At 39.5% G+C, this 144,179-nt stretch overlaps 2 protein-coding genes and 2 long non-coding RNA genes across 4 annotated transcripts in view; 2 read left to right on the forward strand and 2 right to left on the reverse strand.

Moving 5' to 3' along the window:
• Window positions 1-8,064: 8,064 nt before the first annotated feature.
• LOC125253023 lies at window positions 8,065-9,839 on the forward strand. Its single transcript, XR_007181334.1, has 2 exons — window positions 8,065-9,037; window positions 9,716-9,839. It is a non-coding gene; the product is annotated as an uncharacterized LOC125253023 (long non-coding RNA).
• Window positions 9,840-23,292: 13,453 nt separating this feature from the next.
• Window positions 23,293-24,261, reverse strand: LOC125253022 (protein ALP1-like). Its single transcript, XM_048166756.1, has one exon. It carries the CDS (start codon window positions 24,234-24,236, stop codon window positions 23,301-23,303), a length of 936 nt encoding a protein of 311 aa, XP_048022713.1. The 5' UTR covers window positions 24,237-24,261; the 3' UTR covers window positions 23,293-23,300.
• An 11,942-nt stretch (window positions 24,262-36,203) lies between these two features.
• LOC125253213 (NLR family CARD domain-containing protein 3-like) lies at window positions 36,204-108,689 on the forward strand. Its single transcript, XM_048167081.1, has 3 exons — window positions 36,204-37,459; window positions 38,381-38,452; window positions 108,556-108,689. The coding sequence occupies exons 1-3, from the start codon at window positions 36,219-36,221 to the stop codon at window positions 108,659-108,661; spliced, it is 1,419 nt and encodes a 472-aa protein (XP_048023038.1). The 5' UTR covers window positions 36,204-36,218; the 3' UTR covers window positions 108,662-108,689.
• Window positions 108,690-143,630: 34,941 nt separating this feature from the next.
• The window catches only part of LOC125252114, a 6,918-nt gene continuing 6,369 nt past the window's right edge, over window positions 143,631-144,179 (reverse strand). Inside the window, exon 4 of the long non-coding RNA XR_007181159.1 lies at window positions 143,631-143,974. This is a non-coding gene — a long non-coding RNA (uncharacterized LOC125252114). The remainder of the gene's footprint in view (window positions 143,975-144,179) is intronic.

A 144,179-nucleotide genomic window follows, 5' to 3' on the forward strand; every position in this document is an offset into this window, starting at 1 on the left:
GTTATGACACCAAAAGCTATTCACTCAATTAAATTTTAAATATTGTTAGACAAATAAACAGTAAGTAATAAAATAGTAACAAATAATCAAATTATGAGTAATAGCAAAAATAAATACATCAGAACAAACATATAAATAACTGCTTTTCAAGATTTTCATGTAGGTTTAAACAGGAAGCTACAGAAATTGTAATCTAATGTACAACTATATAACTAGCCTATAGATTAAACTTTATTAAAGTATATCAGTCAAGAGCAGTTACAGATGCTTAAAGGGTCATGAAACCCCAGAACACATTTTTTGAGATGTAAACAGATATGTACAGGCTGCACATCATTGAAAACACTAAAGGTACTCATTAATTTTACTTAAAAGTTGAAATTAGTTATTTTTGCATTTTTTTTAGAGCAATTTCTGCTTTTCTTGAAAAGCAAAGTCGGAGCAACGTCTCAAAATCTGACGTCATCGTGTACTACCAGAAAGATCCCGAGTGCTGGTTGGCTCCAAGTATGGGCTGGTCGAACATGCTGACGTCAGTTTCTACATTTATTCATGACGAAAAGCTCATTCAATCCAATCACTGCGCTGTAGTGTGCATGAGATTATAATTGCGGTATTATGCATGAGGAAGTATCACTTCTCTCACCTCAGTCTCTTGTCATTCAGAGACATATCGTTGTTGCTTGTTTCCTCAGTGCTACAACACAAAAATGCGTTTTCCTGCGACCAGAGCAGAGGTTTGTGTGCATGTGGATTGTTTTGCTGTAATCTACCAGCACAAATGGAAAATATGTTCGCATGAGATCGCATTACAGCGGAGAATTCGAATGTCACAAAAGTGCGGCTCATTCACCTCTGCGTTCGGACATGCGAGCCATATGTATGTTTCCCTCAGCACAACATGAGTGTTGTTTTTTTGCCCACGATGCGGTCAGAACTGGAGTTTGAATATGAACACATGAAAAATACGACTGTTATGATATAGACACGGAGCACGCATATGATCGGTTTCAGCGCGGAGTTTCACGTTGAGTTTAATAACACTAGCCACGTGTCACATAGCTCATACAGAATAAAGTATCTGTGTTTAAAGTTTTTATTTCACACATTCTCCTGCACCAAACATTAACCAGCACAGTGTAGTTATGCACACATATTTCATCAAGTCTTCTTCAAATGAATTATTTGTGCAAACTGGACACTGATACAGTGGTGTCTGAACACAATGACACAATTATTCTAATAGACAAAAGACTGATTGTGGCGACCAGGGCGGGCGAGAGCCGTGAGGGAACGGCGCGAGGCCGGTGACGCAAGTGATAACAAGCATCACCTGGGAGGCGCACCGGCCTTGAGTCTCTCACGGAGGAGCTCCGGGAGCATAAAAGGAGGAGCGACGACCGTGGAGGACGAGAGAGGACCAGGCCTGGACTTTACGTTATGTTTTATTACTTTCGTTTTGTATTTGTTTATTTTTCAATTAAAGTTTTGTTGAATGTTCGCCAGTTCCCGCCTCCTTCTTCCCATATTTACGAACTGTGTTACACTGATTCAGATTGAAAATTCAAAGAAAAATGAACAAAAAACTATGTGTTGTTTATCATGAGACTGCAGTGCTCATTAAAAATAATCAAAGTATTATTCGCCCTATTAAATATTCTTTCGCATTTCTCCCTTGTGCTCGGGAGTTTGTTGTCATATTCTCTGTGCTCATATATTAATATTCATTATTCTGTATAATGAGTGTGTTGTATGTCTGTGCTTCATTGGTTGTTCTCTCCCTCTACACTCCCACTTTTCCAGAGCTTTACACGCTCAGTTTTCGAGCTCAGAGGTGTGATTTACCTACTAGACCTACTAGACTATGTCACATAGTGCATGCGTGCGCTCAATGGGTGTGTTTTTGTAAAGTGAAGGACATACTCAATCATTTCAGATCGTTAAATCAACAATTACGATATCATAGACGATATATATCTCACACCCTACAGCACTGGCCCGATCGGGCAAGTGACCGTTCTGTCTACTGTCGCCAGCGCCGTTCACACTGGCCCCGGGCCATCGGGCGGTCCTTATTGTCGAGCCCTGAAACTATTAGTTTATAGTTTGTAGTGACATAAATAGCCATTTTGTCACTTGAGGTGTTGTGGGGTGGTTTCTGACGCGTGAGATCCAATCAAGATAAATCGTCCTCCAAATACTGCTTTATCAGATTTATTCATCACACAGTTCGTACAGGTCATTTTATCTCACAGTTCCTCTGCCCAGTGCAGATATAAAATACCATCGGATACCATCACAGATTTACCTCCAGACACAGTCAAAAAATGTTGTGCTTCCCTCTAATTACACACCTGCCCTTTCTTACTCTTTGCCTACCTATATACTCCCTAAGGCCAATACTCCACCCAGTGGTCAAAAAACAGAATTACAGACATAATGGCTCTTACGTAGTTAATTAATAGTTTATAAACTGTAGTTAATATATTAATAGACTATATGTGAAAAAATAGTTCTTCATTCATTGTTATTGTTTAATTAGCTCATATGTAAAGAGTTAGATAATGTTTTGTTAAAAACTTATTAACCATAAAGAGTTCTCACTTTAGATTAGGTCACGGAAAGACTGAAAATGTCATTAAGTACTTTAATACAGATTTTATTGGACATTAATTACATTAGTATCAACAAATACATTAATCTCTCTCTCTCTCTCTCTCTCTCTCTCTCACACACACACACACACACACACACATATTGGGTTTCGATAATAATGATTTTATACTGTTCAAACTGTATTTTCTATCCCCTAAACCAAACTAATGTATTTTATGACAAAATGAGTATGTATTTCATATTGACAGCATTATGATATTTATTTATTTATTTATTTATTTATTTATTAACTGGTTAAGATTTGTAGATTTGGAGGCCTAATGTGTGTTGAACTGATCTGAGAGAGTGAAGAGTGTGTCATTGTTCTCTACAGGTTGTTTAAATGTGGTGTCACAGATGAAGGTTGTGCTGCTCTGGCTTCAGCTCTGAGATCAAACCCCTCACACCTGAGAAACCTGGATCTGTCTGGGAATAAACTAGGAGACTCAGGAGTGAAGCTGCTCTCTGATCTTGATAATGATCCACATTATAAACTGGAGACACTGCTGTAAGAATAGTTTTTAACAATTTTCATCATCATATTTTCATATAAAGTTTAAATGTCTGTTTTACTCACTAGAAATAAAAGGAAATTGTACCAGGTCCAGGTTCACCACATGTGTGTGAATATTGTGTCTGAAATCATCAGATAATGAGTCTTAAATTCAGCTTCAGTTTCTGTAGGTCTCTGAACTTTAAACTGTTTAAATTGAGTTTAATTCTGCTCATAGTGTTGTGACTGATTGTGAAAAAAAAATATTAATGTTATTTCCAGCTTTTACCCTTTAACTGTCTCTGTGTGTGTGATAATCTGAGGTTTGGGTTTGTAGAAACTCATAATGTAATAACTGCACACAATGTAATAAGTATTATATTATTATTGTAATAAAATGTTCATTATGTAACAATTTTCTCAAAATGTAATGACTTTTTTTTTTACAGTATGAGAAAATTATTACATTATAAACTCACCAAAAACATTGTCATATTGTCATAATTGTATCAGCTTTAAAAACATAAAATCACATTATCTGCTTCAGCCAATCACAGCACAGAGCACAAGTTTAGCAAACATTTCTTCATCAGAGGGCATGTTGACCAAACCAAACAGTTTTAACAGAGGTGTGTAGACTCTTTATAACCACTGTACATGATTGTAAGTTATACTGTATTTTTCAACATGTCCTCTGATGTACATTCAGGATTTGATTCACTGAAACTTGTATTAAAGTGAATAAATATTTGCTAAAATTAAACTCTGTGCTGTGATTGGCTGAAGCAGATAACATGATCGATCACACACACACACACACACAGACACACACACACACACACACACACACACACACACACACACACACATCTGGTGGATTTTGTAGGCAGGTTAAGATTGGATTTAGATTTTAAAATGTACTGTAAGAGAATACCAATGCTTTATGTTTAATAAAAATATAATCATAATAATCATAATAATTGGATGAATATTAAAATCTGTTGCATTTTTCAGGTAGTTTAAGACTGGAATTATTTTTAAAAAAGAGAATACTATTTTTTAAAAGCTGTTAAAGTTATGACAATATGGTGAGTTTATAATGTAATACATTTCTCATAATGTAAAAATGATTACATTATGAGCTCAAGATTTTATTATGTTTTGATAAAATTATTACATTATGAACAATTTATTACAATAATAATGTAATACTTATTACATTAATGTGCAGTTATTACATTATGAGTTTCAACATCTGATATTAAATTTGTAGTGGAGTGTAATGATCATTTCTGCTGGTTCTGGATCAGCTGTCCGTTGTGTGACCTCTTGATTTTGTAAAGTGACTTTGAGCATCAGACAGAAGCTATATTATCATGAATTGATAAAGCTTATCTAGTTTTCTTAGGAAAAGATGTGACAGATGTAATGTTTCATTCTGCACATGTGACTGTTTGTGTTTTATTTTAGCACATGACAGTCTGATCTCCTCATGATCATCTGATGGTGAATAAGGATCCGCTACAGAGACTCACAGTCAACAGAATCAACAGACTGAAGATACAGTGACTTCGCTGTTATAAATTAAGATTCATTTAGATTTCAACGATCCTCTGACAGACCTGATGAGGTGAAAGTGAAAGAGCAAAGAAAACGGCTCCACCTCCCGACAGCTTCCTTTAATTTAGACCTGCAAACGCTTGAGGAAAATCAGACTAACAAAGATACTGTATCCTCTTCCACTTGGCCACCGATCAGGAACGACGAGTGATCATGGGAGTCACCTGGTCCGTCTGTCGAGCACAGAGAGAGGGAGGATCCATCATCAAAGTCCATCAATAATAAAATACTGGAATTCAATAAACGCTCCATGTTAGTTTGACAGGTGGAGATCAGTCACTAGTGTAGTGATGAGTCTGGACTGGAGCGATAGATATAGAAGAGTGAATGTAAATCTGTGAAAGAAACTGTATGAGCAACAGATTAAAGAGAGACCAGAGAGAGACAAATAAGTTATAAACATGAGAGAAAACAGACTCCTTTAAGTCTTGAAATAATATCAAATATCATGACTAGATGTTTATATACATTTTCATACCTGTCAATCGATATAAAAGCAGAAGTTATGCTTATGATGAAACAAAATGAAGACAAAAACAGACAGAGATTGAATTCATCTTAAAATACTCAGATTTGAACCATGTGCAGTGAGACAATTATATATATTGATAATATATATTTTTCTATTGGAAAAGTCATATTGATTTGAATGAAGTAAAACAGATGACATATTTAAGACTAGGGTACAATTCATTTGTGATTTTTCATACCAAAAGAAAGATCAATGGGGACATTGAAAAAATAAATGCACAATAGACTCTCTTTCACAATTACAAAAAGAGCATTTGTGATCTATATCAGATGAAAATGCTCTGATGTGTCTTTCACAGGATTTATTATGTGAACAATTTTAAATGATACTTCAATTGTTTGTTATCCCTTGTGAAAAAGAAGTGCACTTAATTGTATTGAAAGTGTACTTTGTGTGTACTTCAAATCTTAAAGTATACTTTTTAAAAAGTGCACTTGCGGATAATATAATATAATTAAAATTAAAGGCCACTTAAGTGTACTTAAATAGAATATACTTTAATGACAATATTTATTATCACGCTTAAGTGCACTTTTTAAAAATGCCTTTTGCAATAATGTCAAATTAAGTTGTACTTAAGGAAAGTACACTTAAATGACAATATTTACTAACACGCTTGAGTGCACTTTTTAAAAATGCACTTTGTAATAATGTCAAATTAAGTTGTACTTAAAGAAAGTACACTTTAATGACAATATTTATTAACACGCTTAAGTGCACTTTTTAAAAATGCCCTTTGCAATAATGTCAAATTAAGTTGTACTTAAAGAAAGTACACTTAAATGACAATATTTACAAACACGCTTGAGTGCACTTTTTAAAAATGCACTTTGTAATAATGTCAAATTAAGTTGTACTTAAAGAAAGTACACTTAAATGACAATATTTACTAACACGCTTGAGTGCACTTTTTGAATCACCTCTGATTCATTGTTCAGCTTGTCTCGGTAAGAAATTATGTATTTATTCTATTTAGGTCCAGTAAAACTTACTTGGTGTAGCGACTCCACAATATAATTCATTTCAGAGCTGCATTACAGAGGGTCATGCTCTTATGTTATCCCTTAATGCTTTAACATGAAGAAATCAGGGCTATATGATGATATGCTGGATGAGATTTTATCTGGCAGATATATCGGTGGCATTTAGTTATTAAAAACTGCAATAGAGAATTCACTTTGGTCCTGTTTGTGGTCCGATAGGAGGCGGCAGTGTGATTTCTATGCGTGTCGTGTCCTGGCCACACGACTGGGCGATCGAATGAACACAAGAGATTCAAATATTCGTCCATTTATTCTAAGCAAGTGCAAGCAGCTCTCAAAAAAATTAACGTAAATACAGTCGTTTTCTCATCTGGTGATTTGTATTTGTTGTCATTGTACGCTCCTGAGCGTGACCTAAAACATGGCGGCGACTACCCAGAATGCAATGCGCAGTGACGTAGTTTGCCAAGCTCTATATGAACGTGGTTGCGTGTGTGGGCGTGTTCAAAGAATTTGGCTGCTGAAAATATAATATTTTAATTGAACTCTGACTTTTTAAATGACTTTAAGTTAAATTTGCAGAACTAAATTCAAAGATCTGATCTTGTAACATTCAAAGACAATTATATACATTTAATCGCTATTATAACCACCAGTAATGCTTATAATCTATTTTTCTTTTTGCATTTGAAAAGTTAGTTGTTCAATTACTGTTTGTGTTTGTAATATGTAATATTTTTGTGCTTATCTGTTGTTTTATATATTCATTTTGTAGGATCAGTACAGATTTGTTATTGGAGATACAGTGCAAGCTGTGTGGAATCAAAGACCTGTATTGATGAGGTGATGTTCCATGTTTTTCCATTAATTCAGCCACCCTGATCACACACTACAAGCTAAAACACTGCCATCAACTGTCCTTATAGCTTTTAAATGCTTTGAATCTTTTCTATTCGCAAGTAATAAATTCTCACCTGTGCACTTACAAATCCCCATCTAATCATTATATATTTATATATAATGATATTATATCATTATTTTCAAAGCAAAACCCCTCAATTTGCTTGGGCCTTGGGTTATTTATCTACAGTATATTTGTGTAATTGATAAAGTTATGTTTAATTCCTTGTAAAGTAGGAATAAAAATGTTTATAAAAATGTTCTCTATTTTTAAAGGCTAGTGTCAGTGAAGATGGTGTGGTCACTGGAATCCTGGTGTTTGTGGGAATTGTGAAGGAGCTTCTCCCAGGATTCTACAACAGTGTTGTCCTGATGACTGAGGTAATTCATCTTGGGTGATGCAGTTGCGGTCAAAAGTTTACTTAAACCTTGCAGAATGAACTGCTTCATCAGGGAAGTACTAAATAAAGAAACAAATACAATGCTAATTTGTATGATTTGTTTGTTTTATAATAAAGTTATGATTATGTAAACTTTAGAATTACATAATCATATTTCTACACTAATTAGTTTTTTGAAATATAAACATTTAAATTGTAAAATAAATTATTTATTCAAAAATTAAATACATAAATTAATTATAAAAAAAATGTAAAATAAAATTATAATGAACATGTAATGTGGTGCATATAATTAGCAGAATGCTCCTCTCTAATTGCTGACTAATGAGTTTATGCTGAATAAGATTTTTCTGAAGTAAATGTGACGTTACGTGACATTGTTTACAAGCTGTTTTTTTGACGTCTTTCCGCGGTTGAAACACTGATTGAGCAATTAAATGTGACATGTTTAAACTTTGGAGTTCTGTATATATATCTATATCTATTGCTTTCATTCAATTGAACCAATTATAATAATGGACTGACTCTTACTTCTGTTTTGGTTTTTTTTCCTCCAGGTATTTTTTTTTTACTTTCCTGCCTCTTTGGAACATGTCCATTTACGCATACTGTGTAGAGGTGGTTTGCAGCTTCATGGACATTTAAGGTTTTCTGCCGATGAAGAGCTTCTGGGACATTGACATAAACAGCACTTTTTCATACAACTTAAAAAAAGGTGGTGACAGACAATTTTGGTTTTCTTGTTTTTGTGCCTTTGGAATTCATTGTTTTTTTGTTTGTTTTGTTTTTTCTTTTCAAAATTACATTCACTGTAATGCTGGAGTAAGATTTTAGAAGAAAACTTTTGGTCCTGTTTAATGTTTGAGCTAGTAAAGGTTGCAGAGCTTATAAGTAACAAGGTTTACAAAAGGTAACACTTTACAAAAGGTCTCGCTTGATAACATCAATTAATATATTAGACAACATTATCTAACTATGTGCATTAACGTTTTTACAGTATTTATCAATATTTGTTAACATTAGGCAATAAAAAAATATATATTTTTTCAAGTTAATAAAATGTATAGTTATTGTTCATGTTAGTTTACAGTGCATTATCTATTAACATATGCAACTTTTGGTTTTAATAATGCATAAGTAATATTAACTAGGATTTATAAATGCTTAAAGTATTTTCATTCATAGTTCATGTTAACTAAAGAAGTTAACTAACAGAAAATTATTGTACAGTGTTACCCAAAGTTTTGAATCTTTTTTTTTCTTTACATTTTGTTTGTATTAATTCATGGGTGTTATCTTATTTATCATCTTATACAGAATGATTTTTTCTGAAAATGTAAAAATGCAGAAAGATTGTGATGGGTAGGTTTAGGTACCTTTGTATGTGATGGAGAAAATTATAGTGCATATAAGCCTCACTGTCCTCCAGACTCTTTCTAAATGAGAGTTAAAGGTGGTACAGGGGATGTTTTCATCGACTGAGTTTTTAAAATGAGCGCATGCGGAAGAACAACTCCCCTCCTTCACAGCTCATTTCAAGTTGTTTACCACCGGCATTCGCTGTGTTATTAAGCCGGGCACACATTTAACGACTAGCTAAAACTTTCTGACTATGCTCAACATACAGCGATAGTTGCCTGCTCCTGAAGCAGATTTATATACTTTCACATGGAATTTGAACACCGACTGTAACGCTGAATGCAACTGGCTCTGACTGGACGTGTTTGAGCGCGATCAGTCATAAGCATCAATTTACATTCATAATCAGCCTTACAATCGTTAAGCCGCGCATACACTTAGTGGATTCATTATGTCGGATTCACCGCAGGTGACTCATGATCTGCAGTTGTTACTCCTGTCTCCTGACAAAAACATTGCATGCAGAGTGTGGAAAGTTACTAGAGCGCGCAGCCACGCGTCTCTCACAAGGAACGTCATGGCAGTGATTGACGATGATCGCGTAAACGATTGGCTGATGTTTTTAAGGCCCTACCTCATGCACAGATGATGTATATTAATAATATTCCTTTCAGTGCACCTAATAAATAGTCTTTTATCGGTTAGTAAAGACAGTTTCAAGTAATATTGCAAAAATGTATAAAACAAAACATCCTCTGTACCACCTTTAAAGTGTTGTAATTGTTTGTGATTGTGTATAGTGTTTCTTGGGTTTTTCTTGTGCATCAACAAAAAGGTTTTTGTGCATTTGTTTTAGAGATTATTTTGTCAGTAAATGTAGAGGGTTTCAATTTGCATTTATGTTGATTGTAATATTTTGAAATATACTAAATTGTAACTTCATTATTATATGTACAAATAATGTAATTACAAATGTATTAAATTATATAATAGTGAACATGTAAATTACATTAAAGTATATTTAAGTTCACATTAATTGCTTGTCAGTATATTCGGAAGTACACTTTTGCCATATTTCAAAATACATAAAAAATTGTATTAAAGTCCTACTTAAGTGCTTTAAAAAAAATCACTCAGAAGTTCAATTTATTGCCTTTAATATGAACTTAATCTGTGATATATTTGAAATTAATTACAAATAGAATGCACTTAAGCGGCTGAAAACATTACATTTAATTCACACTTAAGTGTATTGCTTGTTAGTACATTGGGCAGCGCACTTCAACTATATTTTAAAGGTACTAGAAGCAATTACGAAGGTTGTCATAAAGTTGTATTAAAGTACCACTTAAGTTGTTCAAAAAAATCACTCAAAAGTTCAACTTATTGCATTTAATATGAACTTAATCTGTGACATTTAATTCACTCTTAAGTGTATTGATAACTGATATTAAAATATATTTTAGTTCACATTAATTGCTTGTTAGTACATTGAACAGTGCACTTCAACTATATTTTAAAGATACTAGAAGCAATTACGAAGGTTGTCATAAAGTTGTATTAAAGTACCACTTAAGTTGTTCAAAAAAATCACTCAAAAATTCAGTTTATTGCATTTAATATGAACTTAATCTGTGATATATTTGAAATGAATTACAAATAGAATGCACTTAAGCGATGAAAACATTAAAAGAACACACTTAAGTGTGAATTAAATGTAAAGTATATTATTTGTGTAATAAGTACACTTTATAAAAGTATACTAAAGTGCACTTTTTTTTCACAAGGGATACAATACCGAGGTTAGGGGTTATTATCTAGTTTTTCTAAAAAAGGACTCCATTAAGGAACTGTATTTCAGAGCTGGAATACAAATTTGTTGGTCAATCATCTGTGAAAGTGTCATTTATTAAAGGGTTATAATTTCAGTTATTAATTATTCACCCTCGTGTTGTTCCACACCCGTTAGACTTTCGTTCAATTTCAGAACACAAATTAAGATATTTTTGATGAAATCCAAGGTTTTTTACTCTCATAGAAAGCAACATAATTACTGTCATTCAAGGTCCAGAAAGGTACTAAAGACATTGTTAAAATAGTCAACGTGACTGCAGTGATTCGACTTTAAAGAGGATGTCTAATACTATTTCATGCATTCTGACTTATTTACACTGTTAAAGAGTTGGATTCTCATGACGTATGACGGAGTATTTCAGTGCCAAATACACTCCTTCAGGGTTAGTATAAGTTTCTGAAAGTGTATGATATCATAAAGGGCAGAATTGCTTGTATGGGCAGTTGGGCATTTCTCCCGAAAGAGCGCACACACATCAACCAGAGCGAGAGAGAAAGAGCACACCCATCAACGTGCTTCGTTCGGGTTACAGAAGTCCTCGGCAGTGCTGCACAGGACTTGCTCGAGAAAGATTTGTTACTTTGTTTTTAGACCACGAAATCAACAATGTCACCAAAGAAGTGTTTTTGGCTGAGAGGGAAAGATAACCTTGTTTCCTGAAGAACCAGCGTTAAGGGAACAGCTGAGAGATTTGTGCATTTCATTGATGTGCTCGAGATATTTGTCTTTAAAATATTGGTATCAAAATAAAGATAAAGTCGTGTCTGAAAGTTGGAATCAATTTTTTATTGGTTAAAATGAATGGTGAATATCTCGTTTTCCGTGGCTGCTCGAGCCCTCACGATTGACTCTTATGGTTTCATAAACAAGGTCCAGTTCGACGCTAGATTTACAGATCTTTGAAACTGAAAGATGGAGCGGTCTCAGCGATAATGATCCCGGTCATGAGTCGAACCGCAGGTGGTGAGTAAAACTGCATCAAATGTCTGTTTTATTGGCAATCGGCACGTAAGTGCATATAATGTAAACAACACGAACGTTTAGTGAATCAAAAGTTATCCAGGGATAATGTGATGGTGTATTGTGTGTGTTTAAGTACATTTGTTTAGCTGACCGTTGATAGCAGACGATTTCTAGGTAAAAGCTGCATGTGCTCGTCACTCTTTAGCTTCGCCTCCAGGAGCTCAGCTGTTTTCAGAAAGAATCGGTACAGCGTATCTGTCTTTATAAATCTGATAAAAAACTCTTCAGAGATATGAAGGATGCAGTACTACTCTATAGGAACTCAACTAACATGAGATTGGCAGAAACTGTGTTTGTTATGAACCCTTCAATATTATGAAGAGACGAGTATACTTTTGTGTGCAAAAACAAATAAAAAATAACTACTTTATTCAGCAAAAAAAGTATTCTCGTCGCTTCATAACAATAAGGTTGAACATTAAGGACATCTATTATAAGTTATTATGTGGGACCAAATTAAAATCACCATCAAATACAATTTTGCCATTCATTCATTTAGATGACAGGTCTGTAGTTTGTTTTTCTAATTCATGAAGTAACAGCAGATTTGTAGGTTTGAGATAAGTATCATAAATACTATGATATAATATTGCATATGTGAGTCCTCTAGTATGAGTATATTAGCCACCTTCACTTGTTATTCTCATTGTGAACAATTTCCTCCCTGTATTTTCCTTTGAGAATAGCGCCCCCTGCTGATCCATTTGTACTGATTCAACCAAAAGTCGTGACCCACTGACTCTTCTAAACACTGTGATCAGCCCTTCAACTATTCGTTTCTGTAATTAATAAAAATCAGACCTTTTATCTTTCAAGAACAAAAAATGACAGTTTTCAGTTGTTGTTTTTTTTTTTTTTTTACCTGAACACATAAAGTTATGTTTCTACACTAACTTATTGTGGAAATAAAAACATTTAAATGGTGGCTGTAGTAACTTATTTTCATGACAGATTCATTCAAACATACATTAAATAATTAAGACATCACTAACAGGTTAAGTAAAAATATAATGCCAAATATAATGCCCTTTGCCAAATGCTGATGTGATGTTTCCCAATCTTCAAGCAGAAGGAGCTGAAATACTCTGAATGATATTGATCCACAATCTGACTCGTGATGCAGCCTGAATCATAACCACACCATGTTCATTCATTCAGCCAGAGGAGAACTGCTCAGGTTTTATTCTCCATTCTGTCAGCTGATGGAATTTGAGTTCTTGCCACTGTCGCCTCTCTGGTGTGTTTAGTTGAGGACATAATATTAAGCAATATTACTGATTTGACTGCTGTGACACTATTAGAAGAGAACTGAACTGAGCTTGTTACGAGGGACTCTTTATTAAACCAACACTCCTCCAGATAATAGACTTATATTATTAAGGGTTTCGCTGAGAGTTGACACATTCAATGACTGTTAGCGCCCCCTTGTGGAATTATACGGAGAATGCTGGAGTGTGTGGAAAAGTGCTGCACGTGTCAGTTGTTATGAATCTGTAGAGTGTGGAGTACATGCGAGTTTTTGACTCATTTCAGTGTGGTGTTAATTGAGTGTGTGCATCTAAAAAACCATACCAATACTGCTAGATAATAAATCCTCAAAGAAACCTATGAGCATCTTCATTGTCCTGACCAGAGGAACCAGATTAATTTACTCGAGCCTCGTCTGAGGAGGACTAGAGAGCGAGTGCAGATACACACTTGAACATCCTGTAGCTAAATCACATTTCCCTCTGAAGTTATGAATGTGTTCGCGCGTCACAGATACCCTAAATGTGGTCATGGTAGTTTTAAGGAAAAGAAGGATGCAGACATCCCAAGTCTCCCGGAAGTTCTGGGAGTCTCCCGCATATTGATAGCGGCTCCCTGATGCCCGCAAATTAGTTAAAATCTCCCGGAATCTAGAGCGAGCGAGCAAGAGCGCGCATAGAGGCTGTGTTTCAAACCAGCGCGCGCACGGCAGAGAGGGAGAGGGAGCGAGAGAGAGACCTTGGGTACCTCCCTGAAATGACTTTTTGCAGGTTGGGATGTCTGAGGATGTCATATTGAGCAATCCACGCCATTAATCGTTAACGAAGTTTATAAACAGGTGAGATATATCTTCCTCCAGATACTGGACTTTGTACCATGTGACAAGCGAACATTGTGAAGGACAAGAAAAGAAAGTCTCTTCAGACTTAAAGTAAGTTTTAACACTCTTGATTACAGTTATTTTGGGAAATATAGGCTAGTATTGATTTTATACTGCGTAATATAATAATATTGCGAAATCAAAAGTATTTTTAATCAGACCTTTGGAGATAAAACAGATAAACCTCAAAGTGAGTGTTCGTTTATCAAACCAGTGGTAGTCTATGTGGTACGTAGGTAGGCCTATGGTGCATTCAAGTCCTCCTGGGAAGTTCGTATTTACGAGGTGGAAGTTGTGTTTACGGTAGGTGTGTTCAAGTCACTTTCGTCGGAGTATGATGGCGGTGTGCCTAAATTACACAAAATAACAACACTTCTACTTCTATAAAATGTGGAGTAAAGAATGTGCTTTGGTTGTATGTTGCTTTTTTATGTTTTTAATTAATTTATGAAGCCATTGTGAACTTTATCATTACGTATTGTATTATATTATGATGCTATCATATTTTTTACTGGGAATTAACTTACTTTGTTGTAAATAGAAAAGCCTGACAATGTCATTGCTAAATAGGTAAGTATTGTGGCATTTCACCCTGTTTCTCACTGACACCCCCCCCCCCCCCCCCCAAGTCGTTCAGATCGGGGCTTAAAGAAAATCCCGAGCTCCCCACTCGTGTTTACGACATTGTGGTGGCGTTCATGTGCGTTCAGCTCGTAAATACGATCTTTCCGACTTGACATATGCTGCGTTCACGCGACCATCGGAATCTTGAAATGACAACACGTGACGTTATATTCGGAAGCTGTTCACGTCCTTTTGGTCCTTGGACTGGGAATTATGCGTTTCCATGGCACCACTATCAACGCCTAAATGAATCTTAGTGGTCAGGTGGTACCAGGGACGTGCACAGACATTTTTGGGGGCAGGGGCTCAAATGGAAAAAGGGCACTTCTCATAATTATTTATTTAAAAAAATAATAAACCCTTAAATATATTAAGATAACTCTGACTTCCCTTACACTCATGCAATTGTTTTATACTACACAGATTTCTACAAAATAATTAGTTCACATATAGAGACCATGGTCTTCTTTAGTATTCACTAGGTTTATCACAAGAGAAGTCAACAACAACTATTTTCAAGCAGCTATATATTTAGAATAAATGACTGCACCTAGGAGAGGGACATAGTTTCACTAATAATTTGTTTAAATCAATAAATCGTTTTAATTTTTTTGGGTGTTATTGGAATACTTCTTTCATGAAGTGGACAATTTTAATATTTTGGTCCATTTTTGCTGTCATGTCTTTTACTCTAATGGAAAGATAACTTAACCCTAACCCTACACATTTAGATGGAGTTTGTTTTAAGCGTACTACCATTCATCTGTTTGCATCTGTAGATTTATTCTAAATTTTAATAAAACAAGCTTATCTGCATATTTAAACACATCAATAATTTGTTTTCCTGATCTGTTAATGCTTAAAGGGTTAGTTCACTCAAAAATGAAAACTCTGTCATTTATTACTCACCCTCATGCCGTTCCACACTAAATAAGTAGTTATTTTGTTTTTTTTGGCGCACCAAAAATATTCTCGTCGCTTTATAATATTAATATTAAACGACTGTACGCACATGAACTGATTTAGATGTGTTTTTAGTACCTTTATGGATCTTGACAGAGGAAGTGACATTACTCCCTATGAAGGCCTCACGGAGCCATCAGATTTGAACTAAAATATCTTAATTTGTGTTCCGAAGATTAATGCATTTCTTACGGGTGTGGAACGGCATGAGGGTGAGTAATTAATGACAGAATTTTCATTTTTGGGTGAACTAACCCTTTAATGCATGCAACGTCAACTGGCGGCCCGCGGGCCAAATCCGGCCCGCCAGAGATTTCCATCCGGCCCCCAGAATAATACTGAAATCAGGAATAGCCTTGTAAGAGGAAAAAGTTTAGGGCTGGTCCGAATACCATTTTTTGATGAACATCGACTATTCGAAGCTTCGGAGAGAGGGGCTGAACATATTTTTCTCTCTAATAAAGGCAGGAATCTGTGTCTGTATGTCCGTTTGCATTTATATTATTTCGAGAACCGTTCATCCAATCGACTTCACAAGGGAGTGCAGTGTCGCATTTGGTGCAATATAGATGGACACGCGAGACGCGACACATTCAGAATTAATAAACTTTTAGTAAACTACAGTCAGAGCAGCGCGAGCGGGAAGCGGCGCACCTCACGCGGGCAGGGCTTATGCTCCGAGAACGGTCACTGCTCTAGTGATATAAAACGCACACACACAGGTCTGTTAAATTAAGCAATACTTTTAAGGTAGTCTAATATTTTTCTGACTAACAAATTGGCACAGTAAGGGTAGATTTAAATAAAGAAAAACGAAATTTAAATAAAGAAAAAACGAAATTTAAATAAAGAAAAAACGAAATTTAAATAAAGAAAAATGAAATTAAGTTAAATTAAAAACAAGATTAATTTAGATTGATAATAACGGGTAAAAATGCTAATACATTTTGTTTCTATTATTCTATTTTCCACAATGTCAAAGCAACAAAACACAAGCTCAGAGCCAGAGAACACTCCCGTTGCTGGAACCATAGGGCTGGAACACGCGTCGGTTCTATTTCTAGCATGCACGCGTTTTCTGCGTGGCTCGAGCGCGCCTGAGACGCGCGTCTCAGTGTGCAAACTCCAACCTGTTAAATATGGGAGCCGAAATAAAAACGGACACGCCACGCAGCCAGTGTGTCGCCGGCCTTATTCAAGGGGGAATGAGAACCGTTTTTTTATTTTTAAATCTAATGAAAAAAAAAAAAAAGCCTTCTGAAAAGTAGCTTGTGCCATAGCCTGCCTTCAGTCAAGAATGACGATAAACGCGTTGCTCTCATTGAACATCTTTTATTGTTTCACATGCTAATTTTTTCACAAATGTCAAAATTTTCCTTGCCTGGGATTTGCGCACAATTGCGTGACATTGATGGACAGCTTGACAGCCTCACGAATATGAAGCCTAAAATATCGCTATCGCCCCCTGGTGGCTTGCTGCAGTACAGGTAATATGTAAAAAGTAACATAAATTTGGAATTAGAATTAGTATATCAAATAATAACATATTAGGATACAATTCGAATTTTATTTTATATTACGAGTATCTGGCCCTTACAGTGTCTGCAGTGAAAAATTCTGGCCCTTGGACAAATATAGTTGATGACCCCTGCTTTAATGCATTATATGTTATAACACATGCCTGCAGAGGGCACCAAAAGTCTGCTGATTTTTGTTGTTAGACAGCACAGCACGCTCAAATCCACGATCAAAGCCAACCACCATGATTAAAAATATATTATTAGTTAAATAATAATATTTGGCCACTTCTTTGTGATAGAAATGCTACAGCCACTGTAATTACTTCAACAAGAATATGTGGACATCAAACATGCAAAGACAGAGCGAGGGTTTAAACTTTTGTGACTGTATTATCCTGTGTAAGCGTAGATTTAAGTATAGCATTATGTAGCTAATGCTGTATTATGATTTTTAAATAGTTTTAACAAATCATGCATCCTTAGAAAACTGTCTAATAATGTGGTTCATGGATGCTCCTCTTCTGGTATTGACAGCCCAACCGATATCTTCACCATGGTTCAAAACACAATGCATAGCACAGTAAAATAATTTAAATTATAATATAACATAAAGTAGTATCACATCAGGCAGATGCGTTGATGGTGGTCAAACTATTAATGCAGCTTTACATGTATAAATAACCCTTAAATAGCCAAAACTTTCAGGTTTGTGAACATAGGCTAGCCTACCTGAAAGAAATGCAAGGGATGGAACATATAGGGCTTTTTTCTTTTTCGCTTCTCATCACCAGACAGCAGTTGCATTTTCGCGGGAATAGTTGTCACAAGTTTTCACCCAGCAGCAAACTTGAGGTTAGGTATGGCAAGCCAAAAGGGTCTGAATTACGCTATAGATTAATCGCGTTTACAATCAAACGGCGTCAAATACGGCGTTTTAAACAGTATTTGCGCCGCAAAATACGCCGTTGTGATTACAAACGCCGTAAAAAACGCGCGAAAATCTGTCATTGACGCCGTATTTAACGGCGTTTTAGTGTACATGTAAAGCGGCGCTTTTTACGGCGTCTAGCTTGCCATATGACGCCGTAAAAAATGCTGTTTTGGTTGCACAGATCGCGCGTCTTTTACAGCGTTTTGCTTACAGTATAATGAGTCACGCCCATGATTTCCACAGCCAGTAGGTTTGAATGGTTTTCACCCAATCAGTGGTAACTGAGTCAGACCAGACCAATTCAGCACAGATCATTTTAGCCAAAGGAGTGCCTATGAATTGATAGGATATATTTATGTACAATAGCCTATAACTTTGTGGCTATTTTCATCTAACAACATATTAATTAAAGATCGCACCTCTTTATCCTAATGTAATTGCTAAGATTTCATGTTCAGCAATACCTACCTACTTATTCCATGTATTCAACTTATTACCCAGATACTTTTCACGCTAGTAAAAACGGAACTCTAGCAAGTAATATTTCCAAAATGAGGGATTGTCCCTATAACAGAAGCGAGATAGCGTTTAAAAGTTGTGCAACATATCATGTGGTAGTTGATAGCCTGTTAAAATGCCCGACTCCCAAACCGCATTGATAGCTGGTGTGGTCCGCTCTTAGTAGGTTTGAAAGTGTGTATTTGCTATTAAAAAACACTGTAATCTTTTTTTTTTTTTTTTTTTTTTTGCGAGCTAGTTTTTTTTTACGATATCCACCTTGTTTTGTTGTATCTATTAAAATATTGTTGAATTTGGTGTTTCGGTTACATTGTCATATTAGAAAATAAACGACGTATTATTTTTTATATGATAAACACATTCAAAGGCCATCGAAAGACAACATCCAGCTGATTGAGCTATAATATCCATTAAACTAATCTGAAATGTGTAATCCAAAATAATAACGTTATTAAAAAAAAAAAAAATTAAGAAAAAATTAAGAAAATTAAGTAAACTTACTTGGCTAACCAAAAACAAAATTTAAAAGAACGTTTTGGGAACCAAAAACTAACATTCTGGGAACCACACATTAACGTGCAGGGAACCTTCTGGGAGCCAAAATTTGTTAGCTGGGGAGACGGTGTCATCCGTCTCTTGGTCAGTTCCTTGGTGAAGAGGATGACCTCTTCCAGGCTTACAAAATAAGTATCAAGAAAGGAGATGTGCAGCAATACCTCCTGCAGCACATAGCCTTCTGAACATTTTTTTCTACAATGAGGAGGATTGTTTTGGAGGGCCAGCAAGTTGTGTTTGCAATCTGGCTAAAACCTGTGCGATTATTCTTGGACTTACTCACACAGGAACTGTTGAGTTTCGGTTCATTTATGAGACGCGCTCCTTTTCATGTGCAACAAAGGTGATCGCGCCGGCGCCTCCATGTCACGATTAGGCTTATTTTGTCTGCTTTATTTGCTACTTATTTATATTGGTTGATGAAACATGGATTAAAATTAAATACAATTTATACAAAATGAAATTAATTTTAAAGAAAGGCTTTCTACAAAACAAAACTTAATGAAATGGTCAAAATCATGTCTGACCCATCCCGACATATTGCGCATCTTGTGATCCTTACCGTTTTCTTTCCATAATCATTTCAATAAATAATATTTAAACAAATGCTACTTGTGTGTGCTTTTTTCTTACTCAAATTCATGTTTTATTCATATTACTGTATTCATTATATAACATTAATACATTTTGCCATATTTTTTGTAGCATCCCAGCAAGCAATTTTATGTCTAATAGACATCTAATAGCCGTCAAAACATAGCCCGGCCGTCTAGGCTAAAACAAGGCAAAAATTGTGCTGTCAGTGAAAATCTAATAGACGTCTAATCATAACCCAAGAGTAGACTACTCATCAATTGGACGACTACATATTTATGTCTAATAGACGGTGAATATGGATCTAGGCTAAAACCAGGCTGAATTTGGGCTGTTAGTGAAAATCATAACCCAAAAATAGACTAGTCATCAAATATACAGCTAATGAATGACTACATCTATACATGCAATAGACAACAAATTAATGGCTAAAGGATTCTTTTCACTTAAATATAACAGGTTCTCATAAATGACAATCCGTCCAAACAAATTAAATATAAAAGGTTTTATTTAGAAAAAGAACTCAAGATAATACACAATGATAACAAAAATAATGAAAAATAAGTTTTACAAGTACAATACAAATAAACATTAAAAAAAAAATTGCAACTTAATAAAAATATAAAACATTGACAAAAAAAAAATAAATAAAAAAGGTTAACAATGTTTTTTGGTTTATAAAACAACCCGATTAATTTTCTGTTACATGTTTTATGTAAAGCACTTTGAATTACCTTAAAAATTGTTGTTGAAATGTGCTATACAAAATAAACTTGCCTTGTCAAATCAAAACCTCATATTTTCATATCATAATGATCAAAAAATTAAAAGATACACGAGGCTTCTGTAACAAATAATAATAGGGTGCACAGGTTTCATGTTTACCCCCTTGTATTTAGATAGTGAGATTTAGGGCACAAGGAAACACTACATGTGCATGTAGCATGTTAATCTAACCACGTTTTACTCTGAGTCTGCACTGTTACCTGCTAAAATGTCACTGTTCCTACACATGATAACACATGATGTACATAAATAATGAATGCATGTCAAAATGAAAAACACAGATACTTACAAGACCAAAAGCAGGAAAGAATTTGCTTTAACATTTGCTGTTGTTTGCTCTCCAACAGTTGTAAAATGTGGAAAAGTTTATCGCGAGATCTGGCAACAGTGATTGAGAGCTAACATTCAAGTCTCGCGTTGCCAGTGGTCATGTCTCAGTAGAGCCACAGTTGCCATCAAGTGGTTGAGAATCGGTAAATTTTTATTTAACTTAAAATTAAATACAGTCATATGGTGTATATAATTATAATTCATAATTATTATTTAATGAATACAGTACAGTCCAAAAGTTTGGAACAACTAAGATTTTTAATGTTTTTAAAAGAAGTTTTCGTCTGCTCACCAAGGCTACATTTATTTAATTAAAAATACAGTAAGGGCCGTTTCATAGTCAACGCATCTGTACGCATACGCGTCCCCGAGGCTACGCATCGTTACGCTTCGGCCGCCATTATGCGTCGGTGCGTAGCCAAATGTGTCGTCCTAGTTTTTGATACGCGACGCGCCAATGCACGCAATACTATGCGTTGTCGGTGGGGGCGACATTGCAAGTATTGTACATTAATTCAAGTATATAGTGTTTACAGAAGAAGAAGGTTTGAATACAATGGCGGGCGAAGAGGAAAAATTATGCGAACTTATACGTATTCATCCACATTTATACGATAGTTCATCGCAATTACACTCAAATAAAATAGCGTTGGAAAATGCATGGAGAGAGGTTGCAACCGCGATGGGAAAACCCATAGATAAAGTAAAAACGGACTGGAAAAGTGCCCGTGACAAATTCACCAGGGCGCACAAAAAGTGGAAGGTGGCGTGCAGAAGTGGTGCGGGGCAGCTAAGTTTCGGCTACCCAAAAATATTGACTCAACTTAGCTGGCTGAGTGAATTCATAAAGCATAGGACTACAGAATCAAATTTTTCGGTATGTAAACAACGTTGTGTGTGTAGCCTATCTAGAAGTCAATGCTGTGTGCCCTTCTCGAGAAGCTGAAATAGCCTACGGCAGGGGAGAGAGAGAGAGGGAGGGGGAGAGAGGGAGGGAGATGTGTGTGTACATTCAAATCCATTCAATTTGTACATTTAAATTTAAGTTATGTTATATTTTATTATTTTGATTCCTTTATAACTGTCATTTACTGAGAATGGTAGGCTACTGATTTGGTCAGGACGTTTGAAACAGGAGTAGGCCTACATTTTCTTTCTGTGTAGGCAGGTGAGGGAGACGGTGAGGGAGACGATGAGGGCGACGATGAGGAGGAGGAAAGCATTATTGCACAGGGAGATCAGGCACTTCCATCCACCCCCAATCCCGACTCATCCATATCCCAGTTTTCCCCACTTCTATCTGACCCTCCCACCACCCCAACACTAGTGGCTTCGACCGTTTCTACACCATCTCATCCCCCTACCACCCCGACATCATCAGCCTCCCGTGGTGGTAAAAGGAAGCGCAAAAGCCACAGGCCGATTATGGATCCATGTGAGCGTACGCTCCTCGATAGGCTGCAGGAAATACGGCAGGAGAGAGAGAGGGATAGAGAGAGGGAGAGAGAGAGAGAGAGGGAGAGGGAAAGCGAAAAGAGGGACATACACACCACTTTTTGTAATTACCTGTGCCATTTTCTACAAAATCTCCCACAGGAACAAAGTGCAATTTTGATGCGTGACATTAAACAGCTCATGCGGCAGTATGAGCCCTTTTAAAATTCGACTTAATTTGTCTACCAATATTGTAGGCTACATGCTGTTACTGACGTTATTTGTTATTGACATTTGTTAGGTCATGTTCTGTGTAAAACATGTTAAAGTTCAGTAGCCTTCATATGAAAATGAATTACACTGTCACCATTTGGTTTTCACAATGCCATATTAGTTAAAATGTGTAATGGTTTTCACAATGCCATATTAGTTAAAATGTGTAATGGTTTTCACAATGCCATATTAGTTAAAATGTGTAAAGTATTAACTAATTAAAAAAAAACTCATGCTTCAAAGCGACCTTTTATCAATTTATTGGTCAGTGCTACCCAGTCGTAGCACACTGTACTGGTGGGGAAACAGGCCAGCATCTGATAAAAAGAAGTCAGCCAGCTGCTCCCTGACAAGTGCCGCTCTCCGGGAGGGTCTGCTGCTGCCAACCGAACACCGTGGTCCGTCGACCATGTTCTGGTCCCCCGCAACGTGCTGCCTCCACTCTCCAGGCTGGACCTCTCCGGTGTCAGACGTCGCATCCACAAAGGTGGCGGGCATATATCTGGCACGTTCAGTGGATGCCAGAAAGTTGTGGAGAGCCACGCACGCCTTCACGAGCTTCACCGCTTTTTCAGGTTTGCAGTCAATCGGGCGGCTGAAAATTCGGAAGCGCGCAGCCAATATACCGAAGGCATTCTCCACCACGCGTCTCGCCCTGGCCTGTCGGTAATTGTAAATACGCTTCCTATCCTGCAGATTCGTGCCTTTAATGAGAAGACAAATAATGTTATTAACAATAAATATATAACAATCTATAAACGAGCTAAGACCAGTGAATTCTTTTTCATTGCTTCTGGGCTATTTTATTGAGCAGGTCTGCTATCAATTATTTTTATTCTCACCTGGATAGGGTCGCATCAGGTTCTCCTGTAAGGGAAATGCCTCATCCCCCAGGAAAAAAAAAGGACTGGGCGTTGTGGTGCCCGGTAGGACAGCAGGAGCAGGTAGATTGAGACTGCCCTGTGCCAGTCTGGATCCAAACGCACTGCGGCCCAACACACCTCCATCACTCTCACGCCCGAATGCGCCAACATCGACGTAAACAAATCTATAGTTCGCATCAGCAGCTGCCATAAGGATAATAGAAAAAAAACCTTTGTAATTGTAGAAGTCGCTGCCTGATTGTGGTGGTGCTCTGATGCGAACATGCTTCCCGTCAATCGCCCCGACACATAGGGGAAACTGCCACTGTCTCCAAAAGTCCTCCGCTATGTCTTGCCACTGACTGCTCGAAGGAAAGGCCATGTACTCCCCCTGAAGGGCATCCCAGATGGCACAACACATCTCCTCTACAATGCCCGAAACAGTGCTGGTGCCCATTTTGTAGCTGGCAGAGAGTGCCTGCAGGCTGATGCCTGTTGTGAGGTACCGCAAAGTCACTGCAAGCCTTTGCGAAGCTCCAATCGGGTTGCGGTGATTTTGGTGAGTGTCCGGGAGAAAGCGGATGACTTGTGAAAGCAATTCATCAAATTTTGGCGCCGACATCCTAAAATACTGGAAATGTCTCTCCTCGTCCAGGCTTCGCATGGGAAGCACCAGAGACACAAACTCCCCATCCTGATCTCTTTTTTCATTTAAAGGGCGAACATACCACCGTCTATCTCTGCGTTGCCTTTGTTGCCGCCGATGTAAAATCAGCAACAGAATGCACTCCTCTTCAGTTGCCATTTTGATCTGAATATCACGTGACCCGACTCTACTAATATCACCCGACTCTACTACCCCCTGTTGCGTGAGCGGTGTATTGCATACACGCATCGCCCGTGACGCTTGCGTCCACTGTTTAGACTATGAAAGAGAGCGCGTCGCTCGCATCGCTTCGCGTTGCTTGCTCGCGTTTCTCGCGTTGACTATGTAAGGGCCCATAAAAACAGTAATATTGTGAAATATTATTACAATTTAAAATAACTGTTTTCTATTTGAATATATTTCACAAAGTAATTTATTCCTGTGATGGCAAAGCTGAATTTTCAGCATCATTACTCCAGTCTTCAGTGTCACATGATCCTTCAGAAATCATTCTAATATGCTGATCTGCTGCTCAAGAAACATTTATTGTGTACAATTGTACAAAATATTTGTGTACAATATTTTTTTTCAGGATTATTTGATGAATAGAATGTTCAAAAGAACAGTGTTTATCTGAAATCTAATCTTTTGTAACATTATAAATGTCTTTACTGCCACTTTTGATTGATTTAATGCATCCTTGCTGAATAAAAGTATTCATTTCTTTAATTTCTTTTCAAAAAGATAAAAATAAAAATTCTTACTGACCCCAAACTTTTGAACGGTAGTGTATAATGCTACAGAAGCTTTGTATTTCAGATAAATGCTGTTCTTTTGAACTTTCTATTCATCAAGGAATCCTGAAAAAAAAGTACACAACTGTTTTCAACATTGAAAATAATCATAAATGTTTATTGAGCAGCAAATCAGCATATTAGAATGATTTCTGAAGGATCATGTGACACTGAAGACTGGAGTAATGATGCTGAAAATTCAGCTTTGATCACAGGAATAAATTACTTTGTCAAATATATTTAAATAGTACACAGTTATTTTAAATTGTAATAATATTTCACAATATTACTGTTTTTTACTGTATTTTTAATTAAATAAATGTAGCCTTGGTGAGCAGACGAAACTTCTTTTAAAAACATTACAAATCTTAGTGGTTCCAAACTTTTGGACTGTACTGTATATATATATATATATATATATATATATATATATATATATATATATATATATATATATATAAAATAATAATTATGAATTATAATTATATAATATATTGTATTATTGTAATTATATAATATATATATATATATATATATATATATATATATATTGTAAAATGTGTAGGATTGCGTGACAGCAAAAATATGCTGTTTCAAATGTAGGCTATAGGCTACTTGCATTTCTATATATGTATATATAAATGCAATTATATCATGAATCCCACAAGCTTTGTGGTCGAAAATTACTTAACACTATTTTGGTTACACTCATTGCTGGTCTGAATCAGGGCTATAGCAAAGCCGTAAAAATTAGACTATAGATAGCCTCGATTTCGCCGGGTGGAAAAGCAGACTGCACATACAGTAGCCTATCCAATTCAGAGCTAAGTCGTGACTACATATAGACCATGTCATGAAATGCCACTTACATCTTGTAGAAATCATTGACATTACGAACATGAAAAACCACAATAAATCAGGATTGACTAAAGGTGGGCTACAAATAGCCGGTCTGACTATGAACTAAATCGTGGCTACGCACAGCCTACACAATATAAATTGTCAAAGATATGAAAACAAACACCTTGTAATCACTTTGCTTGCATGATGCAATATCATACATCTCACAAGTTATTTTGGCAAAAACGACATGTAACCAAATTAAAGATTATTTTGGCTAAAAGTGGGTTACACATAGCTGGACTATATCGGGTCTATAGTTAACCGAGACGGTGAAATGACAGATATTGCTTGCTGGGATGAACACTAAAATATTTTTGCACTTTCGATCGTCCAGTTTAGAGTAAAACAAATGACTTGAAAAAAGGCCACCTTTTGAGGGAGAAGTTCGGTCTGAACAAAGCCGTTAACCGAATTTTGAAGGATATAGTGCAAAATTTCCATAATTTTAAAAGATAAAACATAAGGTCTCTGATCTTATATGACTCAAACAAGATTATTAATGATGTTCATCTGAACGGAATGAACCAATAATGAGGCGTGGGAGAACTGTACAAAGGAACATGTGACAAATGTAAAGAAACTGAAAGTTCATGGTAAATGAATATAACTGTGATAATAATATTATAGGCCTATGGGTTTCAACGTGTCTGAAGCTCCAAACTATAGACTCATTTTGCTGCGTTTACAACTTACTGCCCCACCTGACTGCCCCATTAACATTAATCGTTTGGGAAGCTTCCCTCATTTGCTCTGTTAGTCGAAAATATAAAATTAGGCTATAGCCTTGGCTATTTCACCTATTTGGATAATTATTTAAAACCCAGCAGATCTTCCATTTGGTGTCACGGACACTGGGTCTCTCAAAGCCTCGAATTCAACATGAATTCAGAACTTTGTCTGAATTTCATATTGGGGGATTAGCCTATTAATTTATATATTGATCAACGTCATTTGATGGTGTTTATCAACCACCATACACCTACCATTGCAGAAGGATGCCTTATAGGCTACTTGTGAGCCCTGCAGTGTAAATTTTTAGTTTCCTGTGACAGTGGGACACTCAAGTTTACTTAACAACAAACTATAAAGTCTCAGAATACATTACATGTTTTACAATATAAATTATGTAGGAACAGTATTTGATTAATTTCTGACAAGATTGTGCATCAAAAAAACAAACAAACAAACAAACAAACAAGAAAACGCTAGGCTAAAAGTTGTATGAAATTATGTATCCTATCATCATGTCTTGAATTAGAATAATGTACATTTTCTAATTAAATAAAAATATATATATATAAAATATATGTATATTATATATATTTTATTTAATTAGAAAATGTAGGCCCTACATTATAATTCTGATTCAAGACATGATAATAAGATACATAATTTTTAATTAGAAAATCGACACTAGTTAAAAATAGACACTAGTATATTATTGCTCATATATATATATATATATATATATATATATATATATTTATTTATTTATTTATTTATTTATATATTAGACTTGTGCCGATATTCAGTAATGCGATATATTGCGGTAATGAATATGCACGATATTGTTATCGTGGGCATTTCAAAATACTGTAAATAATAATTTATTACCAATTATTAAAATTTTTATAATGCATTTAAGAATACTTTCCCCATCAGCCGTATAAAATGCACAACACCGCTGTATTCTGCGTCAAAGGGACACGCGCTCAGATGTAAACAAGCCCAATGTTCATGAGAACATAGACTGTAAAAAAAGATGGACGACGCGACGCCGCTTCCTTCCGTTGTATTGAACTGAAGCCAAAACGGACGCCTATGGGCGCTGACACGTTACGCAAAAACGTCAAAAAAAAAAGTTTGGAACCAGGGCATGCGCAGAAAGACTCGTCAGTGGAGCCCGGAGGCGGAGTCGCGGTATCAAACTTCCGCCCAGACGGCTGCGTCATCATTGATGTATTTTAAATAGGCTATATATAAATTATATGTAATTTAAAATTCTACCTATAAAATAAGTAGGCTATTCTGTTTCTAGAGCAATAATATTTTTGAAACAGCAAATTCAGTAGATGAACTCAATATAGTATATGCCTCTAGAAACTCTAAAATGTCAAACGGTCAGCCATTTTAAATAAAATGTTTAAACTAACGTTACAGGAGATTGATTGCTGTAGACAGTGCTCTATAATTAATTAGAGTAGGCTATCATTAGTTTTATCCTGCTAATTATTATTTTATACCCATAAAAATAATTATAAATGCCAGATAACGATCACCTGCCCCGTTTCTATAGCACCAAATTGCTAGCTAAAATCAAACTTATCACAAAAACGAACAATTGAATATAAATCAGCGTGATAAGAACTACCTTAAATGACCAAAACCATCTTTCAGAAAATTTTATTTGAAGCATAATTTATTTTTATGTTTTGACTTAAGTCTCATTCGTCTTCATTGAGCGGGCGGGGTTTATGACCTGTACTGCATCCAGCCTCCAGGGGGCGATCAAAGAGCCCACAGCTTCACTTTTTAGGACGTATGAGGCACACCCGCATGAGAAGCACATGGCGGAAAGAGTGAAGGAGACGCGCTGAATGAAAGCGCGCGTTCACTCTCTGACAGCAGAGGGCGCTGATGGAACAGCAGTGCAACGGTTACCCCGGAAACCCCATAAACAAAGCAACTGTGCTGGTGAAGTTTTTAAAATGCCTCAAACATATATTTTAATCTGTACTACAACATGCCCTAATGATTAGAAATGTTCTGATTATTTGTTATTGTTCAGTAAAACTTACAGACATATTAGTTAAGATGTTAATTCATTATTACCAAACTGACAATGAAAAATACATATGAAGCATTAATTATTCTTAGTTAATATTAATTTCTTAGTTACTGTTTAATAACATTACTAAAAATCAAAAGAATTTATTTAATGGACCTGAGATAAAACTAACAATGATCAGTTGTGTTTCTTAACTAACATTAACAAAAAAATGATACTTTCTGTAACAAATGCAGCTATTGCTCAATCTTAGTTAATGCATTAAATAATGAGACCTTATTGTAAAGTGTTATATGTTGTTCTTTATAGCCTAATTCTTAGGCACTTTAATCTGTTTGAAAATTTGACTTTATATAATTTTTTGTGTGTATTGTATTATTGTATTTAAACATTCAGTAATTTTTGTTATTAAAAAAAAAAGTTCTTAAACCTGTTATACTATGACACCACTTTTTTTTTTTACAACTTATTTTGATATCGTGATAATACCGTATAAAACCGTGATAAAAGCTTCAGCAATTAATCGCAACATGAAAATTTGATACAGTCACATGCCTATATATATATATATATATATATATATATATATATATATATCCAATCATTGTGGAGAATGAATGTCTCTCATGAGCTCAACCCTGCATCCCAATGTGCATACTATCCACCCTATCCGCCCGAAATAGTATTGAAAATGACTAATGTCACATACTATTTAGGATGGATAGTATGCACATTGAGATGCAGGCCAAGGGCCCTATAATACACCCGGTGCAATGCGACGCAAGGCGCAGCGCAAGTGTGTTTGCTAGTTTGCGTCCGCCGCCGTTCGCGTTTTCCTGTTCAGCGCTACGTCCTTAAATTAGTAAATGAATGTGCGGCAGTTAGTGCGCCCATGGGCGTGCTGGTTTAAAAAAAGAGGTGTGTTCGGGCGCATTGCTATTTTAAGGAGCTGAAAATAGACTGCGCCATAGACCAACTCAAACTTGGTCTAAAGTCTAATGTCAATGGCGCAATATTTTTTTGTTAGAGCGCGTTGGTAGAAACTGCGCCTCTGGGCGCGTCCACAGAGCGCGTTGACTTTGCTTATTACACACAGGGATGCGCATCACACAAACATGCCAAATATTAAAAACAAAAGGATTACAGTGTAAAAGAATATTATTGTGTAGGCTACATAAATATAAAAGCGTTCAGCTTTTCCGCCAACAAATTCCGCCATGTAAATAGCAATCCGCCATGGCGCAAGTGCATCTCGCTCTTAAAGGGAATGGGAGATGACACTCTGATTGGTTTATTGAACGTTACGCCCATTACTCATAACATATAGCAAATACACTCTTTCAAACCAGAGCTGCTAAGAGCGGACCACACCAGCTATCGATGCGGTTTGTGAGTCGGGCATTTTAACAGGCTCTAACAGGCTCATCTCGCAATAATCTCGCTTCTGTTATGCTAGGGACGATTTCTCGTTTTGGAAATATTACTTAAAGCTAGTTTTTTACTAGCGTGAAAAGTATCTGGGTTCTAAGTTAAACACATAGAATGGGGTAGGTATTGCTGACATGAAATTCTTAGCAATACATTAAAGTATGACAAAGAGGTGCGGTCTTTAATATGTTTAATGTCAGTAGAGATGAAAATAGTTATAGGTTATTGTACATAAATATATCCTATCAATTCATAGGCACTCCTTTGGCTAAAATGATCCGTGCTGAATTGGTCTGGTCTGACTCAGTTACCACTGATTGGGTGAAAACCATTCAAACCTACTGGCTGTGGAAATCATGGGCATGACTCATTATACTGTAAGCCAGTGTTGCCAGACGTATGATAATTATCGTATTTGTACGATAATTTCGACCTCTGTACGATGTACGATCAATAATGAAAAAAATCCCATAATGTACGATAATTTCAGTATTTTGTGACACTTCAAATGATGGTCGTTATAATCGGCTCATTGATCTAGCTGTGTGGATCCTCTACGTCATGACTGTAAGGAGAACGTTAACTTTGTTAGGCACGTCATCTCATCTCATGTTACGTCTTCTCGGCCAATCATTGTGGAGAATGAATGTCTCTCATGAGCTCAACCCTGCATCCCAATGTGCATACTATCCACCCTATCCGCCCGAAATAGTATTGAAAATGACTAATGTCACATACTATTTAGGATGGATAGTATGCACATTGAGATGCAGGCCAAGGGCCCTATAATACACCCGGTGCAATGCGACGCAAGGCGCAGCGCAAGTGTGTTTGCTAGTTTGCGTCCGCCGCCGTTCGCGTTTTCCTGTTCAGCGCTACGTCCTTAAATTAGTAAATGAATGTGCGGCAGTTAGTGCGCCCATGGGCGTGCTGGTTTAAAAAAAGAGGTGTGTTCGGGCGCATTGCTATTTTAAGGAGCTGAAAATAGACTGCGCCATAGACCAACTCAAACTTGGTCTAAAGTCTAATGTCAATGGCGCAATATTTTTTTGTTAGAGCGCGTTGGTAGAAACTGCGCCTCTGGGCGCGTCCACAGAGCGCGTTGACTTTGCTTATTACACACAGGGATGCGCATCACACAAACATGCCAAATATTAAAAACAAAAGGATTACAGTGTAAAAGAATATTATTGTGTAGGCTACATAAATATAAAAGCGTTCAGCTTTTCCGCCAACAAATTCCGCCATGTAAATAGCAATCCGCCATGGCGCAAGTGCATCTCGCTCTTAAAGGGAATGGGAGATGACACTCTGATTGGTTTATTGAACGTTACGCCCATTACTCATTAAGAGAATATTGACAACCCATTTCAAAAATGCGCCCCGGCGCACGGACCGTTTTTCCGTCGTTAAAATAGCAAAAGTGGATTTGGACACGCCCTGAGTGCACCTGCGCCGTGCGCTTTACACTTTGCGTTTAGATCGTTAAAATAGGGCCCCAAGTTTCTGCTGCGGCGCTTAGGTCAGTTGTTTCCCACTATGCATGCCTAATAATTATTTATGTATTGTGGTAATTTACAGTTCATGTCAAAAAGTTGTTGGTCTATAGATAAATAGCTGTATTCTGTACGCTTGACTCTCATGTCACCTTTATTTATACAGCTCTTTTTACAATGCAGATTGTGTCAAAGTATAGCTTTACAGAGATAGAGGGAACATAATTTTGGCTGTACAGCAGCAAAAATAGTGTGATTGTCCAGCTTATGTTAGTTCAGTATTGATTTTTTCCGTTGTAAAAATCATTAGTTATTAATTTAGTTCATTTACCTATACTAAAAAGTCGTGTGCGATAATTTTCTTTCAAATACGATAATTTTGAGCTTCTGGTACAATAATAGGACATTTCCAATCTTGCAACACTGCTGTAAACGGCGTTTTGGTTGCACAGAGCGTGTCATATGGCGTCATATGGCAAGCTAGACGGCATAAAAAGCGGCGCTTTTCATGTACACTAACACGCCGTTAAATACGGCGTCATTGACGGATTTTCACTCATTTTTTTACGGCGTTTGTAATCAAAACGGTGTATTTTGCGCGGCAAATACTGTTTAAAACGCCGTATTTGACGCCGTTTGATTGTAAACGCGATTAATCTATAGCGTAATTCAGACCCTTGTAGCAAATTAGCTCAAAATAAATATGAATAATTAATCATAACTAGTTATAATTAATTATTAATATTTGGATCAGTTAATAAAATTAACTTAATGTAATAAAATTAATATTACCATCAATTAACCCATTGTCCAATGAACACACAGTGTTAATTGTTTATTAATTCTAAGAAATGTTCATTTCCAGGTTATGGAATTGCTTATTGTAAAGTACTACTAAAAGCCTGTAGTCAGGATCGACATGAATAGGGACTCCAGTATATGAGCGCAAAACACGGACAACTTTACGTGTGACATGAACAAGACTTTATTAACTAGACTAAACACTTAAACTACTCTAACATTCACACACATACATGCATACAGTTTACCAAGAGAGAGAGAGCTAAAGCAGAGTACAGGAAAGCAAGAAGTTACAGCATTGTTTGACATTCAGCAGATCAACAGCCTTGAGCAAACCATCAATTTAGTTTTAACAGGCCCTTCTTTAAAAGGGGTAAGGATACTCAATGTATCCGATAATGAGACTAAGTTTGATACTTGCATGTCTCTCCAAGTTGAATCAAAACTGTCCTGATGCAATTTGTGGAGGCTTCCGTTGAATCTTTGCTGATATTGTCTTGATGAAAGAGAGCCAGTTGGATTCAGAGGATCTTTGGTGAATGGAAGGTCTAGGCCAAGTCCTGGCACAAGCTTGGGGTTCCTTAGAAGCTTCTAGCTTCTTAAAGCGTCATCTTGACGTCAGCATTTGTCAGTAAAAGTGAAGAAGAGGAGGGAGAGCTTGATCTTGTGATCAGTGAATATAAGGGGTGAAGATGTCACACCCTCTTAAGGTGTCTGAGCCAATAAGGAGTTGCCTTCTCGGAGGGAAGTTTTACGAGTCTTTGTTCTGTAGCAAGATATTAGCATAAGACACTGGATTGGATGAATGAGAAAAGAACCTTCTAGATTCTTATAATACTAATGTGTCACAGAGTTAGTAACATGTAACATAAATTGCCAAATAGGAAACGAAAGTTGGAGTCCGTAGATACCAAACATGCTACCAGTGTGATTTGAGTTATCTATACATTTGCAACTATGGAACATTAATACCAAAATAGTTCAAAAGAGAGAATTAATACATAGAATAAAGCTTATAAAAGGAAAGTCATGAGATGGGATAATTGGATACATGTTTATACATTTCCCAAGTGGTTATATAGAGAATACATAGGATTAAGAGAGTTTATTTGTCCCTCTCAGAAAGAATGAGTCACTAGTCTCCACAGCATTCTTTCTGATCATAAAAGTAATATATATCTGTAACAGGACACCTAGTTCTGCCTGTGTGATAGCTACATTTGGGATGCTGGTTGCAGTTTTAGGGGGATGGGTTCACAGAACTTTGATAAAGTGAGTTCATGGGTAATTCATTAAATATATTGAATAATTTTGTGTGCCTGATTGGTCCAGATGCTACACCCTTTTGGCTTGGGTGCGCGAGCGTGCGTGCGGGCATGAATGGCACGTCACGGAGTGAGGGCATCTGAACTCGACAAAGCCGACCTGATATAGTATTTTTTATTTGTTTTATTCGGTAAATATATTTGTTTGACAGGGAAGCTGTGCGCAAACAGGATTGTATATTAATTTATTAAAAAAAAAAAAGCACCCCAGAAAAAAGGGCACTTTCTTTCTAGGAAGAAGAAGGGCAGGTGCTCAAGCCCCTTTTTTGTCTATGTGTGCACGTGCCTGGGCAGTACAGCGGCCACATGGTACATGTGGGAGCTTTCAGAAAACTCCCAGCTTACAAGCTGTAATTACGAGCTCTACGAGGACGTGAATGCTTTTTACAAGCTAGAATATCGTAATTACAGGAATTACGAGGCCGTGTGAACACACCTTTGTGCACCACTATATACGCTGTATACCCACAAGGAATAGGCCCTTTTTACAATGACGTCAGTTAACTTCCACCTATCATCAAAGCAGAGAATCTGTTGTTCCGTCTTACCTTTGCGCCGACGACTTCTCGGGAAAATGCTTTATTAACTTTAAATGCGAACTGTTTATGTCAAGAATTTACACGGTCTGGTTGTTTTGGTAACCCAGCTAACCAAAATATGTGACTGTTACATAACTACAATGTAATTTGGTGACCAAACTTTCGTCGTGGCGACGTAACTAGTTACATGGTGGCAGCCGGAAAAGTGAAATTCCCGGATACGTTGCCACAATGTAACTTTTTGATGTTGCCAGTTAGTAACTGCGATGTCATGGCAACGTTGTGTATCAATAGTTGTGTGTTGGTAAACAATTGGTAATTTTTATATTTATTTATTTTTCTATGCTCGGACATGCAGTAGTTGAACCTAATTCATGTCCCCATTTGCCCAAACTAATTTAAAGGCTATTAAACAGCTGTGAACGATGAATGTAGAGCTCAAAATTAATTAAATTAATTTATTTTGAAAAACACACAGAACATGAACAAAACTCCAAATAAAAATAATAAAATAATAAAAACATATAGCCTATAAAAAAACATAAAATAAAAGCATTCAAGATGTTTTGCACTCAGTATCATTAAAAACATATGCTATGCTAGCGTAACATTTTGCTAACATATTTCAAACGATCAAGGAAATCTATTATTTCCTTTCTGTAAGTAAACATATTGAGCTTGCAGCGAGTTAACACAGTCACATGATCCTTTTTCTCCCACACTCAAGATATGTTATTATGATGGTTTTTTTAATCAGATTCACCTGCAGCTTCATCATGGGTGATTCACAAGGAACCAGAGATGGAGTTTTTTCTCCAGGATGCAGGTACTTTCAACAAACACTGTTGAATATTGTATTACATCACACAAGTTTTTGTTTGTTTTAATACTAACATGAAATGTTAAATAAAAAAGTCATAAAGTTTCCTTAAAGTGGTTTTTGATGAAAGATAATGCGTTTATATTAATATGGTTCCTATCATAAAGAATGAACACAGTAATCTAAAGGATTGAACTGAATCTGTTCTGTTACAGTTCAGTCCAGCAGAAGAGCTCAAACCCAGAGTCCAGCTGTGTGTCTCTGAAGAGTAATAGGTCTATGGATGAGCCACTAAAGTTTAATAGTGGAAACAAACGGCCTGATCTCAGGTATATTACTTCTATAAAATATATGCTTAAAGTCATTATTAATATACAGCAGTGTAATGAGTTCAGATACTGTAAGTTTCAGTCTATTACAGATTTTCATTGTGTCCTTGTGCAAATCTCTATGTATTGTATTGTTAAAACATTCACTGTAAAATCTGTTGGTCTGTTACTCAGTTAATGACATGATTACATCACTATCAGTGTGTCTGATTCTTTACCCTCTTCATTCTGATTTAAGGTCAAATCTTTTATCCAGTCCAGTTAAAAACAAAACTGTGATTCGACCACAAGACTTTAATGAAAGCATGAATCCTGGTTTCAGGTAAAATGGAGGACATTTTTGTTGTTGTTTAATTTTAGGTGCTGCAATGCAAATCACACATCACTCAATCACATGATTAATAATTTAAACATTTCAGAAACCTAATGATGTTCTGTGTCTCATAATACAGCAAACAAAATGATCTATTTTGTAATTTATGACTATTTGTTTCTTAAACTTGTGTAATAATCTGGTATTTTAATCTTACAGCCATGACTCTAAACCTGAGGTCTTAAACACACTGAGATCAAATCTGAGAAAGAAGTTTGAGTGTTTGTATGAGGGAATATCAAAGCAGGGAAACCCAACACTCCTGAATGAGATCTACACAGAGCTCTACATCACAGAGAGTGAAAGTGGAGAGATCAATAATGAGCATGAGGTGAGACAGATTGAGACACAGTCCAGGAGAGCAGAAACAGAGGACACACCGATCAAATGCAGTCACATCTTTAGACCTTTACCTGGACAAGACAAACCCATCAGAACTGTGCTGACAAAGGGAGTCGCTGGCATTGGAAAAACAGTCCTCTGTGCAGAAGTTCATCCTGGACTGGGCTGAAGGGAAAGAGAATCAGGACGTCCAGCTCATATTTCCACTTCCTTTCAGAGAGCTCAACTTGATGAAGGACAAAACACTCAGTCTTTCAGGTCTTCTTCATGTCTTTTACCCTGAAACAAAAGAAATGGAAATATCCAGTGATAAGTACAAAGTTTCCTTCATCTTTGATGGTCTGGATGAGTGTCGTCTGTTTCTGGATTTTCAGAGCGATGTGAGGTTGTGTGATGTGACTGAATCAGCCTCAGTGGACGTGCTGCTGACGAACCTCATTGCGGGGAATCTGCTTCCCTCTGCTCTCATCTGGATCACCTCCAGACCAGCAGCAGCTGATCTCGTCCCCTCTGAGTGTGTCCATCGAGTGACAGAGGTACGAGGCTTCAGTGACCCACAGAAGCAGGAATACTTCAGGAAGGGAATCCGGGATCAGAGTCTGGCCGACAGGATCTTCTCACACCTGAAGTCATCAAGGAGCCTTTTTATTATGTGTCACATCCCAGTGTTCTGCTGGATCTCAGCCGCTGTTCTGGAGAAGATGTTGAGTGAAGCAGAGAGAGGAGAGATTCCCAAGACTCTGACTCAAATGTACACACACTTCCTGATCCTTCAGACCAACATCAAACATGAGAAGGACTATGAGAAGAAAGTGAAAGATGAAGACATGATTGTCAAACTGGGAAAACTGGCATTTCAGCAGCTTGAGAAAGGCAACCTGATCTTCTATGAGGAAGACCTGAGAGAGTGTGGCATTGATGTGACAGAAGCATCAGTGTACTCAGGATTGTGCACTCAGATCTTCAGAGAGGAGTTGGGCTTGTATCAGGGGAAAGTCTTCTGCTTTGTTCATCTGAGCATTCAGGAACATCTAGCAGCTCTATATGTGCATCTCTCCTTTATGAACAAGAACATCAATGTGTTTGACCAGATTACCAAACCAACTAAAGCTTCACTATCTGACCTCCATCGGAGAGCTGTGGATGAGGCTTTAGACAGTAAAAATGGGCATCTGGACCTTTTCCTTCGTTTCCTTCTGGGTCTGTCAGTGGAGTCTAATCAGAGTCTCTTACAAGAACTAAAGACACAGACAGGAAACCGCTCTCACAACAATGAGAAAACAGTTCACTATATCAAAGAGAAGATCAGTGAGAATCCCTCTCCAGATAAATACATCAGTCTGTTTCACTGTCTGAATGAACTGGGTGATCTTTCACTAGTGAATGAAGCTCAACCTCATATGAGCTCTAGAGGATTACGTAATGTGAAACTCTCCTCATCTCAGTGGTCAGCTTTAGTTTTTGTGTTGTTGACCTCAGAGGAGACAATGAAGGAGTTTAACCTGTACAGATTAATTGGATACAAAACTGATCAGTAAGTAACACTGAGTTCAATCATTACAGTTTAAAATATTATGAACAAAGAGAAACAAGAATCTGATAAATCTGTAATCCTGCAGATGTTACACAGAGTTTAGTAGTTCATATTTTTATGTTTTTATTTCTCTTGCACACAAACACTCCCAAAAAATCACTCCTCCATATGGTAAAGCACAGGGATACAAACAAACTTGTATTTTTTTGAATCCAAAATAGGTCATTTGTGTTCATGCACACTGGGCATACATGTACAAGTGTAAACAGTTTCCTCTTGGTGTAAATTAATCACTAACACTAAACTGCCAGTAATGTAAGCCACTGAGAGACACAGATGGTTGTCTTTCACTGAAATTCATTAAGAAAAGATTTTTAATACAAAGTATTTTTCCAAAATTAAGTTTTATTAGTATTTTTGTGCTGTGGGAGCAGGAACATGTGTGCCGTAGCCATGCGCACTTACTAGAGCGTCTCATTCTAGTGTTTAATGCTGAGGAGGACTCGAGTCTACAAGTCGGATTCAGCCTTCTGTTTGAGGAACACCCAATATCAATATGCGGGAGACTCCTGGAACTTCCGGGAGAGGTGGAATGTCTCTCCTGAAATTGCGACGGTTGACATAGTGATAACCACAGCAATGGAGGGGAAATAAAAGTCTGATATGTCAAAATAGATCTGTCACTAAGTGTTGTAGTGTGAATGCAGACTAATAGACCACAACAACACTGACAAGAAAAAGAAAAAACAAATCTGTGTTGGCAGAATATGTTCAGTAACTTCTTCAGTTAGATACTAATAACGTTTTCACATGTCCTTTTTAAAGCAGTGTTTATTTAAGTTATTTCATGTATTATTTACTTATAATATTAATTGTTATTATCAGCAGCATTAATAATTAATATTTTTTATTTTCAAATAGTGACACAGTAAATACAGCAGATGAAGTTCTTCAGAAGATGCTGCCTGTGATTACAGCAACTAGATCAGCTGTGTAAGTAACACTGAGAACAATCATCACTGTGAAAACTTTATTTTACTTTTAACATTTTTTACTTAAAAATATAAATTAATGGTTCAACAAAAAATATGAGCGTCACACTTCAGCTTTTAAACCCTCCACCTATCTGACCTGCTAGACTTCTATTGTAAGAGCATTACTGTAAATGTGTTTCTGTTCATTTTACAAACTGAGACATGATGAAAATTACTTTGTGTTTTAGCTAATGTGTTTTAGTTGAGGTAAATGTATGTTCTCTGCTGTGAGTTGAGGCGATCCTAATATTATCCGTGCAGTAAGAGGTGAAACAGCGCGCATTCGATACGTGCTCATGGTTTCTGAGAGCGGTTCAGAGCGCAGTCAGCACACACACCTGGAACACATAAAGCTGCTGCTCATACAGAGCGTGAGTACTTACACCTGTTTCACACACACTCCGTCTGCAGTACGTATGCGTTGCTATAGGGTCCTATAGTCTACATATTTCTTATAGCTAACAGCAAACTAATGGACTAGGGGTGTGCGATATTGACAACAAATTAAATCTTGATATTTTCTGGGATTTTCTCGATAACGATAATTAGCCGATATTTTGCTGAGTGTGTTATTGTGTTGGTACCTTGGCAGGTTTTTCCCGTGAGCAGCTGACTCCTAAAGTTTTTGATGTTCTTCAAATTTTGTGCAGTGGTTAGTTTGCAGCAGTGACTGAAATGATCTTTTCCAATAAGTTTAAAATGATTTTTAATTTTACCATTTTTACCTTTATTTTTTAACCTAATTAAATGTATGCCTGGGGCCTCATTTATAAAACATTGCATAGATTTCACACTAAAAGTGTACGTACGTGCAAAAGCTAGATTCTGCATAAGCATGAAAAAAATCTGATTTATAAAACCATGCGTAACGCCAGAACCTGCGCACAAATCCCTTTATAAGTCAGTGGAAGATTGTGCGTACGTGCATCTCCACCCTGTCTCCTCCCCGAAATCACCATATATGGAGCTTATGACGCCTATTACTCTGCATAACCTTATCTGCATATCATTTCCATGCATGTTCCCATTCACGTGAGACCACGGTTAACACCGTCAAGGGTACAAGACATTGAAAAATATTAGATATGGACTATAAATGCCATTTGTGCAAAACACTACACTGATAAAAATCATCCAATATCCTCTTTATGTTTTAGAATAAATATATCCTTAAAAACAAAATTGTATAAAATAGGCTACTTCAGATAAAGGTTTTAGAATAGAGTTGATTCATACATTTCCACTGGCCAAATAGTATTTTACTTGTTTTAAACAATTCGAATCAAATTTATGCAGTTTTGCTGATAAAGTGAACATATTTTAGGAAGTTTATAGGCTATTTTTAGTGGAAAGATCGGCCTACTTATTTATTGAAGTGTAAATACAATTGTCTGACTCGGCGCGTCACTGACAAAGTATTTTAAAAAGAAAACATGCAAATCTTACCGTTTTCCTCAAATTATATCCTTCAAATGGTAATTATTTGAAGATCCTTCACACAACATCAACACCTCCTGCAGCTGCGGTTGTACAGTAAGATATTATTGGACCTATTCAAACTGGACAACGAACCGTTCGACCACCGAATCCAGCAGTGTCTTCCATAATATCCAAGTTAAGTGTGCATCACTGATCGTCATTCTCGAAAAAATATTTTGTCATAACATCTGCAGTTTAGTTTAAAGAGGAATTATTGTGCTCCCAGCGCTTTCATTAAAGCAGCGTGTCACTGGAAAAGTGATCGAAAGTAGCACATCTACTATCTCAATTCATATCACTTTTGTCTCCAGAATGTGCGTACGCATGGCTCAAAGTTTGCTTAAAGGTGCGCACATTCTCCCGTCAAGTTTGTTTTTATAGATCACAACCTTTGCGTGGGAACTGGCGTACGCACGTTTCCATCCCCGTTTTATGCGTACGTACGCTTTATAAATGAGACCCCAGATCTTTTGTGTCAAATTAATTAACAAATCTTTTGTGTCATTTAATCAATAAATTCAATTAGAACAATAAGATACACTAGGGCTGTTACAAAATTAATCTTTGCAATGCAGTGGAAACACAGAAACTGAATCTAAAGTGCTTTTATATGCATTTATACACACTGTTTGATGAACTTTAGAGCTGACAAATGTATTTAAACTGCAGTTACAAATGCATAAATAATGTTTTAAACATAAAATGCTGAATATTGATATTGTGAAATTATTAAAAAATGAAAAGATACTTTAAATGTGACATTAAAACCACCACTAGGTAGCAGCAAGTCACTGTCAATGAGTGAGTCATTAGGTTCAGCTGATTCGCTTCTGGTTCCGGGCAAGATGGCGGACTGAGCAGTCGACTTTATTCTGCTCCATTAATGTGTCCCGAATAAATTAATAACTGATGCTTCTATGCTCCATTCATCGGTTGTAATTATCTGTTCAAAATACCCGGTATTGGTTCTCTCAAGGTGGATAACGTATTCTTGTTGAAGTCGCTGGTTTATAGTTCAGATGGAACTACACAGCTACACGATGGACATCGATGTCTCAAGCAAAAGAGAGAGAGGTAACTCGGATCCACCCACTCCGATAAAATCTCAGGCGGGGAAAAGGTGTGAATGAAAGAAAAGCCTGATGAAAACATAAGGGATGACGTACTCCAGCTTCTTGTTAAAATTACTCCTGAATTTGCTTCCAACATGGGTGACGCGGTGGATGTTGTGCATCGGGTGGGAAGAAAAGAGGTAAACGGATCCAGAGAAACATTCTCTTTGCTCATAGATGAGTGAGTGATGAGGTGTGGAAAGGAACGAAAGACTCACTGGTGAGCAAGAATGGTGGAATCAGATTCACAGAAGACCTAACACGAGAAGATAGACTGGCAAGACGAGCGATGTGGCCAAAAATTGAGCAATCCAGGAAAGAAGGGAAGTCGGCTGGATTTCGTGGGCCTTATGGATACATAAATGGAAGGCGTATTTCAGAAAACTAACGGGTTTGAACAGAGATTTTCAAATGAAAGTTGAGTTGGGCGACAAATAATGTGGGACTGTGCATTACTTATCCGTTTCGTCTAGTGAGAACAAAATTCTTGAGTTCAAAGTTCAGTATCAATGAAAAGTTTTCATGTTTTCGTTATAAACTAATGTTAATGTTAATATTTTTTTTCTTCAAGAAACACATTCGGAAGCTTCGGATGTTCCTTTCTGGTGTAATCAGTGGGGTGATGACATGTTTTTTAGTCATGGCTCGAACCGATCTGCTGGGGTCGCTGTTTGTTTTCAGAAATGTCCTGGTAAAATCATCTTTCATAAAGCAGACGATGATGGTCATTGGCTAGCAATAGTTCTTAGTTTAGATTAAAAAAAAAATTTTTGATAAATGTGTAGGGTTATAATAGTCACATCCAAAATAAAGAGTTGCTTTTTGTAGTTACTAATATTATTAATGGTTTGAAGGCCACAGAGTTTATTCTAATTGGTGGAGATTTCAATTTGACTCCAGATGAGTGGCATGACAGACATCCCTCTAAATATAATGCCCCTCAAATCAATTAAATAATTCAAAATGTTTGCTTCTCAAACCAATTGAGTGATATTTGGAGACTACAAAACCCAGATATTAGACAGTTTTCTTGGATTAAACCCAATGCAAATGCTAGGTCAAGAATTGATTACTGGCTTGGCACTGAGGCTGTTTCTAATTATGTGTGTAAGTGTACCATCTCTAGTGCTCCGTTAACTGACCATTGTTTAATTGATTCAAATTATAACCAAAGGAAGACTCTCACAGTTCGAAGGGGTACTGGAAATTGAATTCTGACCTATTGAATCACGAAGACTATGGAAAATATATAAATAAGATTAGAACTGATATTGGTAAGAAATGTATGTCTAGTGGCAGTAAATGGGAATTTTTAAAATACAAACTCAGAGAATACTCAATAACTTATGGGATTAATCTTAAGAAAAAGAGTCAAGAGAAGGAAGTTCAACTAATTCAGTAGATCAATAAGTGCTGCTGTAAATCTATTTTAACAGATGAAGATAAGGATTAAATGATTAATTTACATTCTTTATTGGATGAACTTTATATAAGAAAGGCAAAAGGTGCATATGTGAGGTCAAGGGCAAAATGGATGGAAGAGAGGGAGAAAAATAGTTCATATTTTTGTAATCTTGAAAAAAGACGTCAAGAGAGAAATGATGTAGGCAGTTTATTAATAAATCAGAAAGAATGTTATGATAATAGTACTATTGTAAATGAGGTGTTTCAGTTTGATTCAAATTTATATGCATCATCTCATTCCAGTGATAATGCTAATAAGTTCTTTAAAAAGGTGAAGAGTCATATTCCTATAATTGAGAACTCATTCAAAGAATTATGTGATTTGGACTTGATAATCCAAGAATTAGATTGAAAATGGGCAAATCTCCTGGAGCAGATGGTCTGACGACTGTCATGGGGTGCTTCTCAATTCTTATTTGTGCATCCTCGTTTCCTCTCCTTGCTTCCTTTCCTCGTGTCTTAGCTCCACCCCTTCAGGATGCGAGGGAAGGACACAAAGAAAAGACTTGAGGATGGAGGAATTGAATCAAGTGAAATGATATATCCTCGCTCCCTTTAGCGTCACTTCAAAGCGTCATCACCTGCACTCCAGGGATCTATCCATATGTTATTAAAGTTTGGTTATTTAAAAAAATTATAATAAATATTAATAAAGCAAGATGCCCTGTTGAAATATATGAGGTATAAAGTTTATTTAAACTGCATACATTAAAGCATACATTTAAATTATTGTGACAGATATGAGGAGGGAGGAGAATGTATGCTTGCGTCAGGTTTCTCGATGAGAAAGACTTCCGCAAAGGATGCACCGGTGTATCCTCGCTCATGACTCCTCAGAAAGCCTCCTCACTCCTCGATCCTCATGGTGCAATTAGAGAATTGAGATGTCCTTCAAGATGGCTGAGCTTGATCGTTTTCCGGGTCATAGGATAGAGGACGGAGAAGTGAGGAAACGAGGAGGGATATTGAGAAGCACCCACAGACACGCCAGTCTCCACTGTCCACCAATCACAGCGCACACCATCTCCTGAGTTCTGATCACCGACACCTGCACCTCATCAGCACATCATCACCACCAGTATAAAGAGCACTCACACACACCATCACTTTGTCCGGTCTCGTTACCATCTAAATTTACCTGTATGCTTACCTCAAGGACTCCTAGCGATCTACTTATGTGTCTCCTGTTCTCCTCGTGTGATTTCCAGTCTGTGTGTGAGTGTTCTCTGTCTCCAATGTCCAGATCTTCACTTCTACAACCACAAAAGGACAGTATCACTCATCTGCACTTCGGTTATCACCAATTCATCTATTCATACTCGCCTGCACTGCTGTTTACCTCTGCTGGTACCAATAAACATCTCTATCTGTGAATTCCTGTCTCTGACCCTTCTGTGTTGTAACAACGACAGACTTCTATAAGTTCTTTTGGGAAGATTTAAAACATTTACTTTTAGAAGCACTACAGGATTGTATTATAACAATAATTTATTACAATGAAGCAGGGTCTTATTGTTTTGATCCCAAAGCCTGGAAAGGATAAAATTGTAGAAAATTTTAGAAAATCTATGGCCTATTACACTCAATATTGATTATAAAATATTTACTGGGGCATTAGCTGCTAGACTAAAGGTAGGACTTCCACAAATAATTAGTGAGACTCAGTTTGGGTTCCTTAAGAGCAGATCAATACATAATATTTGTTTGGTGCTTGATATCTTAGAATATATTCATTTAATTAAAGACAATGGATTTATTTTATTTCTGGATTTTTTTAAAGCCTTTGATATGGTCGAACACCCTTTTCTTTTCCAGGCTCTTTATCATTTTGGTTTTGGACCTAAATTTATTAATATCATCAAAATGTTGTATAATGACATAAATAGTTCAGTAGCTCTTCCTAAAGGAACAAGCCCAAGATTTCAGGTGAACAGAGGTATAAGACAGGGTTGTGGTAGTTCACCTCTGTTGATTATTATGGTTGCAGAATTGTTAGCCATTCTTTGAAAGAATGAAAATATTTCGGTATTAACTTTATGGATCACAAAATTATTATTAGTCAACTTGCTGATGATAACTCTTTTCCTAAAAAAAAAACAAATGTAGATAATCCTAGCACTTAACTTGGTAAAATACTTTGCTAATGCATCAGGATTACAGTTAAAAACAAAATGTGAACTGATGGCTATTCATGACTTCCCCTTGCTCTCATTGTATAATATTCCAATTAAAAAGGAGGTGAAGTGTCACGGTAGCACACAAACAAGATGTTAGGATCCAAGCGCAGCATTTATTGTTGAATCCAAAGGCATAATCACACAGGTAAGGGTCAAACTCCACAGCACAGTCCACAAAAACAAAAAGCCAGGAAACACAAAGTGCACGTAACATAAAATACAACAAACCACAACCAAGGACAGAAACTACTGAGACTAAATAGACAGAACTAATGATCAAACACAAAACAGCTGAGTGCAATGAAACAAGGATAATCAGTCCAGGAGGTGAATTATGGGAAATTAAGTTTAAACAGGTGACAAAAGTCCATGTTGGAGTGCCCTCTAGTGGCTAAACAGGGCACTCCAACTCATGATCATGACAGTGAAGTATTTAGGAATTATAATTTCAAAAGATGAAGATAGATTAGAATTGTTAAATATTGATAGAAATATTGAAAAATGTACAAACCCGATTCCAAAAAAGTTGGGACACTGTACAAATTGTGAATAAAAAAGGAATGCAATAATTTACAAATCTCATAAACTTATATTTTGTTCACAATAGAATATAGATAACATATATGTTGAAAGTGAGACATTTTAAAATGTCATGCCAAATGTTTTTTGGATTTTGGATTTTGGATTTCACGAGAGCTACACATTCCAAAAAAGTTGGGACAGGTAGCAATAAGAGGCTGGAAAAGTTAAATGTACATATAAGGAACAGCTGGAGGACCAATTTGCAACTTATTAGGTCAATTGGCAACATGATTGGGTATAAAAAGAGCCTCTCAGAGTGGCAGAAGTCAAGATTAAATTCCCCCAATGCTGCAGCGAAAAATAGTGGAGCAATATCAGAAAGGTGTTTCTCAGAGAAAAATTGCAAAGAGTTTGAAGTTATCATCATCTAGAGTGCATAATATCATCCAAAGATTCAGAGAATCTGGAACAATCTCTGTGCGTAAGGGTCAAGGTCAGTAAACCATACTGGATGCCCGTGATCTTCGGGCCCTTATGCTGCGTTCACACCAGACGCGACTTGCGCAAATAAAACGCGCTATTCGTGCGAAGATGGACGCTTGGACATATTAAGTTTATTCGCTTCATTCGCACGTGAAAATCCCTTCACAACAGACGTGAATTTGAGTCATGAGGGGGGCTCTCCCGCTCCTTTATGTATCCCAGACTCTCCCACTTCTTTCAGCACACTTCCTCTGAATAAACACAACTTGTCAGTGGGGAAATAATTGTAAATTACAACGAATAAGCTCAATTGGTCGTCTTTAGTTAGCTTGTAGTCTTAATATGTATGTATATATAGCTCAAATTGAGTAAAGTTTTTTACAACTTATCAGATTGTCCGACCTCCTCACTCACTTTCGTTCAAACACGATCCTTTTCATTTCTGTTTCTATAAACGTATGAAGATGTGCAGCGACAATGATTTTGTCCTCCATTGTTGTTTCGAATTTCTGCCTCAGCTTGCTACGTCACGTCACTACTAGAGCAAGCTCCTGATTAGTTAACGCGGCGCGAATTTACGCCAAAGTTCAGATTTTTCAACTTGCGCAAATCGCACGTCAAATACCAGAATCGCTCAATTCGCGTGAATCGCGCCACAGGATGTCTATTCGCGTCTTTGCATTGACTTAACATGTAAATCACTCGTGCATACCGCTTTATTCGCGTCTAGTGTGAACGCACCTTTAGACGGCACTGCATCACATACAGGAATGCTACTGTAATGGAAATCACAACATGGGCTCAGGAATACTTCAAGAAAACATTGTCGGTGAACACAATCCACTGTGCCATTTGCCATTGCCGGCTATAACTCTATAGGTCAAAAAAGAAGCCATATCTAAACATGATCCAGAAGCGCAGGCGTTTTCTCTGGGCCAAGGCTCATTTAAAATGGACTGTGGCAAAGTGGAAAACTGTTCTGTGGTCAGACGAATCAAAATTTGAAGTTCTTTTTGGAAAACTGGGACGCCATGTCATCCGGACTAAAGAGGACAAGGACAGGACAAGTTGTTATCAGCGCTCAGTTCAGAAGCCTGCATCTCTGATGGTATGGGGTTGCATGAGTGCGTGTGTAATGGGCAGCTTACACATCTGGAAAGGCACCATCAATGCTGAAAGGTATATCCAAGTTCTAGAACAACATATGCTTCCATCCAGACAACGTCTCTTTCAGGGAAGACCTTGCATTTTCCAACATGACAATGCCAGACCACATACTGCATCAATTACAACATCATGGCTGCGTAGAAGAAGGATCAGGGTACTGAAATGGCCAGCCTGCAGTCCAGATCTTTCACCCATAGAAAACATTTGGTGCATCATGAAGAGGAAGATGTGACAAAGAAGACCTAAGACAGTTGAGCAACTAGAAGCCTGTATTAGACAAGAATGGGACAACATTCCTATTACTAAACTTGAGCAACTTGTTCCTCAGTCCCCAGACGTTTGCAGACTATTATAAAAAGAAGAGGGGACGCCACACAGTGATAAACATGGCCTTGTCCCAACTTTTATGAGATGAGTTGATGCCATGAAATTTAAAATCAACTTATTTTTCCCTTAAAATGATACATTTTCTCAGTTTAAACATTTGATATGTCATCTATGTTGTATTCTGAATAAAATATTGAAATTTGAAACTTCCACATCATTGCATTCTTTTTTTATTGACAATTTGTACAGTGTCCCAACTTTTTTGCAATCGGGTTTGTAGAGCCATTCTTTTCGTTACTGAGGGACATCACAATATTCGGGAGAATATTATTAACAAAATTAGAGTCTTTCAAGGTTAACTTATCCAGGGTCTTCATTGCTGATTTCTGATAGGAAAATAAATGCAATTAATAAATTGAATTTTGATTTCATTTGGAGAAAGAAGTATCACTATATTCGGAAAATGATAAAGGTATACAAGGATGATGGGTTAAAGGCTATTGATTTTGATATCATGAATGGGGTTCTTAAACTTAAATGGCTCCAATCTTTTATCAAAAATGAGCATTCATTTTGGTTTGCAATTCCATCCAGTCTCTTTAAAAAAGGGGGAGGTATTCAAATTTTTTTTCATAAACAAGTCCTCTTCTATTGGAAGATGTTGTTCAAACATAATTTCAGTCCACACAATGTATCCTTATGGAATAACCGTTGTATATTGTCCCAGAGAAAATCTTTGATTATGGAGGAGTGGTGGCAAAAGGTATTTGGTCAGTGCTGCACATGATGGACAAAAATGGCTGTTTTTGGAATAATAATGATTTCTGTATCAAATTTAACTTTAATGGTAAAAAAAAAGATTATACAAAGGTCATCAAAAGTATTCCTTTACCAATAGTTATTATGTTAAAAGGGTTTTTTAACACATTCTACGCTTATTCCCAGAATAGTCTTAATCTAAATTTAGACCAAATAAAATTTGTTGATAAGAAGTGTACTAATAAGATTATAAGAAACTGTCTTTTAACTATCCTGGTCGTATAAGAAGAGATTACATTTTTCTACATCTAAGTAAGAAATTGGTAAAGGAATACAGAAATAAATATCTTGCTTTTCCCCTTTTACCCAAATATGAAGTAATACACTTTAAAATTATGTATGACATTTATCCACATTTACATACATTTACATTTATTCATTTGGCAGACGCTTTTATCCAAAACGACTTACAAGTGAGGAATACAACAAGCGAGTCGTCATGATGAGGCAAATAGACGAGAAGTGCTCACAATAAAAGTTATCGGCAGTGCTCAGAGTATCATAAGCTACAATAGAGAGGAAGTGAAAGGATAGGTATAAGAAATTTATTTATTTTTTATTTTTTTTAAGATGAGGTTAAGTGCTCACGAAAGAGATGAGTTCCCTTTCAGTCGGTCACGTTCGACGTACGTCAGTAGTGACCGACGAATTGGGATATCGCTTAGAGAGCCCTATCATCTTCGTGTAAACTAAAACAAGCCAATGGAATTGGCGTGCGATATTTGCATAATGCGCACCGCCCCCGACAGGTGTATATAAATAGGAAGCGGATGCAATCGCACTCTGTCTTTCGCTTCGGAGCCATTTACTGGTGTCCTGTTTGAAGACTCCTGCTTCGTTGTTTTCTGAATTAAAACATTGCCTCAAGAAGAGGATTACAGCGAGCTTCAGTGCTGGTGAAGAGGGCACGTTCAGCGAGGTCGCGAGTGTCCGAGGAGCTGAGCTATAAGCTCTAAAACTGCTGTTTTCACGGCAACACAAAGAGTGTGTGTGTGAGCGATTTGGGCCGGTTCCTCGGTGTGTCAGGGAGTGGTGTACCTGACACATCGCGTCGCTCCCTGGGTGCTTCAGCACGAGTGAGTTGACTTCCCCTTCTAAAAGAGCTTTACAGACGAACCCTGACAGTATGTCATTTCGTCTGTGCGTTACTGGGTGCGGTCGTTCCCTGGTCCCTGCTGATGGGCACAATCGCTGCATCTCGTGTTTGGGCGTTCAGCACGCTGAGGCAGCTTTTGTGGATGGTTCATGTTCCCATTGCGGGAACATGACCATCGCGGTGCTGAGGTCGAGGCTCTCCTTCCTGAAGTCTCAGGAAGCGGGAGTCCCCTCTCCTATGCCGCGTACGACCGTTTTTTCCGGTGGGAACCGGAAGGACGGTACGGCGCTGTATAGGGAGGGCGGCCTGAGGATAACGGTCAGGGCTCCCCCGCCGAGCGGAAACGCTCCTCGGGCCCCTGCCCCCTCGCCAGCACCGCAACCCATCTTTCGCCCGTTGGTTTCCGCTGGGCCCTCTTCGGACTGTCCAGCCGTTACCTTCGGTGCGCCGGCGGAGGATCAGATGTCGGTCGCTGCGTCGGAAGGCGAGTTTGAGAATTCGGGAGAGGAAGATCCGGACGCGCTGCCGCCCTCCGGGACGGTAGCGGTGGCCGAGTCGGATCCCGAACTCTCGGCTGTGCTCTCTCGGGCAAGCCTTGTGCGTCGGGCTCGAGTGGAACCCTCCACCCTGTCCCGGCCCATCTCGGCTGGATGATTGGTACTTGGGGGGGGTCGCGCTGGGCAGCCCCAGCGTCCCGCCCCAATGCCTTTCTTCCCGGAGGTGCATGATGAGGTGACCAGGTCTTGGCAGACACCGTATAGTGCCCGTACCAGGCCTGGCCCCCCGTCCGCCTTCACCTCCCTGGACGGCGGGGTAGCCAGGGGGTACGCGAGGATCCCGCCAGTCGAGCGCTCGGTTGCGATGCAGTTGTGTCCAACAGCCACCGGCTGGCGTGGTGAGCCGCGTCTCCCGTCCCGGGCCTGTAAGTTCTCAGCCGGTCTGACTGAGAAAGCTTACAGTTCCTGTGGGCAGGCTGCCTCCGCCCTGCACGCGATGGCCCTCTTGCAGGTTCACCAAGCAAAGGCGCTGTCGGAGATGCCCCAGGAAGGTCCTGACCAACAGCTGCTGGGGGAGCTGCGCGCTGCCACTGACCTTGCCCTCCGGGCAACGAAGGTGACAGCACGCGCTGTTGGTCACGCGATGTCTACCTTGGTAGTCCAGCAGCGCCACCTCTGGCTGACCCTCGCGGACATGCGGGATGCCGACAAGCAGCGGTTCCTGAACTCCCCCGTGTCCCCGGTCGGCCTATTCGGCGACGCGGTGGAGAGCTTCGCCCAACAGTTCTCCGCTGCACAGAAGCAGGCTGAGGCTATCAGTCACGTCATGCCACGGCGGTCCGCTGCTGCCTCCACCCAGCCGCCCGTGGCTCAGCCTCAGCCCGCTCGTCGCCGAGGGCGCCCGCCTGCATCGTCCTCCGCCCCTGCTAAGACGGCAAAGCAGCAGCCTACACCAGCCAGACAGCAGGGTGCCGGTCGCGGGCGTGGTGCCCAGCCCGTCTCCGCTAAGCCCGGTGGTAAACGTAAGAGCAAGACACGGCACTGAGACGGGCAACCTGGAGGGGAAGGATCTTGCTCTTCGGGAGAGTTTTCCACCATCTCTCCCACCCCCGGAGGAGGGCCGGGGGGAATTTGTGTTTGTCTGTCCACCGCCGCTGGCTCTCCGGAGTCCAGCGGTACCCACTTTTTCACAAAAAGAGCAGTTTCCTCAAACTCCAGGTCACAACAAGGGGTGTCTGCCAGTGTGCCAGGCTCCGCCTCGCCGCTGACAGCTCCCTCCCCATTCGCCAGCAGGTGGCAGTGTGTTGGTGCAGACCGTGCCCCGTGCGCTGTCTCCCATGCACACTGCTGCCTCGCAGAGTCCGACCCCACTCCGGGCCGCCCCCAAGCCGTCCGGGTCGGGTCCCTCTCTGCCTTGCTGCCCCACCCCCGGTGCGTCTGTGGTGCCTTTGGTCCCGCTGGCTCAGTGTCTGGAAGCGTGGATCACGCTCCCCAGCCTGTCCAGTTGGCTCATTCGTACTATCAGACTCGGCTATGCGATTTAGTTCGCCCGGCGTCCCCCGGTCTTCAGGGCTGTCCACTTCACTCAGGTGTCGTTGGACAATGCACCTGTTCTCCGGGCGGAGATTGCTGTCCTCCTGGCGAAGGATACAATCGAGCCGGTCCCTCCAGCCGATATGAAGTCGGGGTTCTACAGCCCCTGCTTCATTGTACCGAGAAAGGGCGGTGGGCTACGGCCAATCCTGGACCGTCCCCAGGATTGGTTTGCAGCAATGGACCTGAAGGACGCGTGCTTTCATGCCTCGATTCTGCCTCGACACAGACCCTTCCTAGGTCGGTCTGCGTTCGAGGGTCGGGCATGTCAGTACAAAGTCCTACCCGACATGGTTGTAGCTCCCAGCCGGTTGGGTCTTCAGGTCAACTGGGACAAGAGCAAACTCGCCCCCGGGTAGAGGATCTCTTGTCTCGGTCTCGAGCTAGACTCGGTCGCACGGACTGCGCGTCTCACAGAGGCGCGCGTCCAGTCGGTGTTGAACTGCCTGAGCTCGCTCAAGTGCAGGACAGCGGCTCCACTGAAAGATTTTCAGAGGCTCCTGGGGCATATGGCATCTGCAGCCGCGGTAACGCCGCTCGGATTGCTTCATATGAGACCGCTTCAACACTGGCTCCGCGGCCGGGTCCCGAGATGGGCGTGGCAGTGCGGCACGCTCCGTGTCCCCGTGACACCGAGCTGCCGTCGCACCCTTGTCCGGTGGTCGGACCCTTCGTTCCTGCGGGCCGGAGTACCCCTCGAACGAGTGTCCAGGCACGCTGTGGTCTCCACAGATGCCTCTGCCACGGGATAGGGGGCCACGTACAACGGGCATGCAGTGACAGGTCTTTGGACGGGGCCTCAGCTGCATTGGCATATCAATTGCCTCGAGTTGCTAGCGGTTCGTCTTGCGCTGGCCCGCTTCAAGAAGCTGTTGTCAGGCAAGCACGTTCTAGTCCGCTCACACAGCACTGCGGCCGTTGCGTACATCGACCGTCAAGGTGGTCTATGCTTCCGTCGCATGTCGCAACTCGCCCGCCATCTCTTGTTGTGGAGTCAGAAGGATCTGAGGTCCCTTCGGGCCACTCGTGTCTCAGGTGTGCTCAACCGTGCAGCCGACGAGCTGTCACGGCAGCCTCCACTTGCGGGCGAGTGGCGGCTCCACCCTCAGGCGGTCCAGCTGATTTGGCAGCATTTCGGCGAGGCCCAGGTAGACCTGTTTGCCTCCCCGGAAACTGCCCACTGCCAGTGGTTTTATTCCCTGACCGGCGGCACGCTCGGCACGGATGCCCTGGCACACAGCTGGCCCCTGGGTCTGCGCAAATATGCGTCTCCCCCAGTGAGCCTTCTCGCACAACTCATGTGCAAGGTCAGGGAGGACGGGGAGCAGGTTCTGTTAGTGGCTCCGTACTGGCCCACTCGGACCTGGTTCTCAGACCTCATTCTCCTCGCGACAGCATCTCCCTGGCCGATTCCTCTGAGGAAGGACCCCCTGACTCAGAGACGGGGCACCCTGTGGCACCCGCGTCCCGATCTGTGGAACCTCCACGTGTGGTCCCTGGACGGGATGCGGAGGTTCTGAGTGATCTCCCGCAAGCGGTCGTAGACACCATCACTTCCGCTAGAGCTCCTTCCACTAGGAGTCTCTACGCGCTGAAGTGGAACCTGTTCGTCGAATGGTGCGCCTCTCGCCGAGAGGACCCCCGATCATGCTCGGTCAGATCTGTGCTTTCCTTTCTGCAAGATGGGTTGGAGCGAAGGCTGTCTCCCTCCACCCTCAAGGTGTATGTTGCCGCTATCGCCGCACATCACCACGCAGTTGAGGGTAAGTCCCTGGGGAAACACGATCTGATCGTCAGATTCCTGAGGGGAGCGAGGAGATTAAATCCTCCTCGCCCTTCCTCCGTACCCTCTTGGGATTTGACCCTGGTTCTCACAGCTCTCTGGGGTCATCCCTTTGAGCCTTTGCAATCAGTCGATCTGAAACTAATGTCTCTTAAGACGGTTCTTCTGGTTGCATTGGCTTCCCTGAAGAGGGTAGGGGATCTGCATGCATTTTCGGTCGACGAAACGTGCCTAGAATTCGGGCCCGGTGATTCTCACGTTATTCTGAGACCCCGGCCTGGATACGTGCCCAAGGTTCCTACCACTCCCTTCAGAGATCAGGTAGTGAACCTGCAAGCGCTGCCCTCGGAGGAGGCAGACCCAGCCCTAGCTTTGCTCTGTCCCGTCCGCGCTCTGCGCGTTTACGTGGATAGAACGCGAAGCTTCAGGACCTCAGATCAGCTCTTCATCTGTTACGGAGGCCAGCAGAAGGGAAAGGCTGTCTCCAAGCAGAGGATGGCCCACTGGATAGTGGATGCCATCGCCTTGGCGTATGAATCCCAGGGCGTGCCTTGCCCGCTCGGGTTGAGAGCCCACTCCACCAGAGGGGTGGCCTCTTCCTGGGCGCTGGCTCATGGCGCCTCGCTGACAGATATTTGTAGAGCTGCGGGCTGGGCGACACCCAACACGTTCGCTAGGTTTTATAGCCTACGTGTAGAGCCGGTATCTTCACGTGTACTCGCATCCACTAGTCGGTAGACGTGCTGTACCCACTCTAAGTGTCGGCTTGCAATGCCATTCCCGCCACTGGCCGGATACGTGCATACTTCTCTCCAGTCGTGTTCCCCGCTTGGCGAACCCTGTCGAGCTCCTCCGCCTCCCCCTTCGGCTCGGACATTGCGGAGTGTCTGATGCCAGGCCTACATCCGTCGCTGACGCTGTCTGTTGGCTGGGGCCCATATGTCGTGACCCCTCTACGTGAGCGGTCCCATATGTGTATTTTCCACGGTTTAAAACTCCCTACGGGCCGAGTCCGTGTCTTTCCCTTAGCAGAGCCAGCTCTGCTGTCACCTGTCAGATGAGTCTCCCCCTAACCAGGTGGAGCCATCCCAGGGACTCCATATGCGTACTGCCCCCCGGGCCAGTCCATATGTGTATTCCCACGTAAACTCCTCCCCCATTGGGTAGGTAGTGGTCTCCGCAGCGTCCCTCTCGGGTTCGCTTCCCCAGTGTAGTCTAGTTTACTTTAGTGGGTATTGGTTAGACAGCAGTAGACTCTCTCGGTGTAAGCTCGCCCCCTTCACCGTCAGCCGGTGCTATGGGCGGCTGAGCTTGCGCTGGGCACTGGAAGGGGTTTCGTAACTGTGGCGTTTTAGTTGGGATCCCAATTCGTCGGTCACTACTGACGTACGTCGAACGTGACCGACTGAAAGGGAACGTCTCGGTTACGTATGTAACCCTCGTTCCCTGAAGGAGGGAACGGAGACGTACGTCCCGTCGCCACAGTTTCTGTACCCTCGCTGTAGTGCGGACACCAGTTGTCTCCTCAGCGAAAAACAGAGTGCGATTGCATCCGCTTCCTATTTATATACACCTGTCGGGGGCGGTGCGCATTATGCAAATATCGCACGCCAATTCCATTGGCTTGTTTTAGTTTACACGAAGATGATAGGGCTCTCTAAGCGATATCCCAATTCGTCGGTCACTACTGACGTACGTCTCCGTTCCCTCCTTCAGGGAACGAGGGTTACATACGTAACCGAGACGTTTTCAGCTGTCTTTTGAATGTTGCCAGGGATTCAGCATTCCGGATGAAGGCAGGAAGATCATTCCACCAGCAAGGCACAGTGAATGAGAATGTCCTGGAGAGTGATTTCGTGCCTCTCTGCGACGGTACCACAAGCCTTTGCTCCTTTGAAGATCGAAGGCTTCTGGTAGGAGTGTAGACTCGTAAGAGTGAGTGGAAGTAGGAGGGTGCTGAGCCTGTGGTAGCTCTGTAAGCAAGTGTCAACGCCTTGAATTTGATCCGAGCAGCAAGTGGTAGCCAGTGTAGAGAGATGAAGAGAGGCGTGACGTGGGCTCTTTTGGGCTCGTTAAAGACGAGACGTGCTGCAGCGTTCTGAATCATTTGTAGAGGTTTGATTGTGCATGATGGCAGTCCAGCCAGAAGAGCATTGCAGTAATCAAGCCTAGAAATGACCAGAGCCTGGACGAGATGTTGTGTTGCATGTTCTGTTAGAAAGGGCCTGATTTTCCTGATGTTGAATAGTGCAAATCTGTGTGCCAAAGAATTTCTAAGAATAAGGTTTAATGTGGAATCAAATACTTAGAAAATTTCTAATAACGATATTGAAACTGTAGAACATTTATATTTTCAATGTAATTTGGTTAATCCATTTTGTAATGAGGTCCTTAATTGGATAAAGAATAACATATGCTTCCATCCTCCATCTGTTAATTGGGACATGATAAAATTTGGTATACATTTGGAGGACAAAAATGCAGACTGTCTATGTCTTAAGGCCTGTACTCACCGGGACTAATATCGCGGATGATTATCGCCAACGTTTAATGCCTCGTTACTAAACAATGGGCGCCAATGTGAGTGTGCACACAGACGTGAAAAACACGAGGCGTAAAAGTGTAATTTTTTAAAAAACACCTCGGGTTCATTTTTTTGGTTTGAATAACTGGCAGACCAATTAGAGTGGCGCTTTTGTTCACGTGCCTGGAGCTGCTGAAGTTACAGTAAAAGGCGCTCAAGCACAAAACGATCTTGCTGAGCACGCACACATTGATACCAAGACGACGAAGAGAAAGTAAGTAGACGAGGAAGACCCCTACAAACTATCCCTGCATCTCAAACAACTCACTAGCTTCCTAGGTCGTGTATCAGTAGGCTATACCGTGTAAATGGATGTGGCCGACTCCCTGATGCCCTGACTAGTGAACTAGGGAGCTGATTGAGACGCACGCTTTGGGTGCTGCCTGTTCTTGGCCACACCAATTGATGTGTATTATTTCTGTATTTTTACTGTTTTTTTTCTTTTACATTCAAGAAATATAGCTGAGAATGTCTATTTCATAAATATGTTTATTTGCACTACCGTTCACTTGCACTTCTGTCATTGTGACTCATTTGCACTATCGTTTCTGACTAATATATATATATATATAATATATATATAATGTATGCCATTTTATATCTGCATTTTTTTGTATCTTCTTTAACTTTATTAATATCATAAATATATTTATTTGCACTACCGTTAAGCACAAGCGCCACATACTGTCAGGGAGTGAATTTGCACGTCCACTCTGCACATCGCCAGTGAAAATCACTTGGGTGTGAACACAAAAAAACGTCTCGAAAAACGCTGATGATAAACGCGTGCGATATTCGTCCCGGTGTGTACAGGCCTTGATAGTAAAAATTTTTATTCACAAATGCAAAATTTTGAAAACTGCATCCCAGTTTAAAATATTTAGAAAAGAGTTAATACTGTATATATGTCACAGACACACTAGGCTCTACCCTCACACAGACACAGCGCATGTCATCACCGTAGTAGCCTACTAACAACACACACCTGACACCAATCAGCACCATCATCAACAGCACCATAAAAGACACAAGCTCACACTCAGTCACTGTCTGGTCTCGTTAACACATAGACTTACCTGTCTGCTTACCTTACGGACTCCAACGAAGATACTCACCTGTCTCCAGGCGTGTTTCCTGGTTGTTCAATAAACTTATTAACTATTCCATCTGTGTCTCCGTCCCCTTCTGTATCGTAACAATATACTGATGCCTTAAAAATTATGAGAACATATAAAGCCAGAAAATTACTTGATTTGTTTAATCAATATGACCTTATTACCAATTTGAATTAAATGCCTACAGTGTTTTTGTAGTTAATTTAATTTTCTTTTATGCTTTTGTTTTGTTGTGACATTATGTATTACAATTTGTTATTTCTCAGTCTGTGAAGATATATAATTTAAATTATGTTGGCCTGTTATGTTATTGTTCATATGCAAAAAAAAAAGTTTCAGCCGATTGATTCAACGGCTGATTCTTTCAGGAACAAAGCTTAAAGTGTGAGTCATTGAATCATTCTTCAAACGATTCATTCATTCACCACCATGTGTTGCTCAGACAAATCAGTCCTGACTTCTGCAGCTTTGTTTGGAAATATTTTTGTTGGCAAAATAGAGCAGAAATAGGCAATATTGTACCTAAAATGTTAGTCACTAAATATTAACCTGTTGTTTTTTAATCTGTTGTATAAAATCAATACCACATTTGTAATCACGTTGATATTTAGAGATAAACTGTGATATTGATTAAATTGTATAAATATTTAAGAAAAATGCAGATGTACTTTTACCCCCTTATCTTGAATATGTGCATTACAAATGTTTTAATCAAAAAAAGCGTGCACTCTAAATGTGCCAGTGCACAGTGGTTCCCAAACTTTTTAGCGTGGAGTACCCCCTGAAGGGATAACCATCCTTCTGCGTACCCCATCTCTTCCACTTCGACTGGTCATACCTTCACCATTAAGGGACAATATTTGCCCCCTAAATTGATTTTCCAGTGCATTTTTTTCACCTTAATGAATAACTTTATAAAATAAATAATGTTTTAAATAAAAAAATATGCAATGATGGTAAAACTAAGTAAAACTTTTAATATTAAACTAAAACCACCAGTAGGTGGCAGCAAGTCACTGTTTTTATGAGTGAGTCTTCGAGCCATTCATTCAGTAACGAAGCAAGTGGCTGTGAATGAATCATTGAATAATTGATTCTCACAATTCATTCAAAGCCGCAGAATTGTTCACGAAACACAGATGTTGTAGTCCTGCTGTGGTTTTCATTAGAACTATTATTTCGTTGCAAAATAGAGTAAATACTGACAGTACTGTGTTTAAAATGTTATGTTTTGTTTTTTGACCTGTTGTATAATTGTAACCTCAAAGGTTACAATTATACAACTGTAATTATACAACACTTTATCAGTGAAAGGATAAAGACTGTTGGACGTGATAAAAATGTACACGGCATATTCTAATATTTATTGATAAACTTCATTCGAATGCTGCTGCATCGCACACAACACAATAGGCAACATGTTAATAATCACTTCTTAATTCCGCGCTTTTTCTTAATTAAAAATAAAGATTATTATAATCTTATCAATTTCTGATGGTTCCAGGTTGCTATGGTAGCGCAGATTGTTCACACATGTAACTCGTGGCCACGAGAAAAATATCTCGTACCCTCACCATATGATCTCGTGGCCACAAGATCGTTTTGTCGAGGTAACGACATCCTTATGTCGTGGCCACGCGATGTAAAGTCATGGCCTCGAGATCATATGGTGAGGGAACGACTTATTATCATGTTCCCACGAGTTTATATGTCGTGGCCACGACAAAACTAAGTGAACTGAACACGTCCCCTCCCGGTCACCGTAGTTTTGAGAAAGTGCAACGCGCAACATGGCAGAATAAGTCCCGCCATCTAAATAAGAGCCAATCGCCGACTGGTAAAGTCATCACGTCACTGCAGCGGCCGTTAGAAGCATAGACATATAATAAACACTAGACGCCCTATTGGCCGCTTTGGACTGTTGCTGCTATACGCCATATTGTGCGGGGCAAGACTGCGCTGTTAACAAACGCAAGTAAACGGACGAGCTGCGTTTTTTCTGGATAAAAACAAAAATAACGTTTACATTTATCAACTGATTTCAGTGGTTTATAATGTACGTGGTGTACAAAAAGTTCTAGTTACTTAAAATCTCTATAGTTAGACATATAAAATATTTATTTTAATAAGAAATAGTCAAAGCTCAGGCTTGTCATGTATTTGGCTGCTTTATTCTTGCGTAAGAATTGTGAAAACGCGCATACTGAGATATAATTTAATTTTCACATTAAATTAAGTTTTCTTATTGTGGAAAAATGATTTTCTGTCTTTAACACAATTTTAGCTTTTTTGAGCTTAGAATTGACCACCATTGATAAAATGAAAAATCATCAAATACAAATCACACAGACTGCTTTCTGTATTTGTATAGCACTAAAATAATACAGATATTTACAGATAGATACTCCAAAAACATACAAAAACAAAGATAACTGATGGATGCTTTATGGTAATGCACATGACATGGTATTACAGTGCAATACAAATAGTAAATATAAGAAAGTGAGAACAGTAAATAGTTTGTTATACACTATAAAAAATAGTTTATGTAGTATATAATATATTAATATAGTCAATAATAAAGTATATGTCACAGACACGTCAGGTTCCAACATCCACCAATCACAGCGCACTCCATCACCAGAGTACTGATCACCGCCACCTGCACCTCATCATTGCACTAATCAACAGCACTATAAAGAGCACACACACACAGCACTCCATGTCCGGTCTCGTTTGCAGATACTCACGTAAATGCTTACCTCAAGGACTCCCTGCTTCATACCTACCAGTCTCCAGCGTGTCTCCTTCCCTCTGTGTTCCTCGTCTCCTGTGTGTGAGTGCTCAACCTGTCTCCAGCGATCTCCAGCTCCAGCGTGTTCACAGACTTCCATACCTGAAAAGGAAAAGGACAGTAACTATCTCCATTCTACTCATATATCCATCTACTATTCCAGCTCTGCTTACCTGCTTACTGCATTCTGCTCAACTGGTGTCAATAAACTCCCATTACCTGTTTACATCTGTGTCTGACTCCTGTGTACCGTAACAGAAGACCGGACCAACACCACAGACCCAGTATGAGCCAGCCTGACCCTTTCCAAGCCCTGGTGGATGCGCTTCGGCGAACACTTACCACCAATCCACCGTCACCATCTCCAGCCACTTCTCCTTCACCTGCACCAGCGAGCACCTCAGTCAGCACCGCCAGCTCTCCTTCACCTCCGTTGTACGCCAGTCCCATGGCCAAACCAGCGCCCTACTCAGGATCGGCGGAGGACTGCAGCGGATTCCTTCAGCCGCACCTGTACCCGAGCGATACTTCCAAAATAGCGTTCCTCATCTCCCAGTTAAGCGGCAAAGCATTAAAGTGGGCCGATTCCATCTGGTCACAACACGGTGCAGTTACGCAATCATATCCTGCGTTTATTTCCCATTTCCGGGAGGTGTTCGGGAAGCCGATTACAGATTCGTCTGCTGGTGAGAAACTCTACAGTTTTAAACAAGGGTCTATGTCTATTTATCATTATGCTTTGCAATTCAGGACGCTTGCTGCTGTTAGCGGATGGAACGAACAAGCTCTGATAACCACATATCGTCAAGGATTGGAACCTCGGGTACGGCTGCATCTCGCTGCATACAAGGATTCCATCGGCCTTGAGAAGTTCATCCAGCTTTCCATCCGCTGCGCCACTCGTATGCAGGCATGCCTCCAAAAGCACCAGGACCAGTCTCTTCCCAACATGCTCCTCTGCCGGTCCGAACCCGTCAGCTCCCCAGGACCAGCCAACGAACCTATGGATGTAGAAAATTCTCGTTTAACCCCTTCTGAGTGCCATCGTCGGCTGACCCTGAACCTGTGCTTGTATTGTGGCGCTCCCGGGCATGCGATTGCGGCGTGCCCCACACGATCTCCTCGACCCATGGTGAGTGCCATCATCCCTTCTATTCAGAAAATGAAACCACTCACCGTCGTCAATCTTACTGCCGCTGATATCTCCCTTACAGTGGTTGCGCTCCTCGACTCAGGGTCAGCCGGCAACTTCGTCTCCGGCGCCCTCTGCCGGCAGCTTCATCTCAAGACCTCTCCGTCTCCGACGATCTACCAGATCAACTCCATAACTGGCAAGCCTCTCAGCCGTAAGCACGTCCGTACAGTGGCAGGACCTCTCAAGCTGCAAGTCGGACTTTTACATCAAGAGGAATTACATCTGCTGGTTCTGGAGGATTCCACCGCTGACGTGGTTCTGGGGCATCCCTGGTTGGAGCAGCACAATCCCACCATCTCCTGGAAAACGGGCGAAATCCTGAAGTGGGGCGAAACCTGTTTTTCTCTATGTCTGGTTGAACTTCCGGTACCACGAACTCCACCTTCTGATCTCTCCCTCTGTGCAACATCCATCGAGAGCCCAGTTGAGAAACGCTCCATCGACATTCCCAAATGTTACGCCCCCTTCAGCGATGTCTTCTGCCCTCAAAGGACTTCCAAGTTGCCTCCACACCGGCCATGGGACTGTGCCATCGATCTGCTTCCGGGTGAACCAGTGCCAAAGGGTAAGATCTACCCATTATCCATCCCGGAGGAGAAGGCCATGGAGGATTACATCAAGGAGGCCCTCGCTCAAGGATACATCCGGCTGTCTACTTCCCCTGCTGCTTCCAGCTTCTTCTTCGTGGCTAAAAAGGACGGAGGCTTGCGGCCCTGTATCGACTATCGCTCACTCAACAAGATCACTGTAAAATTCAGATATCCCCTTCCTCTCGTCCCAGTGGCCCTGGAACATCTCCGTGGTGCCACTGCGTTCACGAAAGTTGGACCTCCGCAGCGCGTATAACCTCATCCGGATACGTGAGGGGGACGAGTGGAAGACTGCCTTCATTACTCCTACTGGCCACTATGAGTACCTTGTGATGCCGTATGGCCTGGTCAACGCCCCCTCCGTATTCCAGGACTTCATTCATGAGGTGCTCCGGGATTTTCTCCATCGCTTCGTCCTAGTATACATCGACGACATACTCAACTACTCCCGGAGCCAGGCCGAACATCGCCGACACGTTGCGGAGGTCCTCACCCGCCTTCGTCAATTCCACCTGTTCCTCAAAGCGGAAAAGTGCTCCTTCCATCAGCCTACAGTGTCATTCCTGGGATACATCATCGACCACAGTGGCATCCGGATGGACAAGAGGAAGGTGGAATCCATCACAACCTGGCCAGAACCCTCAACCATTAAAGAATTACAACGCTTCCTTGGATTCGCAAACTTCTACCGCCGGTTTATCAAGAACTACAGCTCCATCACCCATCCTCTCACCAGTCCCCTTAGAAACAAGCCCAAGTCTCTGTCCTGGACTCCAGCAACCACCAACGCCTTCAACCGCCTCAAGGAAGCCTTCACCACGGCTCCCTTACTCGTCCACCCCGATCCAGAGCTGCCCTTCATCGTAGAGGTGGACGCCTCTACCACCAAAGTGGGAGCGGTGTTGTCACAGCAGCAGGGGACGCCAAGTAGACTCCACCCATGCGCCTTCTCCCGCAAGCTCAGCCCGGCGGAAGTCAACTATGACATTGGTGACAGGGAACTCCTCGCTGTGAAGCTTGCTCTGGAAGAGTGGAGGCATTGGCTGGAGGGAGGCAAACATGTGTTCCTGGTTCTGACAGATCATAAAAACCTAGAATATCTCCGTGCTGCCAAAAGGTTGAATCCAAGACAAGCTCGTTGGGCCATGTTCTTCTCCCAGTTCAACTACACCATCTCCTATCGACCTGGCTCAAAGAATATAAAAGCGGATGCTCTCTCCCATCTCCATGCTCCTGAAGAGAAAACGGAAGAACCTGAGCCAATCATCCCGAGCTCACTCATTGTAAGCCCCATCACTTGGTCAGAAGAGACCATTCCCTCCTCCAATGCCTCCACGAACCCTCCGCCAGGCTGTCCACCTGGCTTGCTTTACATCACCCGGACACGACGCACTCCAACCATCCACTCAGCTCACACGTCACTAGGCACTGGTCACCCGGGGGTCAATGAAACCCTCTCGTTGCTGAAAGAACGCTTCTGGTGGCCAGGGATGGCAGCCGATGTCAGAAGGTACGTGCAGGGCTGTCGGGAGTGCGCCATCTCCAAAAGTCCACGTCATCTGCCAGCTGGGAAACTCCTTCCTCTGCCCGTTCCCAACCGACTTTGGTCACACCTAGGGGTGGATTTCATAACGGACCTTCCTGCTTCTGATGGAAATACCTGCATCCTAGTCATCATAGATCGTTTCTCCAAATCTTGTCGTCTCATTCCATTAAGAGGATTACCCACTGCCATGGAAACGGCAGAAATGCTCTTCAACCACGTGTTCAGGTATTTCGGGATACCAGAGGACATTGTATCGGACAGAGGACCCCAATTCATCTCTAGAGTATGGAAAGCCTTCCACTCACTCCTAGGTGTGGCTGTCAGCCTAACATCGGGGTACCATCCGTAGTCGAACGGGCAGATGGAAAGGAAGGTCCAGGAGATCGGCCGCTTCCTCCGTACCTTCTGTCATGACCACCAGGACTCTTGGAACCAGTTTTTGGGTTGGGCCGAGTATGCCCAGAACTCTCTCCGGCAGTCGACTACAGGACTCACTCCATTCCAGTGCGTACTCGGCTATCAACCCCCACTGTTCCGGCAGTGGATTACTGGTTCCGAGAGAGCGAGAGGGTCTGGGACTCAGCTCACCACCAGTTGCAACGAGCCCTGCGCAGACGCAGGATGACAGCGGATTTATTGTCAATAAATAATATACAGCAAATAAAATAGTAATGAATAGAACATTTATATAATAAGTAGAATAATATAATATCATAATATATGATAATAGCATATAGTATAATAATACTATAATAATAGTAATAGAATATGTAGTACCATTTACAGAATATAGACAATAATATAACATCATAACTATAATAGATTGATAATCTCAAATGGTATAATAATAGTATTGGTATAATGATAATAATAAACTCAAATACAATGTAATATCAACTGCAGAATCATATAAACAATAATAAAAATAGTAAATTAAATAGTGACTAGTACAATAATAATAGTATTGGTATAATAATAATAATAATAATAACAATAAAAGGCTATATATTTTCCATCAGTCTCTTGGAAACGGTGAGAACAGTGCACTGACAGGCTCTCCTCAGCTTTCCTCGAGGCTTGTGCAGCGGTTTTCAATTGTGCTGCGATTTGTACAGCCCCAAGCAGCACACGAAGCAGGCATTTTTCTCAATTCCAGTTATAAGCATTATGGGAATGTTGCCCCACACAATATGGAGGCGCCGTTGACGTGCGGTTCAGCAACCAATGGAGCGTCTAGTGTTTATTATAATGTCTATGGTTAGAAGCACTGGTTTCTATAGAAACAGTCAGACACGCTCCTCCGAAATGAGGCACAAGAGACGCACATTTAGGTCTGCGCATGCACATTAGCTTGATCCTGACTAAAAAAAAATACAGTTTTTTGTCATGATTCGAATGTTTAGAAACAAAATTCATGAGACAGTAGTTGTCAGATTTCATTGGTGATTTCAAATATGAAATTTAATCGAAAGCTTAGCAAACAGCTTTGGAGAATTTGATGTTTCCCCATTCAAAGAGATAGGAGCTGCACTTGCATGCCCAAGAGGCATTTCAAAGATGGCCAACGAGTGAAATGACTTGTCTTAAAGGGACTTTGGTACAAAGAGGAGGATGCTTTTCCCGACTTCCTTAATTATCACTGTGTAACCCAGGTTAGATGAAGAGAAATTGAAGAGAATTATTTAGTCACAGTTATTAACATCATATTTCTCTTAATAAAAGTTGGAAAGAAGTGTTAAGGTTATTAAAAACATTTAAAAAATTAGCAAATTTATCCCATTTAGTAGATTAGTGATTAACCAATGAGAGCTCTTTGTCATCGCGCGCGCCCTGCGTGTCATCGAGCATGCGCAATGACAGAAGAGACGAGTTGATGAAGAAAAGACGTGATCTGATCTTCGTGATCAAATTTGATTAAATATAGATTAAAAAACCCTCTGAATATCGTACAAACAATTAAAATCATTTATTTTGAGGCATCCAGCATCTCAAGACGTCGATTGAACATTGTTGAGACGCATTTTACTCGTTCAAAGACGCCATTGCTGGTCACGCGCATGTGATAGAGACACGTCTGTGTGAGAGAAAAAACGAACTCCGAGTTCACCGACGCCATTGTAGGCTACACACGAGCGTGTGAGAGACACGCGCCTGTGAGCGAGTAAAATCAATTTGTAGAGTTCACCGACACCATTGTAGGCTACACACGAGCGTGTGAGAGACACGTGTCTGTGAGCGAGTAAAATCAATTTGTAGAGTTCACTGACGCCATTGTGGGTCACGTGTAAAGACACGCGCCTGTGTAAGAAAAAAAAAAAGACTTGATTGAGAGGCCAGGTTTTTTTTCTTCCTTGTTTTTTCTATTTTTTTTCTTCTACTTTTTCTTCTTCCTTCATTCTACGGATTCGCGATACTCCAGTGATCTTCTGTGACATCCTGCGAACTTCACATTTGATGGCGAGCCAACCAAAATCTGCTACGGAGGAAAAAGGACGACACATCATAAAGAAGAGGACAATATCCTTTCTTTGAAATTATCATCCCTGCTTGGAGAAAGCAAGTTGCTTTCAACCTAGAGAACTATTGAAATCCCTTCCTTGAGGGAATTTACTGAACATAACAGGAAAAGAGAAAAAAAAACTGATCAGTACTACACAGAACATTGAACTCTTGATAGCATACCAGTAACCCACTTGATTAACATTGGAGTCCTTATTAGATTATCTGTGAGATTTGTTGAGAGAAACATTAATTCTTCTATCTGTTTCATCCTCTTTCTTTTCTTTTCTTCTCCTCTTTATAATATTGAAATGACCGGTCCGTGTATATTTTTGGGGTGAAAAGAGTGCACTCAAGGGAAATTTTCAAAGACAATCTTTATTGTATATTGTTCATATGAAATTGTAATTCACTTGCTTTTGTTCTTTTGTAATTTTCAAATTATATTTCAAGATCAAATTATATTTCAAAAATCAAATTTAACTTTGTTGTCTGTCTGTTATTTCTCACCACAACCCGCCACCTCCTTTACGATCCCTAAATCTTCTGATTAATTAATTTCAATCTTCTGATAAATTAAATTCAACTCAATCATTAAATTGTCAGCAATTCTTTAAAGGGTGCTACATAAACTTTGGCGAGCCAGCCAGGAGGAGGCGCTGTTGCTGAGAAATAACGACTGTACATTTAGTAGAAAAGAAAAAAAAATAATTTTTTTTTTGCTCTCCAGCAAGCGTCGATAATGGAGATAATCGAGACTGAAGGGATTAAGATTCCAAATTCTGTTATAGTCAGTGGCTTAACGGAAACTGACAGTGATGATGAATTATTCAAAACGCTGAAACAATACGGGTCATTTGCCAAAACCGTGCGCATCGATGACAGGGAATCCGAGTTTTACCGAAATGTAATAATTGAGTACGACGGTGACCAAGCTTTGCAGTCCCTAGGACCTCAACTGCCGTATGTCCACCAGCTGTCAAACGAACCAGGTATTAAGTGCCATGTGAGAGCGTTAGCCAGTGTGTTTACACAGCAACTGGGCAGTAGCATAACAAAGTCCTACCTAGACAGATTGAAAGAAATAGCAGAACTGAGCGGAAACAACTTTGAGTCCATACTGAGTGAAATGCTGTCTCAAATGAGTGCTGACCTCACATCAGGACCCGCCGAACCTGGTAGTATTAGTGGAAATACTTGTGAGAAAACATATTGGACATCCCCTGATGGAAATTCTGACCCAATCCTTGATCCGCCGAGTCAGATAGATGACATACCGTCCCAACCTATTCCTATCAATTTGATTGAGCCAACCCTTCGCACCTCGTCCAAAATTCTCAACCCTCCTGAAGTGCAAAGACTAGTAGTTGAGCATGTTGTGCGGATTGGTGAAGTGGCAGTGCAAGGGCAGGTACAGCCCAGGCTCAGAGTATTTTCTGGAAAATGCCCCAGGCCTGGCAATGAGGTAGATTACGACATTTGGCGTTCTAGTGTCGAATTCATTTTGAAAGATCCTTCCTTGTCCGATTTGCATGTGTCAAGGCGGATATTAGACAGTCTTTTGCCTCCTGCATCAGATGTTGTAAGGCATCTGAACCCTGAATCTCCCCCTTCTGCTTACCTCCAGCTGTTGGATTCCGCTTTCGGAGCTGTCGAGGATGGGGATGAATTGTTAGCGAAATTCATGAATACTCTGCAGGATGCTGGTGAGAGACCGTCCACTTATCTGTATAGGCTGCAGTCAGCTTTAAGGGCAACCGTCAAAAGAGGTGGTGTTGCCCCAGAGGAGGCAGACAGGCATCTTCTCAAGCAGTTTTGCAGGGGCTGCTGGGATAACGACTTAATCACTGAACTGCGATTAGAACAAAAGCGAAACAATCCTCCTTCTTTTGCACAGCTTCTGCTTATGCTTCGTACGGAGGAAGATAGACATACTGCGAAAGCAACTCGAATGAAGCAGCATCTTGGGTCTTCTAAGCAGAAAGCGCTTATGCACTCTCAGAAAGCATGGGTTTCTGCTGAATTAGAACAGAACGAAAGCCCAAGAGTGAGCCCTCTTGAAACTGAAACACGTGAGTTAAAGAAGCAGATTGTCAAGCTTCAGAGTCAGTTAGAAAATCTTACAATCCAAACAAAACATCCAAAGAAGGCTTCGTCAAAAGAGGTAATAAAAAGACCTGCACCATCTGATCAAAAAAAGTCAGGAGCTGCTGCGAGTGTAGTTTCGGTCAATAGGAAGCAGACTGATAGACCTAGGCCATGGTACTGTTTCACATGTGGTGAGGACGGCCACATTGCATCATCCTGTACGTCTGAGCCAAACCCTGAGCTTGTTGCAACTAAACGTAAGCTGTTAAGGGAGAAACAGTTACAGTGGGATTCACAGAATTCCACTAACAGCTCTGATTTAAACTAGAGTCAGTTCCTGTTGTGGGACAAATGGGAGCTGAGGCTAAATTGAGTTGTCCCAACGTTAACCGTGTTTTCAAGAAATGTCAAATTCCTAGGAAGCAGAGTGCAAGTCTACCTAAGGGTCTAGTTGGTGCTAGATGTGTTGCTGAAGTCAGCATTGCTGGTAAGAAATGTCATTGTCTATTAGACACAGGATCACAGGTCACAACCGTGCCTAAGTCCTTTTATGAGCAACACCTCTCAGCATACCCAATCAACTCCCTAGATGATATACTGGAGGTAGAAGGCGCCAATGGCCTTTCTGTTCCATATGAAGGTTACATAAAGGTAGACGTTACCTTCCCTGAAGAGTTTTTGGGTACAACTGTCGAGGTGGCTACGGTAGCCTTAGTCGTTCCAGATGTACGATCTCACACTCAGCCCTTGGTTTTAATCGGTACAAACACTCTTGACATTCTTTATGAGCAGCAGTTACAGGCAAATTCCCCAAAGCACCAACCATCCCTATTTGGGTATAGGGTGGTTCTGAAAACCCTTGAAGCGAGGCGAAAGCAGAACACGAGTGGCATTTTGGGTCATGTTAGATTAAGGAGCAACATACCTGAGGTCATGTCTGCTGGTCAAACTGTTGTTGTGGAAGGCTCTGTTGCAGTACCTGGTGGTGTAGATAAGTGTGTAGTAGTAGAACACCCGTCAGATTCCTCTCTACCTGGTGGTGTGTTTGTGAAACGCTGCTTACTTACCCCTTCTAATAGTCAGCCTGTTCGATTACCTGTGGTACTCAAAAATGAAACCGAGCATGATATAGCTATTCCTCCAAGGTGCATAATAGCAGAGCTGCATGCAGTTGAGTCTGTGCTTCCTCAGTCAAGTGTTCCCCTTGTTAATAAACACCTACCTGTGCAGGAGTCCAATTTTGCTCTAAATTTTGGTGAGTCTCCATTGTCACAAGAGTGGCGGGACCGCATTTCTGCAAAGCTCAGAGAAATGCCTGATGTTTTTAGTCAACACGATTTAGACTTTGGGCATACGCAAAAGGTGAAACATCGTATACAATTGCACGATGAAACTCCATTTAAACATAGAGCGCGCCCGATCCATCCTCAAGATCTGGAAGCTGTCCGCAGGCACCTGCGTGATCTTCTTGCAAGCAAGGTTATTCGCGAGTCTGAGTCACCCTTTTCTTCTCCTATCGTAGTGGTGCGGAAGAAAAACGGAGATGTGCGGTTGTGCATAGACTATAGGAAGTTAAACCTCCAGACAGTAAAAGACGCTTATGCGTTACCCAACCTTGAGGAAACGTTTTCTGCCTTAACTGGGTCAAAATGGTTTTCCGTGCTTGACTTGAAGTCCGGGTATTACCAGATTGAAGTGGAAGAATCAGACAAACCCAAAACCGCTTTCGTCTGTCCCCTGGGGTTTTGGGAATTTAATCGTATGCCGCAGGGGGTCACTAACGCCCCAAGTACTTTCCAGAGATTGATGGAAAAGTGTATGGAGGACATTAATCTCAGGGAAGTACTTGTCTTCCTGGACGATTTAATTATATTTTCTGAGACTTTAGAAGAGCATGAAAGACGACTGTTGAAAGTCCTTTCTCGGCTCAGAGAATATGGGTTAAAACTTGCCCTTGAAAAGTGCAAATTCTTCCAGACTTCCGTTCGTTACTTAGGGCACATCGTGTCAGAGCGCGGAGTAGAGACGGATCCGGAAAAAATAGAAACCCTAAAAACCTGGCCGAGTCCCACAAACCTTAAAGAATTAAGGTCATTTTTGGGCTTTTCGGGGTATTACCGCCGATTTATTAAGGATTACTCAAGGGTGGTGAAACCGCTCACTGACCTAACCGTGGGGTATCCACCAACTAGGAAAGGTAGTAAGCGAAGTGAGGGTAAGGGTACATACCACAACCCTAAAGAGCCTTTCGGGGGTCGCTGGACACAACTTTGTGAGGTGGCATTTCGGTCTGTTATTGACAAATTAACTACTGCACCTGTGTTGGGCTTTGCGAACCCTAAACTTTCCTACTTCCTACATACAGATGCCAGCACCAAGGGGTTAGGAGCTGCTCTGTATCAGGAACAGGAAGGGCAAATGCGAGTCATTGCATATGCAAGTAGAGGGTTGTCCCGTAGCGAATCGCACTACCCAGCCCACAAGCTTGAATTCCTTGCCCTTAAATGGGCGGTAACTGAAAAGTTTAGGGACTATCTGTATGGCAGCCAATTCACTGTCATTACAGACAGCAACCCTTTAACTTACGTACTTACTACGGCAAGACTAGACGCAACTAGCTATCGATGGCTTGCTGCTCTCTCCACTTTTTCATTTAAGTTACAGTATAGAGCAGGCAAACTAAATGCTGATGCCGATGGTCTATCGTGGCGACCTCAAGAACCATTGGCCGAAAACCCAGTATCTCAAAAAGAGTATGAACGGATTCAGCAGTTTATGCAGCATCATCTTACGGAAGCTGCAGATGCTCATGACACTGTAAGTGAGGTAGTACAGGCTATCTGCGAGAAGCACCTGGTCAGACAGCCAACGGACGTTGGGTCTGGTATAGCTTTTGTTGAGTCCCTTGCACTTTACCCCGATGCTATACCTGATAGTTATGAGCGAGAGGATGATTTTGAGGGGTTACCTGTTGTATCTTTCTTGTCGAGGAATCTCTGCGATGAGCAAAGGGCAGATCCGGTCATTCGGGAGGTAATATCTTACTTAGAGTCAGGAGAAAAGCCCCCACCAACAGTCAGGAAGGAACTCCCAGATCTTCCCTTCTTTCTAAGAGAGTGGAGCCGTCTTGAGTTAAGAGATGGAGTGCTTTATCGGAAGCGGCAGGTGGAGGATTCAGTTACTTACCAGCTTGTGCTTCCTGAAGACCTGAGGCCCTCTGTATTGAGTAGTTTGCATGACAGTATGGGTCATATGGGAGTAGAGAGAACTCTAGATTTAGCCAGGTCTCGCTTCTATTGGCCAAAGATGGCTGCGGAGGTAGAACAAAAGATCAGGACATGTGGTCGTTGTGTGAGGAGGAAAGCATTACCTCAAAAAGCTACACCATTGGTTAATATCCAAGCCACAAGACCTTTAGAGTTAGTCTGTATGGACTTTCTCTCATTAGAACCAGACAAAAGTAATACTAGAGACATCTTGGTAATCACTGACTTTTTTACCAAATATGCTGTGGCAGTCCCCACACCCAACCAGAAAGCAAGAACTGTAGCGAAATGCCTTTGGGAACATTTTGTTGTGCACTATGGGTTCCCTGAGCGCCTTCATAGCGATCAGGGCCCAGATTTCAAATCGCGCACCATCAAAGAGCTCTGTGAAATGGCAGGTGTTAAGAAAACACGAACAACCCCCTACCATCCCAGGGGAAACCCTGTTGAACTCTTCAACAGGACCTTGCTTAGCATGCTAGGTACCTTAGAAGAAAAAGACAAGGTCCACTGGAGAGATTTTGTAAAGCCATTAGCTCACGCGTACAACTGCACGAGACATGAGGTCACTGGGTTTACTCCTTATGAATTGATGTTCGGCCGTCAACCCAGGTTACCTGTCGACCTTGCTTTTGGACTGCCGTATCATGATAGTCCCCGTCAGTCTCACTCAGAGTATGTTAAACACCTAAAAACCAATCTGAAAGAGAGTTATTTACTTGCGTCACGTGGTATGTCAAAGAGTGCAGAAAGGAACAAAGCTAGGTTTGACAAATCTGTAACGCATTGCTCCTTGGAGATTGGGGATCGAGTATTGGTGAGGAACGTTAGGTTACGCGGGAAGCACAAGTTGGCAGACAAGTGGGAGTCTGAGGTGTATGTTGTGGTAAATCAGGCAGCTGATTTGCCAGTTTACACAGTTCGTCCAGAGAGAAAGGACGGTCCTCTGCGTACTCTTCACAGAGACTTGTTGCTCCCGTGTGGGTTTTTACCATCTCCAGAAGTTGAAACACCCACTCTAACCAAACCCACCTCGAGACCTAGAACACGACAAAGTCTTGATGTTCTGTTAAGTGATGATGTTTCTCTTTCTGATTCAGAAGAAGGAAATTCATATTGCGGGTACAATCATCCTCCAAATATGGAGACAGTGCGTTTTTCTACTGTTCATGATATCTGTAAGGGAAAAGAAACCGTGTGTGGTGATTCTGATGATAACCCAGCCAAGCAAACTTCCCCAAACGGTGACATTTTGCAAGGAGACCAGAGTGAATACTTACCTGTTGAAAACTTACCGGTCAGTGCATCTCGTGAATGCTTACCTGTCGATGTTCCTGGAGTCCCTGAACAAAGTAACTTACCTGATGAAGGCCAAGTTGAAGTCGTATTGGGTAATTCTGTTGATGGAGTTGAAGTAATGGGTGTTGAGAACTCGGATGTTCCTGCAAAAGAAACGGAACAACACTCAGAAGATGAGATAGAAAACACAGACACTATGCTAAGGCGTTCTGTCAGACAGAGAGAGAAACCAGAGCGACTTACTTATTTTCAGCCAGGAAACCCATTAATATATGTGGTTCAGTCATTGTTTCAAGGTCTGAATTCAGCTTTTGTTAAATCTCTTGGTGGAGATGAAGATTTGAGCGTTCTTCCCTTGCTGTCTAATGGTTCACATGGCGTGGTAACCAGTCAGCCAAATAGAACATGCAAAGGGGCTTGCATGAATTCAGGAGGGGAGAATGTAACCCAGGTTAGATGAAGAGAAATTGAAGAGAATTATTTAATTTAGTCACAGTTATTAACATCATATTTCTCTTAATAAAAGTTGGAAAGAAGTGTTAAGGTTATTAAAAACATTTAAAAAATTTGCAAATTTATCCCATTTAGTAGATTAGTGATTAATCAATGAGAGCTCTTTGTCATCGCGTGCGCCCTGCGTGTCATCGAGCATGCGCAATGACAGAAGAGACGAGTTGATGAAGAAAAGACGTGATCTGATCTTCGTGATCAAATTTGATTAAATATAGATTAAAAAACCCTCTGAATATCGTACAAACAATTAAAATCATTTATTTTGAGGCGTCCAGCATCTCAAGATGTCAATTGAACATTGTTGAGACGCATTTTACTCGTTCAAAGACACCATTGCTGGTCACGCGCATGTGATAGAGACACGCCTGTGTGAGAGAAAAAAACGAACTCCGAGTTCACCGACGCCATTGTAGGCTACACACGAGCGTGTGAGAGACACGCGCCTGTGAGCGAGTAAAATCAATTTGTAGAGTTCACTGACGCCATTGTGGGTCACGTGTAAAGACACGCGCCTGTGTAAGAAAAAAAAAGACTTGATTGAGAGGCCAGGTTTTTTTTTCTTCCTTGTTTTTTCTATTTTTTTTCTTCTACTTTTTCTTCTTCCTTCAATCATTAAATTGTCAGCAATTCTTTAAAGGGTGCTACAACTGTATTACACTAACAAGATTTATGTGTGAAAATGCAGAACATGAAAGAGATCGCGGATGTGTTTATGAAAATCGTCAGCTCAATACGTGCACGGTCGCTTCAGAGAAGGCTGTTTGTTTCGAGTGAATTTGTTCTCCGGCTAGTTGTCATGGCAACTGAATAAACAAAAATCTCGCCTGGTAAAAATGTATTAGTCAAATGCAAGTCAGACAGAAACTAAAAGGATATGAAAGGGCATCGTTATATTCCTTTTTATTAAAATTTAACAAAAGCTTATTATAATTGTGTACGATCTACCAGCATTGTCTTTGCGATCGACTGGTAGATCGCGATCGACCTATTGGGCACCCCTGTACTAGACTTACATCACGTAGTGTATGCGTGCAACTCTCTGTTTTTTTGTAAACAGAGAAATACTCAATAACTTCAGATCCCATATCGTTAAAAGAATAATCACGATATTATCGCAGGCGATATCGCACACCCCTATAAAGGACTCAATATCAGTAGCGACTCCTGGCTGTAAGTTTAGGTAGGGCAGATTGTGGGTCTCAGCGCTAATTTATGATAAACTTTGTAAGCTTTATATCCTAATCGCTGAACACATCAGACACACTTTTGGCAGAAATCTAATGTCCTTGCATTATTCAGCCTGATGGTGCCACTCTATTGATGATTGACAGACTTTACTTCACCCAACAAACGCATAGAATGCCATCTTAGAATTAATAATGTAGTATTTATTGCATCTAAATGTTGTTTTAGTATATTAAAGCTGCAGTAGGTATTTTTTGTAAAAATGTATTTTTTACATATTTGTTAAACCTGTCATTATGTCCTGACAGTAGAATATGAGACAGATAATCTGTGAAAAAATCAAGCTCCTCTGGCTCCTCCCAGTGGTCCTATTGCCATTTGCAGAAAAACACCGCTCCGGTAAGAAACAACCAATCAGAGCCAGGAGGAGTGTCTTGGCAGTGTCAATCAAGCTCGTGTGCACGCTGATCACACTCCTGTCATGCACAGCCATAGTGCACAGCGCGTACAGGCGTTCAAATTCAAGATTACTGGTGTGCCGCAGCTTTGCTTATGGCGGACAAACAATCCAATCCAATTTCGTACGTATAATACGCCATAAAGTGCGTATCATATGCACGCGAAAACTGCGTACCATACACAGGCCATATATTTTGACGTATATATTCTACGAGATTACAAACTCGTACTATTGATACGCATTTTCGTGTGATTGGGCTCTATTATGTCATGATATGCTTTTTTATATATGATTTTTTCAGGCGAGAATGTGCTGGTTTAAAGCTCAAATTTGTGGTTTATTGATAAAGATAGCGCCTTTCTGAAAATTTGATCTGATGTTGTCGGCAGGGTTGGGAAGGTTACTTTTAGAATGTATTTCACTATAGATTACAAAATACATGCTTTAAAAAGTAATCTGTAACATATTTCGTTACATTACTCAAGTTTAGTAACTTAATCTAAATACTTTGGAATACTTTTAAATACTTCAAGGACCATATTAACTTGATGTTCTGTTTACAAGTTTACAACCTGTAAATAAAAATGACCTCTATCCTCTATTTTTAACATCAGTTACAAAATATATATCTGCAATTTATTAGACATAACCTATGTATTGGTAAAGAATTTAATATATTGATAAACAAATAAAGAAAATATTTGTTTCTTTTAACATCACATCTATATATAATTAATATTGATATATCATTCCTAAATGATATTTTTATATTTGTAAAGATGTGCATAAGAGGAATAACAAAATATTAAATAACAACAATAAAATATTGTTAATAATATAGGTTGTTTTATAGGTGTAGAGTCGAATTGACACAGTGGTTTAAATTGTTTTATAAACAAAGTTTGTTTGTAACATTTAGAATGTTTATAAAGAAAATGAAATGAAATGATCTACACAATAATCTCGAGAGAAGGCCTATATTCAAAGCTGACTCACCTACGGTTTCTCAACAGTTTTTTGCATCTCTCCATTTTACAGGTTTGGAAAAAAATGTGATCACTTTGTGTGAACTATCCCTAGTATAAATATGTTTATACTTTTATTTAACCTTAGTGCACTGATAGCTGCATTAATATTAACCATATAAACAACAAACAGCGGAAAAAAAACTATTTGATTTTTTAAAATAATCCTTTAATTATTATTTTTTTAATTATTATTAGTGATGCACCTATTTTGATTTTTCATGGCCAATAGAAGCAAATTGTCTGATTCTGATACTGGTTGGAAATGTTTTTTTTAAAGCAAATTTATTTGTTGTTTATTTGTTCAAAAAATATGTGTAGCTCTTTAATATTAGAGGCAAACACTGCAGTTTTATCACAATCCCAACAAAGATGTTATGAACATGATCAGTTGTTTTTCATTTAAATTAATGTATAATTTCAAGATTAACAGCAAAAATAGCATGGTCTTACTTTAACTTTGTTATAAGACACCTGCACAAAACAAAATCAGCAGACGGACTGAATGAAATGTAAATTCACTCTCTGACAGTAGGTGGCGCTTATGGAATAGCAGTGATATAGCGATTCCATGGTTACCACTATACACACACACACACACACACACACACACACACAGCAGTGCTGCGCTGGAGATAAGAGGAAAAGCCAGCAAAACATGTCTGAAGACAGTTGCCTTCAGAGATACATTATCAACCACAATTTAATATTTATGTTATTCATCCTATATTTGGCGAACAGTGAGCTTGTGCATGGTGCAGTATTTTCTCTGCTAACGCGTCTGTCTCTCCTCTTTGTGTCCGTATTCAGCCTGTGCCTGTGTTAACGTCCTGTTTACAGGCTTTGTAAATATTTCCCGAAAATTTGGGAAATTATTACAAAGCAGTTTGTTTGCAAGCCCAGAATAAAGACAGACCAAAATAAAACTAAAAAACCTTTGGATATGACCAGTTGACTACTGCATTCATGTACCCAGCCGAGAGCAGCCTTACCTCGGCTAATTCTTCTGACGTTTGCCGCTGGCTCCATTTTGGCTGAGGGCAACGTGACGTTTCATAAATTTATATATGGCTATTTAACTTTTGTATCGTACTAAAGCGCTGATTTTGTACGTTTGACTGAATTGTTTGCTTTATTTCTTATTGTATATTTTTATACCTTTTATAATGGCTATTATTGAACATTAAAACTGACATTTAACAAAAAGAGAAGGTTTCATTACAATGAAGATAATCAGAGTATGCACAAATAGTATTACATTTAATATTTTTGAAATGTAAATGAAAAGAGGCAGGGTTGTTTAATATTTCGTTTTGTTATAAATATAAGCAGACATTGCAGATAATTAATCACTCATTGCCTGAGGCTATTAATATGTTTTTGTTTGTTTCTTTAAATAAAACGAAAAGAGGCAGAGTGGTGTTTAATAACAAATTTTGTTTTATTCTTGGCTAAAATATACATACAGAGATAACCGGAGAAGCCAGCGCGATCAAGTATGCTGCTGTTCCATTTGCAGAATCACCGGACTTGTGTCCTCCCGTCCCGTCCACGTGAGTCGAACTTGCCAAGTCCTAACTACCAAGGACGCGAGTCCGAACTTAGTGAACTTGGTTTTGAGAAACGCCTAGTGTCAAAACTCTAGCCGCATAGCATACAGATAAAATGTCACGCACTGTGGAAAGCAACTATTGAAACCTACTAATTCACTGGCTTGTCATGATGCTGAAATAATGTACTAGCAAGACTTATTTAGCATTACATATCGATAGAATAATTACTTGCATACTGTAATGTTAGTTACCGTTATATTATCTTACTAGCTATTTATTACTTATAGAAATAGTGCAACGTCATATAGTTACATTACATGTATTGCAAAATACTATTGTTTTGAGGACCAAGTTTGTAGTCAAAGTATGGGCAGGCCATAGTCAATGTAAATCATATTGTTGATGTTTCGTCCGTACCAGTGAATGTGCCATAACTGTTTATCTGCCATCATCGGTGGCCCTGCTTGCTTACTAGCCTGCGCGTTCACAGCAGACTCCATTGTGATGGGGGAGGAGCTGTGGAGCGAGGGCTGTAGCGCAGCAGAGAGCAAGGGGGAGTGACCTGTGAGTTGTGCTTGTTCGAATTTTCAGGCTAAGTCAACGTTTTCTAAAAACTCCCTACTGCAGCTTTAAGTTAGAAGTTCCAGTGAGGAAAACAAAGTCATGTTTTTGTCTAAAAAAAAACATAAAACAAACACAACAGAACTACTGTATAAAGACTGTAACAAAAAATATGGACGTAGAGGTTTATGTAAGGTAATGTGAAAATAAGAGGCCCAATGGCTCTCTCTCACAGCTTGCTGCAGTTTCATTGTTCACCAAAGATTTACTTCATAGACTGTAAAACAATATGAACGTAGTGTCCGTGACTTCACCCGTAGATTTCTGAAGAGCATTTCTGAAGTGAAAATGAGGCCGCTGCCATCTTATCAGCGCGTCACCACACGTCACTTTTCTAAAATCAAAATAAAACCGAACACCTCAAAACTGCAACAAATCAAGGTAAACACAACAGCCTTTTAAACATCTACAAACATCTCAGTTAAGCTCAAGTGCTCAAAAAGAGGATAAGGAAACCAATATCCTTCAAAAAGCTCTCTTCAATATAATGGATACATAAAATAATGTAAGTAAAATTAAAAAGTCAAAGCCTACTTGCTGGTTTGGGCCTCATCACCGGCTGAAACCACGTCCTCATATATGCTCTCAAAAATGAAAAACCTGCGATTCAGCAACTACCTGCACATGCACTCACATTTGTGTAAAGTAGCCTTGACAAGTTTGGGTGCGAAAAGGCAAAGCACACAAGATACAGTTCCTTCAATGGCCTGTAGATGGCAATATTGCTTTTTTTGTAGCAGAAATAAACTGCAGCAGAAAAAGTTAGGTTAAAGGTGCCATCAAACGTTTTTTTTACAAGATGTAATAAAAGCCTAAGGTGTCCCCTGAATGTGTCTGAAGTTTCAGCTCAAAATACCCCATAGATTTTTTTAAAATAATTTTTTTAACTGCCTATTTTGAGGCATAATTAGAAATGTGCCGATTTCAGGGCTGTTGCCCCTTTAATTGGTCGCGCTCTCCGCCCCCCCCAGAGCTCTCGACTCTGTCGTTGCATAAACAAAGTTTACACAGCTAATATAACCCTCAAAATCTTTACAAATTGTTTGTCATGCAGCATGTCTAATCGCGTAAGTACAGTGTTTATTTGGATGTTTACATTTGATTCTGAATGAGTTTGATAGTGCTCCGTGGCTAACGGCTAATGCTACACTGTTGGAGAGATTTATAAAGAATGAAGTTGTGTTTATGCATTATACAGACTGCAAGTGTTTAAAAATGAAAATAGCGATGGCTCTTGTCTCCGTGAATACAGTAAGAAACGATGGTAACTTTAACCACATTTAACAGTACATTAGCAACATGCTAACGAAACATTTAGAAAAACAATTTACAAATATCACTAAAAATATCATGTTATCATGGATCATGTCAGTTATTATTGCTCCATCTGCCATTTTTCGCTATTGTCCTTGCTTGCTTACCTAGTCTGATGATTCGGCTGTGCACATCCAGATGTTAATACTGCCTGCCCTTGTGTAATGCCTTTCATAATGTTGTTGGGAACATGAGCTGGCATATGCAAATATTGGGGGCGTACACCCCGACTGTTACGTAACAGTCGGTGTTATGCTGAGATTCGCCTGTTCTTCGGAGGTCTTTTAAACAAATGAGATTTATATAAGAAGGAGGAAACAATGGAGTTTGAGACTCACTGTATGTCATTTCCATGTACTGAACACTTGTTATTCGACTATGCCAAGGTAAATTCAATTTTCAATTCGATGGCACCTTTAAAAAGTTAGCCATGCAAAATGTAACAAATAATTGCATAATTCATTACAAATGTATTAGAGTAAAGAGAACATATTTATTTAAAAATGTAGTAAGTAGAGAGTAAAAGTTGCTAATAACTTTGATACTCAGAAACAGGGTTCAGAGAATTTATTTTGTTCCACATTAATTTCACACATGTCTGGTACAATGTGTGGCTTTGTTTCATTAATTTCATTATACTTTTTTCTTTATTTACCCCGAAAGAAGGGAAGTGAAATGTGACAACATGCCCCATACGTGGAGCGCATTGTAACATGACCATATGACAGCTTAAAATGTTATCTGATCTAAAATAATATACATGACAAACTAAAATATTTTGTCATTAAAAGACTATTATTTCTTTCATATAAAATAACATTTTTAGATTTAGATTTAATTTTTAGAAATTAAAATTTAAATAATTTTGTAGTTGAACACTGCACAACACAGCTGTACAGCCTAGATCAAAACAATACAGACAAACAGCTCAAGAAACACATTCAGAAACACTGAACTCAACACTCTCCTCCCTCCACTCACAGCTCTCACTGAACACCAGACAAATAGACGAGCCAGTACCAATGCTGAAAATTGCTTAAAATAACATTATAATGTTCAGGTTCTTCCACTCAGTTTTATTCACTCTTTTCTCTATGGTATCTCAACAGATATTCATAAAAGTTAATTATGCCAATTGTATTGGTAACTGTATAGAATAGTATAGTTCTAATAGTGGGTCACATTGTAACGCAGTGTTACAACAAACCCTATCTGTGCAACTGGAATTTAAACTTGGTTAGTGTCGTCTGCTAATTAGTGAAACATTAATGTAGCGGTTCTGTACAGTTATTAATCAATTTATGGGTTAAAATTCTGAATTATAATAAATCATAAAACTTTGTTAAATTATGATTCATAAATCGACCCAAGGGGGAATTAAACATATTGTGAATTGAATACAACGAATTGTAATCAATCACCTATATGATAAGTTCTGGTTTAATAATTATTCAGAGAAACTATGTTTGTCCAGCAAACCCTAGTCCCTCCTAGAATGTTATAAACGGATTTATTCTTTGGCCACAAAAATAAATTCCTATCATAGCATCGAAGCATAAAATGATCGAAAACGTTAAAGTGACTTGGACAATCGAGCATGAATAATGTGTTTAATATATGCAAACTACTACTACAGAGGTTATACGTCTAAATACAGAATATACAAATATATACAAAAGTGAAAGTAGAGGAAAGGAAAGAGAGAAGGGAAGCAGCAAAACTTACAAACAGTCCTTGAGGCCAGCACGGAAATCAGTTTCATTATCTAAGATTGAGAAACGGCAGTCTACTTGCATTGGTTTTGCGTGTTGAGTTTCAGTTTAACGCTGGTGCAGTTCGTTGGCTTCTTCCGTTCCGTGGGAGGTTTGAACTGAGGACTTGAAGGTTTGAAAGTTTCGCTGAAGATGGTGGTCCCGACTCCCGAGGGATGAGCGTGATGGCAGCGTGGTCGCTGTGACGTCCGGGAAAGACGTGCATGAGTGGGCGATGGAAGATTCAAGGCGATCGGGAGAACACACAGGAGAATTCTGGTGTTCCTCTTTTTATGACAGATAAGCCGACACCTCCTTGAGGTGGAATAGCCAATGACATAGGGGCAAAGTTGGCGGGCAAGCTTTCCCCTTTGTCTGGTCTCCTAGGTGAATTTGCATACTGATGACTATCAGATTGGATTTCGAGATGGAGTACTTTCTTCACAGTATCATTAAACAAAAATAACAATGCATTTGTCAGGTATGTGACATATCTCAGTGAATGAGCAGTAGCCAGAGCTTTAAAACAAGATCAAACTCGACAGATCAGAAAGGAATAAAAAAGTTAAGAAGTTATGGTTTACAGACAAATTCCATCATTAAAACTAACACTAGCACAAATACAGTCATTTAAACTAATTCTAAACACTAGGAAGCATACATGCACTTAATATACAGGATGGGTACATTTTGGCATAGTTGTATTTTACATATACAGTCAATGATGTATGTTTGTGTGTTTTTGTGTGTGTCTGTGTGTGTGTGGTGTGTGTTGGAATGTAATCTGGCCTGTAGCCCATGGGGGGGCCTTTGATGTCCCCAGAGCTAACGAATTGAGCCCTCTTTATTACCTGGAGGGTAATAAACATGTCAGAGTGTCTGTTTTTTTCTCTGGACCGGCCGGAGCCGAGGTTAGATTACAACACAGTCTAGCATGCGAGAGGCATCCTGAAGGTTCCAGATTTTATTGACCGTCTTGATAAGTGTGCATATGCTACATTAAAGAACAAACAGATTGGAGATTAAAATAATATCAGATTTGTCAAAAAAAGTGAACACTTACTTTTGCTGGGACTTCCGGTGTGAGAACACTGGCGCGCTACTGCTGCCGCTTCACCCTGATGCTTGTTAGTCTGTCTGTTTGACTGTCTGCCGATAAGTTTTTATTTTTGGATTCGTTTCTACTGACTTCAACAGATCTGGATTATCTGGATTATTTACTGGATTACTTTCTTTACTTAAAAAGTTTTGAACGACTGACCTGGCATTCTCGTGATCCTGTCACACTGATCAGCTACGAGCCCTCTCCATTCCTATTCACATCCTTGCCGACATCTGGCAAGGTGAGTCTCCACTCTCTCTGTCATTTGTGGTGTAAGTCCTCGGTATGGTTGGGTAGCCTTCCCTTCTGTGGATTGTGATTCGGTTCGGTTCTGGCTAACGTAGTTTAAACCGACAGTTGATATATGGGCTGCTGAATACTTTTATGAGTTAATGCCTGCACAAACTGCTGCTGCTGCTCTCTGCCGACTTCATCTATTTTATTCCGTTGTTTGATTACTGATTTCTCTGGTCGTTTTAACAAACTGGACCTGAGGACTGTTTTTCCCAAATAGAAAACTTCAACTTTTCAGTAACTCGAACTGGACTGGCGGTTTGATCACGGCCTTTGGTGTCGCTTACTTCTCAAGGAGCTATCCAGGAGTTTGTTTGCAACAATGTGGATCAGCCGACTTCTCTTGTGGATTATATTTTATTTCATATACCATCCAGTGACATCGATACTTCAATATACAGCGACAGAACTTTTCTCACTGTGATTTTGTGTCACCGAACCTCCGCTGACCCTTAAGTCTCACCAGGATATTATATACTATCCTCGGCAGAAGTACATCCATTGCGGGTCACGACGGAATTATATCTATGACGATACTGGTCCAATTACGATCGTTCTGGTTGTAGCAATGCCACATAAGGGGTGATATTTATACTTATGTTTGATTAACACGAATGCATGGTTGATCATTTATTTTAATTGTCACCCTGTGCTCTGTTCCGTTGCTCCTGTGTGTGTGTGTGTGTGAGACCTCAAGTGAACGGACTCTCGCGAGATTCCACAAGTCCCGCGCGGCCTTTGCGTCACGTGAGGATAACACGGAACTTTAAAGTTAGCCGGCAAACCGGCATCGAGCAGCGTCTGTGTTCGCTCCCTCACTCTGTCACATTTGTGGATTATTTGCCGAACTGTTTTCTTCTGGAGTTTACTGCCGCCTCACCTGTGGAGTTTTGTCTGGGTGTTTTTGTTTTTGGGACTTTGGACTACTTACCAGGGAGGATTTTTAACAGTTCGGTGGTCACGTTGGATCTGCTCTCGGACATTCATTCATTCATTCATGGACATTTTCCGGTGAGACTGATTCAATAACATACATACTACGTTTGGACTTTCGCTTTCACATACATTTTTTTTTAAAACGTTTTTCTGGTTGTATTGTGGGTCAAGACTTTTCTAAATTGTATAATACACTTGGGTGATTGAAACAAAGTTTGGTCTGTAATTTTTCATATTATTTCCAGAGGAACGAGCGGTTCCCTCAATTTTAGTGTACACGTTATTCTGAGTGTTACATAGTGGTGGCCCGTACGGGGATCACTCTGTTTGTATTTTTTCTTTTTTCCTTTTGTGTGAATACATATATATTTGTAAATATGGAGGATACAGATACTGCTACTCAGACTGCTATGATTAATGATAATGTACAGACACCTAATGTTACTGGTGAAAATATGGTGAATAATGCTGATAACTCTGGTGATACGCCTGAGGTAGATTTTACGGCAGGCCCATTTGTAACTTGACGCAATCCTACAGCAGAATTGACATCTATGTTAAGTTCCTTGTATATCTCTGACCCTGATGACCAAAGTGATGATGGTGATGATGATGTAACATCAAGCTGTGTGTATAATGTTAATGTCATACAAACAATGCAGGCAGATATTGAGAAGTTAAAGGTGGATTTATTGGCCCTTAACACAAAAGTGCAGGCTGGGGAATGTGATTTTAAACAGTCTATTGAAAGTGCTTTAAATAGAGAGGCCAATTTTCAGCAGGCAGTGGACGCTAGCTTGGCGGAGCTGGAAGAATATTTCCAGAAGAGTCTGGAGAAGTTGGAGAGGGCCGTTACAGAGTGCTTTCTGCAGAGAGAAGCAAAATGGGAGAGTCAGATGAAAAAGCTGAGACTCACAAGTACCCCTTCTCTGTCCCACCTACGAGCATACACTCCAGCTACTTCCTTTTCTTCTTTTACTGCCCCTAGAACCCCGATACCTGCTGCCAGAACTAAAACACCCACGTCTAAAACTGTCAATGTTACATATGATGTACCCCCTGTTAACACCCCACTAACCACTGTGCTTAATCCTCCAGCTGTTCAAAGTGCCATGTCCTTCTGTGCGCAGCCTCCAATTAGACTGGAGTTTCCCACCTTTGGTGATGCGTGTGAGACAGCGGATGTGCTCGCCTTCATCAAACAGTGCGAGAATTACCTGGAAATCAGGCCACTGCCCAGTCCAGAGCTCATCGGAACCCTCAGCACGGTGCTGCATGGGCCGGCATTGAGAAAGAGAAAGATAACCGATTGGCGGTCTTTTAAGAAGGCAGTCATGGCTGTGCGTTTCTACCAGAGGATTACCTCACGGAGGTCGAGGACAAACTGAGGTCAATGGTGCAACAGCCGAAACAACGTCTACGAGACTTCGCCTACCACTCTGCTTAAAGTGGAAACCTGATATTTCCGAGGACGAGGTGGTGAGCCGCATCCTTAATAATATCAACCCCAGGGTGGCGGGCTGCCTACGAGGAACTGTGAAGACAGTAGAACAGTTGGTAAAAGTGGGGTCAAAGGTAGAGAAGGATTGTTTAGGGGCGAAGGATTACTGGCAGAAGGTTGGCAGTCAAAATACAAAGGAAAAGGCAGATAAGAGACCATCTAAAAGAAATACCTCCAAACACCTGGCTGGCTTATCCATTGCCCAACCACACGCAGCAACATCTCTCCTATTGGTGCCGGTGGAGGTGCAGGGCAGAGAAATGAAGGCGGTGCTCGACACCGGGAGCACCTTTACACTAATGCAGGAAACCCTCTGGAGACAGTTAGGAGGAGAGGCAGCGACAAGAACTACAGACCAAAAGTTCATAATGGCAGATGGCAAGGTTCATCAAGCAGTAGACCAGAGGAACATAACCTACAGGTGGCACAAAAAGGTATGTCAACTGAATACCTTTATAATGAAAGATGCTCACTTAGCATTTCCTCTGTTGGCCAGACTGGACTTTTTGAGGGCTGCGGGTGCCATTCTGGAGCTGGCTCATAATAGATATGGACTGGAGACAGAAGGAGGTTACAGATATTACCCTTTCTACCACACCCAGATGAATCCGGGGTTAGCTACCATGTCTGATGGTCAAACTAGGCTCCACACTGCCACCGTAAGTTTATATTACGCCTTACCTCCAACCTGGGAAACGCCATTCATTTCCCCTCTGCCTCTAGATGTTCCAAGCTGGGACTCAGACAACCAAGAGGAGCTGCTGAAGCTAATGGCTGCCTGGCCACGTGCTACCTCCAACATCCTGGGGAAGACAGATGTGGAAAAACACAAAATCATTTTGACGGATGAAGTACCCATTAAATCACGTGCTTACCGTGTTTCCCCTTTCAAGAAAAAGATCATTGAAGAGCATGTGGACCAGATGCTCAAGGACCATATCATCGAGCCCTCCTTTTCCCCTTGGGCATCGCCTGTCGTCCTGGTTCCTAAACCAGATGGAACATATAGATTTTGCATTGATTACAGGAAACTTAACAGCAAGACAGTACCAGATGCTTATCCCATGCCTCTTGTACACGATATCCTGGAGTCCATGGAAGGAGCTGCATGGTTCAGCACCCTGGATCTCCAGTCCGGCTATTGGCAGGTGGAGATGGAGGAGGGCAGTAAAGACAAGACGGCCTTCATTACCACCAAAGGCTTATACCAATTCTGGTCTATGCCGTTTGGGCTCAGGAACTCCGCAGCCACCTTTCAAAGACTGATAGAGAAGGTGTTGGCAGAGCTGAGGGGGCAGTTTTGTTTTGTGTATATTGACGATATAATTGTCTTCTCCCGATCTTTACAAGAACACATATCTCATCTAAACATGATATTCCAAAGACTCACCCAGGCCAATCTTACCCTCAATATGAAGAAGTGCCATTTCTTCAAAAGACAACTGAAGTTCCTGGGCCATATTGTCTCCGACAAGGGAGTTGAGGTCGACGCTGAAAAAACCAAAGCGGTCGTTCAGTATCCTCCACCTAGAGACCTAAAGGCACTCCAGCGTTTTCTTGGTTTGGCTGGTTGGTATCACAAGTTCATACCTCACTTCGCAGACATCACAGCTCCCCTCAACAATCTGAAAAAGAAAGATGTCCAGTGGCAGTGGACCCCAGAGTGTCAGGCCAGCTTTGAGAACATCAAAACCTTACTTCAAAGTCCACCTGTCCTAATCCAACCAGACCTCAACCAGCCATTCCAGGTCCATACGGATGCCAGCGATGTGGGCTTGGGTGCCATCCTCTGCCAGCAAACACCTGAAGGAGAGAGAGTAATTGCGTATGCATCACGAACACTTCACGGAGCGGAACTTAATTACTTGACATCTGAAAAGGAGTGTTTGGCAGTGGTTTGGGCGGTGGAAAAATGGAGACATTATCTGGAGGGAAAACGCTTTGATGTATTTACAGACCATGCAGCTTTGGCCTGGGTATTTAACAGCCCCAAGACCAACTCCCGTCTGACCCGTTGGACCCTCCGGTTGCAGCAGTTTGACTTCCAAGTCCACCATCGGAAGGGCTGCTTAAACCAGGGACCTGATGCGCTGTCTCGAGCCCCTGGGAATGTAAAGGAAGAAGAGGCACCATGTTTGGCAGTAACAACACCTAAGCATTCTTCAGACATTCCACACTCACTGGCTGAAATAGCACAGGCCCAGGAGAGCGACGAAACAGTCAGCCGTCTGAAAGCAGAACCTAAAACCAGGAGGGTTAAAGACCAGCAAATTACCTTTGAAGAACATCAGGGGGTATTATATCGGCAAGTTCCAATGAAGAATGGGAGCAAATTCCAGATGGTTGTCCCTCGAGCTTTGATACCTGGATTTCTGCATTACTTCCACGACAATCCATTGGGTGGACACCTGGGAAGACTAAAAACCTTGCTGAGGCTCCTGGAGGTGGCTTGGTGGCCATCGGTGCATGCAGACGTCTGGAATTACGTCAAGGGATGTGAAACCTGCCAAAAATATAAACATGACAATACGAAACCCAGTGGTCTGCTGCAAACAACACAAGTAACAGAGCCTGGTCAAATTATGGGGGTGGACCTTATGGGACCATTCCCATGCAGCAAGAAACGCCACATATACCTGCTAGTAATGGTGGATTACTACTCTAAATGGGTAGAATTGTTCCCCCTGCGTGACAGTAAAACACAAAAAATCGTGAGAATACTCAGAGAGGAGATTTTCACCCGATGGGGGGTCCCGAAGTATCTTGTGTCCGACCGGGGTTCTCAATTTACATCTAAAGTACTCTCTGAATTGTGCAACACTTGGGGAAGCATCCAGAAACTCACCACAAGCTATCACCCACAAACAAACCTGACAGAGAGAATCAACAAGACATTAAAAACAATGATAGCATCATATGTGGGGCAATACCGTCAGTTATGGGACCACTGATTACCTGAGTTTCGTTTTGCTATCAACTCAGCCTATCAAGAGACCACTGGCAAAACCCCGGCTGAGCTGATGTTGGGCCGTCGACTTCAGGGACCCCTGGAAAGACTCATCCATAAAGCCCCTGCACCAAATCAAACATCGTATAATCTCGTTGAAAGACAAACCATGATGGCAGAGGAGGTAAAACGCAGAGTGGAAGTGCAAAAAGCCAGACAAGCGAGGTATTATAATTACCGGAGGAAAGATGCGCAGTTTCAACCGGGTGACCTCGTCTGGATGAGGACGCATCCCCTCTCATCAGCCACTGACAAATACTCTGCCAAGCTAGCGCCCAAGTGGGAGGGTCCAGCAAAAATAATAAAGAAAATGGGGCCAATAAATTACACCGTTTGTTGGGGCAACCCACCTAAAACAGATAATATTAATGTGGTAAACCTGAAACGCTGGTATGGTCGCTCTCCTCGGCTGGGGGGGGGGGATTTATGTAGCAATGCCACATAAGGGGTGATATTTATACTTATGTTTGATTAACACGAATGCATGGTTGATCATTTATTTTAATTGTCACCCTGTGCTCTGTTCCGTTGCTCCTGTGTGTGTGTGTGTGTGTGAGACCTCAAGTGAACGGGCTCTCGCGAGATTCCACAAGTACCGCGCGGCCTTTGCGTCACGTGAGGATAACACGGAACTTTAAAGTTAGCCGGCAAACCGGCATCGAGCAGCGTCTGTGTTCGCTCCGTCACTCTGTCACATTTGTGGATTATTTGCCGAACTGTTTTCTTCTGGAGTTTACTGCCGCCTCACCTGTGGAGTTTTGTCTGGGTGTTTTTGTTTTTGGGACTTTGGACTACTTACCAGGGAGGATTTTTAACAGTTCGGTGGTCACGTTGGATCTGCTCTCGGACATTCATTCATTCATTCATGGACATTTTCCGGTGAGACTGATTCAATAACATACATACTATGTTTGGACTTTCGCTTTCACATACATTTTTAAAAAAAAACGTTTTTCTGGTTGTATTGTGGGTCAAGACTTTTCTAAATTGTATAATACACTTGGGTGATTGAAACAAAGTTTGGTCTGTCATTTTTCATATTATTTCCAGAGGAACGAGCGGTTCCCTCAATTTTAGTGTACACGTTATTCTGAGTGTTACATGGTCATCCACTTCACATCCACCAAAGAAATCAAAACGGACTGTTGATCACAGTGTGTTAGCCAACGTAACCGGGACAACTAGTACCAAATCAGTTAAGAACGATCTAACTTTTGGTTTATTCAACATTCGCTCGTTAACAAATAAAGGACCTCTTATATACGATCTCCTAAATGATAACAAGTTTGATTTCCTCTGTTTGACTGAAACATGGCAACAACCTCACGATTTCTCACAGCTTGATCAAACGGTACCGGCTTTGTTTACACCTGTCAACCCCGTGCCTCTGGCCGAGGAGGAGGGCTTGCGATATTTTTATTTCAAAGTGTTTTTATTGTTTTAAATGTACATAACACAAACAAGCCAACATACATTCTCTTATGTCATACAGGACATCCCCATCCACAAACCGCATGCTTTGTATACATTATCTCACATCTCTCCTTTCGTCACAGGGTTTGCATCCAAGGTTTGTACAAGAGAGAATGCACACAGAACACACACACAAAAAAAAAAAAAAAGGAGAAAAGGAGATGAGATGAGAGCCTAAATTTTTTAATCTAAAGAATTAGCATCAAATGCATTTTCATAATAATCCAAGAAAGGTTGCCATACATTCTGAAACCTTTCTGCTGAGTTTTGGACTGTAGTTCTTAACTTTTCAAGCTGGAGGAAGGACATAGTTTCGCACACCCAACGTGAGTGTTTTGGGGGTGAGGGAGATTTCCAATTTGTAAGAATTAGTCGGTGGGCTAACAGAATGCTATTAACCCTCTGGAGTCTGAGGCTGATTTGGGGCCTGGAGAAGTTTTGACATGCCCTGACATTTGTGCTTTTTTCAGTTGTTCATAAACATATAAATGACAAAAGTGTCATTACACTGTATTCAGCACAAACTAGGCTACAATAATATGTGAGGAACATGTATGTACATGTTTGTGTTTTTGAAGGAATAACATTTATGCGTGGTTATTGAAAAAACAAAAAACTTAAGTCACTGAAATAAGGCCAAAAAAAGTATAGTAAATCTGTGTTTACAATACTTTAGGGTATTGGAGGTTGTAGACTAGAGTTTTTGCTTCAAAATTATGTAAAAATTATGCTGCCTACTCCTTCATATAAAACAATATATTGATTTAGTTTTTGTAAGACACTTTTTGCCAAGAAACACAGTATGCGTGGAGGCGTGAATCACCACTGAATAATGGGCCATTCTCACCTGAGAAGACAAAAGAATTGCATAGTAATGAGCTGAAATGACTTGCATATTAATGAGGCATTTCAGTCAGGTAGGCTGTGAAAAAAACCTTCTGTGATGTCTCAAGCTCGTCATGATATATGAAACATACAGAAAAATATTATTACAATATAAAGTAATGGTTTTATATTATACTTTAAAATATAATGTATTTCTGTGATGCAAAGAGTCTGAATATAGGCTTTTAGTTTAAAAGCATGCACATTTGGAGAAATATTGGATTCTCATATGCTTATGTCAATTTTCTATACAGAGGAGTTATATTTATTTAATATTCATTGTCATTACTATGAGCGCTGGTGTTTTCAATTCATACTTGAAGTCAGAGGGCACTCTCTGTGCATTTTTAGTCCACAAATTCATCTAAAAGAAGAAGAGGCTATTCCACGAATGAAGTTTCCAATTCATACTGCAGCCGGAGGGCGCTAAAGAAACAAAAACTCATCTAAAATTCATCTATAGAAGAAAAGAAAACAGGAACTAACTGCATGTCTTCTAGAGCTCCCTAACCATGACTTTTACATCCAGATAAACACTTTTCAAGACAATAAATACACGATTGAGATGAAGAATGCATGTATTGACTGAATTTGTGTCTGAATAGCGCTCCCTCCGTGGGCATGGCCGCATTAGCGGATAATGAGCTGAATCACGGACTTCTGACATGGCTCTCTTTTCATACAGATTACATAAACACAGAAGGTTTGTTTTCGATTTGACTTACATGATTTAAAACCTGACATCTTAACGTTTTTTTAGACATAAGTGTAATTTTTCTGTGATTAGTATTCACTAAGTTACAGTTCATTTTCTGAGAACTATCAGATTGGACTTTGTTCAGAGGGAGAGGAGAAATCACGCATCATGTTAGTTTTCTTTATTTTACAAAAAGCACAACATTTTGTTTTTACTCTGAGTGTATACAAATAAAAGAAGATATTCTATAGTTTCAATTGATATATTACTTATGTCTCTATGACAAAAAATGACAGAGTATTTTAAGTCTGTTTTGCTGCAATGTGAAAAAAAAACCCTGCAAAACGCGCCGGCGCGTTTTCAGACCTCAGAGAGTTAATTGAGATTGGCCTTTTGAGAAAGGCCGTATCTATAAGCGATGGCTTAAAAAGAAAGTTTGAGGACAGAGGCATAGACACCAAAGCTTGTATGTGACCAAAATGTTTGCGAAATTGGGTCCATATGCGTAAGCTGCCTCTTACAATAGGATTGTCCGTATGTGCACCCACTGCCACTGGCAGTGGAGCACACAGCATTGAGGCCAAAGAGACGGACGAGCGTGAATGTTGTTCCATTAGACATCAACTCTGACAACTCCAGCCAATAGAGGCTTGATACCATATTACTAATTTGTGAATGTTTGCAGCCCAATAATAGTATAAAAAATTTGGTAAAGCTAGTCCAGCATTCTCCTTACGTCTCTCGAGAACTGTTTTCTGTACGCGAGGTATAGTTTTGTTCCATATAAATGTACTGATGTACCTGTCAAGTTCCTTAAAGAATGATTAGGGTATGAAAATTGCTACTGTTTGGAATAAATACAAGATCTTAGGTAGTGTTACCATCTTTATTGAATTAATACGTCCAGCCAGGGACAGAGGCAGAGAAGACCAACGATTAAGGTTCTCCTTGATCTGTCCTAAGGCTGATTTGAAGTTATTTTGGAATAGGTCCTTATATCTACTTGTGACACTTACTCCCAGGTATGTCATGGGGCCCTCTGTAGTCCTGAATGGGTATGAGTCAAAGGATCGATTCCGAGCCAGAACATTAATTGGGAACAAAACACTTTTGGTGAGGTTAATCTTGTACCCAAAGGATTTACCAAATTGAGAAATGGTGTCTAGGAATTCTGGGATTGAAGTTTCCGGATCTGATATAAACATCAGCAAATCATCGGCATACAATGACACTTTATGAACCAGGCCGCCCCTTGTGATACCCCGTATATTGTTATTACATCGCAATGCTGCAGCAAGTGGCTTAATTACCAGATCAAAGAGAAAAGGGGACAATGGACAACCCTGTCGTGTCCCTCTCTGAACAGTGAAATATTGCGAATTAAAGTTATTAGTCCTCACTCTAGCTTGGGGTGCTGCATACAACGTCCGAATCCAAGAAACAAAGACTGGGCCAAAGCCGAATTTGCTTAGAGTTTTGAAAAGGTGTCCATACTCAATTTGATCGAAAGCTTTATGCGCGTCTGGTGAGATCACAATTTCTGGTGAGTGAATCGAATGTTTAGAATATGTTATGTTAAAGAGGCGACGTAAATTGTGAAAAGACTGCCTGCCCTTTACAAAGCCTGTCTGCTCAGGATGCACAATTTTTGGTACTATAGATTCCAATCTTAAAGAGAGAATCTTTGTAAGTATTTTATAATCACTTGTGAGTAGGCTCGCATTTAGTGGGGTCTTTGCCCTTTTTGGGAAGCACAGATATTGTGGCTTGGGTCATAGATGTAGGCAGCTTCTCTTGTTTGAGTGATTCATTGTAGATGAGGCACAGTAAAGGTATCAACTTAGAGGCAAAAGCCTTATAAAACTCAATTGGATACCCATCTGGGCCTGGTGCCTTTCTATTTTTCATTGATCTAATTGCTTGACTAATCTCAGTTTCAAGTATCAGCTGCTCAAGGATGGCCTTATCCTCCTCAGCTATAGTCGGGAGAGTTACATTGTCAAGAAATACATGATCACTAGGATTGTCTGAAGAATATAAGGATGAATAAAATAATCTGAATTGCTCATTAATGTCTTTGGGGTCAAGCTTAACTTCTCCATCCGCAGTTTGTATTTTTGTAATAAAATTGGCAGCAGAATATTGACGCAGCTGGTGAGAGAGTAACCTACTTGCCCGCTCTCCATGTTCGTAAAATTGTTGTCTAGATTTCAGAAATTTCTCTCCTGCTTCCATGGAGACAAGAAGATCAAATTCAGTTTGTAATGCTATTCTTTTTTTGCGGAGGTCAGCTGTAGGGGCCGAGGAATGTTGCTGGTCAACATTGTGGATTAGATTGATCAACTCATTGTAGCGTCTAGACCTGCTTCTATTAAGATGGGCAGTGTATTCTATTATTTGACCCTTAATATATGCTTTGAGAGTTTCCCAAAGTATTAAAATATCGGTGTCTGGCAGCTGGTTAGTTTCAATAAAGAAATCGATCTGTGTTGAAATAAAGTCTACAACTGTTTCATCAGACAACAAAGATGTATTAAATCGCCAGTTACATTGAATTGGCCTTCTAACCTGGAGCCAAAGCTCCATAGTAACCGGAGAGTGGTCAGAGATAACAATGCTTTCATGACTACAAGACTTAATTGATGAAAGCATTTTTTGATCCAGCAAAAATAAATCTATTCTTGAGTATGTTTGATGAACAGCAGTGAAGAAGGAAAACTCATTTAACGTAGGATTCTTAAATCTCCATGGATCTACTACACCACTAGAACCGCAAAAAGCATTTATAATAGTTGCAGATTTAGAGGGGGAAGGAGGGGCTGTAAATTCTTTGGAACGGTCTAGAGAAGGTTTAAGAACCGTATTAAAGACTCCTCCCAGAATCAGATGATGTGTGCCCAGCTCTGGTATACGGCCAAACAGTTCTTTAAAAAAGTCTGGGTTATCCCAATTTGGAGCATACACACTAACTAGGACCACTGGCACATTATAAAGTCTGCCCTGAACAATCACAAAACTCCCGCATTTATCACTAATAGCACTGGTTTGTATAAATTGTACATTTTTGCCAATCAAGATGGCTGTACCACGAAATTTAGAATTTAATTCAGAGTGGTAGACCTGTGATACGCATCCTCTCTTTAATTTAGGAATGTCTGTTGTGCAAAGGTGTGTTTCCTGTAGGAAAATTATCTCTGCTTTCAATTTGTTTAAATGTAAAAACACCTTACTTCGCTTTACAGGATGATTGAGTCCCCTCACGTTCCAGCTCACAAATTTAGTCGCAGGTCTATTCATTCCATCTGCCGAACTCATGGCTGATAAAGTCCAACTCAATGCTATTATGAAAACTCATCTCCAACTCTGAGAAAGAGAAAGAAGGTAAAGGGAAAAAAACAAAAACACAAAAACAAAAAAAAGCAAACTTTGCAGAGTAAAAAGAAAACTTTTAAATGACCCATTAACAACACAGACCCCTGCTGGTCCCTCCCCAAATGAGAGAATGAGAAGAACTTACCGAGTGGAGCTGAGGCCTCACACAAACCTTATAATAAACATTAAGCTGAACATCTATAACATTAACAAGACTATTTAGAACCATTACTCAATATCCCTGTGTACATGGAAGAGAGAGAAAAAAAAATCAAGTTATCAGTACTTTGATTTCAGCATTTGTTAGAAAACGATTCTACGTGAAACATGAAAAACCAAGCAGACATTGAATTATTGCATATAAAGAAAAATGAAACTAAATAATTACACAAATAGATATATAATAATAATAGGCCTACTTTAAAACAGTCAAATTATCCATGCTTGTTTCCTACATACATTAGAAGACAGTTCTGGAAAAAAAAAAAAAAACCCTCTGTCCGCATATTCAACTAGCCATCAGTACACCCACTGTACAATGTCACTGAACTGTTCTAATGTCCTATGGCATTACACTGCAGCGATATTGATCCCCAACTACAATTAGTTTACTCCAATACTCCCACCAAATATAACGTTACCATGGTATGTAGCCGAACAAACTCCCATATTAATCACTCATAAGTCCCCTGACAAAGGTAACCACCTTCTCTGGGTCAGTAAAGCTTTTCTGCTGGCCGTCCCGAGTCGTAATCCTCAGTTTTGCTGGATACTACAGCCCGTATTTTACTCCCTCGCATTGCCGTAACTGTCTTGCCTGTCCGAAAGTCGCTCTCCGTCGCGCCATATTCTGCGTGTAATCAGGCAACACTCTGATAGTGTTGCCATTTTCAGATACAAGTTTTGGAGATGTAACAGCCTTTCGCAGAATGCTTTCCTTCTCTTGATAGTAGTGGCACTTGACGACAAAAGCTCTCGGTGGCTGCCCATCTCCAGGGGCTTGCTGCAAAGTACGGTGAGCCCTATCAATAACAGGCGGTTCGTCCAGGCCTATCACTTTTTGTAAAAGTTTTGCAACGAAGGTGCTCGCTGAAACGCCTGCCTCTCGTCCTTCTTTAACCCCAAAGATGCGTAAATTACATCTCCGTGATCTCGCTTCCAAATCCTCAGCCTTTGCCGCCAAACTCACAGTTCAGCCACCTGTTGCTCCAGATTGGCAATAGCATCCGAGTGAGTGTTAGCTGCAGTTTCCAAGCCTGCGGTGCGCTCCTCTAGCGCGTTGGCTTTGATGTTAGCCTGATCGATTGCACCCTTCAGCTCGTCTCTCAAACCACTGATTTGCTTGCGTATTTCTTCATTTTGCATCTCTGCTTTCTCATCCATTTTCGCCAGCAGTTTGTTTCTTAATGAATTTATAGCTTGCAATATAGCTGACTGCCCCGAGCTCGTGCTTTCCGCTGGTTCGTTAGCTTTAGCAGCCTTCCTCAGGTCCGGCATAATTATAAACGGCTCAACTCGATTAACAGAATAAAAACAAAAATTCTCACATTTTATCCATGCACACAGTGTCTGTATGGCTTCAAACAACAAAAAAAGTGTCTTGTTGACGAATTTTAAGATTCATGTGGGAGAGCTCAGTTAGACATGTCTACATCCCTTCGAGGCCCAACCGGAACTCTGCGATACTTTATAATGAGAAGTGGAAAGTCTCTTCCATAACTCTGCCTCTGTATGAATCATTTGAATCCACTGTCTTACAAATTAACGGACCTGTTCCTACTGTTATAGCTACTATCTATCACCCGCACAGAAGCAATTCTAATTTTTTAAATGACTTTTCTGTATTTTTAACTATACAGTGTTCTGCATCTCACAATGTTATTATATTGGGTGATTTTAATATACACATGGATAATGTCAATATCACTCTCACCAGAGATTTTATATCATGTCTTGACAGTTTTGGAATACAACAATTTGTTGATTTTCCGACCCACTGTAAAGGTCACACTCTTGACCTTATTTGCTGCTTTAGTGTAACCCCTTCTAACTGTCTAGCATCGTACTTGCCCATATCGGATCACAAGTTAATATCATTCAGTGTTAACTTAATGGTAGAAAAAATCAACATGGGTCGCTCCATCTCATTTCGGAATGTTAAGAACATTGATCTATCTGCTCTCTCTGATGGGCTTGATAATTTCCTCATGAGAGATTTTCTACTCCAGATGACTTAGTTTCCCACTATAATGAGGGACTGCATTGTGTGTTCGATAAGCTTGCACCTCTAAAAACTCGGACTGTATATTTTTCTCATTCTGTACCTTGGTTTACATCTGAACTGAGGCAACTTAAAACTAAGGGACGTCGCTTGGAACGTCTATGCATTAAAACTGGACTTACTATTCATAAAGAGATGTACGCAGATCACATGCTTTCCTACAAGAATGCTCTTTTCACCGCTAAATCCAATTATTATTCCACTATAATTAGGTCAGATCAAGGGAACACCAGATCCTTGTTTACCACAGTAAATAACATCTTATGGCCTCCTGATACCCTTCCTTCCCACCTATATTCTAGTCACTTGTGTAACAAATTCATGACCTTTTTTATAACTAAAATTGACTATATACATCAACATCTGACTCCTCAAAATAGCATTGCATGTGATCTGCCTTTTCTACTCTACCATGACTCACCTCTCTCTTCATTTATTAGTTTTGAACTTCCGACTGTTGATGAAATATTTTGTCTCATACGACAATCTAAGTCTTCCACCTGTCAGTTAGATCCACTCCCTACTCACTTGGTTAAAGCCTGCTCATCCACTTTATCTGGTATAGTAACCGATATTATACATTCTTCTCTAACTTCTGGGATTGTTCCTTCATCTTTTAAAGTTGATGTTATAACTCCAAGACTCAAGAAACTGGGAGCCGATCCTAACAATTTTTCCAACTTTCGCCCAATTTCCAATTTACCTTTTCTTTCAAAAATATTGGAAAAAGTTGTTGCATCTCAGATTCATGCTCACCTCTTAAAAAATAGCCTGTTTGAAAAATTCCAGTCTGGTTTTCGGCCAATGCATAGTACAGAGACTGCCATGGTAAAAGTCGTTAATGATTTGCTGATGGCAGCTGATTCTGGACTATTAACTATACTTATCTTACTTGATTTAAGTGCAGCCTTCGACACAATTTCCCATCAAGTTCTCTTAAATAGATTACCCTCTATAGGTATCACTGGTGTTCCTCTCTCCTGGTTCAGATCCTATCTTTCTGGACGCACTCAATTTGTTCAGCTCAAAAATTTCAGGTCATACTCTTCATCTGTTACTACTGGTGTCCCTCAAGGCTCTGTTCTGGGCCCTCTTTTATTTATCATTTATTTATTACCCCTTGGTTACATCTTCAGGAAATATGGCATTAGTTTTCATTGCTATGCAGACGACACCCATCTCTACTTATCATCCAAGCCAAATTCTACTCTTCTGTCTTCTTCTCTTTCAGATTGTTTAGAAGAGATTAAATCCTGGTTTTCACACAATTTTCTCAAGGTGAATACTGATAAAACAGAGATTCTTCTTGTTGGCACTAAATCCAATTTGTCCAAATCCAATAGCTTTTCAATTTCAATTGATAATTCTATAATCTCTCCATCTTCTCAGGTTAAGAGCCTGGGTGTCGTCCTCGATTGTACTTTGTCTTTTGAAACACACGTAAAAAATATTACTCGGTCTGCATATTTTCACCTACGGAAAATCAGCCGTCTCCGTCAATTTCTCACATTCAATTCCACAGCCATTCTTGTACACGCTCTAGTCACCTCACGCATTGACAGTGTTGGGGAAGCTACTCTGAAACTGTAGTTTGACAAGCTACAAGCTACTCATAAATTAGAGTAGTTAAACTACAGTCAAGCTACCCTTTTGAAAAAGTAGTTAGCTACACTACAAGTTACTATCAAAAAGTAGCTAGCTACATTGAAACTACTTTAATTTTGATTTATTTCAAATAACTGGATAACTGTTAATGAAGAATGTTTAAGTAAGATGTTTGGAGTTTAAAACAAAGCAATGCACTACAATTATGATTTCAAAATGTACTGTTTTATTTTGTAAACTATATCAAAAGATACGATACTCAAATGTAGCCTATATCTCACACTGACTCTCTTTGCACGCTTTATAAATAATACATTCTGAATTTTAATATAAGTTTTGTTTATCATGCTATGAGAGGACCGACAACCAATTGCACTCTTCAGTTTCAGAAGTGATATCTACAAATAAATTCAGGATTCATGCTCAAAATTGCTACCATAACCAAAACACGGGAAAAATATGCAATAATAAGAATAAGAATAATAAATGTAAATACAGGCTAGAAAAATATTAGAATTTTTGTGTCTATATTTTTTTTAAATTCTATTCCAATTATTTGTAAAATGACTTAAAATCCTAAATGTCTCACTATACATTGCTATTCTTATTATGGTGGAGCCGTTGTTTACACATTACATCTGCACTTTACTATAGCACCCTCACTTATTTCAGAAGCACCCTCAATGATTTGATTCTGGAACCGGACCTGCAGTTAAACCGAACTGGAACTTAAATTGGATACACAGAAAAATGCAGGTTAAACTCACAGCACATGCAGTGATGAAGCTTTGAGACGCGAATAATGCGCTTCTCGCGTGAACATTCTTATACCCGAGCAACCGTTTTATTAGATGAGCCTTTGCCATGTGATAAGCGCACTAAACTATATCGCGATTTTGTTTTCTGTTCAATTGACGGATGCTTTGTCCTTTACATAATCATCAGGCGATCTCTTCTCGATGAACTGCTGATGAACTGATAAAGCCGCAAGATGCGTTATATAACAATAGATGCCGGTAATGCACGATTTTAGTTTGTGATCTGAAGATGCTGTGCTACTTCATGAATGATTTAGGCTCGTCAGAACACAAAACGGAAAGTAGCTTGTAGCTTTTGGTCACGGTACACCGCTACTTGCTGGAAAATGTAGTTAACTACTGGAAAAGCTACACTGTTTTAAAAGTAGCTGAACTTCATACAAGCTACTGAAAAATGTAGTTAAACTAGTAGCGCCGCTACTAGTTAACTACTCCCCAACACTGCGCATTGATTACTGTAATTCTCTTCTATTTGGGTTACCTCACAAACTCATTCATAAACTTCAGTTGGTCCAGAACTCAGCTGCCCGTATAATAACCTCTTCCACTGAGCATATCTCTCCTGTTCTCTATCATTTACATTGGCTTCCTATTAAATACCGGGTAGAGTACAAGATTCTACTTCTCACTTTTAAAGCTCTTCACAATCTTGCACCCTCATATCTCTCCGAACTGCTCCACATCTACACTCCGATGCGTACACTTCGATCTTCCTCTTCTGTCTTTCTTGCTGTACCCTCTGTTCGTTTAGTCACTATGGGGTCCAGGGCGTTCAGCTGTGCTGCTCCTCGTCTCTGGAATTCTCTACCACAATCTCTACAAAAAAGTGATTGTCTGGTTACTTTCAAATCACGTCTTAAAACCTACTTATTTAAATTAGCTTTCTCTGACCCGTTTTAAATATTGTATGTTAGCTGTTGCTTTGTTTGTATTGTCTCGATTTGTTTTATGACTACCATTTTACTGTACAGTGTCCTTGAGTGTTTTGAAAGGCGCCTTTAAATAAAATGTATTATTATTGTTAAATAAATGTTCAGTGATATCTTCCAAAGATTTCTGAATTTTGGTGCAATTTTTTTTCTCTATATTTTGCTGATATGGCATCTAGTAAATACACTAATTTTTCATCATGTGTGGAAGTATTTAAACCATGTGTGTTACAACTAACCCCGCGTTAGTTTGTGCCCCGAGCTTCCCTAATTACATTGGGTTAAAATAACCCAACATTTTAGTTAATATAATCCAACTTCTGGGTCAAAAGAACAACCCCAATATCTGGGTTGAAATAACCCAGAAATGGGTTGGTCCCTTTTTAACCAAAGGTCAAAGGTCAAAAATAACCTAACTTAGGTTATTATGCCAGTATGCCTTATTTCAGAAAATTAAACTTCAGGCGCTTACACGCTTCAAGCACTTTTAAATTTTTATTGCATTTAACGTATTTATTTTAGGTCACACTGTAATAACTTTAGACATTAGAAAAAAATAGAAAAATAAACAACTCATTCTCTCTCAAACATTTGACAACATTCAATAACTGGATTGAACTTGCGGGACAAGATTTTTGATAGTGTCCTCATCTAAGAGAAGAAATGCCTCCTCATCTATGTCTTCACCTGAAAGACAGAAAACAAGACAACATGAGTATTGTTAATAAGTCGAGACAATTGTGAACCACTCACCAGACACTCTTTGATTATCAAGCTAACAAATAATCACTTTTAAGGGAATGTTGTTTTTTTTTTTTTAAATGTGGCCCAATTTGCTAGTTAAAGGTCCTCTAAGCCAGTGGTTCCCAACCACATTCCTGGAGTACCCCCAACACTGCACATTTTGCATGTCTCCTTGATCAAGCACACCTGAATCAAGTCATCAATTCATTAGCAGAGACTCCAAGACCAGAAATGGGTGTGTCAGACAAAGGAGACATGGAAAATGTGCAGTGTTGGGGGTACTCCAGGAATGTGGTTGGGAACCACTGCTCTAAGCGATGTCATGCGTTTTTAGGCCAAAAAATGTTTTGTCACATACAGCAAACATCTCACCTTCCGCTAGCTGCCTGTTACCTGAATACACTGTAAAAAATCGCGGTCTCTGTAGTCGCCACAAGCTCCAAAAACGGCAACAAAAACAAACTGGTGCAGCCTGGACCACGAATCATAATAAACGCGCTTCAGCCAATAACCGGCAAGAATGATTTTAAATGCGCGTTCATGACTGTTTCAGGAAGCACGGATGGGAGGGGAGGAGGAGGCGGAGGGAGGGTCTAGCTAGCCTCTGTTTTGTTTGACAACACTTCGAACGTCAACAGGAAGTTACTCTGCTCAGGATCGTTTAGAGAACCTTTAACTAATGTGGTTCTTTTGCAGCATTACCCATTTTGTGTAAATGACAGTCTATACTGTCCATCTTTTCTTTCATTAACAAGTGTAATAATGACATTAATGCAAAGGTGAATATCTGGCCCATTATTATGCATAACAGCTTAAAGACAAGGCACAAGTATCTTCTAACTATAAGGATTATTATAGATATGCATTCCCCACTGTCGAAGAAGTTGTGACTGTCACAAAATCTTGCACATTTAAGCCATATTATGTTTACGTATAGAGAGATGATATGAGGGCAGTTAAGAGTAAAACGCTTACCTCTAAAATTCTCTATCAGCTCAGACAGCCGCCACTCAGTTAGCTTATCAGTGACATAGCTGTCCATTTATAATGACCTGGAGAAAACATAGCAATAGAGGTTAGCAACAATTTGAAGACTTGACACGCTTCTTTAACTCTCGCTACTTAAGCCAGTAGAGCACTGTATAATATGATAAGCACAGCACAGCTGGTTAACATAACTCAACTATTGTGTTGCCTAAAGGGGGTCGCACACCGGACGAAAAGTGTATTTAAAATTCAAACACATTATTCTCTATGAGTGTACACACACCGGCGGCGCCCTTCGGCGTCTGTCCGCGGCGCCCAGCAACGGTTCAGGACCTTGTTCAAAATCCTGCAGCACCACAGAGCGCCATGTACATAGTCTTATATTAAATTTACACTTATTTGTCTCAAATCGTTGATAATAAATACTAACTTCACCATGTGCTGCAATATAAATTTAGTTTTAGGCTACATTAATTTACAGAAATCAGCTGCTTGAATAAAAATTGCTGATGTTATTGGATTTTCAGGTGATATTCTCAATTCATTCAGTTTACAGACGCTCTGAGTTAAAGTGTTTAGACTGCAGACTCAGCAACGGTTGTATTTAATTATACAGTACAATCATAATATAGTACTGACATTATCTTAATTCCATAATGTCCTTAAACATAACAATATTGCTGGCCATAAACTGAGAAAGTACGCGATACCTCGAGTTGTCCTAGACGTGGCACAGCGCGGCGCTTCTCGTCCGGTTTTGGACCCCCTTAACGCGGCATGAAGTCGCCACTAGCTGCACTGTACTTATCGTATTATTACCAGTATTATAACAATGAGATAAGTACAGCACAGTTTATGAAAATTTGAATTTAAAGACCATGTAAAGTGAATTCAGTCATTTTCTTCTAAACACATTAAATAGGTCATAACGTTACATGTATTTCTCAATGATGTGTAAAAAGCATTTCAACCATTTTGAAACCAAATTTCATTAACTTATCATTATTTTTAATCATTCAAATTTGGCTGGGTGGTTAATAACACTTTATTCTTTAGTCTGACAAACTCAAAACACATTTATTTTGACTTAACATGAACTAGTTAGATGTTGTCGTGATATCCGCAGGCGGCTACATGCTACCCACAGAATTACCACGGTAAGCCATGATAGTTTTTTCAGCAAATGGTGCTAAACTAGCAACGGGGACATGGACACAGAAAAGTTTACATTACATTGACACTGAAAATACTTGCTTACCTTGAATACGCGACGAAGTCGCACCGAAGAAGCCCAGGCCAAAACGAATCGAGCGTTATTTCAAACGACTGTTGTGAGAAAATTCCAGAACAACAGCGGGGGACGGGGGGAAGGGGCGTGAACCCAGAACATGGGTTACTCTTATAATAACCCAGAAACCTAAACAACCCAGGAATTGGGTCAAAATATTAGCCCTTGTTATGGCAAAAAACAAAAAACAACTCCGACTCTACTGCATAAGAGACAAACACGTCCAATTGTCTTTAAAGGTTTTATTTCATGCAAGAAAGGTCAGACAGGTCATACAGAAACACAAGTAGCTGCAGAGCGTAAGACCAAGAACAAAGGCTTCCCCTCACTTTTATATCTCTAACCTCCAAGGCTGAAGCCTCTGTCCTTTTACCATATTTGGAACATCTCTTAGCGGCTGTAACTTTCCACACATTGTTAGCAAAGACATGTTTTTAACATACATCTTGCATTTCCCCATACCATATCTTGCTCTTTCCATTTCTAACATCTATGTTAACACTATGTTAAACATTACCACTTAAGCCAACATCATACCATTTCCCATAAGCATCATATTTCATAAGAATACAGGTAAAAGCATATGAAAAATTAAAATTTCCACAACAATTCCCTCTTCTTATCATTCATTGATAACTAATGATTACTTCTACTTCATTTCACATCACAGTCTTAAGGTTTAACCACTAGTCATTCATATTCAACTTAAAGTATCATATACAGTAAATTTAAGTTCTTACGTCACATTTATGCTCTTCATTTCTGATCTTCATACAAACAACAAATTCAGATACATCACCCAATCATAGAACTCCTTCATTTTACAGACATCTAGCATGCAAATTTACATCCTGTAACATCTTATCACAACAGATCCATTTTGTAACCCACGATGTGTCATTGTGCAATAATTCAACATGTCATGTTCACACAATTCTGTTGATGCCACTCGTTGTTTAGCCCCTTCTATTCCCAAAAATGGGCTCTTCCAACCTAATTTAAAATTTTCAGGCATATTTTCAGCCATACATTCGTTAGTTACCATCCCCCTTTTTGATGCATTGTTCATCATCAACATGTTTCTCTAAACAACATTTGCCATCAACACTAAACTAAAATCCATCTTCAATTCTGCAACCAGATTTCCTCCAGCTTTCTCTGTCTCTGAACATGCTCTGTAAGGAGTTAGAAAAATCATGGTTATTTTCAGATGACAGGTTACACACAATCTCCTGTGTCTGCTCCAGCACTTCCTAAAGAAACAGAAACTTTTTTCATTAGTTTGAGCACAACAGAAATTCAAACCACAGCACCCCAAAGATCGTCTTCTACCTTGAACCAATAACAGACACCTGTGCAGATAGTCACAATTCTTTCCACCTTGACTTCTCCCTTGTATTCTGTCATAAAAGCTCCTAACTTCTCACTGTAACTCACATTGTCACTCTTTTCAACCCAGTCTGTAGTCTCAACACACTCTCTGACAAACAGGACCACTTTATTCTTATGTTTAGCCCAAAATTTAGCAGGTACCTCAGCCAATGCTGGGTGTACTTCTGAAGCACAATTGTTTACTGTTGAATGATTTTCTTTACTCTGTTTCTCAATTGATATTACAATTCTTTCAGTCAGTCTACCCCCTCCAGTGAGGGTCAAAACTCATCTGCTTATACCAAATAGAGGACAGTAGCCCAGAAACCAACACTTCACATTCCATGGTCACAACTTATCCTTCGCTATTCCGGCCTGTTGTTTTGTCTCTGAAGACAGAGCCATCTACAAACAACACATCCTCACAGTCATCAAATGGTTTATCTAGCAGGTCAAGTCATGGTGTACAGACTTGATCAAGGATAGTCAAACAACAATGATGTTCCTTCTCATCATCCTTTGTTATGTGAAGGTTGCTGGGCTCTCTGGATAATTTTGATTACTGCCAGTGTGTCACTGTTTCTCTGCCGTCAAGTCTACATTTTACATTTAGCATTGTGATCACACATAGCTGACAATGTTTAAATTCAGACCCCAAGTTGAATTTAGACAAGGGGTTTTAACCAATGGACGGCAATCTTCAATTTCACAATTCCAATTTTCCATAAATACTTAAACTTACTGATCCAGAGAGTAATTCAAATCAATATCATAAATGACAAAAGTGGTCATAATTACCATTAGTAGACAGAGCTGGATAAACAATCCACTTAAAGCTTGTCCCATGTTCTGTATCATCTTTTCATCAGATTCAATCAAAATATCTGCTTCTTAAAATTTCTCGTTTCACTTAACCCATCTGTAACGATAAAACACTCATTCACACTAGTTAATGACATATACACTCTCTATGGATTTCCCCAAACTAACACATACAAAACATAAAGTCCAGTCACTCTCATACTCGCTCACACTAGACAAACATGACTATAAACTGCTCACTTTCAAAGTTACTTTTGGTGTTAATTCTAAAAACATATATTTAAACTTCACATTGTTCTGTAGATCTTTACTTAGTTTTTTTACACGATCTTTTATTCAGTCTCAAAGCATATCTGTTCACTATAATTCTTTTTCACAAAAGTCAGCTGGGTTGTTTTGGTTATAGTCTCATTGCTTTGTTTTGTTTAAACTTTAGCAAACTGATAACAGACAGACAGAGTGTCCTTGCCTCTACCCCAGTCTCTCTCTCTCACTGCACAAATAATCAATTCAGCAGCCTCTCAAGACTGTAACTTAGACTGAATTTAACATCAAATTACCATACACAACCCTTGGTCAAATGTAAATGTTTTTAACTTTCAAATAAAGAAAACATTACCACCATCTAAAATATGTTATGCTAGTAGCCATTTTTGAGGGTATCTTTAGTTTTAAATGCTGAATGCACTTAACTTTCTCTTGAATCTGCAAAATCAGTCTTCATCTTTAGCCACCCCATTGCCTTGGAATTATCCTCTGCCATGTCTAATGACCTGCAGGAGTAAAAACTATGATAGAGACACATTAGTTCAAAATCACACAGCCTCATGAATTCAGGGATTCATCATAATGCTGAGTCTAAAACTTCTATACAGTTCTTGCCAACAGGGCAACCAACATCATGTTACCAAATTTTACTCTGGTCTCCCCAGAAATTACGGACAATAACCTCATGTTCTCAGTCGGCTCTTGAAAGCTCATTCCCATCAGCTCTATCTCAATAATCTCCTTTTCCTCAGGGTCTTGTCCCCTGGCATAGTTGCTTGTCACAATGAAAAACAAGCCCTCTTGGGAATGCGGTTTCTGGTGAGTAGTATAGAGGAGCATTTTTGGGTCAGACTGCTGTTCTTCTCACAGGTCATCCCTCCTTCATGATGCTGCTGGCCTCACAGTCATCCTGCTCAACTCTCATACTCATCTCACATAAACACCTCCCATCAGGGTAGATGCACAGTGGCGGCGGCAACCCCCTGCCTTAGGTTGTCCTCTGTCTGGCCAAAGATTATCTTACCTGTCATTGAGAAATCACCTCGTGCACACTGGTACCCGTTCTTTCCCATTCCAGACCTTTGACAGTTTTCTTCAACAGAATCAGGTGTTTTCTGGAGCTTAGGGAAGTTGCATTCAAGAGCCACCAGAGCCATTGGACTGCCTAATAGTGTTAAAACATGGAGACAGGTTAATAACAGCAGTATTTAATCACTAAAATCATTAGACTGTGCATTCTCTCAGCAGCAACATATCAGTGCTGAGAATATACTCTGTGAATTTAACTATCATAACTGTCCATTCAGTGTAGTGTTCTGCTACATCTATAACTGGAGCCATCGGCCCTGCACATGGTGGTGACAAAGATCAGACAAAAAAATTACTGGTCATAGAAGAAATTCATCAAAATAGTCACTTCTGTCCTTCAAGGTCTATATTACTAATTTAAAGACCTCTTTACACTCATTGAGTTTTCCTTTAACAAATTTCACAGTTAATTTCCCTCTTCATGGCAATCATTCCTTTTAACATCTCTGTGTCCATGATTTTCAGCTGAGACACTGTGCTTCACTATAAATAGCTTGTTATCACTTATGACACAAGCTCAGATAGCAGCATTTAGCTGACTTTGAATGAGAGAGAGACTGAGGATTTCAGGACTGGTACACTGTTTTTTTTTTTTAACTTTTAACATCAAACTTTATCTACTATCTTTTGACTCTGGCCCAGCTTAAGACTTTGCCAGAAATGACATTGATTTCCAAATAAACAACTGTTTATATTTGTCTTTTACTCACACATCATGGAAATTAGAGGTTACATATTTCCAGTCAGGTTGAGTCTTTGTTACAACTGGCAGTCTCTTTTTTTTCTGCCATTTAACTTTTGACCATCAAAAACCAAACATTTAAACATTAAAGGTCCAAAATCATTTTAGTCATTTTACATTGTGATAGCGATGCTCTAATCACATAAAAACATACTTGAGACTGTTCAACCTTTTTCCCCAAAGTGAAACATTCTTTTAGAATTTTCATTTTCACTTTCATAAAATTATTTTTTTCCTGCTATATTTCCCTTCATCATTGCCACTTATCTCACTATCAAATAGTTAGTCTGCAGATGCAAAACACATTTATCAATATGTTTTCTACTGTTTTGCAGAACCACAATGTTATTTTAACCATATTTCTACTACTTGGTTGGACTGACAGCCTTATAGCTGCTTTCTCCTTCAACCATTCTTATATCAATTGTAGTTCTATAGACATCTAATGTCATGCATCCATTTAATGGATGAATAAACAAAACTTTTTTGTAAGTTACGTTTACATCGAACTTCTTCACATGCCAATTCTTTTTGCATTCACCTTCTTTCCCTTCTGTCTGCTTCGCCTAGCCTACAATCTCTAGTCTGCTTACATTTCACACACACATTGCTCTCACACAAACACAACATCCCCAAATCGCAGTTCTCTTCAACTCATTCCCTTACGACCTTAAGTCTTATGACCACTCAACGTTCCCTCTTCTGGGAAATCATAATACTTAACTTAATCTTCTATCTCTTACATGCATCTTTGGCCATACAGTTTTCTCATTTGATAAAACACTGGTACATCCTATTTTACAACACTATCCTATTTCACTCCACTTTTTGCAAGCTTGCTCTGGGATTCCCCATTTTGACCCTCCCGAGTCGCATGGATTTAGTTTGGCGCGCTCATTCCCTTACGACCTGAAGTCTTATGACCACTCAACATTCCCTCTTCTGGGAAATCACAATACTTAACACAAACACAACATCCCCAAATCGCAGTTCTATTCAACTCATTCAATTCTTTTTACTTTTTCTGTTCAAACCTTATTTTACCCACATAAACTTATATTTAAATCACTTAAATCACAAATTTTTCAATTTTTCCTGTTTCCTAATCTTCCAAATTTTACCAAATCACACTTACTCTTAATTCCCCATAAAATTTAAATTTATCTCTTACCAGAGAGTCGTGTAGCCACCTGGGTTCGTTTTCTGATTCAAGTGGTGTCCCCCTCTGGACCCTGGCGGTCGGCCCCTCATCCCTTAATCTATTCGGGGTAGGGCTGAGACTACTATTAAGTCCAGGATGATCAGTCACCGTCCGCTCTCGGGTCCAAAAGGCACATCCAAGGAATCCCACTTCCTGACACCAAATTGTTGTGGCAAAAAAAAATCAACTCTGACTGTACTGCATAAGAGACAAACACATCCAATTGTCTTTAAAGGTTTTATTTCTTGCAAGAAAGGTCAGACAGGTCATACAGAAACACAAGTAGCTGCAGAGTGTAAGACCAAGAACGAAGGCTTCCCCTCACTTTTATATCTCTAACCTCCAAGGCCGAAGCCTCTGTCCTTTTACCATATTTGGAACATCTCTTAGCGGCTGTAACTTTCCACACATTGTTAGCAAAGACATGTTTTTAACATACATCTTGCATTTCCCCATACCATATCTTGCTCTTTCCATTTCTAACATCTATGTTAACACTATGTTAAACATTACCACTTAAGCCAACATCATACCATTTCCCATAAGCATCATATTTCATAAGAATACAGGTAAAAGCATATGAAAAATTAAAATTTCCACAACACCCTATAACCCAGAAAATGGTTACTCTCTGAAAAAATAACCCATAATTTTAACCCAACACAAATAACCCAGAAAATGGGTTAAAGAAATAACCCAGGAGTTTTTAGAGTGTGTGTCATTGTTCTCTACAGGTTGGGTGATTGTGGTGTCACAGATGAAGGTTGGGCTGCTCTGGCTTCAGCTCTGAGATCAAACTCCTCGCACCTGAGAAAACTGGATCTGTCTGGAATAAACTAGGAGACTCAGGAGTGAAGCTGCTTTCTGCTGGACTGGAGAATCCTCACTGTAAACTGGAGGATCTGTCGTAAGATCATCTCTCTGATAGTCACATGATCTGGTGCTCAGAAAGACATATTTTTAAATAGTTCATAGTGAGACCAAAAATAAACTAATAAAATAATAAAGAGTACACAAACAAACTCTATCAATAAACATGATGATGAAAAAAGAGGTGCAGAAAGAAGCATAATGAAGAATGTTAATTTGTGATAACTGAAGAGAAATCTCATTAAATTCACATTATATTGTCTGTCTCCATCTATAACACTGTTAGTGTTAACATGATTAGATGAATATTAGCTACATTATATCATACAGACATGCTGTATTAGTTATCTTTAACTAGAGAGTGAAGAGTGTGTCATTGTTCTATTCAGGTTGAGTTATTGTGGTGTCACAGATGAAGGTTGGGCTGCTCTGGCTTCAGCTCTGAGATCAAACCCCTCACACCTGAGACGACTGGATCTGTCTGGGAATAAACTAGGAGACTCAACAGTGAAGCTGTTTTCTGCTGTACTGGAGAATCCTCACTGTAAACTGGAGGATCTGTGGTAAGATCATACGTGACTCTCACATGAAACTGTGTCACTGTGAATTTTGCAATTTCGATATTTCATAAAGTAACATTAAAATGGAATAAAATGCAGGGAAAACTATTATAACATTCATTCATTCAAATTACCATTCATCAATTTAACACTCTGAGGTCTGAAGGTATCGCCGGCGATACCACCGTGGTTTTTTTCTTATCAGTGTGAAAGAGACTCAAAATACTCCGTCAATGTTGCACATACAATTAAGAGTTATACACCATTTTAATCTGTGGAATATCTTCTTTCATTTGTGTACACTCAGAGTAAAAACAAAATGTTGTGCTTTTTGTAAAATAAAGAAAACTAACATGATGCGTGATCTCTCGTCTCCCTCTGAACGAACTCCAATCTGATAGTTCTTAGAAAATGAACTGTAACTTAGTGAATACTAATGACAAAAAAATTACACTTATGTCTAAAAAAACGTTAAGATGTCAGGTTTTAAAACATATAAGTCAAATCGAAAACAAACCTTCTGTGTTTATGTAATCTGTATGAAAAGAGAGCCATGTCAGAAGTCTGTGATTCAGCTCATTATCCGCTAATGCGGCCACGCCCACGGAGCGAGAGCTATTCAGACGCAAATTCAGTCAATACATGCATACATTACCTCAATCGTGTATTTATTGTCTTGAAAAGTGTTTTGAATAGCCATATTTAGCGATCTCTTGCCTCTGTTAGTTCCTTGATTGTCACATGATTTGCCTCTTCTTTTACTGAGGCATTTGTGGACAAAAGGGGCAGAGCGCCCTCCGGCTGAAGTATGAATTAAAAACACAGCATCCAGCGCTCATAATGATGACAATAAATATAGAATAATACATATTACTCCTCTGTATAGAAAATTGATATAAACATATGAGAATCCATCAATATTTCTCCAAATGTGTATGCTTTTAAGCATATTAAGAAATTATGGTCAATATAAGATTTTAAGAGTCAAAATGTGAAGCTTGAGTCTTAGATCTTTTTAATGATGTATAGTTTGTCAACTGCACATCAACATTTAGGCTCTATAATATAACAAATATAGTAGCCTATATGAAATGCCCTAGAGGTAGGAATGTTCAGACGCGTTGCATCACAGAAATACATTATATTTTAAAGTATATTAAAATAGAAAACCATTATTTGGTTAGAGACTTGAGACTTCTTTTAAAAACATTATAATGGCAATGTGTTCAATCTTTTGACTGGTAGTGTAATTTAACATAGGCCTATACACAATTTTCTTCATATCATGTGCAATAATACGTGCATGCATGAGATCACAAAAATCATGTTTTTTTTTTTGTCCTGAGTGGACTTTAATCCTGTTATCAGCATGATCACAGAGGGTTTTTTCACAGCCTACCTGACTGAAAGGCCTCATTAATATGCAAGTCATTTCAGGTCATTATTATTCAATTATTTTGTCTTCTCAGGTGAGAATCACCCATTATACATGAGGATTCACGCCTCCATGCATACTGTGTTTCTTGACCAAAAGTGTCTTAGAAAATTTAAATCTCTCTATTGTTTTATATGAAGGAGTAGGCAGCATAATTTTTACTTCATTCTGAAGCAAAAACTCTAGTCTACAACCTCCAATACCCAGAAGTCTTATGAACACAGATTTAATATACTTTTTTGGCCTTATTTCAGTGACTTAAGTTTTTTGTTTTTTCAATAACCACGCATAAACATTATTCCTTCAAAAATACAAACATGTACATACATGTTCCTCACATATTTTTGTAGCCTAGTTTGTGCTGAATACAGTGTAATGACACTTTTGTCATTTATATGTTTATGAACAACTGAAAAAAGCACAAATGTCAGGGCATGTCAAAACTTCTCCAAGCCCCAAATCAGCCTCCGACTCCAGAGGGTTAAAGGGTTAGTTCACTCAAAAATGAATTTTTACTTACAGTTTGGGGGCGATAAACAGCAGCTTCTGCATTTAAAGTGGGAACTGCTTCATCTTTCAGTAAAAGCCTTTGTGCAAATCCAGCATTGAACTTGTGTAGATTCTGGAAGCTGTCTTCAGCGGCGCATCCAGTGTAGAAAATATCACAGATTATATTGGGTTCTATTTTGACACGTCACTTGCGTCCGGTGTACACAACTCTTCCGCTTCCATTATGCCATGCGACATTGCCTCGCCCACTTGGTTGCTTGTTCCCGGGGGAAGTGTTTTGCAGGGTCTATGATGTCACTAACCCGGGAAGAAGCTCGTTGTAGTACAAACCAGTCGTTTTTGTAGGCATTAAACTGCCATAACTTTAAAAGACAATATCTCCGTTTGCATTGAACTTTCGCCGCTGTAACTTTGCAGATACTGTTTATGCTCAAGCAGCAACATTACACACTAACTAAAGTTAAAAAAGTGAAATCTCAATAAACCACCCCAGGGTTAGTTCACTCAAAAATGATTTTTTTTTCAACCTGTTAGCCAATTAATCACGATTAATCACATCTAAAATAAGTTTGTTTGCGTAATATATGTGTGTGTGCTATGTATATTTGTTTAGTATTTATATAGCCTACATGTATATATTTAGGGACAATATAAACATATAAAAATGTATATATAAATATATACATGTAAATATTTCTTAAATATATACATGTATATGTTTATAAATACAAAATAAATATACACAGTAGACACACATATATTATGTAAACATTTTGGATTAATCGTGATTAATCGTTGAAAAGCTCTAGATAAACCATATATTGTTGCAATCATGTGTTTATTGTCTCCAAAACGTTTCTATCTGCATGTTATAATGATCTCTGGAAGTATTGTTCATGTTATGAGATTTCCTGGAATGTCACGATATGGCTGAACTTCTCGTTTCACTCTTGAGGCTCTATCATACACCCGGTGCGACGCAAGTGTTTTTTGCTAGTTTCAGCCTGATGTATTTATTTTTTTTACATCCTGTGCCACGTTGTGTAAATAGCAAATACATTTGCGCCGATTTGTGCGATTTGTGGGTGTGCTGGTCTGAAAATGAGGTGTGTTCAGGTGCATTGTTGGCGCGTTACTATTTTGAGGCAAATTAAATAGACTGAGCCATTGACCAACTGAAACCTGGTCTGAAGTCAATGCCGCAATATTTGTGTTGTTATTTAAGGTACGTGTTAGTAATATATGGCTATATGTGGGTGCACATCACATGTACACTCTGATTATTACACACACAGGGACGCACAGCAGCACACAAACATGCCAAATATTAAATAATAATATTTGTAATTACAGTGTAAGTGATTATTATTGTGTGCATAAAGATGAAAATGCTTTGGTGGAATCCAGCTTTTCCTGTAGATGGTCTGCTCACTTTAACCTCGCGCACGAGCAGATCTGTTTCCTCGCTAGAGAAGCGATTCAGTTTTTCCACTTTCAAATACCGCCCTGTAAATATTATTGACCTTTGTGTCTCAGTTGTCTACTATTGATTTAGGGTTGTCTGATCATCTGGCAATCTTTTTTGATATGCACATACCTGTTGCCAACACTGCCTCCTCTCGTATCTTGACATACCGGAAATGGAGGTCAGTTGCTCCTTCTGACTTTTCTGTTTTTATTGACTCTTCATTAAATAGTTTCTCTCCATCTGATTCTCTAGAGTGCAAGGTTTCTATGTTAAATTCTGTTCTCTTATCTGGCCTGGACTTATTTGCTCCTCAAAAGTCACGCTCTGTTTCATTTGTACGTCCTGCTCCTTGGTATAATGAGGATTTGCGTATGATGAAGACATCTTGCCATAAAATGGAGCGAAGGTGGCGTCTCTCAGGTCTGACTGTTCATCATCAAACATGGAAAGACTGCTTACAAGAATATAAGGCTGGTATTGTTTCTGCCAGATCTGATTATTTTTCTAAAATGATTAATGACAATCAAGGAAATTCAAGACAACTTTTTAACTCTATTAACAAATTGCTGAATCGTAAAACTGTCTCTCATGTTACTGCTTCTGATCATCTCTGTAATAAGTTCCTGGATTTCTTTGGCACTAAGGTTGAAAATGTTCATAGAGGTTTATGTGCCTCTACTTCATTGTCTTCTTCAGCTGTTTTTATTCCTTGTTATTCTGGTTCCATGTTGTACACTTGACACATATTCTCTTTTAGCAGAGGTCTCTAAAATGAAAGCAGCCACTTCTTTACTAGATCCCGTACCGACTGGTTTGTTTCAGTCATGTTTTGCTTCTCTGTGTCCTGTTGTTCTGAGCATTATAAATGAATCTCTGTGTACTGGGGTTGTCTCAACAACTTTAAAACGGCTGTGATTACCCCGTTACCTAAAAAGACTAATATTGACTATGAGAACCTTGCTAATTTCCGTCCCATATCTAATCTCTCTTTTCTTGCTAAACTTTTGGAGCGAGTTGTTGCTACTCAGTTAATTTCTCATTTAACTGTGAACAATCTCTTTGAGCCTTTGCAATCTGGCTTTTGTAAATTCCATAGTACAGAAACGGCTCTGGTTAGGGTTACCAATGACTTGTTAATTGCTTCAGATTCAGGCTGTCTTTTAGTTTTGATCCTTCTTGATCTCAGTGCCACTTTTGACACTGTTGATCATTTAGTTTTGATTTCTCATCTTGAAACTGTTTTTGGTGTCTCTGATACTGTTCTAAATTGGTTTAAGTCCTACCTCAATGATCGGAAGCAGTTTGTTGCCATGGGTGGATTTAGATCTGAGGTTAAAGGGTTAGTTCACCCAAAAATGAAAATTCTGTCATTTATTACTTACCCTCATGCCGTTCCACATCCGTGAGACCTTGGTTAATCTTTGGAACACAAATTAAGATATTTTAGTTCAAATCCAATGGCTCCGTGAGGCCTTCATAGGGAGTAATGTAACCTCATCTGTCAAGATCCATAAAGGTACTAAAAACACATCTATATCAGTTCATGTGAGTACAGTTGTTCAATATTAATATTATAAACCGACGAGAATATTTTTGGTGCGGCAAAAAACAAAATAATGACTTATTTAGTGATGACTGATTTCAAAACACTGCTTCAGGAAGAATCGGAGCGTTATGAATCAGTGTATCGAATCATGAATCGGATCGCGGTTCAAACCAGCCAAACAGCTGAAATCACATGACTTTGGGGCTCTGAACTGCAGATTCGACACACAGATTCAGAATGCTCCGATGCTTTCTGAAGCAGTGTTTTGAAATCGGCCATCACTATATAAGTCGTTATTTTGTTTTTTTTGGTGCACCAAAAATATTCTCGTCGCTTTATAATATTAATATTGAACCACTGTACTCACATGAACTGATTTAGAAGTGCTTTAGTACCTTTATGGATCTTAACAGAGGAAGTGACATTACTCCATATGAAGGCCTCACAGAGCCATCGGATTTGAACTAAAATATCTTAATTTGTGTTCTGAAGATTAAAGAAGGTCTTACGGGTGTGGAACGGCATGAGGGTGAGTAATTAATGACAGAATTTTCATTTTTGGGTGAACTAACCCTTTAATGTTGTTCAATCTGGAGTGCCTCAGGGATCAATTTTGGGCCCTCTGCTTTTTAATATTTATCTTTTCCCTCTTGGCCAGCTTTTGAGATCACTTGGTCTAAAATTTCATTTTTATGCAGATGATACTCAGATCTATATTCATTTTAAACCTAATGAAACTGCCTGTTGATTTTCTTTCTGAATGTATCTCTAAGATGAAAGAATGGATGACAGAAAATTTTCTTTGTTTTAACAGTGAAAAGACTGAGCTTATGCTAGTTGGTACACCCCACCAACTACGCAAAGCTGGGTCAGCCAAGCTAACTCTTGATGGTTCAAATGTGGAGTTTCAAACAAAATTGAGGAATCTAGGGGTAATTTTTGATGGCAATTTTACGTTTGAGCCACATATCAACAATACTTTTAAAACTTCTTTCTTCCATCTCCGAAATATTGCCAGATTGCGACCAATGCTGTCGTTTACTGTTGCTGAGAGACTGATCAACACTTTTGTGTTTTCCCATATTGATTACTGTAATGCCTTGTTGGCTGGGGTGTCAAAAGCTACCTTAAACAAACTGCAGGTTGTGCAAAATTCGGCTGCTAGAATCCTTACAAGAACTAAGTTAACTCCCTGAGGTCTGAAAACGCGCCGGCGCGTTTTGCAGGATTTTTTTCACATTGCAGCAAAACAGACTTAAAATACTCCGTCATTTCTTGTCATAGAGACATAAGTAATATATCAATTGAAACTATAGAATGTCTTCTTTTATTTGTGTACACTCAGAGTAAAAACACAATGTTGTGCTTTTTGTAAAATAAAGAAAACTAACATGATGCGTGATCTCTCCTCTCCCTCTGAACGAAGTTCAATCTGATAGTTCTCAGAAAATGAACTGTAACTAGGGCTGGGCGATAAATCGATTTTATCGATTAACTCGAATTTGACGTTAAGGGCGATTTGTTTTTAATGAAAATCGGTTTTCTCTTTAACTTCCACCACCGGCTCTCCCCTTAGGCTTCCGTAGTTCAGAGTGGGCTCGCCCTCCCCCCGCTTACCTTACAGTCAGCCGCACACAGACAACATAGCAGGTAACAGCGCAGAGCTCCTTCCAAAGAAAGGCACCGTTTCATCCGTTGTTTGGAATGGACTATATGCACGGAGCGTTCTTTAGAACTTCCGCATTAATATAAGCCAGCTCGAAAACTTCCGGTGAGATGTCATTTGCTGGTGTGTTGAGCATCAGTAGTGTAATACTTAGTTTATAATCAGATTATAGTCACTTAAATAGGCATAGCATCAATTTAGTTATTCAAACATAACACGCATACAAAATAAATAAATAAGGACGTACCTCAGTGTTCCTCCTCGGCTAAATTCAATTCGACCATCAGTTTTCACACTTTTATGTGAAAAAAAAAAGCTTCAAAAATTAAATATTTATTGTACACTTTAGTTAGATTCATTTAATAAAATGTGTGTTTTTATAAGAGTGCTGAAATCATTGATCTTGCGCTGCATTGACTGACAGCTGCTGTGATTACAAGGTAAAAGTGCGGTATCACTTCCTGTTTAATTAATTCACCATAAAAGTTATTGTTTTTCTTAAGTTTTGTAAGTATTTCATACTTCACATTGACAAAATATATTTGTAAACCTAGTTACTTTATAATGTTTAACATTTAGTCAAAAACAAAGTGAAAAACGATTAGAGGAAATGGCTCACAAATGCGCAAATACATGCTACTTTGCCGCCACCTGCTGGTTAAAGTGGTAATATTGTCTTTTTTATTTTAAATAAGTGTTTTCTATCAAATGATGAATTTACTATATTTTTAAACGATCGGTTTTACAATGGGGACAATCTCAGAAGGATGAACAAGTAATGTTTGTGGTCATCATAAACTGCATAAGCGAAAATCTGAACAAAATAAAGAGTACATTTGTTTTGAGCAATTTCTTTGTCGGTTGTTGTTTGTTTTTAAATAGAAAAAAAAAAAATCGATTAAAATCGAAAATCGGGTTTGGTGTGAAAAAATCGGAGATTTTTTTTTTAAGTCATATCGCCCAGCCCTAACTGTAACTTATGAATACTAATGACAAAAAAAATGACACTTACGTCTAAGGAAACGTTGAAATGTCAGGTTTTAAATCGTGCAAGTCAAATTGAAAACAAACATTCTGTGTTTATGTAATCTGTATGAAAAGAGAGCCATGTCAGAAGTCTGTGATTCAGCTCATTATCCGCTAATGCGGCCACGCCCATGGAGCCAGCACTATTCAGAGGCAATACATGCATTCATCGTCTCAATCGTGTATTTATTGTCTTGAAAAGTGTTTATTTGGATGTTAAAGCAATGGTTAGCGATCTCTAGAAGACATGCCGTTAGTTCCTAGTTCCTTTTCTTCTTTATATGAATTTGTGGCCTAAAGGTGTACAGAGAGCGCCCTCCAGCTGCAAGTATGAATTAAAAACACCATTCCTAAAATGTCCTCTTCTTCTTTAGAATAATTTGTGGACTAAAGGTGTACAGAGAGCGCCCTCCGGCTGCAAGTATGAATTGTATCCATTCGTGTAAAACACAGTATCCAGCACTCATAGTGATGACAATAAATATTACTTCTCAGTATAGAAAATTGACATAAATATATAAGAATCCATCAATATTTCTCCAAATGTGCATGCTTTTAAGCTAACAGCCTATATGAAATGCCATAGAGGTAACATAATTGTTCAGACACTTTGCATCACAGAAAAACATTTTATTTTAAAGAATATAATAGAATACCAATATTTTAAATTGTAATAATATTGCACAGTATTGCTGTTTATGATGAGCTGAGACATTATTACAGAGGGTTTTTTTCACAGCCTACCTGACTGAAAGGCTTCATTAATATGCAAGTCATTTCAGGTCATTATTATGTGATTCTTTTGTCTTCTCAGGTGTAAATGAGCCATTATTCATGCAGATTCATGCCTCCACGCATACTGTTTCTTGACAAAAAGTGTCTTACAAAAACTAAATCAATATATTGTTTTATATGAAGTAGGCAGCATAATTTTTACATAATTCTGAAGCAAAAACTCTAGTCTACAACCTCCAATACCCAAAAGTCTTGTGAACACAGATTTAATATACTTTTTTTTGCCCTTATTTCAGTGACTTAAGTTTTTTGTTTTTTCAATAACCACGCATAAACATTATTCCTTCAAAAATACAAACATGTACATACATGTTCCTCACATATTATTGTAGCCTAGTTTGTGCTGAATACAGTGGAATGACACTTTTGTCATTTATATGTTTATGAACAACTGAAAAAAGCACAAATGTCAGGGCATGTCAAAACTTCTCCAAGCCCCAAATCAGCCTCAGACTCCAGAGGGTTAAGAGATCATATTACTCCTGCATTGGAGTCTTTGCATTGGCTCCCCGTTAGGTTTAGGGTTGATTTTAAAATTTTGATGCTTACCTACATTTGACCAAGCTTTTAATTCCCTATACTCCAACCCGTGACCTTCGTTCTTCTGAAACAGGGCTGGGTTTCCCGAAACCTTCTTAACTCTACATCGTTCTTAAATTATACCTTAAGCTGTACCTTAACGTTAATACGTGTTTCCCAAAACATTCTTAGTTAAGTGTACCTTCTGTAAGTCATACTTTCGTAAGGTTGGTCTGAAGTACTCTTAGCTATACATTATCACTGTTGACAGTCAATACGAATATAATTCTGAAGCTGTAATACACCCAGTGTTCAATTAGGATTATGGCAAAGAATGAAATGCAAAGATTCACTGCTAAATGTGATTTGGCACTGAACCAGAGAGAGACGCGTGCTCTGCGCTTGTCAGGTAACGTTATCACAACTATTCAGTGTTTTTAACCTCATCGCACTTTATTTTAGGTTTCAGACATTTAAATACACATTTTAATTACGTAGGCTACTGCATAAAAAAAAACAAAAAAACATTTATAGTTTGTTAAATTCAAATTACACTGATGTCTACAGAAGCTGCAACAATAACCCTTTCAATTATAATTTGACGAAGTGTTTTATTCATATCAGTTAAACATTGTTTATGAAACAATAAAGTTTACTCTATTTTTCTCCCAGTTCACCGGCCACATACTTTTATGTATTTCGGGGAAGATTTCGTCCGATTCCGACAGCTCTAACTGCCGTGCAAGCTCATCGCGCAACAAAACACATTCACTTCCACATGTTTTACAATGGGAATATATCATAAAATTCATGATATAGTTAACAAGTTTGTGTATATTAAAAAGGAAAGAAAAAACCCCGATATAAACGCGACGTCTGTCAGCTGCATGACGCGTCTCCAAGGAATTTTGTTCTAAATAACGGTCGCTTTAAACTCACGCTGATGGGAGCTCCGCACCCCCAGAATATAGATAAATTACAATATAGATTTAGTTTGCAGTTTGGATTACTAACATCCTATGAGTCCTGTTAATGCAATTTCTACTTCTGAAGTGCTTCTTTTAATAAAGAACACTGATTTCTCACATAATGCAGTGAAGCAGCCCCTGTATAGAGTGAATTATCGATTTTCGAGCCATCGATATCAAAAAATTCAGCACCGCCACCATGGACAGCGCCTGGTAACGTCGCACTTAAGAAGATATACCTTAAGCAACCTTATAAGGTATAGTTCGGGGAACACGCCTAGAAACAGTATATCTTCAGTTAAGGTCTACCTTTAGAGTCTTCGTAGCGCGCTAAGAGACAACGTTATCAGGAAACCCAGCCCTGGTCTTTTAACTGTTCCCTTAACTCGTTTAAGATTGATGGGAGATAGGGCTTTTTCTTCACTAGCTCCAAAACTTTGGAATTCTTTACCAATTGAGATAAGGCAAGCTAAATCTCTTGGCATCTTGAAATCTCAGCTTAAAGCTAATTTTTTTTAGGGTAGCTTTTAATTGAATATTTTTTTCATTGCGCTTATTTTATAGTCTATTTTTGTTGTTTTAATTTTAATCTTTATATTATGCGGTGTATCTTTGTTGTTTTATCATGAGATGTACACTGTTGTAAATTGACCCATTTGTATCCTTTTTCTTTGTTTATTTTTCTTCGTACTACATTTCCCACAAATCCCAGCAACTTACATTTTCATATCTGGTGTACTACATTACCCATAATTCCCTGGCGCTATAGAAAATAAAGGTTATTATTATTATTAGTGCCAGGGAATTATGGGTAATGTAGTACACCAGATATGATAATGTAAGTTGCTGGGATTTGTCAATTACAAATGGGTCAATTTACAACAGTAACATCAAAATGAAACAGGGGAAACAAACTACAGTAGTCAACATTTGAAATGGATCAAAAAGATCATCAAAGTTGTCCTAAGAAGAAGGTTTTAACACAACTTTGATGAAAGGTTTTGATCCACTTCAAATGTTGACTACTATATTATGTAACAAACATAAACTGATTAGCCACATACATGCCAAACACAGTAAAAGATGTAAAGCACTACTCTCTTGTGTCTTTTGCTTGTTCAGTATGCAGTGGAGAGTACAGGAGTTTGTCAGAGCACTAGAAATATTTTTAAAATTCATAAAAAAATAAATAAAATGAATTTTCATGTTGTTTTTCTGTTTTATTCTTTAATAATTATATGTAAGTAGCGATAGTTCATTCGAAGTTTACTCAAGTGGAAGAATGTGACTAATAAACTTAGGCCTACTAGCACTATGCATTATATTTTTAAAAAGTAGATTATCTTAATATCAAAACCTTAATGTTTCTCTGGACTCAATGATAAATACATGTCTGAACGTTGGAACGAACCAAAAAAAAAAAAAAAAAAACCTAGAAAACCGCATTCATGATGATTTATGGTGATTTTATTTCCGTTAGACCTTTGCCTACATTGACGCTAATGCATTAAAGAGGAGGGGCTCCCCTGTTCCAAGATGGCGGCTCTATTGACGCATTCGTTCCAATGAACTGCCATAGCCAAGGCGACATTTAGTATATCTATGCAACTACCAGAGGAAGGCCAACAAAACGCTCTCAGAAGGTTCACAACAAGTTTACAATATATCTGGGATATGTGGTGCTGTTAGCCATTTCAACAGTCGTCAGAACTACAAATTTATTTGATCCCAAAGTAGTTAGATCGGCAGAATTATTGGCTTCATTCAGAAGGGACCACACCACTGGCAGCCAAACAGCAATGCACAACATTAATAACTGCTGGGACTGTCATTTACATAACATTATAATAGTATACAATATTGTATTAAAATATTGTGAATTCTAGTTGCTGTGTTTCGGCGTGTTGTTACAGGATGAACAAATTCACAACACGAGCTGACTACATTACTTAGTTCAAATACATGCGTGCATGATTTTGTGCAAATATAAGTTGTAATTTTATGTCTATCTTGTATAAATATATATGAATTACCCTATATAGGATGTGTCCCGTTGAGTTAATTAACCTTCTAGCAAAGCGCTTCAGTTTACTGGTGTTCATCAGCGCGCGCAGCTCAAACAATACTGTTATCAAAATGAGATGATTTGAGAAAAAAATCTGTTATTGTTCATTATCCTTATTATTAATCAAATTATGTGTTGATGAAAATAATACTAGAACAATATAAGAGCTAGTTATTAAAAATAATGCATTCATTTTTAAAAGAAATATTAAAGTTTTAATATTAGCCTACTGTAGTAACGTTAAACATTTTAATGACTTAATCATTGCTGTTTGAGCTGCGCACGCTGAAGCTGAAGAGAATAAAAAACCCATAAACTGAAAGTTAATTAACTCAACGGAACACATCCTATATAAAATAATTCAGATGTTAATACAAAATAAAAATAATATTACAACTAGTATTTGCACAAAATCACGCACAGATGAAGTTGAAGTAACATCATTGAAACTCCAAAACACAGCAAATAAGCCCAAATAATTCACAACATTATTTTACAAGTATATACGATTATAATATCATGTATAAGAAGAAGACAGTCCCAATCATATTAATGTTTTGTCTTACTTTTTGAGCGCTCGCGCTGAAGCTGTAGATGATCATCAGCTCTGTGAGTTATTTACCTCAACGAAACACATCCTTTATGAGAAAATCAGATATTTATACTTAATAAAATTAATATTGCAAGTTTTATCTGCACAAAATGACGCGAATGCACAAGTGAAGTTTGAACAAGTTATGTATGTTTAACTCCAGTAGATGCGCTCTTCCCGCAACAACACGCTGAAACAACACAGAGGATTCACAACATTTAATTACAATAGTGTTCCCGTTATAATGTTATGTAAATGACAGTCCCAGCAGTCACCATAGACTTAAACAGGGCGCGCAGCTGTGACCGGACACAAATATGGCGGCGATAAAATACAGTGACGTCACATGAAACCCACGGGTGTGCCTCATACCAAAGCCAGAGATTGTATATAATGGGGAGATAAGAGGGTCTGTATCTCTTACCATTGGAGGAACCGTAACGGCTAACTTAATCACGTGTGGCACCTCTCAGCCTATCGTGTAATGGCAGTGACGTCAGTCGCAACGTTCCCTAGTCTGCCTTCACTTAAAAAAAACACATTTTTATCAAGCTAAAATCTACATAGTTCCCAACTAAGGTATTGTTTAGTGTAAAACATTCTGAAGATTGGCAAACAGGCAGTCCATTAATTAATTGATTAGCTATTTCCCCTCAAAAGCTGTTTAATCAGCATAGTGAAGCCTCTCGTCCATTGACTTCCAAAAACAGTCTCTGATTTCCTTCCCTGCGTACCGCGGGGGGGCGGAGCGTTAGCTTTAGCCATTACGCTTTTTTTGTTAAAGGTTGCAGGCTTGCCTTCCAGTGGCTTTGGCAAAACGAAAGACGAGAGGCTTCACTATGCTGATTAAACAGCTTTTGTGGGGAAATAGCTAAACATTTAATTAATCCACAGCCTGTTTGCCAATCTTCAGAATGTTTTATACTAAACAATACTTTCGTTGGGAACTATATGTAGATTTTAGCTTGATAAAAATTTATTTTTTAAGAGAAGGCAGACTAGGGAATGTTGCGACTGATGTCACTGCCATTACACGGTAGGCTGAGAGGTGCCACACGTGATTAAGTTAGCGTTACGCTTTCTCCAATGGTAAGAGATACAGACCCTCTTATCTCCCCATTATACAGGTCCTTCTCAAAAAATTTGCATATTGTGATAAAAGTTCATTATTTTCCATAATGTAATGATAAAAATTAAACTTTCATATATTTTAGATTCATTGCACACCAACTGAAATATTTCAGGTCTTTTATTGTTTTAATACTGATGATTTTGGCATACAGCTCATGAAAACCCAAAATTCCTATCTCAAAAAATTAGCATATCATGAAAAGGTTCTCTAAACGAGCTATTAACCTAATCATCTGAATCAACTAATTAACTCTAAACACCTGCAAAAGATTCCTGAGGCTTTTAAAAACTCCCAGCCTGGTTCATTACTCAAAACCGCAATCATGGGTAAGACTGCCGACCTGACTGCTGTCCAGAAGGCCATCATTGACACCCTCAAGCGAGAGGGTAAGACACAGAAAGAAATTTCTGAACGAATAGGCTGTTCCCAGAGTGCTGTATCAAGGCACCTCAGTGGGAAGTCTGTGGGAAGGAAAAAGTGTGGCAAAAAACGCTGCACAACGAGAAGAGGTGACCGGACCCTGAGGAAGATTGTGGAGAAGGACCGATTCCAGACGCTGGGGAACTGCGGAAGCAGTGGACTAAGTCTGGAGTAGAAACATCCAGAGCCACCGTGCACAGGCGTGTGCAGGAAATGGGCTACAGGTGCCGCATTCCCCAGGTCAAGCCACTTTTGAACCAGAAACAGCGGCAGAAGCGTCTGACCTGGGCTACAGAGAAGCAGCACTGGACTGTTGCTCAGTTTTGCATGTCATTCGGAAATCAAGGTGCCAGAGTCTGGAGGAAGACTGGGGAGAAGGAAATGCCAAAATGCCTGAAGTCCAGTGTCAAGTACCCACAGTCAGTGATGGTCTGGGGTGCCATGTCAGCTGCTGGTGTTGGTCCACTGTGTTTTATCAAGGGCAGGGTCAATGCAGCTAGCTATCAGGAGATTTTGGAGCACTTCATGCTTCCATCTGCTGAAAAGCTTTATGGAGATGAAGATTTCGTTTTTCAGCACGACCTGGCACCTGCTCACAGTGCCAAAACCACTGGTAAATGGTTTACTGACCATGGTATTACTGTGCTCAATTGGCCTGCCAACTCTCCTGACCTGAACCCCATAGAGAATCTGTGGGATATTGTGAAGAGAAAGTTGAGAGACGCAAGACCCAACACTCTGGATGAGCTTAAGGCCGCTATCGAAGCATCCTGGGCCTCCATAACACCTCAGCAGTGCCACAGGCTGATTGCCTCCATGCCACGCCGCATTGAAGCAGTCATTTCTGCAAAAGGATTCCCGACCAAGTATTGAGTGCATAACTGAACATAATTATTTGAAGGTTGACTTTTTTTGTATTAAAAACACTTTTCTTTTATTGGTCGAATGAAATATGCAAATTTTTTGAGATAGGAATTTTGGGTTTTCATGAGCTGTATGCCAAAATCATCAGTATTAAAACAATAAAAGACCTGAAATATTTCAGTTGGTGTGCAATGAATCTAAAATATATGAAAGTTTAATTTTTATCATTACATTATGGAAAATAATGAACTTTTATCACAATATGCTAATTTTTTGAGAAGGACCTGTATACAATCTCTGCCTCATACATCCTGAAAAGTGAAACTGCGGGCTCTTTGATTGCCCCCTGGTGGCTGGATGCAGTACAGGTCATAAACCCCACCCTCCATGTAAAACGAATAGCACTTGAGTCAAAATAAAAAAAAAAAATACACTTACAATTAAATTTTCTGAAAGATGGTTTTGGTTATTTAAGCTAGTTATCACGACGCTGATATATGTTAAATTGTTAGTTTTTGTGGTAAGTTTGTGGTAAATTTTAGCTAGCAATTATGCTGCGTTCACGTCACCTCGTATTTACCGGAATCTTGAAATGACAACACGTGACGTTATATTCGGAGCTGTTCACGTCCTTTTGGTCCTTGAACTGGGAATTATGCATTTCCATGGCAGCACTATCGACGCCTAAATGAATCTACAGCGGTCAGGTGGTACAGCACGGCCACGTGGTATATCTGGGAGCTTTCAGAAAACTCCCAGCTTACAAGCTGTAATTACGAGCTCTACGAGGACGTGAATGCTTTTTACAAGCTAGAATCTCGTAACTACAGGAATTACGAGGCCACGTGAACACACCTTTAGATCCTATAGAAATGAGGCGTGTTGTTATGATTGACAGTTATGATTGACAGTTTCTCTCAAGACTGCCGGAGCTTCGAGGAAGGATTGAAGATACACTGTCAGAAAAAATGTGCAAAATTTGTACCTTTAGGGGTCCAACGGCTTGTCACTGGGGCAGTACCCTCAAGGGTACACCTGTCGTTCCCTTTATAATGGGTACATGTTGGTACCCTTACAGTTTGTACCTTTCAAAGGCAAATATGTACCTTTGGTGACCAAATTGTACCTTGTAGTGCTATGGTACCATAATGTACCCCTAAAAATGGTACAGATTTGTCCTTTGAAGGGTACTGCCCCAGTGACAAGCCCTTTGTACCTCATGATGGCACATTTGTACCCCACACAAAATATTAAAAAGGCCATAATGCTGTTTTACCACATTTCTTAAATGACATTATATGACTTAAATGACAAAAATATTACAATCTCACAAATTCATGCACAGATTTCAAAGAAAAACATTTTAAACGTTGTATGACAATGCATCATCAATATTGAAGGATGCATTTACATGTTGATCAATTTCACATTTCCAAAAATAAACTCTTTAAAACATTAAACAGTACTACACATTTCATTTTCACTGTACATTTTAAACATTCTTGTGAATCACAATTTATCATAGATGTTTCAAGGGTCCGAAAGCCCATCTTTTGCCCTGGTTAAATTATACTCCATTCATGTATGCATGGAAGTGTGAATCATAAGACACTGGGTTTAAAAGCTCACCACACAGAAGCCAAAAGAGTTTGAAAACCAAGATGTTGGATTGAATCTTATGAATATTCATTCACATGACCTTCAGTCGAGGACCCAGGTGAAAAAAAAAAGTACATTTCAATAATGTACTTAAAGCACTCTATTTTCGTGCACTAATTTTGTACTTAATATACTAAACATTCTTCTTTAGTACTTCTTAAGATCATCTTAAGAACATCTAAGTGTACCCAACTGTGCTATTTTGAGACAGCATGAAATATGAACTTAAATGTGCTTTTAATATACCATCTCTGTATTTAAAAAAATATATATATTTAGATACTACTTATAGTATTTGAACCCATAGTGTACTACAAGTGGTAACTAAATATATTCTTTAAATACAGAGATAACATATTAAAAGCACATTTAATTTCATATTTCATGCTGTCTCAAAATAGTACAGTTGAGTAGATGTTCTTAAGATGATCTTAAGTACAAAATCAGTGCATGAAAATAGAGCACTTTAAGAACATTATAGAAATGTAAATTTTTTCACTGGGGATGCATCCTGACCAACGACTTCAAACTCCTGTTGGAGACAAATTAAAAAGTACTTCAACCTCAAATGCACAATTACATTTTTTTTTAACCTTCTATTTTTGTAACCACAATAGAATAAAAATTTAAATCAAGGCTAATTTATAGCAAGGATAATAACTACAACCATCAAATTATATAACATAATTCTCACTTTCATTCTTAGACAATAGGGATAACTGTACCATAACTGTAACAATAATGACACAAGAGGAACAATATCATTGGAATCAATGGAATCAGTGCTTTTTAGACTTTATTGTGGTTAACCTTCTCTTTTTTTTTTTTGTATACATTTTGATATTTTTTGTAAGTTTAAATATGTAGCTCATTGATTCTACCTTCAAGTAAAATGCTAATAGTGTTTGTAAATTAATTTCCTAAATTATTACATTATTTGCTAACTGCATTCTTTAAATTGTAATGTTGACATGCATTCTCTGTAAAGCTGCTTTGAAACGATATGTATTGTGAAAAGCGCTATACAAATAAATGTGAATTTAACTGAATTGAATTGAAATGTATGAGATCTTCTTTACTAAGGCGGGACTCTTATTTTGACGGGTGTTCTTGTCTACTGTCTGAGGAGAGCACGCAGTTCTTCACAGAGGGTGCTTCTCAATTCTTATTTGTGCATCCTCGTTTCCTTTCCTCGCTTCCTTTCCTCGCGTCTTAGCTCCACCCCTTCAGGATGCGAGGGAAGGATGCAAGGAAAAGATGCGAGGACGTAGGAATTGAATCAAGTGAAATGATATCCTCGCTCCCTTTAGCGTCACTTCGAAGCGTCATCAGCTGCGCTCGAGGGATCTACCCATATGTTGTTAAAGTTTGGTTATTTAAAAAATTATAATAAATACTAATAAAGCAAGATGCCCCGTTGAAATATATGAGGTATCAAGTTTATTTAAACTGTAAAAGTAAAGCATTATTGTGACAGATAGGAAGGGGGAGGAGAATTTATGCGTGCGTCACGTTTCTCGACGAGAAAGACTTCCGCAAAGGATGCACCTCTGTATCCTCGCTCATGACTCCTCAGAAAGCCTCCTCACTCCTCGATCCTCGCCTCCTCGCGGTGCAATTAGAGAATTGAGATGTCCTTCAAGATGGCTGAGCTCGATCGTTTTCCGGGTCATAGGATGGAGGACGGAGGAGCAAGCAGATGAGGAGGGATATTGAGAAGCACCCAGAGATTGTATATAATGGGGAGATAAGAGGGTCTGTATCTCTTACCATTGGAGAAAGCGTAACGCTAACTTAATCACGTGTGGCACCTCTCAGCCTATGGTGTAATGGCAGTGACGTCAGTCGCAACGTTCCCTAGTCTGCCTTGTCTTAAAAAATAAATTTTTATCAAGCTAAAATCTACATACAGTTTAGTTCCAAACGAAAGTATTGTTTAGTATAAAACATTCTGAAGATTGGCAAACAGGCTGTGGATTAATTAAATGATTAGCTGTTTCCCCACAAAATCTGTTTAATCAGCATAGTGAAGCCTCTCGTCTATTGACTTCCATTCAAAAAACAGCCTCTGTTCTCCTTCCCTGCGTACCGCGGGGGGCGGAGTGTTAGCTTTAGCTGTTACGCTTTTTTGGCTAAAGGTTGCAGGCTTGCCTTCCAGTGCCTTTGGTTCTTCAGAGATAGGACTTCCGGGCAAGATGGCATGTTGAACAGTCGCTCGCGTCAGAGACAGAAGAGAAATTGTCCCAAATTTGATTATCTGCTGATAAAAACGCTCCAAACAATTAAAAAGTATAATCAAACCGGCCAGACTGATCATTAAAGAAGGGGACAGTGAAAAAAAGCAAGCTGCGATGAGCACAACGATCCTCGAACAATCTACCGACCATGACTACGACATGGAGGTTAACACAATTAGTAAAAGAAAAGACTCTACGCCAGTAACTCAGAGTAAGATTCCAGCTGGGAAAAAGAGCAAACCTACATTAAAGGAAAACGAGGTGTCTAACCTGACCATACTGGAAGCCATTCAGAGTTTGGAGAAGAACTTTAATGAGCAACTGACGCAACTGCAAGAGCAAGCTAAGCAGAGTAGCAGCATGATTGATTGATCAAAAGCCATGCAGTTCAATGCCGTAGAAGTTAAGGAATGCAAGGGGAAAGTCATTGAGTTAGAAAAGTGCAATGAATGTCTGTGCAAAGATAATCAAGAGCTTAAAGAGAGAATCAGGGACCAGGAGAGATATAAGATGCGATGGTGTCTGAAACTGAAAGGTTTATCAGAAAGAAAGGACGAGAACATTAGAACAGACGTCATACAACTGTTCAAGGAGATCGCCCCTGACATGGAACAGCGACAGCTCGAAGAAGCGATTGATATTGTGCACAGAGTCGGACGAAAAGAAGACAACAGGAATAGACATGTAGTTGTGTTATTTGTCCGGAGACTTGTCAAGGAGGAGTTATGGCGTCGCTGCAAGGATTCCCCGGTGTGCAGAGAGAAAGGTGTCCGCCTCGCAGAGATGCTACCGCTAGAGGATAGAGAGGCAAGGAAAAAACTGTGGCCGCAGATCGAACAGGTTCGTCGGGAAGGAAAGCGTGCCTACTACCGTGGACCGCACGGATACATAGAAGGTCGTCGAATTGGTTAAACGAAGGAAAGGTTTGATCTACTGATATTAGAGGTCTGAAGGAGTGTGTTAAGAGGACATGGGACTATTGTTGTATTTGCTAATCAGCGTAAATAAGCTTTGAACTAAGTTCTTAATATTTTTTTTTTTCTTTCTTTAGTTTCTTAGTTTAAAATATCTCCTGTTCAGCAATGTTCAAGTGTTCAGTCTCATTTGCTTCGTTAAACGTGAGGGGTCTAAAAGATTTAGTCAAAAGAAAACCATTATTTTTATTTTGTAAAGGGCGAAAACCACAATGTCTGTTATTACAAGAAACTCATTCTTCCGAAATGGATGTCAAATTTTGGTCTAACCAATGGAGTGATCGAATACTGTTTAGTGATGGGACCAATAAGTCTGCTGGTGTTGCAGTTTGTTTTAATAGGTTTCCAGGTGATATAGTCACATACAGGACAGATAACCAAGGTCATTGGCTAATGGTGGTTCTAAAAATTGATGGTTGTTTTTTCATACTAACTAATGTGTATGGTCATAGAACTGGTGCCCAAAATAAACAAATGATGGAAGAAATTACAAATACTTTATCAGAACTCAAAATAGTTTATCCTACAGACTTTATTTTACAGTTTTTTATGATTGCTTAAGCACAATTTTGAAAACAGGGCCCGGTTTGTCAAAACACTACACACAATTAACACAACCCTACACCAAAGTAGCACAACACTTCAGATCATTTGCAAAATGAAACACTTCATTCAAAACTTTACATTAATTTAACAAAACCCAACTTTGACACCGTATGGAACACACATGCTTCATACATTCTGTTTGATTCATTTACACACTGCTGTGCTCAATCTTAAACACTTGTAACTTTTATACTTTTCTAATTATATAGTCTGGGTTTGATTTTTTCAGAGATATTGTTAGAGTAAAGTACATGAATATATACTTTATATATATATATATATATAGTACTGATCTTGTATATATATATATATATATATATATATATATATATATATATATATATATATATATACACACACAAGATCAGTACTGCACATTGATGAAAATATTTATTTCTCACCATATTGTAAAACCATTCAATACATCAATGCCTTTCCAAAGGTTATATTTTGCACTGAAAATTAGAACATATTCTAAATATAATATATTACACAAACAAAAATATTTGTGGAGACAAAACACCAAAGCATCATCTCTTGGCCTAGCTGGATCTGGCAATAGCGCTTCATCCACATCTCAGGCGATGTCCTTTCACGCAAGACAGCGAGGGAAGAATCTTCTTGAAAGGTGAATCCATCCTTGCACAGATCCTGCATCAGTTCGGTCAGGCCTTCTCCATGGCTTGAATGAGGCACATCCTGACACAGGGCTGGAGATTGTAAACCTTCCATGCCAAAAAAACAAACAAACAAACAAACAAACAAAAAACTCTTCAATGGGTTTAAGGAAGGGACCGTATGGTGGGATGTATTGGAGTGAAAATTGTGGATGCTAATGAAACCAGTTTTTTGACCAGAGCAGAAAGGTGGAAATTTACATTGTCCCATATGACAATGTATCTCATCTGCTCTGCATCCATTTGGTCTTCTGCTGTGACGATTTTGTGCAGTCTGTCTAAAATGTGAATATGTGGGCCGTGTTGTAAGAGCCTAAGTTGGCATGCAGGTGGAGGACCTCATTCTGTGTGATTGCAACATACATTGGGATGTTACCACCGCGTTGGCCCGGGACATTCAAAATGATTCAAAATTATGTTTCTCCCTCTCTCTCTTACTGCAACATTGCCTTTCATTTTGTTGAAGACTCATAAACTCACATTTTGCCTTTTTATAGTACTATAGCACCTGATTGTTGAGTTTACAGTTAAGCACCCAAGTGTCTTCACACCTGACGGCTGTGTTTGATCAATTGGTTTATAGGGGTGGTATTTTGGAAAGCAGTGTCTTGAAATGGCAAAGAAGTGACATTATGTTAGATTTCTGTGTCTAATGTAGAGAAGTGTGTTTAGTGTTGGGCAAAACAATGTGTGTAGTGTTTTGCAAAAAGTGTGAGGCTGAGAATGTGCTTATAGTTGTGCAGATCTAGCTTTGTGTTTTGCTCCTTGAGTGTAAGGTTTTGCTAATTGTGGGAAAAGTTTAATTTTAGTGTGTAAGCAATCGTAAAAAACTGTAATTTTGTCACACACTTAACATCAAAATTCAATAAAAAAAATAACAAAAATGAACAGGTGTGTTTTATAACAGCTTAATAAATCTGGGCCTGATCCGATTTCAACCTCTTATTTGAGTTTTGGCTCAGTTTTACCATACTGTTACAACCACACTGGTTCATTTGTGTGTGTATAATGGTGTGTTGTGTGTGTCTGTGAATGTGTGTAAGTGAGTGTGTGTTTGTCTATGAATGTGTGTAACTTAGTGTGTGTTTGAGTGGGTGTTTCTGTTTTGTACTCTCTGAGTTTTAGAGTGTAACCTCTTTCTTGCTGTTCAATTTTTTATTGCTTCGTGGCTGAATTTTAGATTTTATTTCACACATTTGTATAAACTTGCTCTGTATTATAGTCGCACTAGTTTTCAGGGGTACTGGGATGGGCTTTATCAATCTATTGTATTCTCTAATTGGGCACTTGAAACTAAATTTATCACAAAAGTCACTGTAATATAGAAAATTACCAAAATTATCCATCAAATGACTTACTGCCCATATACCTTTTTCCATCCAATTACCGAAAAACAATGATTTCCTATTACTCAGAATATATCTGTTGTTCTACAAAGGTGTATTGTGTGGCATAAAGTTGTGTTTAAACATTAGTTTCCAGTACAGAAGAACTTGTTGGTGGAAATCAGATAATTTTACAGGTAATTTGTATAAATCATAGTCACAAAGCAGAAGAAAATCAGTTCCACCCATCTTTTGAAAAATTGCATTTGGGATACTAAACCAAAAAGAATCTTTGTGAAAAACAAAGGACTTCAACCATTTCAATTTTAGTACACCATTCATCACAGAAAAATCTATGACATTAATGCCACCCTCTTCAATACTCTTAATCATGTCAGCTTTTCTAATGTAGTGCATTTATCCTTCCAAATAAATTGGAAATTTATCCTTTTTAATAAATTGATCATATTATCTGATATTTCTAAAGAGAAGGCAGGGTAAATAGCTCTGGATATACTCTCCATCTTGGATAATAAAACCCTACCGAAAATTGTTATATCCCTTTGTAGCCAGGAATTCAATATTGCTTTACATTTATCCATATTTCTAAGAATGTTTTATTTTTCCCTTGTTTCTTTATGTCTGGTGACCGTGATGCCCAAATATCTGACTTCTGTTTTAACCTGTAATATTCTCAATTACGCGAGCTGGATGATTGTGTAAAGCAAGAATTTCACATTTCTTAATGTTCAATGCAACACCTGATGCTTTTGAGAACTGACTGATTGAATCCAACGCTGTGGAGATCTGCCTTTCATCTTTTAGAAATAGAGTCGTATCATCTGCAAACTGACTTATGACAATGTGTTTTCCCATGATGTTTAAACCATCAGATTTATTCATTTTAATCATGATAGACAGCAGTTCAGCGACCAATATAAATAATAAAGGCGAGCTGTTGCAGCCTTGTCTAATGCCCCTCTTAACTCTGAACCGTGAACATGTGCCATGATCCAGAGATACACAACTGTTTATATCATTGTAAAGCAGACTAATTAAATTTGTAAATTTCCGTCCAAAACCAAAAAGATTTAAAGTTTCTAAAATAAAGGGATGTTCTACCGAATCGAAAGCTTTGTAGAAATCTTAAAAAACAATGAAACCCTGATCTACAAACGTATGACTGTAATCGATTAAATCTAATACCAATCGTATGTTATTATGAATAGATCTTCCAGCAAGGAAGCCAGATTGTGTTTCATTTATTATCTGGGGCAAGCCTTTTTTCATTCTAGCTGCAATAATTCCTGATAATAATTTATAATCAGTATTCAAAAGCGTAATGGGTCTTAAATTATCTAGCAATCTTTTGTCTTTGCCATGTTTGGGAATAAGTATTATTAAACCTTGCTTCGTGGTTCTCATTAATTCATTCTTTGCTATGCATTCTTGAATTGCCTTAAATAACATATGTCTGACATCTTTCCAAAAGAATCTATAAAATTCGGCTGTGAGCCCATCCGTACCCGGGGATTTATTCAATGATAATGATCTTAAACTCACGTCATCCAGTTCTTCAATTTTTAATTCTGACTCACAAAGTTCTTTAAATGAATCATCAATCTTGGGTATGAAGTCTTTAATTTTATTTAGAAAAATTGAGGAATGTTGTTGGGAATATGCAGAAGTGTAGAGCTTATTATAAAATGCAAAGACCATCTTCTCAATGGTTTTATTATCCTTACACTCTGATCCATTTATCAGTAAGCTTGATACTGCCTTATTTTCCTGTCTTCTCTTCTCTAAATTGCTGAAGTAAGAGGTGTTCTTTTCTCCTTGCTCTATCCACTTCGCTCACGATCTCACAAACGCACCTTGAGCTCTTTTGCAATACATATCATCTAATTTGGACTGCAATATTAATAGTTTGTCTTTATCTTCACTGTTTAATTGTACCTCATTACAGTATTTACTAATTTCTTGGAACAAGTTACATTCTTCTCTTCTTTTTCTCAAGGCAATCTCCGTACTAAATTTTATGGAACTTTCTCTAATTCTACAAATTCCCATTTACAGCAAAAACCATTTATAGTTTCATTATTTTCAATTTCAATTATTATGTATTTTATCTTTGTACAATATTCTTCATTTTTCAACAGACTAGCATTCAATTTCCAGCAGCCTTTATTTTTCCTTATTCTATCAACTGGATTTAATTTAATTTCTACAATACAATGATCTGTTAATGGGGCTTTAGAAATCAAGATATCTGAGCCAAGTTCTCTAAGCGAGCAATCCACCAGCCAGTAGTCAATCCTAGATTTACAGGTATTATTCGGTTTAAACCAGGAATATTGTTTTACACCTGGATTTAGACTTCTCCAAATATCTATCAGGTGATTTTTATTCATAAATTTCCCTATTGTATGGTTTAAGTGGTAGGTGTCAAATTTAGTGGGCCATCTATCTTCCCATTCGTCAGGTGTCATATTCCAGTCACCTCCCATTACAGTTTTTCTTGATTGCTTAAACACATTTCTTGAATCTATGCCTCATATTCTCAAAACAGTAAACACAAATCCATAACTTCTCACTCAATTCCCCAAACATCCTATTTTCAGGTCAAAATGAAGCTCTACACTCAAAACCATTCACTCTTGCTGAAAAACCAAACTTTGCCCTCAGACATCACACACAAGCCCTCAAAAACACACACACTACAACATAGTCTTACACACTGGTGAGATAAATTCAAAACAATGCTACAAAAACCAAAACCAAAAATCAGTAATAAGTTATGTTGCTTGTGGTTCTCCCCCTCACTGAACTTTTCACATGATGAAAACGTACATTTGCACATTTTTTATTGCTTAATGTACTGTACAGTACAATACACCAAACAACAACAAAAAATATTCTGCCCCAGCATCACATCTTTGGTCTGGGACAGGCCAGAGAATCTCGGCAACATCACAGGCTATACTGGCAGCGGGGGGAAAATCCTCTTGATCCACCCCTGACACACATCAACTGAAATGTCTAGTCAGGCTTCTTCCATTCCATCAACTGTGTCCTACAAAAATACAAGTACTGATAACTGTAAATGTAACACATCCTTTTTACAAAATTTAAGCAGACAGAAGCTCTGTCTGTATGTAAGGTGATTTGATGCATGTGTTGTAACAGAGAACAGCACTCAAAAGTTACAGTAGAGTACAGTGAGGTACACCTACCTGTTTTCCTCTCTGAAGATTCTTATGATCGAGGCGATAGTGAAGCAAATTAAGTTTGGCTGAACTCATTGGCCATCCTCCCTCATAGTCATACCATGGACAAGGACATGGTCAACTAATAGCACGAATTTCATCTGAGACTACTTGTCTCCTTCCCCCTCATCCTCCTCCTCCTCCTCCTCTTCCTCTTCCTTCACCTCTTCCTCCACTCCTTACTGCTCTTGCTCTTCCTCTTCCTCCTCTCTGGTGTCCCTGACCTTTTCAATCACGTCTCTCTGGATCCATTGTTCCAAAACTGAATGAACTGACTTGGGCTCTTTTATCTCTCTATTGAAGGTTCTGATTGGTGTGTGATAAATTTTGACTCTTAGTGTTTCCATGTGGGAAACTTTGTGCTAATTGAGCTCAAGCTCTGCTGATTTGAGTGAACAATATTGAATGCTAGTGCTTTCTATATGACCACATGGTCTAGGCAATGAGAAATGAAGGGATTTGTTTATAGTTTAGGGAAATGGGTGTGCTTTTTGATAAATGGCGTTATGGTTTTGAAATTTTAAAGCCTGGTTATAGTATTTAAGCAATCGAGAAAAACTGTAATTGAAAAATAATTAACAAATATATTAGATTTTTTTTATTATTATTTCCAATGGGGGAAAATAGCTAATACAAATTGTATAAATATTGCATAGTATCATAAAATACCCTCAAAAGTTTATATAATAATCAAAAAATATTATTGAAAAAATATATATTACATTGGTTTTCCTGATAAACAAAAAAGTTACTTTTCAAGGCTTCTGTCACTTTTGACCGTAAAGAAGGCAAGTGTGACTCCTAAACGAAGAGGGCCAGAGTGTTACAGTTTTTTTGGATTGCTTAAGCACGATTTTCAAAACAGGGCTCGTGTTTTCAAAACACTACACACAGTTAGCACAACCACACACCCAATTAGCAAAACACTACAGATTCTTTGCAAAATTAAACACTCTTGTAAAAACTATACACTTCTGTTTAAAAACCACACTTTGTTACCATATGAAACACACACGTTTCACATTACTATACTCTGTTTGCACGAGTTACACTCTGCTGTGATAAACCTAAAACACTTTTAGCACTTCTACTTCCCTATGATTAGAGTAGGCTACCATCAACAAAGTACAAATATAATGTAAATTCACCAAACACTACACAAGACCAATGTTGCAGACTGAAGAAACTCATTTATTTGTCAACACGCCCAAAATGTTGACATGGAGATTCATAATACTGTAACAAAATGTCACTTTACGTATTGTACTGTAAGTTTACTGTAAAAACAAAAACAAAAAAAAAACAAACAAAAAAAAAAACTAGACATTGTCTCTTCGCCTAGCTGGATCTGGCCAGAGAATTTCATCAACATCGCAGGCAATGTTGTCATTAGCAAGACACCTTGGAAAGAAACGTCTTGAATGACGACTCCATCCTTGCATTGCTGCTACCTCCATCTGGTCACAGGCCTCCTCCATGGCTTGGATGAGGGGTACCTCAGCCTGGAGACGGAGATCATATACCTTCCACCGCCATGCCGAGAAAAACTCTTCTATAGGGTTGAGGAATGGAGAGTATGGTGAAAGATATAGGACGGTGAAATGTGGATGTTGCTGAAACCAGTTCTGAACCAGAGCAGGGTCGAGTTTCCCGAAAGCATCGTTGGTGAACCATGGTCGTAAGTCCCATTGAACTCTATTGGTAACGACGGAACTTGCGACCATAGTTCGCTTTGGGAAACGCACCCCAGAGCGGTGGAAAGACACATTGTCCCAGACAACAATGTATTGCATATGATCGATTTGATTTGCTGCTGTTATGTTGTGCAATTGGTCCAAGAATGTAAGTATGAGTGCTGTGTTGTAAGGGCCCATATGGGCATGGCGGTGGAGGACCCCATTCTGTGTAATGGCTGCACAGAGTGTTATATTACCCCCACATTGCCCTGGGACATTGACTATTGCCCTGTGGCCAATGATGTTTCTTCCCCTCCTTCGTGTTCTCGTCAGGTTGAACCCAGCCTCATCTACGTAAATAAACTCATGCTGGATCTCCTCTCCATCCATTCGTAAAACTCTCTGAAGAACAGTGTCAGGCAAAATTGTGTAGTTCAGTGTAGATCTAGTATACATATTACAGTACAGTAAGATTATGAGACAGTATGCAAGATCACACTGCTAAAGTGAATACATACTTCTGCATAATCATGCCGAAGTCGTTTCACCCTTTCGGAATTGCGCTCGAAAGGTACTCGATAAATTTGCTTCATTTGAATATGTTTTTTTTTTTTAGGATGTGTGCCAGTGTTGATGTTGAGACCTGATGGATATCGTTGAAAGTGGTGTGGTTATTGACAATGTTAGCTTGGAGCTGATTGAGTGTTATAGCATTGTTGGCCAAAACCATGTTTACTATCTCCCTCTCTTGCTGTTCTGTGAACATAGGAGGCCTTCCCCCTTGTCGTTCCCGACCCTCAATCCTATGTAGAAAAAAAAAAACAGTATACAATAGTACAGTAATTTCACAGGAAAAGGTAACAGAAGTGCTGATAGTGCATAGAATACAGTACTGTAAGCAGTTACCGAAACCGTGCAGATGTTTTTGATATGATGATATTTTTACAATACCTATTTTCCAGTCGAAATATTCTTATCACACTTGCCACTGTGTATCAGCTTAGAATTGGCTGTACTTGCAGTCCAGCCTCCCTCAGCGTCAGGCCGTGGTTGACAACGTGGTCAACCAGTGTTGCTCGGATCTCATTTGTCAGATTCGGTCCACTTTGAGCACCATCTTGTCTTCCTCTTCCTCTACCTCTACCTCCAGCATGGCCTCCTTCTCTTCCTCTTCCTCTGCTGATTCCTCCTCTGTTGATTCCTCTTCCTCCCCTACCTCCTCCTTATTTTCCTCTTCCTCTGTTGATTCCTCTTCCTCCCCTTCCTCCTCTTCCTTGTCCTCCTCTTCGTTCTCCTCCTCGTCTTACTCTTTCTCTGACTCTTTCCATTGTGCTTAAGGCCGATGAACTCACCTGCTGCTTTTTATAGTGCTTATACACCTGATTGGTGTGTCTACAATTAAGCAAACAAGTGTTTGCACACCTGATGACTGTGTTGAACCAATTGGTTGGACGGTGTGGTAATTTGACAGTCAGTGCTTTGGTATTGCAAGGAAGTGACTTCATGATAGATTTTTGTGTGTAGTGTATGTTAAGTGTGTTTAGTGTTTTGCAAATCACTGTGTGTAGAGTTTTGCAACAAGTGTGAGGTTGACAATCTGCTTATAGTTGTGCAAATATGGGCTGATGTTTTGCTTCTTGAGTGTAAGGTTTTGCTAATAGTGTACTACTTTTAATTTGAGTGTGTAAGCAATCGTAAAAAACTGTAATCACGTGCGGCTCCTCTCAGCCTATCATGTAATGGCAGTGACATCAGTTGCAACATTCCCTAGTCTGCCTTCTCTTAAAATAAATTTTTATCAAGTTAAAATCTACATATAGTTCCCATTGAAAGTATTATGTAAAACATGCTGAAGATTAGCAAACAGGCTGTCCATTAATTACAGTTTTTTTCAATTGCTAACAAGCGTTTAGCAATACTTAAAGTACTTTTTCTTAACTCTTAACACAGCAACACACATACATCACACAATTAGCCAAATAGTTAATTTTCTGCCCAAAACCATATTTTGTTAAATAAACACAAACTCTACATTTCAAAATGCTTAAAACCTTTTTCAACACATACTAACTCTATCAAAACACAGCAAACCTGTTTCAAAATCGAGTCGTTCTGTCAAAACATAGCACTGGTTTTCTATTCAACATGAACATATAGTCAATCAAAGTGAAATGACTGTCAAAATACTAACAGATGGCATTATGAAAACTGCATTACTGTCATGTTTCAGTTCTACCAACAGAAAATATGAAATCCATAGTTTTTAAAATTCAGCTTCCTTTTACTACAGTAAAAGTAGAATGCTCACATGTAAGCCATTTTACATTTTTGGTTGAGTGTGTGCATTCTTAGCAACATAGTAACTATCTAAAAGTGAATGAGTCATTACATTATAGAATATACAGTAGAAAAAAGAAGAAGAAAGTAACAGAATTGCTCAGGGCAGCTACTGGTCAGATGAGTCCCCTATGCAGAACTTCAGTGTCCCCTTGGTTGAAATATCTTTCTGGGGTTGGGTGTGTGGTGTTGATGGTGCCCTCATAGAGGGTGGGATTGTGTCCCCTTGGTAGCTAGCATATATGGAACAGTGGTAGTGGAATCGTTGTAGTAAAAGCTTTACATGAAGCTTTTACTGAAATGAAAACATGAAATTGCTGCCATTGATCAACAACAAATCCAACATACATGGTCTTTGGTTACTGTTGAAGCTTTTTTTTCTGCCACAGAATAAAAAAAGTATAAAAGGTAATTGTGACTTTTTATCTCACAATTCTATTTTTTTATTTATTTAATTATTTTCATTTTGCAATTGTGAGTTTACATCTCACAATTCTGACTTTTTTCCTCAGAATTGTGATATATAAACTATAGGAATTGAGTTTAAAAAGTCAGAAATGTGAGATAAAAAGACATATGTTACGGTACTGGTGTAGAGAGACGAGGCAGATACGGATTTCCACAATACATATACTTTTACTAGAATAAACCAAGGCAGGAACACCAAACATACACGTTAACACAACAGAGAACGGACCAGGAGTGCAGGGAGTGAGTGCAATATATAGGAGTGCTGACAATAGAGTCCAGGTGCAGGTGATCCGTGATGATGAGGAACTGACAAGGGAAGTGAGTGCAGGTGAGGAGAACAGGAGGATCTTGGGATATGGAGTCCAGGGAAACAAGGGATCCGTAACAGTACCTCCCCCTCCCGGTAGGCGCGTCCTCGCGCCGTAGATGTAACAACCGGGAGGGGGGCGGGCGCCCTGGAGACCTCAAACCGGAGCAAGGGGAGGAGTAGACTGGAGTGGAGGTCTCCAGGGCAGGCTCAAACACCATGGCGGGTCAGGAGCCGTGGGCAGCCATGGCGGGTCAGGAGCCGTGGGCAGCCATGGCGGATCAGGAACCGTGGGCAGCCATGGCGGGTCAGGAACCGTGGGCAGCCATGGCAGGTCAGGTGCAGCGGGCAGCCATGGCGGGTCAGGTGCAGCGGGCAGACATGTAGCGGGCAGACATGGCGGGTCAGGTGCAGCGGGCAGACATGGCGGGTCAGGTGCAGCGGGCCGCCATGGCGGGTCAGGGACCGAAGGCTTCATGCCGTAGTGCCCAGGCGGCGCAGAAGGACCGGCGGGAGATGGCGGAACCAGCGGCTCCGCCGACCGAAGCGCAGCCGGGGCTCCAGAAGGCCGCAGTGTAAGACAGACGACATACAACAAAGTGAACACTGGGGAGAGTGAGGAGGCCAACTGGAGCTGAGGGACGGAGTGACGGAGCCAAGACGGAGGAGTGCAGTCCAGAAGTGAGGGCAGGCCGACGAAGGAACAAGGTGTGAACGGGGGCAGGATGGAGACTGGTGACACTGGTGGACTGCTGGACAACGGTGGAGCAGAGGGAGGTTGGAGCCGGGGTGTAGGTAATCGCCCAGAGGTCCGAGGTGGAGATCTGGGCGAGGGGGCTTGAGGTGGAGGTTCAGTGTAAACACAAATGGATGGAGGTGGGAGAGGGAGGCAGGGAGGGTAAACAGTCTTAGGGCTGTATGTAGTTTCAACCACAAAGTTCATAATAGGGGCTGGTTCGGCGGCGGCGGCTGGAGCGGCAGGCTCGGCGGCGGCGGCTGGAGCGGCAGGCTCGTAGGCGGCGGCGGCTGGAGCGGCAGGCTCGTAGGCGGCGGCGGCTGGAGCGGCAGGCTCGTAGGCGGCGGCGGCTGGTAGCGGCAGGCTCGTAGGCGGTGGCGGCTGGATGGAGCGGCGTCGTAGGCGGCGGCGGCTGGAGCAGAGGGCTCGTAGGCGGCGGCGGCTGGAGCAGAGGGCTCGTTCATCCCTCAAATACAATTAAAATCCCCACAGGCACTGGAGTTGGCTCTGTGGGGACTGGAGCGGGCTCTGGAGAGACTAGCGGGCTCTGGAGAGACTGGAGCGGGCTCTGGAGAGACTGGAGCGGGCTCTGGAGAGACTGGAGCGGGCTCTGGAGAGACTGGAGCGGGCTCTGGAGAGACTGGAGCGGGCTCTGGAGAGACTGGAGCGGGCTCTGGAGAGACTGGAGCGGGCTCTGGAGAGACTGGAGCGGGCTCTGGAGACACTGGAGCGGGCTCTGGAGACACTGGAGCGGGCTCTGGAGACACTGGAGCGGGCTCTGGAGATACTGGAGCGGGCTCTGGAGACACTGGAGCGGGCTCTGGAGACACTGGAGCGGGCTCTGGAGACACTGGAGCGGGCTCTGGAGATACTGGAGCGGGCTCTGGAGATACTGGAGCGGGCTCTGGAGACACTGGAGCGGGCTCTGGAGATACTGGAGCGGGCTCTGGAGACACTGGAGCGGGCTCTGGAGAGACTGGAGCCGCTTTCTTCCTCCTCCTCCGCTTACTGGGCCCAGTAGAGGCATGTGGGTCCAGCATGGGGCAGGCAGGGAGTGCGCTGGAAAGGTATGCGGAGGAAGCCGGAGGTTGACTGACTGGCCCGGCCAACCGTGTCTCTGGATGGACTAGAGACAGACACCCATCCTGAACCCAATCCACGATAAATTTGGAATCATTTAACCATAAAATGGAATTTATGGTTTCGCTTAAGGAGAAACGATAATCGGGTTCACTAAAACGGATGGTGTCATCATCTAGTCCATCCAGAAACAGGGAGATCAAAACTGCTTCAGGCCAGTCAGACACATAAGCGAGCTCTACGAACTCCTCCACATACCTCTCCAGCGAACGACCTACCTGCAGGAGCCCGATAAGGCGTTCGCTGGCTGTCAGGGTGAGAGGCGTTGGAGGAGCTGAATCCAGGGAGCCGGTGAAAGTCTCCATTTTTTTTTTTTTTTTTTTTTTTTTTCTTTCTGTGGAAAATCCGGTCGTTCTTTGGTCCGTTCTTCTGTTACGGTACTGGTGTAGAGAGACGAGGCAGATACGGATTTCCACAATACATATACTTTTACTAGAATAAACCAAGGCAGGAACACCAAACATACACGTTAACACAACAGAGAACGGACCAGGAGTGCAGGGAGTGAGTGCAATATATAGGAGTGCTGACAATAGAGTCCAGGTGCAGGTGATCCGTGATGATGAGGAACTGACAAGGGAAGTGAGTGCAGGTGAGGAGAACAGGAGGATCTTGGGATATGGAGTCCAGGGAAACAAGGGATCCGTAACAACATAATTACCTTTTTTATTTTCTATTCATGGCAGAAATAAGCTTTCATAGGTTCCACGTGTAAGTGAAAAAACAGAGATGCACAATCCAGCACACATTCTTCCTCCTCTCCTCTACCTCTTCTTCTCCATTGTCCTGATCCAACTTTTCCTTTCCTCCATCTATTCTTCTCTCTTACCCAGATATTATTTTCTCTCTGCTCCTCTGTGTTGTTCTTCATCCACACTGAACAAATCCGATTCAAAGAGTCCTATTTTACTGTGTGTCCATGTAATGAAAATAAATTCAACACCTGACTATGCCTCCAACTGAGACTGGAATCTGCTATTTCTCAATATTTCAGTGATCTGCTAATTAAAAATGCTTATCAATTGTTTCAGCATTTGTTTTATATATCTTTTTCAATACTTTTGAGCTGCTGTTGTTGCAAAAGTAGAGGTTTTATAATGTATTTATTGATTAGAACATTGAGTCTTCATTTCTGACTTGCTGTGTTTAAGCATTTGCAAATAAGATGAGAAAGATCCATGATTTTGGTATGGGGAAAGCTTATATGAAAAGAAAATGTAAGCATTTAAGAAATGTGTTAATTGACTACATTCTGTGTGAAAACGACATGAATTGTGTTAATGGTATGGTCACAACAGACGGATGTTCTGCTAAATGTGTTTAGAGTTTTGAAAATGTGACTACAGAATGGACAAAAGTATGTTAGTAATTGAAAAAAACTGTAAATGATTACCTAGCTAGAAATTTTTTGTTCTAAAAATGTTCTGAGAACATTATCATGTATTGTTCTTATAATGTTTTTAGCGGGTAGTTTTATTTTAGTTCCCAGAATGTTCTTCTAAATGTTAGGATAACATTCTCTAAAAAACATTCTACAAATGTTTAGCGATAACATTCTTAGAACATTATTCCCTAACATTCTTATAATGTTTTTAGCGGGTAGTTTTAATTTAGTTCCCTGAATGTTCTCCTTAAAGGTAGGATAACATTCTCTAAAACATTCTAAAACTGTTTAGTCATAACATTGTTAGAACATTATTTCTCAATATTTTTATAAAGTTTGTAGTGGGAAATTTTATTTTTGTTCTTAGAATGTTCTTCTAAAAAGGTAAGATAACATTCTCTACAAAACACTCTAAAAAAGTTTTGCGATGACCTTCTATAAATGTTTAGTCATAACATTAGAACATTATCCCCTAACATTCTTATAGTTATTTAACAGGAAGTTTTATTTTTGTTCCCAGAATGTTTTCCTAAATATTCAAAAAAGAAAAAAGAAAGAAAGAAAAAGCTTAGCTATAACATTGTTAAAACATACAATTTTATTAATCTCAAAAATAAAACAAAATCTAACAGGTCTATAAATGGCATCCACATAAATTATTGGCTTTAGAAACAGTAAATATCCAACATCACATGTTGAAGAACTCTAAAGTCCAGTGTGTAATCCTGCGTCTGACTGCTGTGTTTGCTCTGAGTGCTCATCACTGTCTTTGCTTGACCTGGTCCTTGTAGAAAAATAATACAGTCGTCCGTATTAATGTTCTACTTTTCTTGTCTTTTAGTTTTCCAGCTGCTCTGCCAGTTAGCAGCATTGAGCCGTCTATGTGTGTAGAGCGTCTGTGTGTAGAGTTTTTCCTCAGAGCCTATAACAGAGGAGCATACAACAGTGTAAACACAAAATACATATTACATTTTAAGATCGCAAACAATATTGATATTCAATAGATATAATACTTTAAGTATCTACTCTGTTTGCTATTTAAAACACATCTACTTAATCCATTATGTTAATAACACAACTACAAACTTTGATGTTGGCTTGAAAAGCATGAACCTCGAACCGAGACT

This window comes from Megalobrama amblycephala, linkage group LG18 (assembly GCF_018812025.1).
Source record: "Megalobrama amblycephala isolate DHTTF-2021 linkage group LG18, ASM1881202v1, whole genome shotgun sequence".
NCBI classification, from domain to species: domain Eukaryota; kingdom Metazoa; phylum Chordata; class Actinopteri; order Cypriniformes; family Xenocyprididae; genus Megalobrama; species Megalobrama amblycephala.

Coding starts and splice junctions, on each gene's coding strand:
- LOC125253022 (XM_048166756.1), bottom strand. CDS start 24,236: ATGCGTGTATGCAATACACCGCTCACGCAACAGGGGGTAGTAGAGTCG.
- LOC125253213 (XM_048167081.1), top strand. CDS start 36,219: ATGGAAATATCCAGTGATAAGTACAAAGTTTCCTTCATCTTTGATGGT. Junction 37,460..38,380: donor ATTGGATACAAAACTGATCA/GTAAGTAACACT, acceptor ATTTTCAAATAG/TGACACAGTAAATACAGCAG. Junction 38,453..108,555: donor ACAGCAACTAGATCAGCTGT/GTAAGTAACACT, acceptor TGTTCTCTACAG/GTTGGGTGATTGTGGTGTCA.